Source organism: Sus scrofa, chromosome 14 (assembly GCF_054392235.1).
Source record: "Sus scrofa isolate SSC_HxYL_T2T_F1_AM1 chromosome 14, Sscrofa_HxYL_maternal_Yorkshire_Landrace_v2.0, whole genome shotgun sequence".
Lineage (NCBI taxonomy): Eukaryota > Metazoa > Chordata > Mammalia > Artiodactyla > Suidae > Sus > Sus scrofa.
Window position 1 is genome coordinate 33459306 of NC_139396.1, and position 143405 is coordinate 33602710.

Genomic DNA, 143405 nt, shown 5'->3' on the forward strand with positions numbered 1-143405 from the left:
TAACAATCCGACTAGGAACCATGAGGTTGCAGGTTTGATCCCTGGCCTTGCCCAGTGGGTTAAGGATCTGGTGTTGCCGTGAGCTGTGGTGTAGGTCGCAGACGCGGCTCGGATCCTGCGTTGCTGTGGCTCTGGTGTAGGCCCGTGGCTACAGCTCCGATTCGACCCCTAGCCTGGGAACCCCTGTATGCCACGGGTACAGCCCTAGAAAAGACAAAAAAAAAAAAAAAAAAAAAAAGACAAATTTCAGAAGGGAGTTTCTCTGGTCAAAGTAAAGCAATTCTTATGGGCAGGCAACTAACCAGACTTAAAACAAAAAGACTTTTCTCACTAATGTTTCCTAAAATAGATAAAATTGTACTTTCCTACAATGTAAACAAATGTAAGCCCTTCCTTTGCATTGTTTCATAGTTTTGAGTAGGCTGCATTTGCATATCTCCAATTTAAAAGGAAAATGAAAAGTGAAGCTCATAGAGGTTGTGGCTTTCCTTGACTTGGCAAGGGATCGGTAAGTGGCCAAATTGAAATTAGAACCTAGGTTGTCTGACTTCCAGCCTAGTGGTTTTTCCACATGATCAAGTTGTATGTATAAAGGAATAAACAAAGACTTTTGTGGGGGCAGAGGCCTGGGGGAGGTGAGTGGATGCAATACTAAACTACCATTTATTACCAGCTAACGTTTCAAAACGGGTTCATCCAGAGAGAGACCAGTTTTAACAACATGCTGTGAAAGTGTTGTATCCCTGTGAAGTTCCAGCTCATTAAAAACTTTCTATTGGCGGTTACAACATTGGATGAAAGAGAGGTGGGATGAAAGGGAGCATAGCACTCGATCCCTATTAGATTTGAATGTTTGGATCCCTGAAAATAAGTCCCTTTCTTTGATCCTCTCAACCAGCACACCTGGGGCCGCCTCTGGTCCGACCCTTCATCAGTCTGACCCCTGATCCCCCAAGTCTGAAGGGCCCCATTCATGCTGTGTTCATGGCTAGCATCTTGGCTCCATGTCCTTCATAATTCATGTTTATTTATTTATTTAGTGGCACTCTCCACATGCCGAAGTTCCTGCACCAGGGATTGAATCCACACCACAGCAGTGACAACGCCAGATACTTAACTCACCAGGAACTCCTCAACTTTATTTTTCAAAAAAAAATTGTTTTATTATACTTGATTTACAATGTTGTATTAATTTCTGCTCTATAGCAAAGTGACCTAGTCATACATATATACATTATTTTTCTTATATTATCATCCATCATGTTCTACCACAAAAGATTGGATATAGTTCCCTGTGCTATACAGCAGGACCTCATTGCTTATCCATTCTAAACGTAACAGTTTGCTTCTACTACAAATTCCCAGTCTCAACATTACTTTCAAATGAAACACTTCAACCATAAAGAAAGGTTTAGAGACTTGCGTAAGAAACACCCTTGTCTCCCCAGGGAGATTTTTTTTTTTTTTTTTTTTTTTTTTTGTCTTTTTAGGGCTGCACTCTCGGCATATGGAGGTTCCAGGCTAGGGGTCTAATCAGAGCTGTAGCCGCCAGCCTACACCACAGCCACAGCAACACTGATCCTTAACCCACTGAGCGAGGCCAGGGATTGAACCCACAACCTCATGGTTCCTAGTCAGATTCGTTTCTGCTGTGCCATGACAGGAATTCCGAGATTTTTTTTTTTTTTTTCAAATGCTTTCTTGCTTTTATTGAGATGATCATATGGATTTTCTTACTAATTCCATTGCATGGAATTACACTGATTGATTTTTTTTTTTTTATTATTTTCCCACTGTACAGCAAGGGGGTCAGGTCATCCTTAGATGTATACATTGCAGTTACAGTTTTTTCCCCCACCCCGAGATTTTTTAAAATGCTAATATTTTGCTTTCTGCATGATTAACAGTTGAAGTCCATTTGCCACAGAGCTTCCCAGATCTCATTCCCCACCCTGCCTGCCTGAAGGCCACCACTGTCATGAAGTAAGTGTGTAGCCTACTTGTCTACTTTTTATGCTGATTATATATGCATGTTTGGCTTCATAAATAATGTGGCTGTTTTAAAGAGGTATCATACTTTACATATCCTGTAGTTTTTTTCACTCCATGTTCTGTTTCTGAGATGTGATCATGTTGATACGTTCCGTGATAATTTCTACATCATTCCCACCTCCTGGTTTGAGCTAAAAAGTGTCCTATGCCTGACAGTTCTCATAGGACGATGTGTAAACTGCATAAAAATGCACTAGAGGATCTGCAGGTCCAAGGGATCTGGAATTACATAAAGCAGGTCCCCACAGATTTTCACAAAGGGTCATAGCTGCATCACTCACCCTGGGTAGAGGCAGTGATGGCTCCACAGGACACAAAGACTTGCTAAGAATCCACCTTAGGATCAACATTACCTTTTGAAAAAAATCATTACTGCTCGAGCATTTATTTACTAACGAAGTTGAAAATGTCACTTCAGATCTCTTTCCTGATGCACTTTCCTACAGCTTCTGATGTGAAACTATAACCATGGTGCCTAAGCTAGGTATTCAATGTTTACTTACCATTTAGGGAGCACCTTTTAAAAAGTGGTGTTAAGATACATGAAACATAAAACTTACCATCTTAATCAAGCATGTAGTTGAGTAATGTTAAAAGCATTCACATTGCTGTGCGAAATGATCTTTAAGTCCTGTGTGCTAACACGGAACAAAATGATGCCTTTGAAGTCTAGATTGAAAAGGGAAGGAAAGGAAAAGGATAGGTAAAATTATTTAGGCAAAGAGGACAGTTTTGGCTTTGAATGACTCTGCCATTAAAACGCTGTGTGACTTTGGCTAAGTCATTTAACTTTTCTGGGGCGTTCTTTTCCGCGTCTGAAATATGGGAGATTGAGTTTAGATGATTTCTACTAAATCTTTCAGGTCCAAAAGTGCTTAAGTAGAAAAAGCGAGGAGAAACGTTTCCTAAGGAGCAAAAGATGGGAAACAAGCACAAGCTCCACCTGCTCGCTAGGATGTTGGTAAAGAGGGCAAAAACTGTTACCGAGCACGTATCCTGCCTACTCTTTGGCTTCAGCCTGGAGATCTGCAACAGGCCAGTTGACTACCTCCACCTGCACGTAGTATCACCCTCAGCACCTGGCGATCCCGCCTCTTTCTCCAATGCCCGGGTCCCCAGAGCACACTAGTTCTCAAACAGGTTTTGGTGGTCTTGCAATAATAGCTTTCAATAATAACCCCTGGCTCAGGTGAGGAGAGTCGCCACGCTGTCTCAGCAGGAGATGGAGGAGGGAGAGCTTTGCAAATGTGGGCTGTGTTTAAGAAAAACGCTTCTGGAGCTCGGAACGGCTCCGCCGGGGGCGGGACAGCGCCAGGCAGCGCCGGCCAAGCAAGGTAGTGAGCGACGAAGCGCATCGAGCCGACTCCGCGGAGCTGGGCATCAAAATGGGAGCGCTCAGCCGAGCGTGCGCAGCGCGCCTGCGCCGTACGTGCGCGCGCGCTTGCTCCCTGGGTCGCGCGCGCCGGCGCTCGCGAAAGCTCGCGGTCGCTCCGAGGCGCGCGCCGGCGGTCCTCGCTCGCTCCGTTTACCTGAGGGACCCGCGGCCGCCTCCGGCCGGCGCTGCAGCCCCCCGGGAGCCCGGCTCCGAGGTGTGAGGTGAGCCCCTGGGGCGTGCGCTCCTCCGCCCGGCTAAGCGGGAAGAGGGCTCGGGGAGTGTGGGGACTGAGGAGGTGCCGCCGCGGCTGCCCGCTCCTCTGTCTAACCCTGTGCGGAGGAGCCACCAGCAGCCCCGGCACCTCCTCCTCAGGGATCGTTATTCTCGTCGCGGCCAAAACAAAAGCCTTGGCGCCGGGCTGTGGCGCGGTGTCTCAGGGCTTCTCAGGGTGGGCGGCGGGGCCGACGGGGCGCGGGGGGATCGAGTTTGGGGCTGGGGGCTGAGGCGGGCAGATGCACGGGGACACGGTTAACCCTCTCGGTCCCGAGCCCGTGCCGGGCAACCTGTGCGAGTGTGGCCCGCGCTCCCTCTGCGCCGCCCCCGGCCCAGCCCTTCGCGGGGGAGGGTGCCCGGCCAGTGCCTGCTCGGCGCCGCGGGGGCGTGTGGCGGTCCCAGGCCGCCCAGCTGTGGGTGGACGACGCGGCCGCCGGCGGGAGGACAATGCACCGAGGGCTGCGCCGGGGGCTGCCGGGGACCTGCGTCGGGGCTTCCACGGGCCGGGCGGCGTCTGAGCATCTGGCCAGCCTGCGGCTTCCAGCTCCTAAAAGTTGTCGCCTTCCTCCCGTCAGTTCGCAAAGTCCGCCGCTCCCTCTCGAGGCTTCCCCCGCTACCCCCTTTTACGCTCTGGTTGTTTGCCTGGGGGTTCCGCGGGGTTATTCATTCATGGCCTCTGAAAAAAAAACAAAAAACAAAAAACTGCTGTTAAAATATTTCAAGGCATTTTAGCATCTTCCTAGAGGCTTTTTGAGAGTTAGGTGCCTCCTCTGTTAAAGAATGAGAGCGAGGGCTCCCCCCACCCCCGCCTCTTTCTTTGAGAACAAAAGCGCCTGCCACTAATTTAGGCATGGGAGTCAACTTGAAGTTGCAAACTATTCACCCTAGGAAGGAGGTCCGGTTTGGGGTCCAGAATTAAAATGAAATTTTAAATTTTGGTTCCCTTTGAATTTAGGCAGATGCAGCAGCAGAGCTGACCAGCAGAAAGAAATGTCCACTATGTAAAAATAGACAAGGTCTTATTTTATAAAAGTAGTTTTGATAGACCTGTAATGTTTGTTTACGGGATTTGGTAATTAGATTTCTTTGCAAAGCCAATACCGCAAGAGCCGAGGATACAAAGACCTGACATTAGTGAGGTTTCTTCAGCCTTCTTTTAGCCTTTAGTAATGTGCCGACAGTCAAAGGAATAGATAAATCTGTTATTAAGACGCAGATACTCTTCAAGATAATGCTTTCCATCTGTACTTTTAAGCAAATCAATACCATCTTTTTCCTCCAGAAAAAAAAAAAAAAAAAGAAGCCAAAAAGCATTTCCTTGAACTACCAAACCACAACATGGAAGTAATAAGATAGGAAAGTGATGTAAAAGCTTAAGTGGGCAGCCTTGCAGGAATAGAGCTGAAGATAAAAGATAATTGAGATGCAGCCCTTCTCTTACCATGTTGTCTTTTATTTAGTGAAATCACATGTTCCTCCTCTACCCCCTCGATGCTTTGAAACTATCAGGAAATGAGCGAATAATTAGTAAAGCCCACCCTCCTACCTTCTCTGTCTTTTTTTTTTCTCCTCCACTAATATTCTCTACCTCCTCATCGCCTAAATTTATAGCAAGTGTCCCATCAATAGAAGAAAGGACTGTAGGCTCTTTCATTCCTTTTTTTCATCTTAGCTGCTATATTCCTCAGAGCTTTATTTTGCATTTTGAACATTTAGGTGGATCTTTCTTAGGAGTCCATGATTGAGATATTTGAAGTAGGGAGGGTTGAGAGGACTATGATAGTAAAGTGCACATTCTTTCTTTGTATAGTACATTCTGAAAGCTTCATCGCTGGGCAAAGAGAGGGGAGTTATTAACTCACAATAAGTCTTCTGTTTCCAACCTGAAAGGAAAAAATATTTCTACCCAAATTAAATTTCATACTAGTTAGTAAAAGTATAAGATTTTATACTCAAAACTTAATCTGAGCATATTAGTTTGTTGATGTTAGGCTTTTTTTTCCTTAGGAGACAGGTGGTAGGAAACAGTTCTTACCACCTTTTTACCTTCTTTCACAGGAGAGAGCAGTGTTGGCCTCATTTTTTCACCCCCCCCCCAAACTCTGGAATTAGGGCTGCTTAAAACTACAGCTGCCCACAAAAAAAAGCAATAATGCACATAAAAAGCATGGCTTTGAAATATGTATGAGAGAAATTGTTCAGCATAGGTTTGGGAAAACATGTGTAACAGGCTCTTGAAAGAAATGTTTTTAATAATGTCATTTCCATAAAGCTAGGAATAAATGTTTGAAGAGTAACAACTTCTCATTGGCTAGGAAGTAGTTTTAATTGACTATTGCATCAGAAATGATGGCTTTGCTTTCCCATTTGTTATGCTGAGAACTGTCAGTAGTTTTGGTGGATCCAAGGAATGCACTGAAAATAAGGTTTGAGAGAATTATAACCAGGTTAATGGTCTTTAAAAAAAATCCTAGTCACCAAATTTTATCTCACTGAAACAATTTTATAGTCAAAGCATCAAACCATACACCTATGCTAAAGAGAAAAAAAAATCAGAGGATTGATATTAGAGAATCTTATGATGAACAAATTTTAATTGAAAAGAGAAGCCAGGCTGGAATTTCAGTCTGTTTTTTTTTTTTTTTTTTTTTTTTTTTTTTTGGGTCTTTTTAGGGCCACACCCACAGCATATGGAGGTTCCCAGGCTAGGGGTTGAATCTGAGCTGTAGCTGCCAGCCTCTGCCACAGCCACAGCAACTCGGAATCCAAGCCACATCTGTGACCTATACCACAGCTCATGGCAACACCAGATCCTTAACCCACTGAGCAAGGCCAGGGATCGAACCCGAGTCCTCATGGATACTAGTCAGATTCGGTAACACTGAGCCATGATGGGAACTCCCCCTTTTTTAATTTTTTTTTTTAAAGTCTAGAATCTGTCCATCTTTTAACGTTCCAGTTTTATTTTAAAGATCAGTTAAAAGATCCGGTTTTTCTAGTGTTAAAAGTAATGTATAATTTATAAAATGGACTGAAATTTGATGCCTTTCGTTCATTTTAAATTTGAACTTAGATGTGTTTGTTTTTCCTTTTTTTTTTTTTTTTTTTTTTTTTTTGCTTTATAGGGCCACACCCAGAACATATGGAGGTTCCCATGCTAGGGGGTCTAATCGAAACTACAGCTGCCGGCCTGCATGACAGCCGAAGGCAGCCACGCCAGATCCGAGCCACGTCTGTGACCTACACCCCAGCTCACAGCAACACTGGATCCTTAACTCACTGAGTGAGGCCAAGGATCGAACCTGAAACTTCATGGTTCCTAGTTGGATTCATTTCTGCTGTGCCATGAGGAAACTCCCTGTTTTTGTTTTTTAAGCCCTGTCACTTAGCACACTGCAAGATTAGATTATATATTGCAATTAGTAGATGACAAGATAGACTTTAAAGGTCAGAGAGATGCAGTAGGAAAGAGATACTCTGAGATTAATAGGAATCTAGGCTCTATGAATTAAAAAGGAAGCTATATCAACTTTTAGCAGCCAGGAGGCAATATTTCAAGAATAAATTTAGTTTTTAATAAGATATGGAAAGCAAAAGGCCAAAAACCACATAGGTTTTGGAGAAAGGAACATACCGCTTAGAGCGGTGAGTATGCTTTGTGTTTTGCTCTCCAATAACACAATAATTTCCTTCAGAGAAGAAACTCTTGTAGAGGTTGCTGATCCTTTTTTTTTTTTTTTTTCTTTTTCTTTTTTTTAGGGCTACTCCTGTGGCATGTGGAAGTTCCCAGCCTAGGTGTTGAATCAGAGCTGCATATGCTGGCCTACATCACAGCAACTCTGGATCCTTGCAGTGTCTGAGACCTACACCACAGCTCACAGCAGTGCCGGATCCTTAACCCACTGAGCAAGGCCAGGGATCAAACCCTCATCCTAATGGATACTAATTGGGTCTGTTACCACTGAGCCATTGCTGATCTTTGTAATGTGTTCTTGGAAAACTCCTTTGAAAGAAGACAAAGATTATCTTTTCTGTTCCCACTGTAGCCAGCTGTATTTGAGGCAACTTTCAGATGAGATTTCTGAATTGGAAAGCAAAATGTTATTTACATTTATACAGTGTCAAGAAAATTAAATCTAAACAGAATGATGAAATGAATCACTTTCTGTATGGAAAGTGTGAATTAGAATATAATTGCTGGAGTTCCCGTCGTGGCGCAGTGGTTAACGAATCCGACTAGGAACCATGAGGTTGCGGGTTCGGTCCCTGCCCTTGCTCAGTGGGTTAACGATCCGGCGTTGCCGTGAACTGTGGTGTAGGTTGCAGACGCGGCTCGGATCCCGAGTTGCTGTGGCTCTGGCGTAGGCTGGCGGCCACAGCTCTGATTAGACCCCTAGCTTGGGAACCTCCATATGCCGCAGGAGCGGCCCAAGAAATAGCAAAAAGACAAAAAAAAAAAAAAATATATAATTGTAGGGCCCTCTTTTTGTCTTTTTTTTTTTTTTTTTTGCTATTTCTTGGGCCGCTCCCGCGGCATATGGAGGTTCCCAGGCTAGGGGTCAAAACGGAGCTGTAGCCACCAGCCTACGCCAGAGCCACAGCAATGCAGGATCCGAGCCGCGTCTGCAACCTACACCACAGCTCACGGCAACGCCGGATCGTTAACCCACTGAGCAAGGGCAGGGACCGAACCCGCAACCTCATGGTTCCTAGTCGGATTCGTTAACCACTGCGCCACGACGGGAACTCCTGTAGGACCCTCTTGACAAGCCCTCAGGGCCTACTTTTGTCATTGTTTCTTCTGAGATTCAGCCTGCCTTCTTCTTCCTACTTGCCACTGCCTGCTTTAACCTGTGTTCTTTGGATCTGGCTTTTCAGCCAGCCTAGGAAGACAGGTTTCCAAGGTTGTGTCTCCTTTATTGCTGATCTTCAGAACAGATGCTCAGCTTATTTTATTTAAAGGGATTTTACTTTTTTTGGGGGGGGGGGCTGTGCTTTTAGGGCAGCACCTGCAGCATATGGAAATTCCCAGACTGGGGGTTGAATCAGAGATACAGCTGCTAGCCTACACCACAGTTCATGGCAACACTGGATCCTTAACCCACTGAGCAAGACCAGAGGTCGAACCCACAGCCTCATGGATATTAGTTGGATCTGTTTCCCATTGTGCCACAATAGGAACTTCAAGGGCTTTTACTTTTTATCATCAAAAGGAAACTGTTAATTGGAGAATATCAGATTCCTGATGTTACAGATTGATAAAAATTAAAGTGTTGGTTTAAGTGTATCTAGTCCTTTTTGTTGTCTGATGGAAAGATAATCGGGTAGCTCAATCTGAAATCAGTTTTTTCCACATATCTTTTATTGCTCTGTATAGATGTGAATGTGCCTCTTTTCTCACAGCTAGGGCATGAACAACTGTTGCCATATCACTCACTTTTTACTGGACCTTGGCTCCTGAAGCAGTTGGCTCCAGTTGAGTTAAGCCAGCAGTTCCCTTTATTCAGCCGAGATTCTGCAGATTCCAATAGCAAAAAAGTTATCAGTAAGAATGCCAAAACGACTTTTAACCTTTATTTAATAAATTGCTGTATTTTGACAGTATCTCTTTGGGTTCAAAATCTTTTCTGTATTCTGCTGTCTGAAACTTCAACTTAGAGGTTTTCCATGGGTGATTCTGCCATAGGAAAAACATCTATTGCTACCCATATTCACGTGATCCTGATTAGAAGCATATATATTAAAAAGCGATTTAGAATATATATCAAGTGTTTTTTTTTTTTTTTTAGAAAATGTGTGTAACATTTGATTCAGCTGATAGGTGATCTGATTTTTTTTCTTTTTTTTCCTTTCGTCTTTTTTAGGGCCGAACCCTTGGCATGTGGAAGTTCCCAGGATAGGGGTCAAATTGGAGCTACAGCTGCCTGCCCATACCACAGCCATACCAACACAGGATCTGAGCCATGTCTGCGACCTACACCACAGCTCTCGGCAATGAGACAGCACTGATCAAGGCCAGGGATTGAACCCTTGTCCTTGTGGATACTAGTTGAATTCATTTCCACTGAGCCATGATGGGACCCACAGTGATTTTTTTCAATTTTGAAAATCAGTTTTTGAGTCATACTGAGTTGATCATCACTTTTGCTTTTCTTACTACTTAGAGTAAGGCAGTATTGTGTCCTTGGCTTATTGCTTAATTAGCAGCCAATAAATCAGTGATTCAACTAGTATTTATTCTTGTCAGCTACTCAGCACACATTTATAGATTTAGCTGAGTTAATTATTCCATACCCAAATAACAAGTAATAAATTTTTAAATAAAATCTCAACATTTATCATATTTTTAAACAATTGAAACAGTTTTATTCTGTTCTATGCATACATTTTTTCACAGAAGTGGGATATATATATATATATATATAATGTATACCCACAGACATGCACACAGGCACGCTGTTTTTGCTTTTTATGGCCGCACCTGCAGCATATGGAAGTTCCTATTGTAGGTGTTAAATTGGAGCTGTAGCTACCAGCATAGGCCACAGCAACACAGGATTTGAGCTGCATCTGTGACCTATACCTCAGTTTTCAGCAATGTCGTATCCTTAACCCACTGAGTGAGGCCAGGGATTGAACACTTATCCTCATGCATACTGTGTCGAGTTCTTAACTTGCTGAGCCGCAATGGGAACTCCTATATGGTGTTTTGTAAACCAGTTTTTAATTTTATTTCTCACTTATTTTATTACTGTCTTAGCATGTCCATATATACAGATCATGTTCATCATTTTTAGTGAGTATTTAATATCTCATTATGTAGTGGTTGTACCATAGTTTGACCAGTTCCTTATTGGTAGACTTTTAGTTTGCCTCCAGGTTTTTAATTTTATAAACAATATTACACTAACATTTTGGTTATGTACCACATGTACTTGTGACAGTAACTGAGATAATTTTTAGAATGCATGTCATTCTCCAGAGGTTCAGATTTCTTAGGCCTATGAGAATCTGTGAATCTGCTACACATTAAAATTAGGGAACCTCTGATTTGGGGGGAAATATGAAATTATCGAAGATTTTTACTTTTCCAATTTTTGTCTCACTACATTCCACTGTTTTTAAAAATTTATTTTAATACTCATAAAGTACAATCTTGATGTATTAAGAGTATTCTAGCCTAATGTAATAGATTATGCAAAAGTGTTTTGATACGTGGAAATTTGGATGTCCTAGTACATAAAGGAAAGCACTTTTGTAAGACAGTGGGAAGCTTTGCTTGTAAATGAGGCGAAAGGAGTGACTGAAAGAAAACAAAGTAAAATAGAGTAGGTGGAGGTATAAGGGGGTTTCTGATCTAGTTTTAAAAGCCCAGTGAGATATTACTCAGTTTCTTCCAACCATAAATTTGAAAGCCATACTGTTTGAAAAATAGTCTAAATACAATTTTTGAAATTCTTATTATACACATATTCAGTTGGGAGCAATGTCCCCTTTAATTTGTTTTTAGTTGCAAGCAGATGAACAGGCTGCATAAGCAGCAGACTACAAAGATGGAACTTATATGGATGTTTTAGTACAGTGACCAAATAAAGCTTTCAGCGGTTGACACATTTAATGATATGCATAATTGTTACTGTGCTGCATGGTAATTAAGCCTAAATATAAATTACTGTGTTTAATATCAGTTTTTTATAGCCAGACATCACATTTCTGGGACCACCTTGAAGGAAGAAAAAATATGACAGGCCAAGAAGCTTTTGCAAATACTTGCTATTCAGAGATTTTGGTATCAGAGTAGACATTTGAGGCAGGGATTGCTCATAGCTTTAGGGTTCCTAATTCTAGAGGCCACAGACTTTCCTTTTTCCTTCCTCTACTCAAGACCATATTACTCAGGAGAAATTGGGAAGATTGATCTATTACTTTACTTTCTCTGTATAGTTTTTTCTGCCTGGTGACTAAAGCTTTGGATATAGAGGTCCCAGTCATTGATAGCCAGTGAACAAAAGACAGTTTCTTTCCCTGTTTAACCCAGAGCAGTTCTAGGTCTCAAGGTCTAAGCTGTTGTGGGCCCTAGTATATATTTAAGTTATCCTATTAACCTGGGTCTCTGAGAATTTCTGAACCTAAAATTCTTATATTTTCCTAATCGAGGCTGTGTACTGTAAACAGAAATATCTGATGAATATGAAACTGAAATAAAAGAAAACTTAATATCATTATGGAACCAAAAAAAAAAAAGCGTAATAGTTTAAAATATGCTTTTTTCCTACCAGACCTGCCTTCCACTCCTCCCACACCCTTTCAGCCCCAAATGAGATAACATGTTTTTCACCCTGGAAAAGTAGGGTCAAGTTAAAGATTCTAAAGCTAACTATAACTGGGAATCATTCCTATTCCTGCTGTAACTTTCTAGGGATGATTTCTATTCTCTGAAGCCTGGCTATGTGTAATGAAAGATTTGTTGGTCAAATGTTTCTACATCTATGGTACTAAATTTTTGGTACTAAAAAGATAAAGTAATGCTGGGGAAGTTTCATAATACTGTTTTTAGAATATTGTTTGCCAGTTCTGTATAGGTTGATAGAAGTAGTCTTTGTATTAACTAATTCAGCAATAAAACCACCTAATGTTTGATGTTGCTTTACCTTTTATAGAGTACTTTTACATATATTATTTAATTTACTCACATATTACCTTTGTTAGGGAGGTGCTATTTTCAAGGAAAATTCTTAGTTCAGAGAAGTGATTCAGACAGCTAGTAAGAGGCTTGAATCCATAGCTTTCTATTTATATTTCACCTCTTTCACAAATACCATCTGCCAAATCAGTTAATATAAAAATGCATTGTCAATGATTAAAGCACATATCATAAAATTTAAATTCAATAGCTTAGGTAATAAGACTGGGAGATATTTAAATAAAATTTAGGACAACAGCATACAGATTTTTCAAAATGGACCAGTTGTGTCTTGTGACAAATAAATTGCTGTCATAGATGAGAATTAATCTATATGATATGTAAGCAGCTGAGGGAGGAAAATGTGCTTTTAAGTGCTGTTTATGGATTATCTTACTATATCTATAGCATAAGTGATAAAGTAGAAAAACTATATGAAATGCCCATGTATTTTATCTGTTAGATGAGTATTGTATCTCTCAACAAAGATTTTTTTTTTTTTTTTTTTGTCTTTTGTCTTTTTGTTGTTGTTGTTGTTGTTGCTATTTCTTGGGCCGCTCCCGCGGCATATGGAGGTTCCCAGGCTAGGGGTTGAATCAGAGCTGTAGCCACTGGCCTACGCCAGAGCCACAGCAACGAGGGATCCGAGCCGCGTCTGCAACCTACATCACAGCTCTCGGCAACGCCGCCGGATCGTTAACCCACTGAGCAAGGGGCAGGTACCGAACCCGCAACCTCATGGTTCCTAGTCGGATTCGTTAACCACTGTGCCACGACGGGAACTCCAACAAAGATTGTTTTTATATTTTCTTTTTTTTTTTTTAATGGTTGTCATGGTTTATTTTATTTATTTATTTATTTATTTATTTATTGTCTCTTTGCTTTTTCTAGGGCCGCACCCACGGCATATGGAGGTTCTCAGGCTAGGGGCCTAACCAGAGCTGTAGCCGCCACCGGCCTACGCCATGGCCACATCAACTCGGGATCCGAGCCATGTCTGCAACCTACACCACAGCTCACAGCAACGCCAGATCCTTAACCCACTGAGCGAGGCCAGGGATTGAACCCGTAACCTCATGGTTCCTAGTCAGATTCGTTAACCACTGAGCCACGACGGGAACTCCCTGTGTTTTCTTTTTCTGATTGTTCGTCGTTAGTGTTTAGAAACAACTGATTTTTGTATATTGACTTTATATTTTGCAACTTTACTGAGCTAATAAAAGATTTTGATGTCAAGTCCATAATATTTTGAGAGAAAACGACTAATTTCTCCCATTTTTAAACAACTTTTCAGATATTTCAATCAAAGAATGAAATAGCTCTTCTTCTAAGATGGAATCTGTTGTTTGGGAATGTGGTTGATCAACTCGATATGTTGGCCAAATGTACCATATGTAATAAAATGAAAAGAAGAGGCAAGATGATGTCATTTTCCCATGTTGTGAAACCAAAAACAAATGCCTTTTGTGAGACCAAGCTAACAAACCTCTGACAGTGCAAGGAGTATTTGACTGTTTGAAGAACTTAACAGTAAGATAGAAGAAGTACTTTCAAGCTCAGACCTGCAGGTGTATAAAGATCTGAAATACATATTGAGTAGGCCTGATCATCCGAATCTCATTTGTTTGAGGAAGCATGGCTATGAGTTGGATCATCTTCTGTCTGTGGCCCTTGACTATGTTTGTGGGACATACAGGTGGGCACAGTTTGTTTTCTTGTGAACCTATTACCTTGAGGATGTGCCAAGATTTGCCTTATAATACTACCTTCATGCCTAATCTTCTGAATCATTATGACCAACAGACAGCAGCTTTAGCAATGGAGGTAAGACTTGATCTGTCATTTGATGTGTCTTAGAAAATGATTCTTGTATTGCCCAGTTAATCTAATGAATGTGTCTGATGAACAACAGGAAAATAATGTTATTTTAAACTATGTCTTGTATGCTGGAAAGGTATACATTTAAATTTAAACTCCAATAAATTGAATATTTCATGTTTGGGGACTGTTACTTTAGTTTTCAGATATGTATTTTATAAATAAATTTGAAACACTGGAACTTAGGAGATAGTAGCCATTCAGAAGTTTAAAATTGAGTTGTGGTATGATTACATCTTTTCTGTTACTTGACTGATAATAAAACTTTAAAAAAGCAGAATGTAATAATATTCATAAATCAGTTATTAAATATTGAAGGTAACATGATTTTGAAAATGAGTTCTTTTGTACAGCCTTTAAACTGGTGGTTTACAGTATTTGAGTTTTCTTAAATACTTTAAAATGATTTCCTGATCTTATTATGCTCACATCAATTTGAGAACAGTAACTCCCAAACAATGAAAAAGATTTTGCTGTGTGAATTAACTGTTCTTGACCTCTCAGAACTTTATAAAAAATTTGTTACTTTATTTGAATTTTTCTGATGATAATTCTTTAGGCACTTTTTAATTATTTTGCTTTAGAAACTATGACAAATTAATGGATATAGTTAATAGGTTTAAAGAAGTATATATGTGTTTCAGTAGTGGTTTTATTTTTATTTTTTGTCTTTTTGTCTTTTCTAGGGTCACTCCCATGGCATATGGAGGTTCCCAGGCTAGGGGTCTAATCCGAGCTGTAGCCGCCGGCCTACACCACAGCCATAGCAGCAAGGGATCCGAGCCTTGTCTGTGACCTACACCATAGCTCACGGCAGTGCCAGATCCTTGATCCACTGACAGAGGCCGGGGATCTAACCCGAAACCTCATGGTTCCTAGTTGGATTCGTTAACCACTGAGCCATGACGGGAACTCCCTCAGTAGTGATTTTAGGATTGTGGATGAAGATAAGTTTACCAGATAAGAACTAGGAGACAGTAAACTGTGGCAGTGAGAGGCAAAGGCTTTGGAGTTACACAAACCTGGATTTGAATTCTGGCTCTACCACTTTCTAGCTGTTATTACTTTGGGTAAGTTATATTAACTTTCTTACCATAGTTTCTTTGCTTATAAAATAGAGTTAAGCTTTTATAAGGTACAAAATGAAGTGTGTATAAAGTATTTGATACAGTACTTTTGGAGTAAGTACTCTAAAAGTGATACCATTTTTGGAGTTGTTGTTGTGGCTCAGCAAATTAAGAACCCTGCTAGTATCCATGAGGATGTGGGTTTAATCCCTGGCCTTGCCCAGTGGGTTAAGGAGCTGGTATTGCTGTGAGCTGCAGTGTAGGCTGCAGGTGCAACTCAGGTCTGGTGTTGCTCTGGCTGTGGTATAGGCTGGCAGCTGCAGCTCCGATTTGACTCCTAGTCTGGGAACTTCAATATGCCACAGGTGCAGACCTAAAATGAAAAAAAATTAAAAATGAAAAATAAAATTTAAAAATGTTGCAATTCTCACTTAAAAAATAAAAAAAAGAAAAGTGGAGGGCATCTTGTACATTCCAAATATTTGAAAATATTATAAAGTTTGAATAAAACATTTCTGCTTTTCCTCTGATTATGCAAGGTCTACTGGTAAAGAGAGATTTGGTATAGACTGTCAAATTAGGATCCATGAAAATGTGTATTAGTCTAATACACTAATTTGGTTCCAGGCATGGTAGACCCTGTTGGGTAGTAAAGCTATCCGTTCTCTCACAAAAAAATGAAATAGGAATACTTTTGTTTCTGGTATCATAAGTTAGTATAACTCCTTTGAAAAGCAAATACAGTTATAAGAAATCAGTAATAAATATATATGTGCTGATTTGCGTTTAACTTTTGGCTCTGCCATGTAGTTGCTTTCAGACTTTGGACTTAAGTCACCTAACATCCCAGTGAAAATCATTTGTGAAGGCATTAATAACAAAAATACTTTGAAGGGCTATAAGGATTAAATAAGAGATTTATTATTAGAGAAATGCAAATCAAAACCACAATGAGGTATTCCCTCATACCTGTCAGAATAGCAAATATTAATAAGTCTACAAATAACAGATGCTGGAGAGGGTTTGGAGAAAAGGGACCCCTCTTACATTGTTGGTGAGAATGTAAATTGGTACAACCACTATGGAAAAACAATATGGAGGTCCCTCAGAAAACTAAATATAGAACTACCATATGATCCAGGAACCCCACTCCTGGGCATATATCTGAACAAAACTGCAATTCAAAAAGATACATGCAACCCATATGTTCATTGCAGCACTATTCACAGTAGCCAAGACATGGAAACAACCTAAATGTCCATTGACAGATGAATGGATTAAGAAGATGTGGTGCTTTTACACAATGGAATACTACTTAGCCATAAAAAAGAACAGAATAATGCCATTTGCAGCAACATGGATGCAATTAGAGATTCTCATACTAAGTGAAAGTAAGTCAGAAAGAGAAAGACAAATACCATATGATATCACTTATATTCAGAATCTAAAATATGGTACAAATGAACCTTTCTACAGAACAGAAACAGATTCACAGACATGGAGAACAGTCTTGTGGCTGCTAAGAGGGAGGGAGTGGGATGGATGGGGAGTTTAGGGTTAGTAGATGCAAACTATTACATTTAGAATGGATATATCCAGTCTCTTGGGGTAGACCATGATGGAAGATAATAAAAGAAAGGGAATGTATATGTGTATATATGACTGGGTCACTTTGCTATACAGCAGAAATTGGCACAACATTGTAAGTCAACTATACTTTAAAAATTTTTTTTTTAGGAGTTCCTGTCGTGGCGCAGTGGTTAACGAATCCGACTAGGAACCATGAGGTTGCGGGTTGGTCCCTGCCCTTGCTCAGTGGGTTAACGATCCGGCGTTGCCGTGAACTGTGGTGTAGGTTGCAGACTCGGCTCGGATCCTGCGTTGCTGTGGCTCTGGCGTAGGCCGGTGGCTACAGCTCCGATTCGACCCCTAACCTGGGAACCTCCATATGCCGAGGGGAGTGGCCCAAGAAATAGCTAAAAAAAAAAAATTTTTTTTTTAGAAGATTTAAGTAGCTACCACAATGCATGACACACAATAGGTGATCCAAAACGTTATTCTATTCCGAATTTCATTTTTAAGTGATCCTGGAGAGAAAGTACTAGAAAGATGGTGTATTGTTTCAGATGGAGTTGGATCTCTAGTTCTGGGTTCATGGGGCAGTCATAATAATGGCATGGTAAGTTGTCTCTGCCCTCTTCTCAAACATGCCCATATAATCTAGGTATTTTATTGGCAGGGAGATTGCATCTCTTTGAATTTCACATGTTCTAGGAGAACATCTAAATGAGTATTAATTTCTAAGAGAAGACTCTAGTGATAGGAAGTAATTAGTGTAATAAGTAATAGCTGTTTATTGTGTGGTTGTCGTATCAGTCAGAACAGTGATGCCACTGACGAATCACCTGACAGTTTGAGAGTGTGTCTGCAATGGCAAAAGACATGGAAACTCAGCATACTTCTAAACGGAAGTAAGGATTCTTGGATCCTTACAAGGACTTATATCTGCTGATGACACCCTTCATCTCTGATCCAGGAACCTTGTGGGGTTTTTTGTTGTTTGTTTCTTTTAATATTTTGGGGGTACAGTTGATTTACATGACCTAGGAACTTTGGGATCAGCTTGCCAGCTTTTACCAGGAGCAAATAATTGGAACAAGTAATCACAGCACATTCTTGAGTATTCGTTGTGAGATGGAATGAATTGAAAGACAGTTTCCTCCATGTAGATCTTTCAGCAGACCCAGGCTTCAGTTCCCCAGGGTTCTTTGCTGTACTGATGTTTGGTGAGTCAAAATGAGTACTTGGAATGAAGTAGTACATGGTGTTGAGCTAGGGATGCCACAGATGAGAAAAAGTGCAGAATTTGGATTATTTCAGATTTGCTTATTATTTGCAACATGTTGGACGTTCTTTCATTGTATATAGAGAGTTCCTAGTCTGTATTTTCACTGAGATGTGTCAGTTTATTAAGTTGGAGAAAAAGATCCTTGTTAGTATATTTATTTCTCTACCCTGCCTTAAAAAACCTGTGCATCCAGGAGTTCCCTGGTGGCTTAAGGATCCGGCATTGTTACTGTTGTGGCTCAGGTTTGATCACTGACCCCTGGAACTTCTGCATACCATAGGCATGGCCCCCAAACCCTACAACATGTACATATTCACCCAAACACATTATAAACTTCTTTAAGTTTTTTTGGGGGGCGGGGCCTGCAACCAAAGCATATGGAGATTCCCAGGCTAGGGATTGAATCGGAGCTGTAGCTGCCAGCCTACACTACAGCCACAGCAACGCCAGATCCAAGCCATGTCTGTGACCTACACCACAGCTCATGGCAACACTGGATCCTTAACCCACAGATTGAGGCCAGGGATCGAACCTGCATCCTAATGGATACTAGTCAGATTCGTTTCCAGTGAGCCATGACGGGAACTCCAAACTTTTTTAAGTTCTTAACTTGGTGTCTCTCTTTTCCCCCTGAATATCATAGCTTTTGATAAGGAAAAACTTCATTCCTGAGTTTCCCAAACCATTTTGAGGTGTCCAAATTGCCAAGAAAATTTTTGGGAGCTGTTCAGCATGGACAGTAAATTATCAACAAATTGTCAGTGACGCTTATGAACCTACATGTTTACCAGGCATCTATAACATTAGTGGTAATAAGAGATCTGAGCCGCTTTTTCCTCCTGTATTGAATATTTAAACCCAGTTGAATAGGAGGAGAACAGTATTGGAAGAACCACTGAAATAGGGATAGAAGACTTGTATTATGCCACTAACTAGTTTTGTGACTTCTTTGTGTTGATTTCTTCTAAGAAGTAAGTATTTTCCCTGTCCATTTTGCAAAATTATTGTTAAAGTCAAATGATATATAAGTGATGTGTATTTTAAGAACTTTGAAAAGTTAAAAGTGCTGTGCAAATGGCAGAGCATTGTTCTTTGTTACCTGTCACTCTGTTTAGTTTCAGTTAGAGTATGGAGTAAACAATCTTTTATCTCTGGGAGGTTGACCTTTTCTCTCTCTCTTTTTTAAAACTGAAACTAAACCTCTATAGGATAATCAGAGGAAAAATTCCTGGGATGGTTCATGTTTGCTCTATTTCCTGTTTTCTTTTGTAACTCTCATCAAGGATTTTCTTTTTTTTTGGTTTTTTGTTTTTGCCTAAAAAGCCCACACCCACAGCATATGGAGTTTCCCAGGCCAGGGGTCCAATTGGAGCCGTAGCCATCAGCCTACACCACAGAAATGCAGGATCCAAGACACGTCTGTGACCTACACCACAGCTCTTGGCAACGCTGATCCCCAACCCACTGAGCAAGGCCAGTGATCCAACTCACGTCCTCATGGAGGCTAGTCTGGTTGGGTAACTGCTGAGCCATGACAGGAACTCCAAGGATTTTCTTATAGCATGGGAGACTGGCAGTGGGATAGATCCTAGTGGGAATATAGAGCCTAAAAAGCCTGAATATCCTTAGTATCCTTTATGGCTCATTAAGAATAAAGAATGTTTGAACCAGTCTTCTAATTATCCAAACTTAAATTTCAGCGTTTTTTCCCCTTTTTGTTATAGAAAATTTCAGTTACAAATATAGATGGAATAATAGATACCATATACCCATCATCTATCTTTAAAAATTACTAACTCATAGTCTTCATTTATTACTACACACCTAGTTGTGTTACTTTGAAGCAAATCCCAAACATCAAAATTTCATACATAACTGTTTCTGTATTTATCTCTGAAAACACCATTACCTGTGTCACTTACTGATAAATCATCAAATATACAATTAATGTTCAAATTACTCTGCAAATTTCACAAATTGTTTGTAGTTGACCTCCTTTGGTTTTTTTTAACGGATGCACCTGCGGCATATGGAAGTTCCTGGGCTGGGGTTTGATTTGGAGCTGCAGGTGCAGCCTATGCCACAGCCACAGCAACACCAGATGCAAGCTGCATCTGCAACCTACACTGCAGCTTGTGGCAGCGCTGGATCCTTAACAGTCAACACTGAGTGAGGCCAGGGATTGAGCTCACATCCTTGTGGAGACAATGTGGAGTCCTTCACTTGCTGAGCCACAATGAGAACTCCTATAGTTGGCTTTTCAAATCAGGGTTCATGCATTGCGTTCAATTGGTATGTCTCTTAATTTGTATTTTCTCCTTTCCTTTCCTCCTCTCCCTTTTTTTCTTGTAGTGTACTTGCTCTACAGAGTTTCTCTCAGTCTTTATTTTGCTGACTGCATCCCATCCCTGAGGTGTTTTTCTCTTTTTTTTGGCCATGCCTGCATCATGCAAAAAGCTCCAGAGTCCTGAGCCACAGCAGTAACAACACTAAGTCCTTAATTGCTATACCACAAGGGAACTCCCTTGTGTTAATTTACCATGTTCTTCTGTCTCTATTTTTGTATTTTTTGGTTTTGTTTTTTTTGTTTTTTTTGAAAGAATACTTCATAGGCACATAATATCTGCTCATCACTCTGTATTTAGCAGCCATCAATTATTTCCTAGGTCAATAATTTTATTATGGGCTTGTAAAATGGTGATACTCTAATTGTGTTATTTTCATTTCTCAGTTGGAATACTTTATAAACAGAAACTTCCTCTCTTTAACTATTGAACTATTGTTACTCTTGTGTTCCGTTTATATACGAAATACAGGTGAATATATTTGATTGTTCTCCTTTATTAGTTTTTAGGATAATAAGTTGATTCTCAAGGATCTGTCAAAAATGACTTAATGAGGTCTTTTTTTCTTTATAAGTATCATTATGAACTCATGGATTTTTACCTTATTTGATATATTTTAGTCCATTGCAGTTATTGTTTTATTGGGGCTCAAACTGTTTTGTCTTTGGTGGCGGGAGCCTCTTCAAGGTAGCTCCTAAGTATTTTTGACACTATCCTAGCGGTTTCTAATAGCTTTCTTGCTTTCTGGTATGAACCAACCTCGTTTCCTGATATTCTGCCTCAGGTCTGGAATTAACTTTTTTTTTTTTAAGAGAGCACTGGTTCCTTTTAATTGGAAAAGATTTTTATGAACCATTATCTGGGTGCTACACTTACTGATACAGGTTAGTCATTTTAGACCTTTTCATAGAGCTAGGATATACATTTTTTTTTTAAAGAAAGTATATCATGAATTATACCGATACTTGCAATTAAATAATATTGCGAAGTTTTTAACATTTTTTAAGATTTAAAAAATTATTTTTTATTGAAGTTTAGTTCACTTACAGTGTTGTGTTAGTTTCAGATGTACAGCAAAATGATTCAGTTATACATATTTTTCTCAGATTCTTTTTCTTTATAGGTCATTACAGAGTATTGAGTATAGTTGTATAGTTCCTTGTGCTATACAGTAGGTCCTTGTTGGTTATCTTTTTTTTTTTTTTTTTCATTTTATGGCTATACTTGCAGCATATGGATGTTCCTGGGCCAGGAATGGAATCCCAGCTGCATCTGCTACCTACGCCACAGCTGTGGCAATGCTGGATCCTTAACCCACTGTGCTGGGGCAGGGAACTAACCAGCAACATCACAGAGACAAGCCAGGTCATTAACCTACTATGCCACAGTGGAAACTCCCATTTTTAAAAAAATTTTATGACTCTACCTGTGGCATATGGAAGTTCCTGGTTCCCAGGCCAGGGATTGAATCCGAGCCATAGCTGCGACCTGTGGTGCAGCTGCAGAAATGCCAGATCCTTTAATCCACTGCACTGGGCCAGGGATTGAACCTGCGCCTCCTCCCAAGCTTCTGCAGTCAGATTCTTAACCTACTGTATCAAGGTGGAAACTCTGGTTATCTATTTTATATACAGTAGTGTATATGTGTTAATCTCAAACTCCTAATTTATCCCTCCTCCCTCCTTTCCCCTTTGGGTAGCCATAAGTTTGCTTTTCATTTCTGTGGGTTTATTTCTGATTTGTATGTAAGTTCATTTTCATCATTTTTAAAAAAGATTCCATATATAAGTAATATATTTGTCTTTCTCTGGCTTTACTTAGTATGATAATCTCTAGGTCCATCTATGTTGCTGCAAATGGCATTATTTCATTCTTTTTTATAGCTAATATTCCATTGTGTATATATACCACATCTTCTTTACCCATTCATTTGTTGATGGACATTTAGGTTGCTCTATGTCTTGGCTATTGTAAATAGTGCTGCAGTGAACTTTAGGGCACATATATGTTTTTGAATTATGGTTTTCTCTGGATATATGCCCAGGAGTGGGATTATAGGATCATACGGTAGTTCTAGTTGTAGTTTTTGAAGGCACCTCCATACTGTTCTCCATAGTGGTTGTACCAATTTATATTCTTACTAACAGTGTAAGAGGCTTCCTTTTTCTCCGCAGCCTCTCTGGAATTTGTTGTTTGTACGCTTTTTGATGATGACTGTTCTGACCAGTGTGAGGTGATACTTAATAGTTTTTTGGTTGTTTGTTTTTTGCTTTTTAGGGCAGCATCCACAACATATAGAAGTTCCCAGGCTGGGGGTCGAATCAGAGCTACGGCTGTGAGCCACAGCCATAGCAGTGTGGGATCTGAGCCGCATCTGCAACCTATGCCACAGCTCACAGCAGTGCCCGATCATTAACCCACTGAGTGAGGCCAGGGATCAAACCCACATCCTCCTGGAAACTAGTTGGGTTTGTTACTGCTTAACCACAATGGGAACTCCAGTACCTCATAGTTTCGATTTGCATTTCTCTAAACAATTAGTGATGCTGAGCATCTTTTCATGTGCTTTTGGCCATCTGTATGTCTTTGGAAAAATGTCTGTTGGGATCTTCTGCCCATTTTTGTTTGTTTGTTTTGGCTGCAGTGTGGGACATGGAAGTTCCTGGGCCAGTTGTGGCCTTTACCACAGTTGCAGCAATGCTGGATCTTGAACCGAATGCACCACATTGGAACCCCCCCCCCTTTTTTTTTTGGTCTTTTTTGTCTTTTCCACGGCTGCACCCATGGCATATGGAGGTTCCCAGGCTAGGGGTCTAATTGGAGCTGTTGCTGCTGGCCTGTGCCAGAGCCACAGCAACACCAGATCTGACCTGTGTCTGTGACCTACACCACAGTTCACGGGAATGCTGGATCCTTAACCCGCTGAGCAAGGCTAGGGATCAAACCACAACCTCGTGGTTCCTAGTTGGTTCATTAACCACTGAGCCACCAAGGGAACTCCCCCTTCCCATTTTTAAATTTTTTTTTTTTTTTTGTCTCTTTAGGACCACACCCTTGGCATGTGGAAGTTCTCAGGCTAGGAGTTGAATCAGAGCTACAGCTCTCAGCCTATATGCCATAGCCATAGCATCTGAGCCACTTCTGTGACCTACACCACAGCTCACAGCAGAGCTGGATCCTTAACTCACTGAGTGAGGCTAGGGATTGAATCTGCATCTTCATGGATACTAGTTAGGTTTGTTACCACTGAGCCATGATGGGAACTTCTTTTTTTTTTTTTTTTTTTGATATTGAGCTATATGAGCTTTTTTATATTTTGGAGATTGATCCCTTATTGGTCACATCATTTGCAAATATTTTCTCCCAATCTGTAGGTTGTCTTTTCATTTTGTTTATGGTTTCCTTTGCTCTGCAAAAGCTTTTAAGTTTAATTAGGTCCCATTTGTTTATTTTTGGTTTTGTTTTCATTACTCTAGGAGATTCAACAAGATACTGCTGAGATTTATGTTAGAGAGTCAGTGTTTTCCTCTAGTAGTTGTTTGTTTGTTTGTTTGTTTGTTTGCTCTTTCTTTGGGCCGCTCCCGCGGCATATGGAGGTTCCCCAGCTAGGGGTCGAATCGGAGCTGTAGCCATTGGCCTACGCCAGAGCCACAGCAATGCGGGATCCCAGCCGTGTCTGCAACCTACACCACAGCTCACAGCAATGCCGGATCATTAACCCACTGAGCAAGGGCAGGGACCGAACCTGCAACCTCATGGTTCCTAGTCGGATTCGTTAACCACTGCGCCACGACGGGAACTCCTCCTCTAGTAGTTTTATAGTATCCTGTCTTGAGTTTATTTTTGTGTGTGGTCTTAGAGAATGTTCTAATTTCATTCTTTTACATGTAGGTATCCAGTTTTCCCAGCACCACTTATTGAAGAGACTGTCTTTTCTCCTTTGTGTATTCTTGCTTCCTTTGTAGTAGTTAATTGACTACTACATGGGTTTATTTCTAGGCTTTCTATCCTGTTCCACTGATCTATATTTCTGGGTTTGTGCCCTACCATACTGTTTTGATTACTGTAGCTTTGCAGTATAGTTTGAAGTCAGAGAGCCTGATTCCTCCGCTCCATTTTTCTTTCTCAAGGTTACTTTGGCTATTCAGTGTCTTTTAAAGTGTTTCCATTCATATTCAAAAATTTTGTTCCAGTTCTGTGAAAAATGCCACTGGTAATTTGATAGGGATTGCATTGAATCTATAGATTGCCTTGGGTAGAATAATCATTTTGACAATATTGAGTCTTCCAATCCAAGAACATAGTGTATCATTCTATATGATTGTGTCTCCTTCAGTTTCTTTTATCAGTTTCATACTTTTCTGAGTACAGGTCTTTTGCCTCCTTAGGTAGGTTTATTCCTAGGTATTTTGTTTTTGTCGATGTTATGGTAAGTGGGATTGTTTCCTTAATTGCTCTTTCTGATTTCTACATATACACATTGTTAGTGTGTAGTAATGCAACAGATTTCTGTGTATTAATTTGGTATCCTGTGACATTAGTGAATTCATTGATGAACTCTGGTAGTTTTCTGGCAGCGTCTTTAGGATTTTCTATGTATAATATCATGTCATCTATAAAAGTTGACAGTTTTACCTCTTCTTTTCCAGTTTGGATTCCTTTTATTTTTCTTCTCTGATTGCTTAGGACTTCCAGAACTGTGTTGAATAAAAGTCGTGAGAGTGGACCTCTTTGTCTTGTTTCTGATCTTAAAAGAAATGCTTTCGGCTTTTGACCGTTGAGTATGATGTTAACTGTGGGTTTGTTACTATGGCCTTTATTATGTTGAGGTATGTTTCCTCTATGCCCACTTTGTGGAGTTTTTTTTTTTAATTATAAACTAACATTGAATTTTATCAAAAGCTGTTTGTGCATCTCTTGAGATAATCATATGGTTTTAATTCAATTTTTTTTTTTTTTTTGGTCTTTTTTGCTATTACTTGGGCTGCTGCCGCAGCATATGGAGGTTCCCAGGCTAGGGGTCAAATCAGAGCTGTAGCCACCAGCCTATGCTAGAGCCACAGCAACGCGGCATCTGAGCCACGTCTGCAACCTACACCATAGCTCACAGCAACGCTGGATCGTTAATCCACTGAGCAAGGCCAGGGACCGAACCTGCAACCTCATGGTTCCTAGTTGGAGTCGTTAACCACTGTGCCATGACGGGAACTCCCTAATTCAATTTGTTAATGTAGGGTATCACACTGATTGATTTGTGGATATTGAAAAATCCTTGCATCCTTAAATAAATCCCACTTGATCATGGGTATCCTTTTAATGTATGGTTGGATTTGGTTTGCTAGTATTTTGTTGAGGATTTTTGTGTCTGTGTTCATCAGTTGTAGTTTTTTTTTGTGTTGGTATCTTTGTCTGGTTTTGATATCAGGGTAATGGTGGTAGTCTCATAGAATGAGTTTTGGAGTGTTTCTTCCTCTGCAATTTTTTGGAGGAGTTTTAGCAGGATAGCTGTTAACTTTTTTCTAAATGTTTGCTAGAATTCACCTGTAAAATCATCTGGTCCTGGACTTTTGTTTATTGAAAATTTTTAAATCATAGTTTCAGTTTCAGTACTTATGACTGGTCCATTCATCTTTTATCTGTTTATCAGATCAAGCCAAAAAGCTTTAAATTCAAGTTGAAAGAAATTTTAATGCTAAGGGCCACAATTACAGTGGAGATATAAGACTTGTGAATTTTCTTTGCTTTTCTTTTTACTGCCATACCTGCGGCATATGTAATTTCCCAGGTGAGGGGTCAAATTAGAGCTGCAGCTTTTGCCTATGCCACAGCTATGGCAATGCTTGATCCAAGCTGCATCTGCAATGTACCCTGCAGTTTGCATTAATGCTGGATCCTTAAACCACTGAGCAAGGCCAGGTATTCAACCCAGATCCTTATGGACACTGTGTTAGGTTCTTAGCTCGCTGAGCCACAACAGGAACTCCCTTGATTTCTAATCTTAAAAGCATTGTGGTTGGAAAAGATGTTTGATATGATTTCAATATTTCCTTCTTTTTTTTTTTTTTTTTTTTCCTTTTCTGGGGCCGCTTCCCCTGGCATATGGAGGTTCCCAGACTAGGGGTCCAATCGGAGCTGTAGCCACCAGCCTACGCCAGACCCACAGCAGCGTGGGATCCGAGCCACGTCTGTGACCTACACCACAGCTCATGGCAACACTGGATCCTTAACCCACTGAGCAAGGCCAGGGATTGAACCCGCAACCTCATGGTTCCTAGTCAGATTCATTAACCACTGTGCCACGCCATGATGGGAACTCCTCAATATCTCCTTTTTTTAAAGGAATGTACATTGAGAGTTTATACTGATACTTGTGATTAAATAATATTGCAGTGTTTAATTTTTTAAATTTTATTTATTCAAAAAATTTTAATTATAGTTAATTTACAGTGTTGTGTTAAATTTTATTTTTGTTTCTTATACTGAAATCTTATACAAACATTATATAATTTCAGGATAATAGCAATGTTATTACTAACTACATAATTACTGAAAGCAGTGTAAGCCTCCTTCGTACTTCTTTTTTTGTCCTTTGGAATGTATTTTACCAAGGGTGTACAGTCAAATTACTGTGTTTTAGAGGTGTTTAAGTACCTCTCTATGTGGTTTAACTCAATACACAGATTCATTTTGTGTTTGAAGAACAGGTTAAACTTTTTTTGTTTAAATTTGTCATATAATTTTGTTTTAAAACTTTATTATAGGACAAGGGACATTCAAAAAAGTCTAGCTTCTGGCCCCCTTCCCCTTCCCTCTGTCTTATTCTTTCCTCCCATTTGGAGGTAGTCATTTTTTAGTTTTTATCCTTCCATTAAAAATTGTAAATATAGCAATTATTTAAAATATTTATACAATATCTGCCTCTGTCTGTATTCTTTCATCTTCCTTTAATATGGTGTCATACTGTTTGTTTTTTCTGCCTTGCTTTTTTCGGTATATCCTGGATATTTATCATATAGCTTGGATATTCCACAGTAGCATTTATAGATATTCATTCCTCAAAAAAATTTTAAAATTGTGGCAAAATATACATAATATAAAATGTACCATTTCAATCATTTTTAAGTGTGCAGTTCAGTGGCTTTACATACAATCATTTTGTTATGTCATTACATCCTTCTTCAGCAATTTTTCAGCTTCCAGAACTGAAGCTGTACCCATTAAACTATAATTCCCTGTTCTCCTTTCCCCTAGTCCCTGGCAACCTCCACTTCATGTTTTTTCTTTCTCTCTGAATTTTACTGCTCTGGTATCTCGGATAAGTAGAATCATACAATATTTGTCCACTTGCGATTGGCTTACTTCACTTAGCATAATATCTTCAAGATTCATCCATGTTGTAGCATGTGTCAGAATTTACTATCCTATTTAAGGCTGAATAATATATCATATCTTGTATTTATGTACCAAACATGTAGCTTAACCATTCAGTGATTAGACATTTTGATTGATTCCACCTTTTGGCTGTTATGAATATAGCTGCTGTGAATATGGGCATACAAAAATATCTGTTCCAGTCGCTTCTTTAAATTTTTATACCCAGAAGTGAAATTTCAGGGTAATTTGATAATTCTATGTTTAATTTTTTGAGACACGGTTTGTACTGTTTTGTATAGCATCTGCTCCCTTTTACATTTCTCCCAGAGGTGCACAAGGGTTCCAATTTCTCCCACATCCTCACCAATGCTTGTTATTTTCTGGGTTCTTATTTTTGTTTTTATTTTCTTTTGTAATAGTAGCTATTCTCATGGGTATGTCCTTGTCCTCATTTTTTTTTTTTTTTTTTGTCTTTTGTCTTTTGTTGTTGCTATTTCTTGGGCCGCTCCCGCGGCATATGGAGGTTCCCAGGCTAGGGGTCTAATCGGAGCTGTAGCCACCGGCCTACGCCAGAGCCACAGCAACGCGGGATCCGAGCCGCATCTGCAACCTACACCACAGCTCACGGCAACGCCGGATCGTTAACCCCCTGAGCAAGGGCAGGGACCGAACCCGCAACCTCAAGGTTCCTAGTCGGATTCGTTAACCACTGCGCCACGACGGGAACTCCCTTGTCCTCATTTTTAAACTTCAATTCCAGTTGAAGGACATTTGCTTTTTTGGACACCCCGCTCCCACAGCATATGGAGTTCACAGGCCAGGGATCAGATCCTAGCCTCAGTTGCAGACTGTCCTGCAGCTGTGTTGGTGCAGGATCCTTAACTCACTGTGCCTGAGCTTGGGATGGAATCTGTGTACCAGCTCTCCGGAGAGGTCTTGGATCTCGTTTTGCCACAGTGGGAACTCTTAGCATTTGCTTTTAAAAGCAGAGCTTGCTTTTGGAAGCAGAGCTTGTCCTTATTGATCTTTATAGGTTCACCACCTAACAGTGCCTAACACATAATAACTGCCAAATAAATATTTGAATGAGTTAATGGACTTTATGAATTGTGAATTCCATAAGATGTAGTAGAAGTCATGGTTGTGGTTATAGTGGGTAAGCACTTAATCTCCTTATAAATAGTGGTGGGTTTATTGGGAATGGTAATGGTAATCCTGATACCAAAGATACCACTTTCCTGTGAACACTAGTGTTTTTTACTCTGCCCCCCACTTTGGGATCAAAGTGACTTGAAGCTTTCAACATTATGTGTTTAAACTTATAAGTAGGATAATTAAGTAAAAGAATAAAGCAACCCAACTTTCCTATCTCTAGACCTTTCATATTTCTTCTGCCTTAATAGTCTCACCTCCATCTTTGCCTGTGAAAATTCTAATGGTTGTAACTCAGTACATTAGTAAGGAAAAAAATGGAGTCAATAACAAAATATTGTGCAGAGTCTTACTGTTTTTATTGAAGAAAAAAATTATATTCACGTTCATATAGAGTAAGTGATCTGGGAAGATTTTTGCCAGGGCCAACAGTGATTATTCCTGAATTAGCATAATATATTTGTGTTTTCTATGCTTTTTATTTAATGTTTGTATTTTCTGATTTTTCTGTGAGAAACACATTATGCTTTAGAATAGTAAAATTAGTATAGAAAGTTTGTTTTTAAAAATCCCCCCCAAAAATCCCAATTGTCGTTTTTGGTCAAGCTCCCAGTTGTGGTGTGTAAGAGTATTTATTAAACATGTTTTGGTTGATGACCGAAATTTAAGGAAAAAACTTGGTAAATACCATAAATAGGCATTAAGTGCTAAGAGGATTCAAAAGAGAGAAGGATCATATGTGGAAGGGATCAGTTGTAGATGATATTTGAATGTACCTTGAAAGACAGATAGCTTTTGTTTTTAAGAGAATACTGCAATATATCGCTATGTATCAGTAATTAACATTTTGGTGGATAGGTTTTGTAGGAAATTAAATTTCTTTGATAATATTTATTTTTGAAGTTCATGGCTGTGTCTTTAGAATACATGTGTTATCCGTCAGATTTACTTCCCTTATTATCTTTTATTTAGGTTAATATTAATAAGATGGTTTTCCCTAAGCAAACACCCATCTAGTGAAGTGGATTTAAAAGTCTATTGTGTGACAGGGAAACCAGCCAGGAATTACGAGACTTCTAAGTTGAAGAATGTACACATAAGTAGTGGAGAATTCATTGCATTTATTTATTTCTGACTTCAGGGAAAAAAATAGTTTTAAAATTTTAATTGGTTTTCTTGTGTGACAAATCATTTTAAAGGATTGCCTTAAAAATATTTATTTTAAATTATGAAGTGTGGTAGAATTTGGTTTGTAAAGTTTTATCTTTTGAGACAGACTGTAATTCACAACCATTCATATTTGAGATATTAAACATTTACTTCCTAAAGAAAAGTTAAATTTTATGGGCTGTTCTGGGAACTCCCCTTTGTCTTAAGAATATAAAACATGGCTCCTGTGATAATTTTGTCTTGCAATCCAACTCAGTGAAATACTTTTTGAAAGTATTTAATATAAGATTGTAAAAGAAAAGCAAATCTATAGGATTAAAGGTATTTTAGAGACCTAGGATTTTATTTATATATATGTATTTACCTATATATTATTTTATATTATATATATATTGCTTATTTTATATAAATAAAAGTTTTAGACCTTTTTCATTAGGAGTTTTTTTGTTACAAAAAAGTTTTTTAAAGGTCTTATTTTTAATGACTTAAAATTATTCTAAAAATTGTTTTTGAATAATTTCTTACTCTAATTTGGATCTGAAATAGAATGAATACTATTTTAAAATTTTCAAGGCTATTCCACATTTGGTTTCACATTTAGTGAATTTAGTCATAATATTCCCAAACCCAATAGGATGCAGTTTCTATGGTTCTCAGACCCTTTTTTAGAGTGACAAAGATTGGAATTCTGATTCTCATGAGTCAAATTTTGGCCTTTGACTCTGTCCCCTTTTTACACCCCTTGCTAAGCTTGGGCTGTTGCTATGCTTGAAGGCTTGTCAGCTAGCAGGTTCCTATGGTAACAGGAATGGAAATTTCGAAGAAGAAAGAGAATGAGACACAAAGGCTTAGTTGATTTGAATTTGAACAAAGAATAGAAGATTCCATGTCATGCACCTTTGTTGAAGAAACCAAAAATTTAATTTTAGAAAGTTACTTTTCAGTTTGTAAACTTTCTGTACCTTGGTGTCTTTATTTATTGAACAAAAGTTTTACTGTTTAAGGAAGTACTCAGTAATAATCTTTAAAAAGTTTAATGGGCTAAAGTTTCTTTTTTCTGCTTTATGGAACTTTGATAGTATTCTTTATCTTATGTATTCTCAGCTTTGCACTATTCAGGCTACCTCATTTAATTTTGATTTTACTGAGGTTAAAAATTGTTAGGGTTAAAATCAAGGCAAATTGCTTATGAAAAGTATTAATTTTTTTGTTTTTACATAACAGCTTTATTGAAGTATAATTGGTGTACAGTAAATTGCACCCATTTAAAATGTTCAGTTTGATTAAGTTTAACAGATGTATATATTCTTGAAACCATCACTGATATAAAAGAGAAAACATTTCCATCACCTCAGAAGATTCCTTGTGCGCTTTGGTAGTCCAGCCCCCTGAGTTGACCCCTGCTCCAAGCCACTACTATTTTGCTTTGTGTCTATCACAAGGGATTAGTCTTTACTTTCTAGAGTTTTATAAATATGTAGTCATATAGTATCTACTTTTTTGTTTCTGATTTCTTTTACCCAGCATAATGATTTTGAAATTCTTGCATGTTTTGTTTAACAGTTGACTTTCTCACTTGGCAGTTGAAAATAGGAAATTCAGCGGGGTTCCTCATGCCCATCATATAGGCCTTCTGCAGGTTTATTAATTTGCAACTCTTTCCAAATCTCCTTTAAAGCTGTCATTTACTGGGTTCTGTATGCTATTTTATATATCTTATTTATGTGTTATTCAGACCATTTTATAGAGGAAACAACTGAAATTTAGGGAGGTTACATAGAACAAATTGGTTAAGCTCAAGGGCTCTGGATAAGAATGCCAAAGTTTAACTTTCAGACTGTGCGTTGTATCTGTGTGATCTTGGGCAAGCTACTTAACTTTCGTTTTCTTATGTGTTAGAAAATGAGATTACTAATAATAGTACCTGCCTTATGGAGCTGTTGAGAGGATTAAATAAGACATGTGAGGCACTTAGAACACTGCCTGGCCTGTAGTGTGGATAAATGCTAGCTGAAATACAGTACAAGGTACTTAATGCTAAGTATCAGAAGCATAAGCTTATAGCTTTAGACTCACTGCAAGCCACGCAAAATAGTCACTCAAGTCAATTTTGTGATTCACGATGGGGCTCACAGATGGAGGTTTTACTAACATAGTAACATAACAATATTGGATTAGTTGGTATTATAAATGTTGCTGATACCAAGCCAGATGTATATATGCATATATGTATGATGTATGTACACACATCAGCATGTGAATGTAGTACTTTTTTGTGTGTCCTTTTTTTTATGGCCACACCCACAGAATATGGAGGTTCCCAGGCTAGGGGTTGAATCTGAGCTGTAGCTGCTGGCCTACGCCACAGCCATAGCAACACCAGATCCGAGTTGTGTCTGTGACCTACACTCCAGCTCATGGCAATGCCGAATCCTTAACCCACTGAGCGAGGCCAGGGATCGAACCTGCGTCCTCATGGATACTAGTCAGATTCGTTTTCTGCTGAGCAACGATGGGAACTCCTGAATGTAATACATTTTTAAACTTTGAAATTTTTTTTTTTTTTAGGGCCACACATGCAGCATGTGGAAGTTCCCAGGCTAGGGGTCGAATCAGAGCTGCAGCTGCCAGCCTATGCCACAGCAATAGCATCACTAGATCTGTGCCATATCTATGACCTATGTTGCAGTTTGCAGCAACGCTAGATCTTAACCCACCAAGTAGGGCAAGGGATTGAACCCATGTCCTCACAAGATATTAGTCAGGTTCATTCATTACCACTGAGCCACAGCGGGAACTCCTTGAATTTTAAAATAATTTAGACTCATGGGAAGCTACAAAAATAGTGCAGAGAGATTCTGTGTACTGTGCCTAGTTTCCCCCAGCTTTGCTCTCTCATATAACTGTTAAACAGTAACCTATAAGTTAACAATGGCACAATCTATAGCCCTTAGCATATTTCAGCAGTTTTTACATGTAGTCATTTTTGTATCTGAATATGCATATGTGCATGGGTATATGTTGTCTTTGTAATTTTATCATATGTGTAAATTCATGTAGCCACCACTTAAGATACAGAACTGTTTTATTACCACCAAGGAACTCCCTTGTGCTTTTCTTCTTCCTTTCCCTTTTCCTGTTTCTAAGCAACCACTAATTTGTTCTCTTTCCCTATAATTGTGTCATTTCAAGAGTTTTATATAAATAGTATCATACAGTATGTAATCTTTTGAGATAGGCTTTTTTTTTCATTTAGAGTAATACCCTTGAGATCCATCCAAGTTGTTCCATGTATCAATAGTCATTATTTTTAATTGCTGAGTAGTAGTCCATTATAGAGATGTTCTGCAATTTGTTTTATCATCCATTGAAGGACAGTGAATTGTTTCCAGTTCTTTGCCATTACAGATAAAGCTGCTGTGAACATTGGTATACAGGTTTTTGTGCAGACATAAGTTTTTCTTTTGAGGGGATAAATGCTGAGGAGTGTGATTGCTGGATCAGATGATAAACATGTGTTTGGATTTTTAATATACTGCTCAGCTATTTTCCATAGAGGTTGTGCTACTTTCTATTCCCACGAGAAGTGTATGAGATCTACTTTCTCAACATTCTTACCACCATTTGCTATTTTCATTTTTTTTTTTTTTTTTTTTTTTTTTTTGTCTTTTGTCGTTGTTGTTGTTGTTGTTGTTGCTATTTCTTGGGCCGCTCCCGCGGCATATGGAGGTTCCCAGGCTAGGGGTTGAATCGGAGCTGTAGCCACCGGCCTACACCAGAGCCACAGCAACGCGGGATCCGAGCCGCGTCTGCAACCTACACCACAGCTCACAGCAACGCCGGATCGTTAACCCACTGAGCAAGGGCAGGGACCAAACCCGCAACCTCATGGTTCCTAGTCGGATTCGCTAACCACTGCGCCACGACGGGAACTCCTATTTTCATTATTTTTAATGTAGCTTTTCTGATATAATGTAGTGATATCTCATGTTTTAATTTGTATTTCTCTCATGGCTAATGGTATTGAACCTCTTTTCATATGTTTATTTGCCACTCATATATACTCTGATTAAATGTTCATGTCTTTTGTTCATTTGTCAGTTGAATTGTTTTTTACTTTTGAATTTTGAGAATTCTTTATGTATTTTAGATACAAGTCTTTTGTTGGACATGTGGTTTGTAAATGGTTTATCTTAGACTATATCTTGCCTTTTTTATCCTTTTATCAAAGACTTTAGGAGTAGTTCCCATTGTGGTGCAGCTGAAACAAACCCAACTAGTATCCATGAGCATGGGGTTCAGTCCCTGGCCTCACTCAGTGAGTTCAAGGATCCCTGCATTGCCGTGAGCTGTTGTGTAGGTCACAGACTTGGCTCGGATCCTGCGTCACTGTGGCTGTGTAGGCCAGCAGCTGTAGCTCTGATTCAACCCCTAGCCTGGGAACTTCCATATGCTGTGGGTGCGGCCTTAAAAAAAAAAAAAAAAAAAAAAAGGAAAGAAAAGGAAAAAAAAAGAACTTTAGGAGAACAGACATCTTAAATTTTAATGAAGTCCAGTTTAACAATTTTTTTCCTTTTATGGACCATGCTTTTGGTGTCACTTCTAAGAACTTTTCAGCATGGGTCTAGAGGATTCTCTCTCTTTTTAAGTTTTATGTCTTATATTTAAATCCATGATCAATTTTGAGTTAATTTTTATAAAGTAAGTTTTGGTTTTTGGCCTGTGAATATCCACTGGCTTCAGCACCATTTGTTAAAAGCCTTGTCTTTCTACCACTGGGTTGTTTCTGCTTGTTTGTCAAAAATCGGTTGACTGTCCTTGTGTGGATTTATATCTGCATTCTCTATTCTGTCTTGTTTAACTTGTGTTCACCACAAATAACACAGTATCTTGATTACTGTTAGCTATATAGTGAGTCTTAAAATTAGATAGCATGATTTTTCTCACTTTCTTTTTCAGAATTCTCTCAGCTATTCTATTTTTTCTCCACATAAATTTTATTTAATTTTTTTTTGCTTTTTAGGGCCATACCTGCGACATATGGAGGTTCCCAGGCTAGGGGTCGAATCGGAGCCACAGGTGCTGGCCTACACCACAACCACAGCAACGCTAGATCCAAGCCGCATCTGTGATCTGCACCACAGTCTCATCGCCAATGCCGGATCCTTAACCCACTGACCGAGGCAAGGGAAGGACCCGCAACCTCATGGTTCCTAGTCGGATTCGTTTCTGCTGTGCCACAATGGGGACTCCTTTTTCATATAAATTTTAGATTAAGCATGTCTTTATCTACTAAAAATCATACTTGATTTTGATAGAAAGTTCATTAAACCTAGAAATCATTTGGGGAGAATTGACATCTTTACGTGTTGAAACTCCAGTCCATGAACAGTGTTATTATGGATTGACTTAAGTCCCCCAGTGATATTTTGAAGCCGTAACACCCAGTACCTCAGAATGTGGCCTTATTTGAAATAGAGTCATTCCAAATGTAATTAATTGGATAAGGTTATACTGGAGTAGGGAGGGTCCCCTATTTCATTATGACTGGTGTCATAAAAGAGAATTTTGGACACAGGCACAAGTAGAGGGAAGTTAAGTGAAGAGGCACAGGGAGAATGCTATGTGAAGATTGGATTTATGTTGCCAGAAGCCAAGGAACTACCAGAAGCTAGGGAGAGATAACTGGAACAGGCTCTTCCCTAGTACCTTTGGAGGGAGCATGGCTTTGCCAACACCTTGATCTCGGACTTCACTTCCAGAAATGCGAGACCATGTGTTTCTGTTGTTGAAGCCAATTAGTTTGTGGGACTTTGTTACAGCACCCCTAGCAAACTAATACAAATATATAGCTGTCCATTTATTTATATCTTCCTTGATTTCATCAGCATTTTATAGTTTTTAGCATAAAAGCCGTATATATGTTTTGTTGAATCTATACCCAGGTGTTCTTTAAAAAAATAAATGTGATTATAAATGTATTGTTTTAATTTAGTTTCTACATGTTCATTATATAAAAAATATAATTGTATGTAGAAGTACAGTTTTTTGGTGTGTTCCTCTTATATTCTGCAACCTTGTTGAACTTACTAGTTCTAGGGCTAGCTAGCTTTTTTATTGGTGTTTTCGGTGTGATTTTTAAAAATATTTTATTATTTTTCTTTTTTCTTTTTAGGGCCACAGTCACTGCATATGGAGGTTCCCAGGATAGGGGTTGAATCAGAGCTGTAGCCGCCAGCCTATGCCATAGCCACAGTAATGCCAGATCCGAGCCGCATCTGCAACCTACACCACAGCTGCCAGCCTACACCACAGCTCATGGCAACGCCAGATCCTTAACCCACTGAGCAGAGCCGGGGATCAAACCTGTGTGCTCATGGATGCTAGTCAGATTTGTTTTCCATTAAGCCACGACGGAAACTCCTTATTTTCTTTTTTTTTACTAATTTAAAAGTGTTTTTTGAGATTCCTTAGGATGTTCTGTATGCAGCAATGTCATCTGCATAGAGGGACAGTTTTCTTTTTCCAGTCTCTACACCTTTTATTTCTTTGTCTTGTTTTATTGTGCTTGTAGGACTTCCAATACTATGTTGAATAAGAGTGGTAAGAGCAAGTATTCTTCCTATTTCTAGTCTTAGAGGTAGGAATCCAGTGTTTTACCATTAAGTATGATGTTAATTGTAGGATTTTTATATATGTACTCTATCAAGTTGAGGAAGTTACCTTCTATATATAGTTTGCTGAAATATTTTAAAATCACGAATGCTTTTTCTGCATCATTTGGTATGATCATGTTATTTTTCTTTGTTAGCCTGTTGATTTGGTGGATTCCATTGACTGACTTTTGAATATTGAACCAGGTTTGGATTTGTGGAACAAAGTCTACTAAGTTGTGGTATATGATGCTTTTAATTTTTTTTTTTTTTTTTTTGGTTTTTAGGGCTGCACGTGTGGCATATGGAAGTTCCCAGGCTAGGGGTTGAATTGGAGCTACAGCTACTGACCACAGCCACGGCAACCCAGGATTCACACCTCATCTGCGACCTATGCCACAGCTCACAGCAATACCAGTTCGTTAACCCACTGAGCAAGGCCAAGGATCAAATCTGTATCCTTATGGGTACTAGTTGGATTTATAAACGGCTGAGCTACAATAGGAATTCTCATTTGCTACTATTTTGTTAAAAGTTTTTGCGTTTATGTTTATAAAGGATATTGATCTGTAGTTTTCTTCTTTTGTACTGTCTTTGGCTTTAATATTAAGTAATCCTAGCTTCATATAATTTTTTTTTGGAATAGTTCTCTGCTGTTTTATGGAAGAGATTGTGTAGAATTGGTATTCTTTTAAAGTTTTAGTTAGATTTTACCAGTGAAACCATCTGGCCTGGATATCTCTTTTTCAAGAGGTTATTAACTTCAAATTCTATTTCTTTAATAGTAATAGGACCATTCAGATTATCAGTTTCACCTTGGATGAGTTTTGGTAGTCTGGCTTCTGAGGAATTGGTCCACTTCATTTAAATTGTCTAGTTTATGTGCATAGAGTTGATTTCAGTATTACCTTAATATCTTTTTGGTGTCAGCAGAGTCTAGTGATATTTTGTCTTTCATTTCTGATATTGCTAAATTATGTTTCTGTATGTTGCTTAAAAAAAAATCATTCTTGGAGTTTCTGTTGTGGTGCAGCAGAAACAAATCTGACTAGTAACTATGAGGTTGTGAGTTCGATCCCTGACCTTGCTCAGTGGTTTAAGGATCTGGCGTTGCCCATGAGCTGTGGTATAGGTTGCAGACTCTGCTCAGATCCTGTATCGCCATGGCTGTAGTGTAGGCCGGCACTGTAGCTCCAATTCAACCCCTAGCCTGGCAACCTCCATATGCTGCAGGTGCAGCCCTAAAAAGCAAAAAAAAAAAAAAAAAATTCGTACGAACATCTTAGGGAGTTCCCTGGTGGCCCAGCAGGTTAAGTATCTGGGGTTGTTGCTCTTGTGGCATGGGTCACTGCTGTGGCTCAGGCTTAATCCTTGGCCCAAAATCTTCTGTATGTCACAGGTATGGCCAAAAAAAAAAAAAAAAAAAAAAAATTCTTACTAGAAGCCTATTAATTTTATCGATATTGTCAAAGGACCATCAACTCTTGGTTTGAGTGATTTTTTTTCTATTGCTTTTCTGTTTTCAATTTCATTTATTTCTCCTCTTTATTATTTCCTGCTGTTTGCTTGTTTTTGGTTTATTTTGCTCTTTTTGGTTATTATAAATAATGCTTCTCTGCTTTGAACATAAAAGTACAATTTTTTTTTTTGCTTTTTATTGCCACTCCTGCAGCTTATGGAAGTTTGTAGGCTATGGGCCAAATTGGAGCTGCAGCTGCCAGCCTACACCATAGCCACAGCAATGCTAGATCTGAGCCACATCTGCAACCTATGCTGTAGCTCACGGCAATGCTAGATCCTTAACCCACTGAACAACGCCAGGCAGCGAACCCATATCCTCATCCTTTTTAATGCTATTATAAATGAAGTATTTTTAAATTCCTTTTTTCTTTTTTATTTATTTATTTATTTTTTTTATTTTTTTTTATTTTTTTTTTTTTGGTCTCTTGTCTTTTTAGCGCTGCAGCCTTGGCATATGGAAGTTCCCAGGATAGGGCTCCAATCGAAGCTCTAGCTGCCAGCCATAGCCACACCAGATCTGAGCTGCATCTGTAACCTACACCATAGCTCATGGCTACGCTGGATTCTTAACCCTCTGAGCAAGGCCAGGGATCAAACCTGTGTCCTCATGGATCTTAGTTGGGTTAACCACTGAGCCATAACAGGAACTCCCCTTTTTCTATTTTTTTAAATGTGTTTTTTTTTTCTTTTTTTTTTTGCTTTTTAGGGCAGAACTCACAGCATATGGAAGTTCGTGTCCTCATGGATCCTAGTCGGGTTCATTTCATTACCACTGAGCCACAATGGGAATTCCTTTAAGTTCATTTTTAATATATTTATTCCTGGAATATAGAAATACAATTGATTATTTTTCTGTATTGACTTTGTATCCAGTGTCTCTGAATTTATTTATCTGATGGTTTATATTTTATTTTGGATTTTCATTGTAACAATCATGTTTTATCAGTCTAATTCAATTAGGAGACAGAACCACTCAATGGTTTAAACAAGGGATATATAATATAATTAATAAACTATTAAAGGAGAATAATTATAAGATAAAGAGAGAGCTCTATAGGGTTTTCTAGGCCTGAAAGACAATCTTAGAAGAGGCCCCCACCCCAAAGTTTAGACCTTAATTGTACAGGATATAGTGGCAGGTCATTGGATAGCAGAGAACACTGCAAGGTTGCCTGGGCCAGAGCTGGTCCTCAGTTGCCAGGCACACAGGAAGCAACCCTTCAGGGCATAGGCAAGTGTCAGCCATTACTGGGCAAATAGAGGGAATTGGGGTACTGTTGCAGGCAGGAGGTCTTGAGCATGCAGTGTAGGGCTACAGGAAGGTGGTTACTAGGCTGAGCTGGGGGTTTGAGAATGCTGAAGGACCATTCCAGACACATGGGCATAGATTTCCTCGCATTTGCACTGTAAGTAAACATTCATTGGCCCCAACCAACAGAAGCCCTCTTCATCTCCAGTATTCCTCTAACACTCTATTGAGAAAGTTTAAAATCATGCTCACAGTAAAGAAATGGTGAAAGGAATCCCATCCATTATCACAGAGCACATATGAAAGGGGGAGTTTGGAACTGAGAGAGACAGATATAGTAATTGGAACACATGTCATCTCTGAATAATGACAGGGTTTTTTTTCCCTTTCCAATTCGTATATCTTATATTTCTCTCTCTAATCCTTTACTTTATTTCTTCTTTTCTTAATGCACCAGTGAGGATTTCCAGTACAGTGTTTAATAGAGTGGTGGTAAAAGATACTTTTGCCTCATCTTTGATCTCAGGATGCTTTCAGTAATTTACCACAAGGAGTTCCCTAGTGGCCTAGTGATCAAGGATTCAGCATTTTTGCTGCTATGGCTTGGGTTCAGTCTCTGGCCTGGGAACTTCTGCATGGCTTGGATGCAGTCAAAAAAATAGAGGTAAAATAAAGACTTTTTAAAAAATAATACTTTATCACAAAGTATGAGGTTTGCTCTGATTTGATTTTTAGGCTTTCTATAAGATTGGGGAAGTTCCCTTCTTAGTCTGAGAAGAGTTTTTATAATAAATGGGTACTGAATTTCATCAAATGCTTCTTGCGCCTCTATTAAATAGATTGTGTGATTCCCCCCACCTTTTCTGTGAATGCCATTAATTGCATTAATTGATTTTTCAAATGTTAACTAGTACTGTATCCTTGGAAAAAAACTTCGGTGTGGTATATTATTCTTTCTTATATTCTGGATTAATTTACTAATTTGGAATATGATTTTCTTTCCTCTATAGTCCCTGTCAAGGTTTTGTTATAAAAATTATGCTGATTTCATGAGTTGGAAAAGGTTCCTCTTTTCCTTTTTTGGTAAGAATTTGTGTATGATTGCTTTAACTTCTTCCTTAAATGTTCAGTAAAATTTTCTAGTGAAACCAACTTGACTTGGAGGGCTTTTTGGGGGGATAGTTTCTAATGATGGCTTAAATTTCTTCATAACTAGATTTCTTTTATGATTTTTGGAAAATCGTGGGTTCCCCCCCCCAAGGAATTAGTTCATTTCATCATAACATGTCAAATTTATTATTTACAGTACCCTATTTATTTTTCTAGTAATGTACTTTTCCTTTATTCCTGATACTGGTAATTTATGGGTTCTTTTCTCTTTTACTTATTATTGCATTTCCTCTACTTTCAGTTTGGCCATATTTTTTTTGGCCACACCTGTAGCATATGGAAGTTCTCAGGACCTGAGCCACTGCAGAGACAACACCGGGTCCTTAACCTGCTATGCCACAGTGGGAATTCTGGCTATTTTTCTAGCTTTTTAAGATGAAGCTTATCTTTGACTGTTTTTCAGGCTTTCTTATTTTGTGATACATGCATATCTGGTTATAAATTTCTCTGAGTATATCTTTTACTGACATTTTGTTGTCTTTACTATATAATTCTGTATATAGATTATATCTATACACATAAAAATGTAATATATACAGTTTAAGTTTCAGTTATGATTTCCTTTGTTGATTTTGGATTATTTCGATTTTTTTGTCTGATTCCAATTTCCAAGCAGCCAAACAGTTGGTATTTTCTAGGGTGGTTTTTTGTTTGTTTGTTTGTTTTTGTTTTGTGTTTTTTTTTTTTTAAATTGTCACACCCACAGCACATGAAAGTTCCTGGGCCAGGAATTGAATCCAAGCCACAGTTGAGACCTATACCACATCCGTGGCAGCGCCAGATTCTTTAACGCACTGTGCCAGCCAGGGTTTGAACCCATACTGCCACAGCTACCCCAGCACTGCAATTAGATTCTTAACCCACTGTACCACAGCCAGAACTCTATAAGGTTCTTTTTATAGTTGATATCTCCCTTGATTCCATTTTAGTCATAGAACATTCTCTGAATGATTTTAGTACTTTAAAGTTTGTTTTGGGAGTTCCCATTGTGGCTCAGCAGAAATATCCATGAGGACACAGGTTTGATCCCTGGCCTCACACAGTGTGTTAAGGATCTGGTGTTGCCATGAGCTGGGGTGTAGGTCACAGACGTGGCTTGGATCTAGTGTTGCTGTGGCATAGGAAACCTCCATATGCCAAGGGTGCGGCCCTAAAAAGACAAAAAAACAAAAAAACAAAAAACAAGTTCGGCTTATTTTAGGCTAGTTTTGTTAAAAATTCCATGAGGTTCCACTCACCGTTGGATGCTGTGATTATCAGTATGTCATTTAGGTAAAATTTGTAGTTGACTTGTTTAGATTTTCTCATACAACTTCTTATTGAGAGAAGTATATCAAATTCATTCTACTTGTGGATCTGTGTAGTTCCCCTTTCAGTTCTATTTTTGATTAAAATAATTTGAAGTTGTGTTAATTGGTGTATGTATGTCAAGATTTGCCTTTTAGTCTTTGTTAATTGATTCTCTTATTTTGTCTTTAAGAAATGACCTTCTTTATTTCTGGGAACACTCCTTGGCATAAAGTCTACTCTTTTTTTAATTAGTTCTTTCCTTGTTTATTGTTTGCTTTCCTTTTACTTTTAACTCTCTCTTAATATTGAAGGCATGACTTTTTAAACAGAATAGCTTTTTTTCCATTTTAATTTGTACTTAGTCCAACAATCTTATTATTTGATTTCAGTTTTTCCTGTTTTGCAGTCTTTTTTCTCTGTTATACAGAGTTCTTTTGTATTATTCCATTTCTCTCTTTATTACCTTTTTTGTTTTGTTTTGTTTTGTTCACACCCTTGGCATGTGGGAGTTACTGGGGCAAGGATTTAACCTGCGCTGCACTTGTGACCTGCACCACAACTACAGCAGGTAGCTGCACCACAAGGGAACTTCCTTTACTACCTTTTTAGTTGTGTGTTCTTTTATTGCTTACCCTAGAAATTATATGTACCCTTGACTTATAATATTCTAATAAAAATAACTATCTATAATTACTCTCCTACCAGTGTTCCTATCTTCCTGTATTTATCATTTTATTATTACACATTTCAGTTTATATGTATTTTATATGTATTTTGACATTATTTTTTGTTTTTTCAGAGTATTCACTTATTTTTTTTACATATTCACCACTTTTGTTGCTTTTAATTCCTTTTGAATTTTCATCTTAGATTATTTTTCTTTTTTTCCTTTATTGCAGGTTTGCTCATAACTAATTTTCTTAGTTTTTATCTGTCTCAAAATATGTTTATTTTGCGTTCACTCTTAAAGGGCATTTTTGCTGGCCATAGAATTGTGGTGAGCAATTGTTTTTTCTCGGCTCTTTAAATAAGTCATTCTTTTATTTTCTAGTATTCCAAAGTCCTTGTTCTGTTGAAGGTAAGGTGTCTTTTTTCTCACTGGCTGCTTTTAAGATAGTTGTCTTTGATTTTCAGTATTTTAAATGAAATATGCCTAGGTGTGAGAAGATTTTTTGTTTTTTTGTGTGTGCATTTTGATTTTTTTGTTGTTGTTCTTACTTTTGTTTTGCATTTATTCTTCTGGGGATTTGCAGAACTTTTTGAATATGTAGATTGTTGTCTTTAATCAGTTTTGACAAATCATAGCCATCATCTTTCTATATATTGTCTCTGTTTCCTCTTTTTTTCAGATTCCAGTTAAATATATCTTAGACTTTTTAACATGTTTTACTTGCTGTTACACTCTTTTCTGTATTTTTTGTCTATGTGCTTTTGGTTGAATGTTTTCTATTGCCTTGTTTCCCATTTTTCCAATTCTACCTTCTGATATATCTAATGAGTTCTTAATTTCATTTATGTATTTCATTTATAGAATTTCCATTTGGTTCCTCTTATGATAGATTCCAATTTTCTGGAATTCTTCATCTTTGATTTTCTTGAACATATTTCTTATATACAGTCTTATGTATTAAGTCCAACAGCTAGATTAACAAAACATTGTAATTTTTTTCTTTGTTTTTCAGTCATATGGTCCTGTCTCTTAGAATGCCTAGAATTTTTTATTGGGTAGTAGACATTACAACATGTTGGTGAGGGTCCACATGATGTTATATTACTCCAGAGAAAGTTCACCCTTTCTTAGGTTTAGTAGATAAATGGGGGCAGATTACCTTAAATTCAGTGAGGTACTGAGCTGAGTTGAGGCTGAGTTTCAGTTTTTTGTTTTTTGTTTTTTGTCTTTTTGCCATTTCTTGGGCCGTTCTCGCGGCATATGGAGGTTCCCAGGCTAGGGGTTGAATCGGAGCTGTAGCCACCAGCCTACGCCAGAGCCACAGCAACACGGGATCCGAGCCGCGTCTGCAACCTACACCACAGCTCACAGCAACGCCAGATCGTTAATCCACTAAGCAAGGGCAGGGATCAAACCCGCAACCTCATGGTTCCTAGTCGGATTCGTTAACCACTGAGCCATGACGGGAACTCCTGAGTTTCAGTTTTGATAGATCTCTGCCTTCCTCTTATTTGCATCTGCTACTGAAGTGTAGCAAGGGCTACAGCCCAGAGTATGGAATGTTCAGTTCCCCTGGCAGGACCTAAACCTCTAATTTGTGTTTTTTCAGTCTGATAAAACTACCAGAATTTTGCACCCTGCTTTTATTCCTGCTTAGTTTCTTAACCTCCTTTCCAGTGCGACTTCGGAAATTTCAGATGTCTTGAAAGGAAAATTGCCTCTGTGTCAGGCACAATCCTAGGTACTTTCCCCTTTTCACCTGTCTTGTTCGTTTCATTTTGAATTTTGTCTTGCAGGAGTGCCAAAGCTCTGCTGATTTCTTTATTCTCTAGCACCAGGCTAGGGAAAGCTTGATTCTCAGCCTCTTGCCTTACATACAGTTCAACAAATACCTCCTTGAAAAAAGTGGCTGCACTTATCAAGCCACCTCTCCATGCTTCCCCTGCTCTCTGGATTGTTGATCATCCTAGTTCTTTTCCGGCAATAGTTCTCTAATAGCTTTAAATAGATAGTTTAAAGACTTTTTTCCTTGTGTTTTGAAGTTATTCTTGATAGAAACATTGATTTAAAATAAACTACTTTTTCATACTTAGAAGTGATAATCACATATAGTTTATTGTTATATATCAATTATCACATCCCTTATACAGTTTTAACTTCTTTGACATCAGTTTCTATAAGTGACTCTTGGTTTTCTGACTGTGTTTTGTATAGAAGGCCTCTGAAAAATGTTACATATCAATGTAGAAATAAATTGTTTTTTGTTTTTTGGTTGTTTTGGCGTTTTAGGACAACACCCAAAGCATATGGAGGTTCCCAGGCTAGGACTCAAATTGGAGCTATAGCTGCTGGCCTTTGCCACAGCCCCCAGCAACGCAGGATCCAATCTTCATCTGCAACCTACACCACAGCTCATGGCAACGCCAGATCCTTAACCCACTGAGCAAGGCCAGGGATCAAACCTGCATCCTCATGGAGGCTAGTCACATTTTTTAACCACTGAGCCATGACGGGAACTCTTAAATTGATTGATTCTTAATAGAAAGACCTGGTGGTGAGAACATCCGCTATCAGTTCAAAGTCATTAATGCTTGAGACTGTTATATAACAAATGGAAAAAAATATTTGGGTAGTCAAAAGCCCACATGTACATTTCTTGGCATATTCGATCTATTCCTGTGGTTATAATGATAATGTCAGTATGGTTTTATGTTTGGGGCTACTGTTTTTTCCTTTAGTTTTCTTAATATCAGCTTAGTGTTAGTTCTGTTTATAGCATGTGATTTCAGAGTTGAAAGAACTCCATTTAAAATTTTTTTTAATGTAAAAAGAATAAAATATGAGACATTGGTGAAAGATCTCTTCTCTACCTCCCACCCTCAAAATACGTACTACTGTGTATAACTACTGCTCTTCCTCCCCATCCTTTCTTTTCACTTCTTGTCTTCTCTCTCCTATTGATAACACATTAATTGAAGAAAATGTAGAAATCAAATACATAAAAAGAAGAATATTAAAATATCTTGTGATCCCATCACCAAGCAGTAATCATGCTTCTGAATGTTTGACATATCTTTTGTGGATTTTTCTATGTAAAAATAGATCATATTGTTATCAGTGGTTCTTAGCCCTGCATTTTCATTTACTGTCACCTGGAACAATTAAAATACACGTATGGATTCTGGGATACACCTCAGACATAACCAAATCAGAATCTCCAGGGGGTAGGGCTAAGAGGGTTTTGTTGGAAAAAAAGAAAAACTCCCCTTTAGATATTAATGGCTTTCAGAAATCTTTTTAAATAGAAAGTGAAATGAATATTGCCATATTATATAACTTTAACTTTTATGCAACTCTTTAATGATTTCAGTTTCAACTTTTTCCTAGCCATTCCACCCTATGGTGAATCTGGATTGTTCTCGGGATTTCCGGCCATTTCTTTGTGCACTCTATGCTCCTATTTGTATGGAATATGGACGTGTCACACTTCCCTGCCGTAGGCTATGTCAGCGGGCTTATAGTGAGTGTTCGAAGCTCATGGAGATGTTTGGTGTTCCTTGGCCTGAAGATATGGAATGTAGTAGGTGAGAAAATCATAGATTTTTATTGATCATTACTTGTGTTGCAGTATATTTAAAATTATTTGTCTTCTAGTTCATAAGTTTTTAGGTTTTTTGAAGTGTATATATTGTAATTTTGAACAACAGTTTCATGGCTCAGAACTGTTTATTTCCTTAGGAATTTGGAAGCACTAAATGAAGAAGGTGGAAAAAAGAAAAATGTTTCTATGAGGAAATTTTTAAATAAGAAAAATGTAATTAAGATATTAGGTTGATTTCTCATCCTTAATTTTTTTCTGGTTATAAAAGTAATTCCACTTATGAAATATTAGAAAATACAGAGAATATAATCATTTGTTACCTCATTATTAAATATCTTTAATGATGATTTAATGGGACTCGAATATCTTTATGATTTAAATATATTAATCACTATGGTAGTTCTGTCAGTTCTGTTTTTCTGTCATGTATTGACATACCCAGAGCCAGAAAATGTCAGATACTTTTCTTTCCTTTTTTTTTTTAAGGGCCACACCTTTGGCATATGAAAGTTCCCAGAACAGGGGTTGAATCGAAGTTGCAGCTGCTGGCCTATACCACAGTAACACCAGATTTGAGCTGCATCTGCAGCCTCCACCACAGCTCATGGCAACGCCTGATCATTAACCCACTGAGCAAGGCCAGGGGTCAAACCTGTGTCCTAATGGATACTGGTGAGGTTCGCTGAGCCACAGCAGGAACTCCTCAGATACTTTTCAAATCACTTCCAGTATGTAGATTTGTAAGCATTTCCTAAAGCTTTGAGGATATTTACTAGAGAATCTTACAGATTTGTATGAGAGAATGTTATTATTAACAGTAATGTATACAGTAGTAACACTGTATTTCTTGTATAATAATGTTGTACCTTTTTGTATTCTTAAGTATTTCCAGGATAAAGAATGTGATGCATACTTATGTAACTTTATTATCTAACTGTCGAGTTTTAATATTTTGTGATGTTTGCTTCAGATTTTTTTTAACAAATACAATACAGATAGAGCTGAAGCTTCTTTCCTTAGTATACATCTTGATTTCATTTCCTTCTTTCCTCCCCAGAAATGAGATAATCATGTTAAATTTGCTATTAATCATTCCTATCTTTGTTTTTTATACTCTTACTGCATATATTCTCAGCTATAAATAACATTAAATTTTCTTACAAGCATCTATATTTATGTTTGTTAAGTCTAAGTCATTCCTCTTCATTGCTGTATAATGGCCAGTTGTATTACTGCCCTTTCATTATTTAGCCATATCCTAATGATGATGATGGTCATTTAAGTTATTTCCAGGTTTTTACTAGGCAGTGCTACACAGAACATTCTTTTCACCTTCATGTTTAAAATTTATCATCTGACAGTAGCCCTTGGAGATAGGTAAAAAGCAGATGTTGGAAAAACTTAAGGAATGAAACATATATTAGTTGGAAAAACTTAAGGAATGAAACATATATTAGTTACTTGTAGTTAGTTCCCTGGCATTTTGCTTTTTCATATATATATATTTTTTGCCTTTTCTAGGGCTACTTCCCGCAGCACATGGAGGGGCTCCCAGGCTAGGGGTCCAACTGGAGCTACAGATGCCAGCCTACGCCAGAGCCACAGCAACACGGGATCCAAGCTGCCTCTGCGACCTACAGTACAGCTCATGGCAACACCAGATCCTTAACCCACTGAGCAAGGCCAGGGATCAAACCTACAACCCCATGGTTCCTAGTCAGATTCATTAACCACTGCGTGGCGACAGGAACTCCTATTTCCCACTATTTAACATGTTCTTTTATCTAGCTCCATCAAACCATTCATTCATCCACTCTGCCCCCCAAACCTGATAACATTTATAATCCCTTTTTTATTTTTATTTATTTATTTGTCTTTTTGTCTTTTCTAGGGCCACTCCCTCGGCATATGGAGGTTCCCAGGCTAGGGGTCTAATTGGAGCTGTCGCCACTGGCCTATTCCAGAGCCACAGCAACTTGGGATCCGAGCCACGTCTGTGACCTACACCACAGCTCATGGCAACACCGGATCCTTAACCCACTGAGCAAGGCCAGGGACCGAACCCGCAACCTCATGGTTCCTAATCGGATTCATTAACCACTGCGCCACAATGGGAACTCCTATAATCCCTTTTTTAGAAGTCTGTAAATGTCTTGGTATTTTAACAGCAGTTATGAATTGCCTGGGCTGGAACCCTATTTTATGTTTTTTGTATCTAACTCTTTTGTTTATTTTTTTATTGTAATAGATTTTATACATGTGTAGAAATCTGATTATGATCTGTGTTTTGATAGGATTAAAACTGTTTTATGTCTCACTATTATCTGGGATTGCCTAAGTCTGAAATCTTAAATTCTGGCAAACTGACGTTTCATAATAAACCTTTCATTCTTCCACATCTCCCATATCCTTGTTCCTACTACATTTATTTTTCAACCTCATAGACACCCCCCCGCAGACATTTGGATTCCCTCCCCCCATGAGCCCCCTTCCTGATCTTATTTATTTTCTTACTTGAGTTAAGCTTTGTTGTCTATCACATAAAATAATACTTTCGCTAGCAATTTCAACTCATACCTTCCACTGTACTGGCACAGATGTCCAGGTGGATTAATTCAGCTACTTTGCTACAAATTAATTATGCTGCATATTTAATGATTTAAACAATAGCAATTCTATTTGCTCTTTGTCTTTGGTCAATTTCTGATTTGATCAACAGGAAAATTTCTATTCATTCTGCTTAGCATCTATATCAAACCCCATATTTCACCTTTATTCTGTATTTGACCCTTATCCCCTCAACCTCAGACTTTCCTCCCTTCCTGAAAATCTATTAGGCCATTTGTGTAAACTATTATGGTCTGCCACATCTCAGACTAGTCCTTCTCAGTTTCCTTTAATGCATCCCCTTCCTCTTTCTGATGTTTCCTAGAGTTCTGTTACTGTTCTCTTTGATTCTCCATGCTTTCCCTGGATAATCATCACACTGATTTTAACTCTTATTCATATGATGATGACTCCTAAATCTAAATCTTTAGCCTCAGCATCTTTCTGCTGAGTTCCAAATCTACATATCTAGCAGCCATTGGACATTCTAGTCTGCATTTGCCTCAAATACCTCAATATCAACTTGTCTAAAATTGATTTTATTCCCTGCTCATTTTTCTTTTTCTTTTTTTCTTTTTTATTTATTTATTTATTTTTTGTCTCTTTAGGGCCACACCAGTGACATTTGGAGGTTCCCAGGCTAGGGGTCTAATTGGAGCCGTAGCTGCCGGCCTGCACCACAGCCACAGCAACACCAGATCGGAGCCTCGTCTGTGACCTACCCCACAGCTTATGGCAATGCTGGATCCTTAACCCACTGAGCAAGGCCAGGGATCAACCCTGTGTCCTCATGGATGCTAGTCAGATTCGTTTCTGCTGAGCTATGTTGGGAACTCCCTCCTTGCTCATTTTTTTATTCCTTGGAAGGCATGTTCATCCTTCATTGACCTAAGCTCCCACATCCAATCAGTTATAAGTTCTGTTGCTGTTATCTAATTTCATGTCTATTTCATTCGCACTATTTTATCTGATTTTATTTATGGCTTAACTGATAGCTCTGCTCTCATTTTTGCCCAGCTCAAGATGTAGCCTCTGTTCTTATGGAGTTAAAATTCTAGTGGTAGTGATAGGAGATAAATAAATAATGTCAAATGGTAATGAATGCTAAAGAGAAAGGATAGAAGTGGGTGATAGTAATACAATATGGAAGAACAGAAGGACTCTTATTTTCTATGGAGTTACTGGGGAAAGACAAAGAGGCCATGGATCAGGGACCTGAATGAAATGAGAAAACAAGTTATACAGATAACTTGGGAAGAATAGTCCAGGTAGAAGAAGCAGAGCAACAAATGCAAGGCCCTGAAGTGGAAGCATGCTGGTATACTCACAGAACAATAAGGAGACCAGTGAGACTGGAGCTCAGTAGGGTAGAAGAGAAGGAAATAAGATCAGAAGATTACTGGGGTGGAGTCTTTATAGCTCTGTTAGGGAATTTTGATTTGACTGTGAGAAAGGAAGCCATTAGAGGATTTTGAGCACTAGAGACATGATCCTGAGCACAGGAGTGGAATTTCTTTAAAGGATCACTCTGGCTCTTGTATGGAAATGGAGAAGTCCAGGGATGAGGTATTAATGGCTCAAACTGGGTGGCCACAGTGGAGGAAATGAAAAGTGGTCAGATTCTGGATATATCACAAAATAGAATGGCAGGAATTGCTGGTATGTTGTGAGGTGAATATGAGAGAAAGGGGATTTCTAGGAGGATCCCAAGATTTTTTGGCCTGAGCACCTAGAAGAATGGAATTACCGCTTGAGGAGTTGGAGAAACTGAGGAGTAGAAATCAACAGTTTGGTCTTAAAAGGGATAAAGAGTGAGGGGTGTGTTTATGTTGAATTGGCATTTAGATGAGTAAGTATATCTATGGAGTTCCCACTGTGGTGCAGTGAGATCAGCAGTGTCTTGGGAGCACTGGGACGCAGGTTCAATCCCTGGCCCAGCACAGCGGGTTAAGGATCTGGTGTTACCACAGCTGCAACCTAGGTTGCAACTGTGGTTTGGATCTGATCTCTGGCCTGGGAACTCCATATGCCATGGGGCAGCCAAAAAAAAAGGAAAAAAAACCATAAAAATATATGGTGTTATTTTGTATGGTTTTAAGTTTTATATCAATGTTTATGCATGCATATATATACATGCATACATATATATTTCTGGAATGTGCTTACTTCTCAAACATTACCTTCTGTCACAAGTCATTCTTCATGCCCCCAGCAATACCTAACACACCCTGTTCAAACCTCAGTGTCTTGGCTTACATTTCTTGCTAGAATACTGATTGGCATACTGCTAGTACTGGCAAATACTGATCCCAAATCCTCTATTGAAGGATTTATTTTATGAAGTCTTTCCTAACCTCTTTCCCTGAAATGATTAATCCTTCTCTATATCATTTTTGTACTTTATGTAGGTTTTGATTGCTTCATATTACACTGTGTTTTGTATTTTGTGCTGTTTACAAGTTTGTGCCTCCCTATAGACATAAGAATAGAGATCCTTGGTTTTTGTTGTTGTTGTTCTTTTTCTGTTAAAGCCCTGACATACTGCAGAATTCCAGTAAATGTCAGCATGCAATAAGTTTCTGCCATTTGGCTTTATAATCCAAGTCCTATGAGTAAAATGTTTTTGCATTAGAAAAGATTAATCAGCTTCAGTGTAGGGTTAGGCATATATTTGGCAAACTTCATATTAGTGATAGTTTCTTGGAAACTATTTGATGAACATAACTACTAAATATCTAGTTTGTGGGAGTTTGAAGGCTAAGAAACTGATGCTGGCAAGAAAATTGAAGATGCAGGAAGTTCGTGAGACTAGTATTCTCACTTGTATTCCTGCAACACAATCCTGTTTTCTCCATCCTAAGGCTATGACACTTTCTCAAGTCTGGAAAATTGTTAAAATGCAGATTTCTTGAGCCCCAACATAAGCATGCTGAATTAGTATTTGAGGATGTAGGGACCAGGAGTTTGCATTTTAAATAACCTCATGCACTTCAAAGTTTGATAATAACTAGAATAGAGAATGAAGTGGATTGGAGAGAAATTAGTAACAGTGGGAAAGAACTACTTGACATTAGAGACCTTAGGACTTTTATTAACCAAAATGATAAATGGAGAGTGATTTTAGTATTGAAAGAGAAGATCTAAAACTAAGCCACTTGTAAGGATGTTTAGTGCTAATCTAACTGCCAACACTTTGGGTCATGCAGTTAGGTAAGATTTTTAACTCTTATTTTTTTTAAGTAAGTTCTTTTTGAGCCTGGGGTAAATTAAGGAACTATATTGTAGTAAAAGATTAGAAAAAAGTAACTTTTAGCTGCAATTGGAGCTTTTTATTTAGGTATATTTATTTTGTATATATTTATATTTTGAAATCTTACTCTGAACTGTCCTAAATAAATTGTATATAAATGGCTATGCTTGACTATTTTAACAAAGAATAATCTTTTTCTTTTTTGGCCACACCCACAGCATATGGAAGTTCCAGGGTCAGGGATTGAATCCAAGCCATGTCTGCAACTTATGCTACACCTGAAACAATGCCAGATCCTTAACCCACTGCACCAGTCTACGGATTGAATCCATGCCACCACAGAGACAGTGCCAGACCCTTAACCCACTGTGCCACAGCAGGAACTCCCCAAAAGTAATCTTTTTGAAGGCAAAACAAAATTATGTAGAACTTTTTCAATTTTTGTCAACTCTGGAAAAGCTAGTTATTTACCTACGAACAGAACATAGCTGTTTTAATTATTTCTTCTACTTATCGTATTATGCTTCAAGGACGTAAGAATAAGATCATAGGTGCTAAATTTACAAAGCCAAATCATTAGGTTCTCAATCAGTAAAAATGTAAAAATGGTTCTCATCTTGTGTTTTTAGGTTCCCAGATTGTGATGAACCGTATCCTCGACTTGTGGATCTGAATTTAGCTGGAGATCCTACTGAAGGAGCCCCAGTGGCTGTGCAGAGGGACTATGGTTTTTGGTGTCCCCGAGAGTTAAAAATTGATCCTGATCTTGGCTATTCTTTTTTGCACGTCCGTGATTGTTCACCTCCTTGTCCAAATATGTACTTTAGGAGAGAAGAACTTTCATTTGCTCGATATTTCATAGGATTGATTTCAATCATTTGCCTCTCTGCCACATTGTTTACTTTTTTAACTTTTTTGATTGATGTCACAAGATTCCGTTATCCTGAAAGACCTATTATATTTTATGCAGTCTGCTACATGATGGTGTCGTTAATTTTCTTCATTGGGTTTTTGCTTGAGGACCGAGTAGCCTGCAATGCATCAAGCCCTGCACAGTATAAGGCTTCCACAGTGACACAAGGATCTCATAATAAAGCCTGTACCATGCTTTTTATGGTACTCTATTTTTTTACTATGGCTGGAAGCGTTTGGTGGGTAATTCTTACCATCACATGGTTCTTGGCGGCTGTGCCAAAGTGGGGTAGTGAAGCTATTGAGAAGAAAGCATTGCTGTTTCACGCCAGCGCATGGGGCATCCCCGGAACTCTAACTATCATCCTTTTAGCGATGAATAAAATTGAAGGTGACAATATCAGTGGCGTGTGTTTTGTTGGCCTCTACGATGTTGATGCATTGAGGTATTTCGTTCTTGCACCCCTCTGCCTATATGTGGTAGTTGGGGTTTCACTCCTCTTAGCTGGCATCATATCCCTTAACAGAGTTCGAATTGAGATTCCATTAGAAAAGGAGAACCAAGATAAATTGGTGAAGTTTATGATCCGGATTGGTGTTTTCAGCATTCTTTATCTCGTACCACTCTTGGTTGTTATTGGATGCTACTTTTATGAGCAAGCTTACCGTGGCATCTGGGAAACAACATGGATACAAGAACGTTGCCGAGAATATCACATTCCATGTCCATATCAGGTAAGGGAAACTTTGTTCTAAATTTCAGAATGTGTAACAGTGAAAATAGCTGATTTTAGCTGTGTGTATGTGTGTTTTTTTTTTTTTTTCTAATTTAAACTCTTCATGAACTTGCAACCTTGTACATTAAAATTTTAAAGTGAAGATAATGAACAAATTTATTGTACTAAGAATGTCATACATATGTTTCTATAAACATCTTCCTTATAAAAGATGACTTTTACAAGTAGAAGCTATAAGCTTTTAAGCACTTTACTTCTGTCACCACAAATAGTTGCTTGTTGATTCTTAAGAAGTCTGTGGATTTGAGGGAAGATGTTGATTAAAAGGCAGAGTCTTTCTGTGGAAGTTTTACTGATATTCAGAATAGAAATTGTTTGAGTTCTTAAACATCTGTCTTATTTGAGGGTTAGAAGTATTAAGTGATTTGCTCATGCTCAGCTAGGATTTAGACCTAGGAGGGAGTGAACAAAGAAAGTTTAGAAGAATTGATGCCAAGTATTTATTGCTCGTCTTAAAACCTTCTCTAGAACTTATGGCCGTAGCTATTCCCCCTCTTTTAAGATAGATTTTCTTGGAAGAATTGTCTCCCCTTGGTATTTCTTTTTCATCATGCTCCAACTTTCCTGTTCTTGAACTGTACCAGCCACCCTTTGATCTCCCACAACCCTTATGTTTCTCTAATACCTTTAAAAGACCATTATTAAAGTACTTATTCATTATATATAACTTTTGTTTACTTGTCTTTCTTTTACTAGACAGCGAACTCTTTGAAAGCAACAACTTCTTTTTCATATTTGTTTGAAATCATATTCTGTAGGTTAGTAGATGCTGATATTGAGAATATGGGTATATAGATTGAGAAGAAAAGACATTTTTAAGAAATGGAACAGTGGTATTGGAGTAAAGGAGTTTGCGACTGGCACATAGTGAATGCTCATAAATACCTGATGACCAAGAATGCCAATTCCCCCTTTTTTATTTTGTAGTGTAAATAGTCGTATACAAAATTGTATTTTTATTGTATAAATATTAGCAACTGGCTTTTAAAAAATGAACCAACTCATAATTGAGAGACCAGAAAAATGAATAATAGAAATCGTATATTTCTTGACAAAATTACCTGTTAAAAACTCCTAATATGAGTCTTCAGACCTGAAGCTAAGTAATCAAATTTTGCCTCTAACAAGAGAGAAAGAGATGGTTGGATTACGTTGTATCCTTCCCCATATAAGGTATCTAAGATTCCAGATATGTATTATCCTAGGGCTACTGAAGAAATAATGTTTGATGGTGAAATCTGAAAAATGCTGAAACTGAAACATGTAAGTTAATAAGTTAGAGTAGTTGGGGTGCTGCTATTTAGAAGACATTTCCTAGATTCTTTTAGCATCTTTAGAATGAGTATGAGCTACACAAAAAAGGATCTGTGTGTATGCATCCATTATAGTCATAGATTAAAAGTATTTATTTCCAACATTTAGAGATAAGTTGGATTTCCAACATCTTAAAAAGAATGGAGAACGGTATAGTAACAGTAACATAGATACTAAGCTGTAAAGTCTGGGTCAGGAATCCTGCCTTCATATCTAGCTTTCATTATTTACTAGTTTTATAACCTTAGACTAACTCCACCTCTTTCTACTTTGGTACCTCATCTGTAAAATGAGTAATACATTTCCATAGTAATAAAAGAGTAATCTTATTAGGTAATATTAGATAGAAGTAGTAATAGAATCTGCCTCCTAGTGTTGTTTTTAGGATTCTACATGCAAATACTTAAGAGCGCCCACTACATACTTAGTAATCAGATGTTATCTCTGTTACTCATTTTCTTCATTTATTGTGCTGCTGTTATTTTATTTACATACGTACATATATAATTTTTTAAACCATCTAGTACCAAGCTTTAGCAAATGCCGTATTTGTTTTAAGTTTTTATATGTATACCACTAACTTGTTCATTTTACTACAGTAGTATTTAAGTATGCTGCAATTTATTCACTCATTTTGTTGATGAACATATAGTTTTAAATTTATTTGCTATTATAAACCATTTTGCAATGACCATTCTTGTTTGTTATTTTTTTGTTTGTTTTGTTTTGGTTTTTTTTTTTGCTTTTTAAGGCTACATGTGTGCCATATAGAAGTTCCCAGGCTAGGGGTTGAATCAGAGCTGTAGTTGCTGGCCTGCGCCACAGCAACATATCATCTGCACCATATCTGCAACCTACACCACAGCTTACAGCACCAAATCCTTAATCCACTGAATGAGGCCAGGGATCAAACCCACATCCTCATGGATCCTAGTCAGGTTCGTGACCACTGAGCCACGACGGGAACTCCCACAATGACCATTCTTGTAATACCTATCTTCCTTGTAGAGGGATATATACTCAAAGGTGTAATTGTTGCATTGTAACATAGAGGCATCTTCAACTGAAGTGGTTATTTTAATTTATACTGTATAAAGTGTGAATCCCCCTTATCACCCTATCTTCATGTTCTCAGGTGTTTAGGTTTTTGCTGTCCTTTGAAACAATATCTTAAGTCTATCATAATTTTTTTTTTAAGGGCCACATCGCGGCATATGACAGTTCCTAGGCTACAGGTTGAATCAGAGCTGCAACTCTCAGCCTATGCCACAGCCACAGCAACATCAGATCCGAGCTGCATCTGTGACCTATGCTGCAGTTTGCTCAGCTTAACCCACTGATCAAGGCCAGGGATAGAGCTCACATCCTCATGGATACTAGTCAGGTTCTTAACCCACTGAGCCACAACAGGAACTCCAAATCTATCATAATTTTTATTTCACTCATTCCTCATAAGGTTTTTATGCTTTTATGTTTATTGGCTATTTGGAGTTTCTCTTCTGTCCATTACTCTGTTATTTGTCTTTTGTTGTTGTTTTAAATCTTTATCAGTTGTTTGCACTGCATTTAACTTATCCTGCTCTGTAGCTTGTCTTTTCACTTTATGTTTATTTTAAGAAATCCTTCTCTGGGGAGTTCCCTGGTGGCTCAGCAGGTTTAGGATCTGGCTCTGTTATTGCTGTTGCAGTGGGTTTGATCCCTGGCCCAGGAGCTTCCACATGCTGCTGGCATGATCAAATTAAAAAAAAAAAAAAAAAAAAAAAAAACAACCAGAAAAGAAATCCTTCCTTGCTTCTAAGTAAAGAAATGGTCTGCCAGGAATTCCTTTTGTGGCTCAGTGGTAATGAACCTGATTAGTATCCATGAGGACACAGGTTCGATTCCTGGCCTCTAGCATTGGCCTGTTGCTGTGAGCTCTGGTGTAAGTAGCAGTCAAGGCTCATATCCTGCATTGCTGTGGCTGTGGTATAGGCTGGCAGCTATAGCTCCAATTCAACCCCTGGCATATTTTTTCTAGCAGTTTTTAAAATTTGATTTTTTGATTAATATCATTAATCCCTTGAAATTTATTTTTAGTCTATGTTATGAGAAACATTATTTTTTTCAAATGAATTAGCAGTATGCTTTTTATATATATGTCAAATAGCCCATCTGAATTGTAACTTTTATAACATACAAGTTCTGTTTTTAGGCTTTCTCTCTCTGTTTTTTTTTTTTTTTTTTTCCTTAGGCCATGCCTATGGCATGCAGAAGTTCTGGGGCCAAGATTCAAATGCTAGATCCTTAACCTACTGTGCCACCAGGAAACTCCTAGGCTTGTTCTCTTGTTCCATTGGTTGGTCTGTATAATCTTTTATCAGTTCCACGTTTGCTCTTATTCTTCTTCAGAATTGTGGAAGTTTCTGTGTGGCTCAGCGGGTTAATGATCTGATATTGCTGCAGTTGTGGTGCAGATCACAGTTGTGGGGCAAGTTCAGTCCCTAGCCTGGAAATTGCCACATGCCATTGAGTGCAGCCAAATACTTTTAACTAGTCTTGGCACTTTTATATATGAATTTTATAATAATTTATCCGTGAATAACACTGTTGGCTTTTTATTGATATTGTTTTAGGTTTTAAATGAATCTGGGGGAAATTGCCATATTTGTAATACTGAGTTTTAGTATCTTTTTGTTTCTTTATGCATCTATTCACTCTTAGGTACCTTACAGTTTTGGTTGCAATTGTGAATGAGGTCTTTTCTTTATTCTTTATTTCATTTTACAGTTGGTTACTGCTGGTATTTAGGAATGCCACTCATTTTTGTATATTGACCTTATATTGAATATCTTTTATTCCAATTGTGTATAGATTCTGTTAGGTACTCTTTGTAGAAATCCTGTTGTCTGCAGGTAAGGATAAATGTGTACCTTGCTAGCTTTCCAGTGTTTATGTTTTATTTAAGATTTTTACACCTAGGGAGTTTCTGTTATGGCCCAGCAGGTTAAGAACCCAACATTGTGTCCTCGAGGATGTGAGTTTGACTCTTGGCCTCAATCAGTGGGTTAAGGATATGGTGTTGCTGCAAGCTGTGGTGTAGGTTGCAGCTGCAGCTCGGATCCAGTGTTGCTTGTGGTGTTGGCCTACAGCTACAACTCTAATTTGACCCCTAGCCTGGGAACTTCCATATGCCACAGGTGCAGCCATAAAAAGAAGAAAAAAATTTTTGCATCTCTATTCATGAGTGAGATAGGTTGTGATATTTTTCTTTTTTTGCCCTGTCCAGTTCACTGTCAAGGTTATAATAGCTTCATAAAGTGAAATTTTTCCTTCTATTCTTTGAAACAGTTTTACAATAAGTAGGGGGCCATCTGCTCTTTGAAAGGGCTGATGTAAAAACCCTCTGTTATGATATCTTTGAAGTAAGGAGAGAGAAGTTTAATCTTTCCAAACTGAAATTCTGCACCCACTAATCAGTGACTCCCCATTCTGCCCTGCCTTCCAGCCTTTGGCAACCATTATTTTATTTTGTGTCTCTCTGAATTTGACTACTCTGGGTAACTCACATAAGTGGAATTCAAATGCTAGAATTTTAATATCACTTTTCATTCAGAATTTTACTTTAGAGGAATCTTATACAGACTTGTGGGCATTAGAGATATTAAATTCCTATTTGAAGTAATATCCATACATAATTGAACAAGATTTGCTATAATTGAGCAAGCTTAAAAGAATACTTGGCAGGCTCTGATGATAATTCCTAATGAGAAGTTTTTAAAATGTATTAAGCAATGATGTTACCCTTGTAGTAGCCTCCTCAGGTGACTTACAGAACATAATATTTGAATATTCACTTGAAAATCAGTGAGGTTGCTTTAGTCAGTTCTCATATTACCGAAGCTTTCAAATATTTTAAAAATCAGTTTGTGAGGTAGTTGATCACATTGTTCCAAAATACCAGTTGGGTTTAATGTAAATTGCATGTATTTAAGACCATAATTTGAAGGAAAAAATGGGCTTGTGTAAAGTGTTTAAAAATATTTAAGGGAGTTCCCATTGTGGCTCAGCAGAAACAGATTCGACTAGGAACCATGAAGTTGTGGGTTCGATCCCTGGCCTTGCTCAGTGGGTTAAGGATCCAGCGTTGCCGTGAGCTGTGGTGTAGGTGGCAGACATGGTTCGGATTCCACGTTGCTGTGGCTGTGGTATAGGTAGGGGGCTACAGCTCTGATTCGACCTCTAGCCTGGAAACCTCCATATGCCAAAGGTGCAGTCCTAAAAAGATAACAAAAAAAAAAAAAAAAAAAAAAGAGTATCCTTGATGAAAATAGAAATTCACTGCTTGGATTTTAAAATACTTTATACCAACTGTTTTTCATAAGAATACTTTTTTTAAAGTGTGTATTTAAATAATACTTGAGAGAGTAATATTTAATGCCTGAATCAAGAAATAATAGTGAAATATAGCCTGTTTTCAGAGTAATGTATATTACAGTTTAAAATTAGTAAAGTTTATTCCTAGAATATTTCCATCTTATGTATTATTTAAATAACATATTTGTAATTTTCCAGTACTTAGGTTTGCTTCCCCCCTCCCCCAAAAGTGATTCCTTCTGTTTAGGGTCTGCTAAGAGGCTCACAGCATTTTATGAGTCACAAGTTCTGAAGTTTGTTGATATTTCTAGAAAACCATTCTCATGTAACATATTGGTTAAAAACATAGGGAGTTCCCATTGTGGCACAGGGAAATGAATCCCACTAGTATCCATGATAACGCAGGTTTGATCCCTGGCCTCTATCAGTGGGTGAGGGATCCATTGTTGCTGTGAGCTGTGGTATAGGTCTCAGACACAGCTCGGATCCCATGTTGTTGAGACTGTGGCGTAGGCCAGCAGCTATAACTTCTATTCAGATCCTAGCCTGGAATCTTCCATGTGCTGCAGGTGCGGCCTTAAAAAAAAAAAAAGGTTTTAAAGTCAGGCTGAGTTTATGTCCTATCTCCAACATCCTGAGCCTCAGTTTCCTCCCTTTTATAAAATGTAGGAGATAACATGTTAAATACTGTAATATCTACCTCATAGGTGGCTGTGAAGACTGAGAAACTTAAACCTCTGACTAGAGTGCCTTGCACAAAGAAAAATCTCAGTATGCTGTTGTTACAAATATATAATTCCTGAGGTTTAAAAAAGGATTGTTCTTACATTATGTACTAGAATCATCATTTTTTTCTTCTTAACATCAATTTTCAAAAGAACATGTTTCCTTTCCTAAAAGTGTCCCTTCATTTTTTTTAATCTCTTCCATTTAATCCAATGCTGTGTTTCCTGAGGAATTTTGATACTAGAATCTTTTTTCGATAATAGAAATATGTTACTATAATAGAAGCAGCTTACCTCAATTACCAAATTCACATTAGAGCCATTGTAGATTTTTTTTTTCCCGCTTTTGTTTTTAGAGCCACATTTGCATTACATGGAAGTTTCCAGGCCAGGGGTCGAATCGCAGCTACAGCTGCTGGCCTGTGACATAGCCACAGCAATGTGGAATCTGAGCCTTATCTGTGACCTGCACTCTAGCTCATTGCATCACTGAATCCTTAACCCATTGAGTAAGGCCAGGGGTCAAACTTACATCCTCATGGATACTAAGTGGGGTTCATTACTGCTGAGCCACGAGGAGAACTCCCAATTCGTAGAATTCTTTTAAATTATTTTTGTAGAAAACAAGCAAGAGAACTTTTTTAATGTTCTTTCAGCCACACAAGGCAACCCATCTGTTGTTTATCTAGTCTTGATTCAGAAACAGAAAAATAATGTCAAATCTACCTTATGATTTTAACTTCATTTTCTGATTAGAGTGTTTGCCTTTACCAGATAATTCCAAAAGGAATCACCGTTGTTTATGAAAGGATCATAAGGGAATGAGTATATTTTGTACTTTGAACATTAGTGACAGTGAATAATTCTGTATGAGTATAGTATGTACTAATAATCTTTTTTCTGCTACTAATCTTTAAAGTTATAAATATCCTGCCTGTGACTTCTAGCACCAAATTATTTTTTCCTCAAAGTTATTTAGTATCTATAATAAAGGGAAAGAATGAGAATTCCTTGAGAAAATATTCTAAGTGTCTTACAAGATTTTAAAATATTACAGAAATGTAGAATAGTAAAGAAATTTATTTTAAAAAACTTCATATGTAACTTCATATATAAGTTGTAAAATGCTGTCAAATGACATTTTTGGATAAATATTTTAAAACATGCAGGTTGCTATTATTTTGGCTTCTCTTAAGCAGAATAAATCAGCTAAGTCTTGAATTTGATTTTAGTCTTGCCTATAGATAAATCTGGTGTACAAATGGGTTACACACCTTTAGGAAGAAGATCAGTGTACTTGCCATAGTCTATAGCAGAGCACAGCAAGGTCAAATAGTAAATATTTTAGGCTTTACCAACCATATATTTTTTTGTTTTTGTTTTTATTAAAGTATAGTTGATTTTCAATGTTGTGCCAAAGCCATATGGTTTTTTGTTGCAACTACTCAGCTCTACTGGTGTAATGCAAAAGCAGCCATAGACAAATGTAAACACATGGAAACATTCCAATAAAGATTTGTTTAGAGTAATATAATTGGGGCAGATTTGGTCTGTAGGTTTTAGCTTGCCAACCCCTGAACTATAGCAGGCATTATTCTCCGTCAGCTTTGATAATTCTTTTGTAATAGTGGTTGGTGATCTATATCTATGGCACTTTCATCTCCCATGGAAGTTGTTACTGTTTCATTCTCATTACTACTTTTGAGGATCACCATTTTTATCTATTGTATAATTGTATTGAAAATATTTAGTATAATCTAGTATTATTTCATGATAATAAATTCCAGTACATCACTATTTATAAAGACATGCCGATAAATGTTATTTCCAGTTGTCTTTGAAGTCATCACACCAATTTAAGGAAATAATTTAAGTAGTTTATGGGAATTGTAAAATAGAAGAACATAGGTAACAAGCATAGACGCTTCTAGCTGTATGTACCTAATATCAGGTCCTATATTCAGCAAAATTTTCCACATTATCTCCTTTAATCCTCATAGTAGCCCAATCATTATCTCTTTTAATCCTCAGAGTATCCCAGTAAGTTAGATTGTATTCAGTTTTACAAATGAAGATATGAGTCTCAAAATTATGCATGACTTATCCAAATTCTTACATGAGGTAAGTGATAGAACTGGGGTGTAAATTGTAATTTCGATTCCAAAGCCTACAGTCTCATCATTACTTTACACTTCTTTTTGTTGTTGTTGTTGTTGTTGTTGTTGTTGTTGCTATTTCTTGGGCCGCTCCCGCGGCATATGGAGGTTCCCAGGCTAGGGGTCGAATCGGAGCTGTAGCCACCGGCATACGCCAGAGCCACAGCAACGCAGGATCCGAGCCGCCTCTGCAACCTACACCACAGCTCACGGCAACGCCGGATCGTTAACCCACTGAGCAAGGACAGGGACCGAACCCGCAACCTCATGGTTCCTAGTCGGATTCGTTAACCACTGCGCCACGACGGGAACTCCCCACTTTACACTTCTTATGCAAAAAAAAATTGGTCTGAGTATTTGATAGATACGTTCTAGTCCTGGCTATATCTCTGACTAGTTTTGTCTTCAGACTAGTTACTCACTTTATGATCCCCTGGGAGTTCCCGCTGTGGTGCAGCAGGTTGAGTATCTGGTGTTGTCTCTGAGGCTGCATGGGTTGGATGCCCAGCTTGGTGCAGTGGGTTAAAGATCTAGCTTTGCTGCAGCTGTGGCATAGGTTACAGCTACAGCTTGGATTCAATTCCTGGCCTGGGAACTTCCATATGCTATGGGTGTGGCCGAAAAAGAAAAAAAATTATAATTTTTTCATCTCTAAAATTAGAGGACTGGATTGAATAAATTTTAAGGTTCTTATCAAGTCTACTATCAAATGAATCTAGGAACTTTTCTTCCATACCTGATTTTTCCTCCTCTTTAATAAGATGTATTCATTGGAGTTCATGCTGTGGCACAGTGGGTACAGGATCTGACTTCAGTGGTTCCAGTTGCTGTGGAGGCGTGTGTTAAATTCCTGGCCCGGCATAGTGGGTTAAAGGCTCAGGTGTTGCCACAGCTGCAGTGTAGGTCACAGCTATGACTTAGATTCAGCCCCTGGCCGGGGAACTTCCATATGGTGTGCATGCAGCCATTTAAAAAAATAAATGAAAGAGATGTTATCTGTTACTTATAATTCATTAATTCAACAACCATTTGTTTTATATCTCCCATTCTGGTTTATTGGTAGTTGCTAAGAAAACGAGTAAAATACAGTTCATACCCCGAAGGAGTTCATAGACTAGTAGGAGAAAATAAATTTGGAAATCAGATAATTCTGTGACTAAAGTACAATTATTTTAGAGTTCTTACTCTTATTTGTTCCTTTAAAAAATATGGAGCAACTTAGTAAAAACACCTTAAAGAATGTGATATGATTAAACTATGGCTAAAATACAAAGTCCTTCAGTAAGGATACTAAGATTAATTGAGAAGAGTGCATTTCTTTTCTACCGCTTCTAATGAAAATGCTTCTTAGCCAGGTTAAAATGTGTCTCTTTATATAAGTTGAATAGGCAAAACTTCCCTTGAGGTCTTAAAGTTTAAAAGTGAACAGATAAACACTTTAAAAAATTCTTGATGTGTTGTCACCTTTACTATCAAATAAAATCCAGCATTTTAATCCCAAAGGGTAACTGTGGAAAAAATAAAAATAAGTAGTATTTAAAAATTATCATGAGGGGGGTTCCCTTCGTGGCTCAGCAGTTAATGAACCTGACTAGGATCCATGAGGATGCAGGCTCAATCCCTGGCCTCCCTCAGGGGGTTAAGGATCCGGTGTTGCCATGAGCTGTGGTGTAGGTCGCAGACATGGCTCAAATCTGGAGTGGCTGTGGCTGTGTTGTAGGCTGGCAGCTGTAGCTCCTATTTGACCTCTAGCCTGGGAACTTTCATATGCTATAGGTGTGGCCCTAAAAAGCAAAAAAAAAAAAAAAAAAAAAAATTATCATGAGATGCAGCATTGTGCATGCAAAGATAAGTTCCCATATGAATACTTAGTATATTTTGCATATCTGATGGAAAGAGTGATTACTACAATTTCAAAGCATAAATCCTTGAGTAGCTGCTTAGAGTGCTATTTGAAGATGTGTGTGTCCATCCACCTGCCTAGAGAAGTTCCTCTGGCCCTTTTAACAAGAAGCCCCAGTGGTCCACTTTATAAATTTTTATTCAGGGAGTTCCCCTCGTGGCTCAGCGGTTAATGAACCAACTAGGATCCATGAGGATTTGGGTTCCATCCCTGGCCTCACTCAGTGGGTTAAGGAACCGGCATTGCCGTGAGCTGTGGTGTAGGTGACAGACTTGGCTTAGATATGGCATGGCTGTGACTGTGTAGGCCAGCAACTATAGCTTTGATTCAGCCTCTAGTCTGGGAACTTCCATATGCCATGGGTGTGGCCCTAAAAAGCAAAAATAAATAAATTTTTGTCTGAGTCCTGCTTCTAATGTTGTATCATCTGAGGCTTAATACTCTCACCAAAAATAGAGAAAGTTCTGAAAATCCCTAAAGCTGCGCCTTCTTAAGTCACCTTTCTCCATTGTCCCCTTCCTTCCAAGCCCCTCTCTAATTCTAGGAACTATTCCAATGGAAGGGACACAACAACTGGTGGGGAAAAAAAAGAGCATCATTAGAGTTTTCACCCAGTCCTTTACCATTCTTCGCCAAATGTCCCATCTGTTAACAGTGGCTTATCTGTTCCCTCTGAGGAATCTATTTTGTTCTTGACGCATATCAGAACACCTTTCTGTCAGAAGCAGAATCAAGAGGTCAGACCTGAACTCCCTCAGAGGTTAGACTGCCACAAACAGGTACCAAGTATGCTCAAAATAAATGACTTTTCAGAGTAGCTGGCTTGCTAGATTAGAGGTTACTTCCCAGATCCTCTATAAAATAAACTGATGACCAATGCATGTTGGCTGCTTGGGCTAGAAGGCTGTTTTCTGGAATATCTGCATACTTCTCTTCAACCAGTAGAGGTATACATTAATGGTGTTTATTAAACTGACTATGTTTATTCTAAAACCAGCTTATATCAATAGTGTGTTACTTCATTAGAGAATTGAGTTAAATATTAGGAAAAACAATGAAGTATGGGTTGGAAAAGAAAACACTGTTTTCACAAAAACTAAGTTGATTGCTTTGGAAAGACTTTTAAAAGACAAGTTTTTGGGGGTTTTTTTGTTTTTTGTTTTTTGTTTTTTTAAGAAAAACTATTGTTGAAGTTAGAATGGGCAAGATGAACTGTCAGAAATTGGGTTGAGGTGATTGTAAAAATCCAGGGTTTTGCACTTAGATCCCTGTTTAAGTATTTGAGTTCTCTGTTCACTTGAAATAGAAATGGAAGTCAGGATGATGAATAAACTTGTAGCATGTAAGAAAAAAACTGGAATACTAATTAACACACCAGCAGTCAAAGAAAAGGCTTTGACCTTACATTGATTAGCAGTTTTAAGTTAAATGTATTGGGATTTGCACGGGAGGATTTTCTGCTTTATCTGAGCTTTTTATCTCCCCTCCCCCCAGTACTAACCACTTGCCTGATCATGTTAAATAGGAAATCTTCCATTTTATTTCCTTCACCGAATCATAACTATTTTGTCACTGACTTTGAAGAAAGAGCTAAGACGTGTGTCTCAAAGAAGAACATTAGGAAAATGATAAAATGCAAGTTTCTTCAGATAATATGACTTCTGACCATATATCTGAATAGGAGCATCAACAATTGAAGTCTGACCCAGTAAAATCTGGAAAGAACACACTGAGACATCGTAGATCTTACATGATTTAGGGGAGATCTCCAAATAGTCCCGCACTTCAAAAATTGTTATGCCTTGGAACCAGCACAATAAGGAACTCAGGATTGTCAAGCAGGGGCTGTTGGGTGGATGAGCTGGGAAGAGTCAGCTAAATGTGGTTGCTCTTGGTGAAAGTTGGGAGTTGGGCCAGCTGGGAAGTGAGAAAGGGAGCCAGGAACTCCTTTGGTACCCTAGATAATCAGGGTCAGAGGCTGAAGTGTTTGCAGGTTAGTTGTGGCAGTTTGGTTAGTTGTTAATTCCTTACAGTCAGCAGGAACAACTTCTTTCTGCAGAATTTCCACATGATTGATTGACCAAATAGCTCAAAATATAAAGCCACCAAACTGATGAAAAAACAAGTCATTATGGCTGAGAGTCAATGACTGTAACATCAAACTTAGAGCTGCAAAATATTGAAATTGTCAAATACTGAATAATAGAATAGGTATGTAATGTTTATAGAAATAACATAGTCACAAAAATTACCAATCTATAAGAAATTACTTGGAATAAATAATTTTTAAAAAATTAAACATCTAGAAATAGAATTTTTGAAATAGAAGCTCAATGAACTTATGAACTGTTTAGACTGCTGTTTGAAGAGAAATTTAATTAGTTAGTAAAAGGTGAAAATAAGGTTATCCAGAATGCAGCAAAAGAGACAAAATATGAAAGCGATACTAGGATAAATGGAGGACAGAGAGAGAAGGCCTAATGGGAATATAATTAAGAGTCCTAGGAGTTCCAGGAGGAAGGAATTGAGAGAATGTAAGAGAAATAATATTTAAAGAGATAATGGCTGCAGATTTTCCCTAACTGCTAAAGATGTGAATTTGCAGATCAAGGAGGTACTATATACCATTAGCAGAAGAAATAAAAAGAAATCCACACTTTGGTGAAAGTGCAGAACACCAAAGACAATCTTGAAAACAGTCTCAAAGGACAGATCATCTAAAATAAGACCAATAGAATGACAGCAGAGTCCTTAACAATAATAAGGCCAGAAGACAGTATATTATCTTTTAAATGTTGAGAAAAAACCCTTTTCAACCAGAGTGTTGTCTGAGGTCATGCTGTATCTGGGGTGGCCTGCAACCAGTGGTAGTTAGGTGGGCTAAGAAAACCTGGCCGTTGTCCCAGTGTGGGACCCTCTGAAGGTCCTTGTTTGCTTCAGAACTCGCTCCCAGTTTGGTAGAGGCTTTTCTGAGAATGCATGGCAGGTAATCTTCCTCTGCCAATCCTGTTTCCACACTCTTTGCTTCACAGATACTGTTCCCTAATAAACATCTTGCACCCAAACTTCATCTCTGCATCTTTTGAAGAACTCAGATTTGTTCTCAAGAACAAAGATGAAATAAAGCCATTTCCATATAAACAAAAACTGTACCACCAAAAGACTTGTACTAAGAGAACTTCTAAAGTGTATAATTTTAGAAAGATAATAGGAGGTACATGGAGGAATGATGAGGAAATAAAGCTGTAAACATGTATATAAAGATTTTTTTTTTTTTTTTTTTTGCCATTTCTTGGGCTGCTCCTTTGGCATTTGGAGGTTCCCAGGCTAGGGGTTAAATCAGAGCTGTAGCCACCTGCTTACTCCAGAGTCACAGCAACATGGGATCCGAGCCGGATCTGCAACCTACACCACAGCTCACGGCAACCAGGGCAAGGCCAGGGATCGAACCCGCAACCTCATGGGTTACTAGTCAGATTCGTTAACCACTGAGCCATGACGGGAACTCCAAAGATAAATATTTCTGTAAATTACCAGTGACAATGTATAATTTGGAGATTTAAGAAATACACCCCAAATCCTGTAGAAATAAAAAAAAATGGGGGGAAAATTGATATATAGACTAGAATTAGGTTAATGCTAGAATCAGCTGCATCAGATAGCAATTAATGGTGATGTACCTCTCAACCCACCCCCCCTTTTTGCTCTCCTCCTCACTGACCTCTTGCTTGTTCTTTAGGGTTTTTAAAAATTGTTTTTTAATTTTTGGAGTAGGTGAGGAATAATTGATTTGTAATGTTTATAATGTTAAAAATATTAAAAAATATATATTGTGTAAAACATTATTCCTACTCTTGTTCCTCATATTTTCAATTTTCACCCCCTCTCCATCTCTACTAGTAACCACCATATATAGTTTCTTATATTTCCAGAGTTTGTTTTTCTGTAAGATTGTTTTGAGAAGTAAATCACAATACACTTAATAAAATAGCCCAGTACACACTAGGTCATTAAATTTTTAATTCCCTTCTCTCCATAACCATTTTGTAAACTTAAGACCCAGAAAGGATGATTATCCATGTATTTTGCTGTTAAAAAAAATTTTTTTTTTTGGTCCTTTTGTCTTTTTAGGGCCATACCTGTGACATATGGAGGTTCCCAGAGTAGGGGTCTACTCAGAGCTGTAGCCACCAGCCTACACCACAGCCACAGAAACGCCAGATCCAAGTCAAATCTGCGACCTACAGCATAGCTCATGGCAACGCCAGATCCTTAACCCACTGAGCAAGGCCAGGGATCAAACCCGCAACCTCATGGTTCCTAGTCAGATTCATTAACCACTGAGCCATGACAGGAATTCCTATTTTGCTGTTTAATGTCATAGTTTTTGCTTTATATCTGTAAACATAAATTAGAACCATAAAACCGTGTTTTGTGCATATCTTTTTTTTTTTTTTTTTTTTTTTTAAAAACAACTACACCTGCAGCACATGGAAATTCCCAGGGCTAGAGGTTGGATTGGAGCTGCAGCTGCTGACCTACTCCACAGCCACAGCAAGCTGAATCTGGCCACATCTGTGAGCTACGCCCCAGCTTGCGGTAATGCAGTTCCTTAACCCATTGAGCAAGGCCAGGGATTGAACCCACATCCTATGAACACTATGTTGGGTTCTTAACCCACTGAGCCACAACAGGAACTCTGATGTCATATTTTTCATGAAAAGTTCAGAGATCTTCCTAGTCTTGGCCTAAAACTAATTGGAAAGGCGAGATACTTTTTAAAGTGAATATGACTAATAGAGCTTTGTGTGTTTTCTGGAAAGTGATTCTGGTGTTTCAAAATATGATATTCATAAAATTAGAAAGTTTATACCTTTTTTCCCCAAGATGAAAATTGTCTTATTATTTTAAGTATTATAAAAGTGAGAATAGTTTTTTCCTTTTTTTTTAAAGATTGAGATATAATTGAAATATTAGTTTCAGGTGTACAACATAAGGATTCAATGTTCGTATATATTGCAAAGTGATCACCACCATAAGTCTAGTTAATGTCCATCACCATACATAGTTATAAAACATTTTTTTCTTGTCATGAGAAGTTTTTTGTTTGTTTGTTTTTGGCTTCATCTGCGGCATATGGAAATTACCAGGCCAGAGATCTAATCCAAGCCACATCACCAGACCCTTTAACCCACTGCTCCTGGCTGGAGATCAAACCTGTGCCTCTGCAGTCACCCGAGCTGCTGCAGTTGGATTCTTAACCCACTGCTCCATATTGGGAACTACTGATGAGAACTTTTAAAATTTCTCTTAGGAATTTTCAAAAATGCAATACACTGTTATTAACTATAGATACCAGCCATGCTGTACATTACATTCTCATGACTTATTTATTTTTGGTTGTGCTTGGGGCATGTAGAAGTTCCCTGGCCAGAGATGGAACCTGGAACACAGCCGCATCCTGAGCCACTGCAGTGACAATGTCAGATCCGTAACCCATCATGGCACAAGAGAACTCCCATGACTGATTTATTTTATAACTAGAAATGTGTACCTTTTAACTCCCTTCACCCATTTTGCCCATCCTCTACCCTTTGCCTCTGGCAGCCACCTAACTATTCTTTTTATAAGATTGGTGGGTTTGGAGGGGGAGGCTGTGTTTTTTTCAACCCACATATGAATAAGATCATACGGTGTTTGTCTTTTTCTGACTTGTTTCACTTAGCATAATACCCTCAAGGTCCATCCGTGTTGTACAGATGGCAAAATTTCATTCTTTTTATGACTTAATAATATTTCATTGTATATGTATACCACATTTTCTTTATCCATTCGTCTGTTACTGGACATTTAGGTTGTTTCCATGTCTTGGCTGCTGTGACTAATGTTGCAGCGAACATGAGATGCATGTATCTTCTCAAGTTAATGTTTCTCTTTTCTTCAAAAAAAAAAAAAATACCCAGAAGTGTTTGCTGCATCATATAGTAGTTCTACTTTTAATTTTTTGAGGAAATTTCATATTTTTTTCCACAGTGGCTCCACCAAACTTCATTCCCACCAGCAGTGCACAGGTGTTCCCTTTTCTCCATGTCCTTGCCAGCATTTTTTACTGCTTGTCTTTTTAGTTGACTGTGCCCAAAGCATGAAAAAGTTCCAGGACCAGGGATCACCAGAGCCGTTTTAGTGACAACACTGAGTTATTAAGCAGTAGGCCACCAGGGAAGTCCATGATTGTTTCTGGATAAAAGGCATTCTGACAGATGTGAGGTGATACCTCATTGTGGTTTTGATCATTTCTCTGATGATTAGAGATGTTGAGCATCTTTTCAGGTGTAGTTATATGTATGTCTTCTTTGGAAAAATGTTTTGGATTGTCTCCCCCTTTTTTTTTTTCCACTGTGCTGAAGGCAATGTGGAGGTTCCAGGTCTAGGGATAGAAGCCATGCCACAGCAATGACAACACTGGATCCTGAGCCCACTTAGCTACTAGGGAACTCCATTTCTGCCCATTTTTACTTACATTGGCTTATTCAGACTTTTTTTCTTTTGAATTGTAAGGGTTCTTTAAATATTTTGGATGTTAACCCATTATCAGATACATGATTTGCAAATATTTTCTACCATTCAGTATGTTGCTTTTTTAGTTTGTTGAGGGTTTTCTTTTCTACACAGAAGTCTTTTTAATCTGAGATAGTCCCACTTGTTTATCTTTGATCTTGTTACCTTTGCTTTTGGTGTCAGATCTAAAAAAATTCATTACTAAGTCAAGGAGCTTGCCACCTGAGTTTTTTTCTGGGAGTTTCATGGCTTCAGGTCTTATGTTCAAGTCTTTTATCTACTTTGAGTTAATTTTTGTATATGGGTGTAAGATAGCCCAACTTCATTCCTTTGCATGTGGTTGTCCAGTTTTCGCAATACATTTATTGAGGATACTGTCATTTCCCCATTGTATATTCTTGGCTTCTTTATTATAAATTACTTGACCATATATCCATGGGTTTATTTCTTTTTTTTTTTTTTTTTTTTTTTAAATTTTATTTTTTTATTTTCCCACTGTACAGCAAGGGGGTCAGGTTATCCTTACATGTATACATTACAATTACAGTTTTTCCCCCACCATTTCTTCTGTTGCAACATGAGTATCTAGACATAGTTCTCAATGCTATTCAGCGGGATCTCCTTGTAAATCTATTCTAGGTTGTGACTGATAAGCCCAAGCTCCATGGGTTTATTTCTGGACACTGCTCTGTTCCATTGATCTGTGTGTCTGTTTTTGTGCCAGTGCCATATTGTGTGATACTATAGCTTTATCATATAGTTTGAAATCAGGGAGCATGAATGATGCCTCCAGCTTTTTTTGTTTGTTTTGGTCTTTTAGGGCCGCACCTGTGGCGTATGAAAGTTCCCAAGTTAGGGGTCGAATCAGAGCCTATGCCACAGCCACAGCAATGCAGGATCTGAGCCACATCTGCAGCCTTTACCACAGCTAACAGCAACAGTGGATCTTTTAATCCACTCAGCAAGGCCAGTGATCAAATCCATGTCCTCATGGATACTAGTCGGGTTCATTACCACTGAGCCACAATGGGAACTCCCAGCTTTGTTCTTCTTTCTCAAGATTGTTTTTGCTCTTTGAGGTCTTTTGTTGTTCCATACAAATTTTAGGAGTTGTTCTATTTCTCTGAAAAATGCCATTTGAATTTTAATAGGATTTCCTTGAATCTGTAGATTGCACTGGGTAGTTATAGACAGTTTAACAATATTAATTTTTCTAATCCATGAGAATGGGATATCTTTCCATTTGTGTTCAACTATTTATTAAAGTGTTATTTTCTTTTTGCAAATTATGATATTGCAGGATGATTGTGGAGTCTCAGAGAACTCATTTCTGAACATGGTCTATTCCCTAGTTTTTCATGGCTGAGGAAGTTGATCTCTTGTAATGCTTAGAAGTCTAAGCCATGTTTTCTGTTTCATTATCCTATATTTATAACAAACTAATTTTTTTATTATTCTTTAGTTCATGTTTAGAAGAGAGAATGGAACTTTTCAAGATGATTTACCTTTAATTTGTTTTGAGAAAAAATAAAATTTTTTAATGCTTTTTTTAGGGCCATACCCACGGCACATGAAGTTTCCCAGGTTACAGTCGAATTGGAGCTACTGCCACCAGCCTGTGCCACAGCAACACAGAATCTGTATCTGCTACCTACGCCAAAGCTCATGGCAATGACAGATCCTTAACCCACTGAGCAAGGCCAGGGATTGAACCTGCGACGTCATGGTTACTAGTCCAATTCATTTCCGCTGCGCCACAACGGGAACTCCAGTATTTTTTAATTATTATCTTTTAATCCAAAAAAAGAAAGGTTATGATTTTCACATGATTGATGAGCATAATTATACTGTGAAAGATTAGTAAAAGTTCTTTATGTGCATCAAGATTGAGCATAAGGGTGGGGGAAAAAACTGTAATTGCAATGTATACATGTAAGGATAACCTGACCCCCTTGCTGTACAGTGGGAAAATTAAAAAAAAAAAAGAAAAAGATTGAGCATAAATTGTAGTTTTTAATTTTTGCTTCCCAGTTATTTTTGTATCCATTATTGTAAAGCATATGTGTGCAGAATATTGTTCCATTGTCTAGTTATTTCTAGTTAATAAGTCTAAAGTGACATTAGAGTGATCATTTTTTCCCTCAGTATAATTAGGATGAAAGTTCAAGGTGTAATCCTTTCTTAATCAAATGTAACTTCCAAAGAAGTGAATTTTTCTATTTCATAATGTCCTAAGGCAAAAGAATAGAATTTAAATAATTATTATTTCTTTTCATTTTAAGTTCTTGAGTGGATTTTGGCTTTAAACCTTTTCTTACCTAATTTGTGAGCTTTCCATGAGGTTAATTAAGTAATAGGTACAGTATATCCAGATGTCATGATAAATCTTTGAGATAATAATACTCTGTGGTTACTTCTCTGAGTACGTATGTTCTGTACCAATCAATTCCCTCCTCATCAGACAAGCTCTCCTTTATTTCCTGTCAGTTGACTGAAGCCATTTTCTCATCTTTTTGCCTAGCTAATCTCTCACTTGGGAAGTTTTATCCCTTAAGTAGTGGGATAAAAGTTTGTTCTTTAATCTTTAAATTTTATTTTTTATATGTCTAAAAGTTGACATCACCCATAGTTTTACAGCAGTCATTGGTAAAGTTAATTAGGATCTAAATTGTTTATCTTTACTCATTGCCATTAGTCATTTTTGAATTTAGAAGAAAGCATCAAGAAGGAAGTCTATGGAAAAGAAAATGGGATAATAGTGTAATATTTAAAATGTGGCATTTGTATTTTATCATTTCTTCTAATGATTGAAGAAAAGCTTGGGAATTGAGATCCCAGCTTACTAATTTTTCACAGGGTTACAAATAAATTGGTGTGCCAAGCATGGGAGAAGATAACTTAGAGAGTAAAAGGAAAATAAATAGATATAGATCTAGTTAAAGGGGTGAATTACTAGCTAGTTCTCTATTTGCCCTACCTAGTGCTGCTTTAATTTCAAAACTATTGACTCTCTGAGAAGAGCAAAGTATATTTTAATTATAGGAGCCTTGACTTCCTTTTTGTCCTTTTTAAAAAAAGATATTATAAATATTTCTGACATATATATTTATATATGTACGTATGTCGTATACATGTACATGTATATTATAAAGAATAATACATTGAACAACAATAGATCTATCACTTATTTAAAATAAAATGCTAATAAAATACCAGATCTCCCTCCCTGATCGAATTTCCCTTCTAAACTATCATTATCATGAATTTGGTGTTATTGTTTATTCACTTGTATATATTTACCTAAGCAGTATAGAGTATTAGTTGAAGTATTTTAAAGCTTCATAGTGTCAAAACCATATGTATTTTTTGCAGCTTGCTTTTGTCATTCATTTTTTCAATCAGATTTGTCTGTGTACAGTATATGTTTGCTTTCTTTGCTGTTCAACATTCTGTTGTATCAATATGTAACATTCGTTTATTTTACTCTTAATGGATATTTAGGCTGTATCTGGTTTTACTCTATTATAAATAATGCTACTATGAATATTCTTGCACATCCATGTGAGTTTCTCTAGAACATAGAGCTAAAAATGAAACTGTTGAAACTTGTGAATCTTCAGCATCGCTAGATGTTGCCCAGTTGTTTTCAAAAGTGGTTGTATCGGAGTTCCCGTCATGGCACAGTGGTTAATGAATCTGACTAGGAACCATGAGGTTTCAGGTTCGATCCTGGGCTTGCTCAGTGGGTTAAGGATCCGGCGTTGCCATGAGCTGTGGTGTAGGTTGCAGACGAGGCTCGGGTCCTGTGTTACTGTGGCTCTGGTGTAGGCCGGTGGCTACAGCTCCGATTCAACCCCTAGCCTGGGAACCTCCATATGCTGTGTGAGCAGCCCAAGAAATGGCAAAAAGACAAAAAAAAAGAAAAGAAAAGAAAAAAAAAGTGGTTGTATCAATTTAGAAGCTCATATGAGAGTACAGAGAGTTCTTTTGTTCTACATCCTCACCATCACATGATATCATCAGACTTTAAAATTTTTGCCAATCTTATGGACAGTCCTCTTTGCCATTTTAATTGTATTTCCCTTATTACTAGTGAGATTGAATTTCTTTCCTTATGTAATTTACAATAAGTAAAATACTTAGTAACTATTTAGATTTCCTCTTCTGTGAATGGCTTATATATACACACATATATTCTGGAGTATAATTCTTAGTTTTGTGCATTACAGATATAATCTAACTTTGCTTTTCACTTTTTTTTTTTTTTTTTTTTTTTTTTGTCTTTTTAGGGTTGTACCGAGGCATATGGAGGTTCTGAGGCTAGGAGTCAAATCGGAGCTGTAGCTGGTCTACACCACAGCCACAGAAATGCCAGATCTGAGCTGTGTCTGCGACGTGCACCACAACTCATGGCAATGCCAGATCCTTAACCCACTGAGTGAGGTGAGGGATCGAACCTGCGTCTTCATGGATGCTAGTCAGATTCTTTTCCACTGAGCCATGACAGTAACTCTGGCTTTCACTTAAAAAAAAAAAAAAAAGATTTATGGCCACAGTGGCAGCATATGGAAGTTCCTTGGCTAGGGATTGAATCCAAGCTGCAGCTACAGCAACACTGGATCCTTTTTTGTTGTTGTTGTTATTTCTTGGGCCGCTCCCACGGCATATGGAGGTTCCCAGGCTAGGGGTCGAATTGGAGCTGTAGCCACCAGCCTACGCCAGAGCCACAGCAACGCGGGATCCAAGCCGCATCTGCAACCTACACCACAGCTCACGGCAACACCGGATCGTTAATCCACTGAGCAAGGGCAAGGACCGAACCCGCAACCTCATGGTTCCTAGTCGGATTCGTTAACCACTGCGCCATGACGGGAACTCCAGCACTGGATCCTTTAACCCACTGTGCCAGGCCAGGGATCAAAGCTGCACCTTCACAGTGATCAGAGCCACTGCAGTCAGGTTCTTAACCCACTGTGCCACAGCAGGAACGCCTCTCTTTTTCTTTCTTTCTTTTTTTTTAATTGTGTCTTATTTGAGAAATCTACCCAAAGCTTGTAAATAATATTCTCATGTGTTTTCAGTTTTAAACTTTTACTTTTCAAATTTGGATTTTTAGTCCAATAAAATTTATTTATTAGATCTGGAGTGAGGAAGAGATATCATTTTTTAAATATGTTGATATCTGTTTAGCACCATTCTAGTCTATCCTTTTTCCACTGATCTGTAATGCTGCCCCTGTCATGTAGTATCATGTTTCCATCTATGAAACTTATTTTCCTATTTCATTCCATGGTCTGTTTTCTATCCTTATCTTAGCTTCTATCATTGTCTTAATTACTGTAGCATTGTGGTAGATCTTATGTCTGATAGAGTAAGTAGTTAAGTTTTCAAAGCAGAATAAAAGTAAAAGCAGATAACGTTACATAGTGTAATAAATGCACAAAATTTGGAATTAGAAGGCCTCCATTCTAGCACTGTTGTTGCTTATCAACATGACAAACTCTGTATGAGCCCATGAGTTCATTTTTGTGTGGGCTTTAGATGACCAGTCTCCATATAAGTCAACATTTTGTAATGATTTTTTTTTAATAGAAGCAAATCTAATGCAATATGTGTTTCTATTAGTAAAGGATAGATTCCACTTGATAGGGAAAGTAGCCAAGGACTCTGCCACCCTGATTTAAAGCCAAAGTCTCATAAACAGGAACTGAATTTAGGCCACTACAATAACCATAAATATGCCCTTAGTGGTTTTCTTCTGCAAGGTTTTTTTCCCCTTTAACATGAATAATTTTTTCCATTTAATTAAAAAGAATTTAAGCTCCAGGGTCTTGGTGGATTATGGACCTAAGTTGGAAAAGCAAAATATAGAAAAATACTTTCATATTGTGATTGAATAAAGTCATATTTGCAAAAGTCTTTTTTTAATTTTTCTTTTTTTTTAGGGCCACACCTGCAGCATATGGCAGTTCCCAGGCATAGGAGTCAAATCAGAGCTGTAGCTGCTGGCCTGCACCACAGCCACAGCAACTTGGGATCCTTAACCCACAGAACGAGGCCAGGGCTCAAACCTGCATCCTCATGGATACTAGTCAGATTTGTTAGTGCAAAGCTGCAATGGGAACTCCTGCAAAATTCTGTTGATTGAAATTAGAGTGGTGGTAGTGGAGATCAGTTGTTGAGAAGATAGTGAATGTAGGTGGTTCACAGTCAGCTGTTGTAGGAAAGGAACAGTAATCTAGATATAGTGCTTACAGTGAATGCTGATTGTCTTCCTTCTTTGCTTGGGATTCTCATTCAGCTCCTAGAAAATATGCCAAAGTAATGTATCAGATGAGTTTTTTCAGTTGTTAAGGTGATATATTTTAACATCAATAGAAATATAGTTTTTCAAAGGACTATTATAAAAGAATACTTTGAAGTTTCTTAATAGTCCATTTTAATTATACAAGGGACTAATACATTTAGTGAGTTTTTCTTCCTCAAAAATAGCCTCTAGGCCTTCAGTTCATTACAGAGAATATTTTAAAATAAAAACTGAACATTGAATTTTCCTTTAAATTTTTTTCTTCAGTGAGTTTTGCCTTTCTAGATGGTACATATCCTGTTTTACATACTATTTGTATTTTTGTATGCTCCCTGTGTGATATATAACCAGATAATAATGTGTTCTCTTTCCTCTTTTCCCTCATTTATAAGACAAAACTCTTTTCTTTATAGCAGTAACTTGGCCATTCTTCCCCAGTATCTTGGCCTTCTGGCTCCAATACCCTGCCAGTAGCACGTTTACAAAACATTGCTTGAGTTGCTTTCTCACTGTATCCTTACTATGGCAGGTATTGGGTGCTTTTCCCTAGAATTTTGGCTTTAATCAGAACCTTAAAATACAAAATATTCTGTGTTATAACCCTCTGTCCTTCAGTTTTCCTCTGTACTATGTTGCCTAACTGAAGGTTTTATTGTTAGCACTCCTCCCTTTAATTCAAGCATTTCTGTTGTGTGGCCAGTATTTCTAATTTATGTAAGATGGTGCAATGCAGTTTAAAAACACTGGAAAAGTTACAAGGTGTGGTTTCTTCCTAGGTTCTCTTTTTCTCCCTTCTTCCTTTTCTGGGTACTTATCTATCTATCCCCATATTTTAGGTTATATAGTTCAACATCATTTCTGAGCTCCAGACATGTATCTATTTACATGACATTCCCATTTGGAAGTCTGTAAGGGATTTCCAACTTAACACGTCTAAAACAGAATTCTTAATTTTTCTCCTTAAACTTACTTCCTACATCCCATCCCTGGTAAATGGTATTATCCATTCAGTAAATGGCATTATCATTCACAAGTTGCTCAGACTGAAATTTGGAGCCATCTTTGCCCTCTTTCTCACATACCTCATCACACTCAATCCATCAATTTGTTATCACCTCCACTTCCACCTTAGTCCAAGCTATCTGATACTTCCACAACGACCTTCCAATTCATCTTCTTCTATTCTTAGTTCCTTTGTGATTTATTTCTAACACAGTAGCCAGGGAGCCAGGGAGTTCTTTTTAAAAACATAAATGAGATCTTGTTGCACCTTCAAACAAAACCCTCCAGTGGCTTTGTGTTACTCTTAGAGTAAAACTCTTATTTCTTTTCTTTTTTTCTTTTTCTTTTTTTGCTGTGCTCACGGCATGTAGAACTTTCTGGGCCAGGGATCAAATGTGCGCCACAGCAGCGTCCCAAGCTGCTGCAGTGACAACACATCAGATCTTTAGCCCACTACACCACAAGAAAGCTCCTTAAAACTCATAATTCTTTTTTTTTTTTTTTTTTTTTTTTTTTTTGTCTTTTTGGAGCACATGGAGGTTCCCAGGCTAGGGGTCTAATCGGAGCTGTAACCCCCAGCCTACACCACAGCCACCACAACATAGAATCCCAAGCCGCATCTGCAACCTACACTACCGCTCACAGCAATGCCGGATCCTTAACCCATTGAGTGAGGCCAGGGATCCAACCCGAATCCTCATGGATGCTAGTTGGGTTCGCTAACCACTGAGCCACTACGGGAACTCCAAAACTCATAATTCTTAATGTCGCCTACAGGGCTATATATAATTTGGTCCTGCCTAATTCTTTCTTTACCATTCTCTTCCTTGCATCCTCAGCTCTAGCCATGCTGGTTTCCTCATTATTGTTCTTCAGAAACAACAGATTTGTTCTTCAGGACTGTTGTTATTGTTGTTCTTTCTTGAAATACTCTTACTGCACAGTATATACTTCAAAGCCCTGCTTAAATGTTAACTCCTTGAAAAGCCTTTTCTGACCTCTTTGATATATGCCCCATCCATCATACCATATGCCAAACACTATTCCCTACCCTGCTTTAGTTCTGAATTCATTACTGCCTGGAATTAAAAGTTTTTTTTTTGTTTTTTTTGTTTTTTTTTTTTTTGCTTTTGTCCTTTTATGGCCTCACCCGTGGCGTATGGAGGTTCCCAGGCCAGGGGTCCAGTCAGAGCTACAGCTGCCAGCCTAGGGCAGAGCCACAGCAACGCCAGATCCAAGCTGCATCTACGGCCTACACCACAGCTCATAGCAACGCCAGATCCTTAACCCACTTAGCGAGGCCAGGGATCAAACCCGCAACCTCATGGTTCCTAGTAGGATTTGTTTCCACTGCGCCACAACAGGAACTCCCAAAAATTTTCTTTATTTGCTTGTTTATTGACATCCTGTCCCACCCCTCCCTACAATGTAAGCTCTATAGGGCAGGACATTTTGTGATTCATAAATTTGTATTTCTTATATCAGGATCTTGTAGGCTCTCAGTGGCTAAATTAATTAGATATATGATCTTCAGCATCAGTTTAAATCCCTAGATTTTGATTCCACATATATGAAACAAAGAGATTTGACTGAATCTATAACATCGTTTAAAAAAGATATTTTAGGAGTTCCCGTCATGGCGCAGTGGTTAACGACTACGACTAGGAACCATGAGGTTGCGGGGTCGGTCCCTGCGCTTGCTCAGTGGGTTAACGATCCGGCGTTGCCGTGAGCTGTGGTGTAGGTTGCAGACGCGGCTCGGATCCCGCATTGCTGTGGCTCTGGCGTAGGCCGGCGGCTACAGCTCCGATTCGACCCCTAGCCTGGGAACCTCCATATGCCACGGGAGCAGCCCAAGAAATAGCAACAACAACAAAAAAAAAGACCAAAAAAAAAAAAAAAGATATTTTAAATTCTGGTGATCAGTCATCTGGAATTGAAGGCAACCTCAAAGTCTTCAAGTTCAAGCCCCTTATTTTGTTTTTTTGTTTTTTGTTTTTTTGTTGTTTTTTTTTTTTTTGTCTTTTTGCTATTTCTTGGGCCGCTCCTGCGGCATATGGAGGTTCCCAGGCTAGGGGTTGAATCAGAGCTGTAGCCGCCGGCCTACGCCAGAGCCACAGCAACGCGGGATCTGAGCCGCGTCTGCAACCTACACCACAGCTCACGGCAACGCCGGATCGTTAACCCACTGAACAAGGACAGGGACTGAACCCGCAACCTCATGGTTCCTAGTCGGATAAGGGGCTTTACTCAGATCACATTGCTTTAGCCAGTGCTCTTTTCACATCATACAATACCTCTAATTCACAGCTCAACTCCAATTAAATCTCCCTCTGTACATTCTTCTTTGATTATAATTTTATCATCTTTAATTTTTAGATTCTTGACCTTCCTCTTCATTATATTGTTATTATATTTATAATTGATTTATATATTAGTTTCATAAAAGGTATAATTTTGAATTGTCTTCTATAAAGGTTGTATGAATTTGTATTACCTTCATCAACATATAGGAGTACACTTGACCCCCAAACAACATAGGAGTTAGGGACACTGACCACCATCCACCCCACCTATATAGCTGAAAATCCCCATATAACTTTTTAGTACTGTAGTGTATATTTATTGGAAAATAATCTGTATGTAAGTGGGCCTGTGCAGTACAGAGCCATGTTTTTCACAAGTCAGCTGTATTTCACCACATGTTTGCTAATGTACTATGAGATTTCTGGACTTTACCTATATGATAGGCTAAAAAATAGAATCATCATGTAATTAAAAAAATTTTTTAGACTGTTACTGAGGCTGAGCTAGTATATTTGTATTTTGTTTTCTATAAATTATCCATATCTTTTCCCTATTTTTCTATAGGTGGCAGACTCTTATTTGTAGTCTGCCTTCCATATCCATGGGTTCTGCATCCATGGATTCAACCAACTGTGCATCAGAAATATTTGGGGTGTTCCTGTTGTTGCTCAGCAGGTTAGGAACCCAACAGAGTGTCCATGAGGATGTGAGTTCGATCCCTGGCCTCACTCAGTGGTTAAGAATCCAGCATTGCCACAAGCTGCAGCTTAGGTCACAGATGCAGCTTGGATCCAGTGTTGCTGTGGTGTTGGGCGACAGCTGCAGCTCTGATTGAACCCCTAGTCCCAGGAACTTCCATATGCCACATGTGTGACCATGAAAAGAAAAAAAAAATTTGGGAAAAATAATTCAGGGAAGTTCCAAAAAAGCAAAACTTGAATTTGACATGCACTAGCAACTATTTACATCATATTTACAATTATTTACATAGCATTTACATTGTATTAGGTATTACAAGTATTCTAGAAGTGATTTAAAGTACGCAGGAGAATGTATGTAGGTTATATGCAAATACTGTGCCATTTTTTACAAGGAATTTCAGCATCCACAGATTTTGGTATTCATGGGAGGTCCTGAAACCAGTCCCCCAAAGGTACTGAGGGAGAACTGTATTTGTAGGAGTTAACTTATTTATTAACAAAATTAGTCCCTTTTTTCTGCCATAATTTATCAATACGTCTTTTGCAAGAATTTTATGCCAGCTTTTTTATTGTCTTTTGACTGTTGTTATGGCCATGCAGAAATGTTGGGGCTTTATGTAGTCAGATTTATCTATGTTTACTTTTGTGGCTTCTAGATTTTGTGTCATAGCTAGAAAATCATACTTCATCTCAAGTGTATAAAGCTTTCATCTTGAACTTTATAGTTTCTTGGTGTTAATTTTTTTTAACATTTGAATTTTTGATCTATTATGAATTCATCTTGGTATGAGTTATGGCTTCAGTGCTGTTTTTTTCTAGATGCTTATCTAGAATCCATTTATTGAATGATTCATTTTTTTCTGAATGGTTTGAAATATCACACATAAATACTAGAACTGTTTGTGCCCCAGTATTACACAATTTTATTATAGTTTAATGATCTACCTCTCTTCTCTTTCAGCATTTTCCCGTTAAGTCTTGCTTTTCTTTATGAACTTGAGAATCATCCTGTTTAATTGAGATAACTATTTTTATTGGAGTTGTGTTAAAATTAATGACGAAATCGAGGAGAATTTGCATTTTTATGGTAGTGATTCTTTGTAGCCGAGAACATGTTTTAAAGGTTCTTCACATACATCACTCATTTTTCTTAATAAATTTATTCCTAGTTGTTTTATCTGTTTTGTTACTATGGTTGTATTCATTCGCTGTGGCTGCCATAACACAGCACCACAGACAGGGTGGCTTAAACAACAAAAATTTTTCTCACAGTTTTGGAGCCTAGAAATCTAAGATGAGGTGCCCTCAAGGTCCATTTCCTCTGACACCTTTCTTTCTTCTTGGCTTGTGGATGGCTGCTCTCTTAGTGTTTCTTCACGTGGTCATTTCTGGTGATCTTTTCTCTCACATGAACTTTTCTTATGTGGTACATCTCTGGTATCTGTGTGTTCACATTTCCTCTTGTAAGGACACCAGTCAGATTGGTTTAGGGCTACTCCCATATTACCTCATTTAACCTTAATTACTTTTTTAAAGACTATCTCCAAATAAATCACATTCTGAGATACTGAGAGTTAGGGATTCAACATATGAATGTTAGGAGGATCCATAGCAATGCCAAATGAAGATTTTTCTTTTACCTACTGACTGTTGTTTGTATATATGTATAAATGAAAGTGATTCTGTATTTTACTTTGTACCTAGTGACCTTGCTTATGATTTATGATAGTTTTTACTTTATTCTCTTAGTTTTTCTAGGTATAAAATTATGATTACTTTGGAGTTCCCGTCGTGACTCAGTGGTTAATGAATCCAACTAGGAACCATGAGGTTCAGGTTCGATCCCTGACCTCACTCAGTAGGTTCAGGATCTGGTGTTGCTGTAAACCGTGGTATAGGTCGCAGACTCGGCTTGGATCCCATGTTGCTGTGGCTGTGGTGTAGGCTGGAGGCTACAGCTCTGATTAGACCCCTAGCCTGGGAACTTCCATATGCCACGGGTACAGCCCTAAAAAGACAAAAAAAAAAAATTTTTTTTTGATTACTTCTAGATAATTTTATCTTCTTCATAGATTTTATACCCTTAATTTATTTCTTTTGTGTAATTGCAGTCTGTTAGAACTGTTCAAACAAGGTTAAAGAGTGATGGTAGTAAATACCCTTCTTGTACCCCTGACTTTAATGCAAATATTTAGTGGCCTCTGGTGCTCCCATCAAGCATGAGAGAATTGTCTTGTCACTTTAAGGGTTAATTAGCATCTATTTATATTATTAAAAACCAAGAAATGGATGTTTAATTTTATTAAGTGCTTTTTGGCATACATGAAAATCATATACCAATAATGTGTTGAATTTATAAGTCACTTTCCTATTATTGAACCATCATTGCATTTCTCTATTTGGTCATGACATATTCTTTGAATTTATTGTTGGATTCTGTTTCCATAAAAATTTATAAATGGAGTCAGTTAGGTATAGTGTTCTGCTTGCCTCTGGAATCATTTCTGTTTATATCTTTCTATCATTGTTTTCATTAAATTCAAGTTTATTTAAATGGAATTGAGCAAAGTAATCTCAAGATTATTTTAGTTTTGTTTTCTTTGTAACTGTTTATCATTTCTCTGTATCTATGTGTGTATGCATGTGTGTGTGCATATTTGCTATTTTTGTCCCTTTGTTCTTTTGATCAGGCTAGAGAATGGTTATTATTTTTTTTAAATGATGGACTTTCAGGTTTATTTACTCTGTTTTGTCTTAAAATTACTTAATTTCTTTTATCTTCATTAATTCCTTCAAATTCTTTAATTTTTTTCTTCATAGTTAATACACTTAATACTCATAGTTAAACATTAGTCTATTAATTTGACTTATGGTTTCTTGTTCTGCAGAAGCTTAAGTTTTTAATAATCAGCTGTCAGTCATTTCCTTTTTTATTGATATGTATGTCTTATTACCATTTTATTAATGACTTTGGATTTGTTTTTTTTGCTCTTTTTTCTTTCCTTCTCTTGTTCTTTTCTGCCTATAGAAGTTCCTTTAGTATTTGTTATAAGGCTGGTTTAGTGTTGCTGAATTCTCTCAGCTTTTGCTTATCTGTGAAGCTTTTGATTTTTCCTTCAAATCTGAAGGAGAGCCTTGCCAGGTAAAGTCATCTTGGTTGGAGGTTTTTTCCTTTCATCACGTTAAGTATATCATGCCACTCCCTTCTGGCCTGCAGAGTTTGTGCTGAAAAATCTGCCGATAACCTTTTTGGGGTTCCCTTGTATGTTATTTGCTTCTTTTCCCTAGCTGCTTTCAAGATTTTCTCTTTGTCTTTAATTTTGGTCAGTTTGATTAATATGTGTCTTGGTGTATTCCTCCTTGGGTTTATTTTATATGGTACTCTTGTGCTTCCTGGATTTGAGTGAGTGGTTCTTTCCCCATGTTAGGGAAGTTTTCGGCTATTATCTCTTGGAATTTTTTTCTGTACCCTTCTCTCTCTCTTCTCCTTCTGGCACCCCTATAATACGGATGTTGGTGCGTTTAACGTTGTCCCAGAGTTCTCTGAGACTCTCTTCATTTGTTTTCAAACTTTTTTCTCTTTTCTGTTCTGCATCCGTAATTTCCACTAATCTGTCCTCCACCTCGTTTATTTGTTCTTCTGCCTCCTGTATTCTGCTGTTAGCTGCTTCAAGTGAATTTTTTATTTCAGTTATTGTGTTTTGCATCTCTTCTTGTTTAAGTTTGATATCTTGTATCTCTTTGTTCAGTGTTTCCTGTAAGTTATCCATCTTTGCCTCCAGTTTATTTCCAATGTCTTGCATCATCTTCAGCATCAACAGTCTAAAGTCTTTTTCCTGGAGGCTGAGAATCTCATCACTTAGTTAGTTTTCTGGGGTTTTTTCCTTTCTCCCTCATCTGAGTTATAGTTCTCTGTCTTTTCATTTTTGTAGGTTTTTGGTGTGGTGACCTTTTTACAGATAATAGAGTTGTAGCCTCTCTTACTTCTGATGTCTGCCCCCCTGTGGCTGAAGTCGGTATGGGGGCTTGCTGTAGGCTTCCTGATGGGAGGGGCTGATGCCTGCCCACTGGTAGGTGGAGCCGATTCTAATCCCTCTAGTGGGTGGGGCTTAGTCTCTGGATGGGATTAGAGGCAGCTGTGTGCCTGAGGGGTCTTCAGGAAGCCTGTTTACTGAGTAGCGGGGCTGTGATCCCACCTGGATTGTTGTTTGCCTTGGGGCTTCTCAGCAGCTGACTGACGGTGGGGCCAGATTTTCCTAAAATGGCCACCTCCAGAGAAAGGGATGGCTGCTGATATTCCCAAGAGCTTTGCTTTCAATGTCCTTCCCTCACAAGGCACGTTCACCCCTGTTTTCCCAGGATGTCCTCCAAGAACTGTGGTCAGGTTTGACCCAGATTCCCATGGAGACTTTGCTTTGCCCTGGAACCCAGTGCATGTGAAAGTCTGTGTGTGCCTCTTAAGAATGGGGTCTCCGTTTGCCCCAGTCCTGTGGAGCTCCTGCGCACAAGCCCCACTGGCCTTCAATGCCAGATGCTCTTTCTCCCCATGGCATTTTCCTTTTTTGGCTTTGTTTCATATATCTCTTTTAAAAAAAGCCTTATGCACCCCGCCATTGTAAAAATGTTCTTCATTCTCTTTATACTTTTCTCGTTTATTTTTACCTGTCTAGATTTTGTTTTTCTTTAATATTGTGTTAGGTGGCATATAAATTGTTATTTTTCTAGGTGGACTGCCAAAACCATCCCAACATCATTTATTAAACAATCTATCTTCTCCTATATATTTGAAGTGCTTTTATCATATACTTTCATTGTTCTGTGGAAAAATCCTGCTGATGTTTTTGGATTACATCAACTTTATAGGATTAATTTGGGGGATACTTGAATTGATATCTTTAAGACACTGAATCTCTCTATGTAGAAATATGGAGTATTTCTCCACTTCATTTTTTTTTTCAGTGTCCTTTGATAGAATTTATCATTTTCTTTTTACATATACACAATGGAATACTATTTAGCCATAAAAAAGAATGAAATAATGCTATCTGCAGCAACATGGATGCAACTAGAAATTTTCATACTAAGTGAAGTAAGTCAGAAAGAAAAACAAATAGCATATGATATCACCTATATCTCTAAAGTATGGAACAAATCAGAGTTCCCATCATGGCTCAGCTGTTAATGAACCCAATAGCATCCATGAAGATGTGGGTTTGATCCCTGGCCTTGCCCAGTGGGTTAGGGATCCGGCATTGCCAAGAGCTGTGGTGTAGGCCACAGATGCAGCTTGGATCTGGCATTGCTGTGGTTGAGGTATATTCTGGCAGCTATAGCTCTGATTGGACCCATAGCCTGGGAACTCCATATGCCGCCAGTGCAGCCCTAAAGACAAAAAAATAAAGTATGGCACAAATCAATCTATCTACAGAACAGAAACTTAGACATAGATAACAGACTTGTGGTTGCCGAGGGGGAGAGAGAGGGAGTGGGATGGACTGGGAGTTTGGGGTTAGGAGATACAAACTATTGCATTTGGAGTAGATAAGCAATGAGGTCCTACTCTAGCACAGAGAACTATATCCAATCACTTGGTTTTTTTTTTTTTTTTTTTTTTTGTCTTTTGTTGTTGTTGTTGTTGTTGCTGTTGCTATTTCTTGGGCTGCTCCCGCGGCATATGGAGGTTCCCAGGCTAGGGGTTGAATCGGAGCTGTAGCCACCGGCCTACGCCAGAGCCACAGCAACGCGGGATCCGAGCCGCGGCTGCAACCTACACCACAGCTCACGGCAACGCCGGATCGTTAACCCACTGAGCAAGGGCAGGGACCGAACCCGCAACCTCATGGTTCCTAGTCGGATTCGTTAACCACTGCGCCACGACGGGAACTCCTATCCAATCACTTGTGATGGAACATGATGGAAGATAATATGAGAAAAAGAATGTAAATATTTGTATAATTAGGTCACTTTGCTGTACAGCAGAAATTGACAGAACATTGTAAATCAATTATAATAAAAATTTTTTTAAATAAAACAAAAAACATGGGCAACTAGACTCCAGGTCTGAAGTGGCTGGAAGGTGATGGGGGCATTCAGTTTCTATGGGCTATTGGGAAGTAAAACTGTCACATGGAAGTCAGGGCACCAGAACTAGCCCCACTGGTTAAAAGTTGGAATTGGAAATGGGGCTCCCCTACTCCTGCAAGGAAGTTTGTATAAAACTGCAAGCAACTATTCCCTGAAGCTGTAGTTAATATAAAAATACTTGGAATGAGATCCTGCTGTGTAGTACTGGGGAACTATGTCTAGTCACTTATGATGGAGCATGATAATGTGCGAAAATAGTATGTGTACATATATGTGTAACTGGGTCATCATGCTGTACAGTAAGAAAAAAAATTGTATCGGGGAAATAACTTTAAAAAAATTAAAAAATAAAAATACTTGGAGTTCCCATTGTGGCTCAGCAGGTTAAGAACCTGACTAGTATCCATGAGGATGCAGGTTCAATCTCTGGCTTCACTCAGCGGATTAAGGATCTGGCGTTGCCACAAGCTGTGGTATAGGTTGCAAATGTGGCTCGAATCTAATGTTGCTGTTGCTGTGGTGTAGGCTGGCAGCTGCAGTTCCAATTCTACCCCTAGGTTCGGGAACTTCCATATGCCACAGGAGGGGCCCTTAAGAAAAAAAACAAAAAACAAAAAACTCTACTTATCTAGAGATGTGGGAGAGTCAAACTAAAATGACTCGGTACCTGAATATACAGTAACTGATAATGTCTGGAGCATGCAGTCACCGATACTAGATCTGGTGTTTAACCAGGGCCCTATGGTCACTGGTGAAAACAAACTAAGAGGCATGAAACAGGGTGAGATAAATGGAGGAAAAGAGGGAAAGAGAAGAGAGGAGAACTTTCTGACTTAAGATCCGTAAACTAAAATTCCAAAGCACAATTTTTAAAATGTAAACCTAGAAAGGCATCCAACAAAATCAATAATCAGAAGATGAATTCACTCCCAGATGAAATAAAAGTAATAAGTAAATTTTTAAGACTTATTTTAAAAATATGTATGTTTTGTACTCTTATAAACAATAAAATAGATAAACTGATAAATTAGCATAAATGAAATAAAAATATACAGGTATAAAAACCTTCTTAGAAATGAAGTTATGGGAATTAAGTTAGACTGAATGAACTCTAAAGTAGATATGTTGGGGGAATTAGTGTAGTGGAAAATTTTTCTGAAGAGATCACCCAGAATGCAAAATATAGAGAGACTTAAGACACTTAAAAGCATGTAATTATGCTGTTAAGAGATGTTTAAAAAAGTAGGTTGAGGGACTTAAATGTGTATCTAATGGGAGTTCTAGTACAAGGGTCATAAAAATGACTAAGAGTCAATAACCAAAGAGCTAATATCTGTGAATTTTTTCAGAATTGAAAACTTGTGTCCTCAGATTAAATCTATAGTAAGCGGGATAAATGAAAATCAATCATAGTGAGAAACATGCAGTGCAACTGTAAAACAAAAGGATAGAGGGAAACTTAAAAGCTACCAGAGAGAAGAAATAAATCTCCAAAAGATTATCAATTAGACTTCTCAACAGCAATAATGGAAGCTAGAAGACAATGAACTAATGTCTTTAAAATACCGAGAGGGAGTTCCTGTAGGGGTTCAGTGAAAATGAATCTGAATAGTATCCATGAGGATGCAGGTTTGATCCGTGGCCTCGCTCAGCAGGCTAAGGATCCAGTGCTGCCATGAGCTGTGGTGTAGGTCGCAGACGCAGCAACTCCAATCCCACGTTGCTGTGGCTGTAGCATAGGCTGGTGGTTACAGCTCCTATTTGACCTGGGAATCTCCATATGCTACAGGTGCAGCCCTAAAAAGCAAAAAAAAAAAATTTTTTTAATTTTTAAAAAATTAAAATAGCAGAAGATGACTTTATTCATCTAAACCACCATTCAGGATTGAGGATAAGATAAAAGACATTTCCAGGCAAAGACTAAAATAATTTATCTCTGGCATACCCTACCTATAAGAATTTCTTCCTTTTCTTTTTGGAGGTTGGGGGCTGGACCTGCAAGCATGCAGAAGTTCCCAGGCCAAGGATTGAGCCCATGCCACAGTAACCAGAGCCGCAGTAGTAAATCCCACAAATCATAATTTTTTTTAATTTTATTGGAGTATAGTTGACTTAACTAGTGTGTTAGTTTCAGGTGTACAGCAAAGCAAATCAGTTATGCCTGGGAACTTCCATATGCCACAGGTGCAGCCATAAAAAGAAATTTCATATACCATCGGTGCAGCCATTGAAGATGCAGCTCAGATCCTGTGTTGCTGGGAATCTCCCCATATGCCATGGGTGTGGCCCTAAAAAGACAAAAAAAAAAAAAAAAAAAAAAACCTAACTTTTGGCCTGTCTTGGCTTCCTACATGCCTTCCTCACTAAGGTTTAATCATTTCTAGCTTCTAATTTAAAGTGAAAGATGTGCAACTCTTCTTTTCACTTGAACACTTTAGGCCTACTGTAAGGTTACTTGGCCTGATTTCAACATTGTTATGTTTCAAATTTTTTTAGAAAATCATCTGACTAGAAACTAAAAAAAATACACTTAAAAATAACTCATAATTTAAAGAGGAAACTTGAAAACAGCCAGAAGAGTAAACATGCAAGTTAGGTAGAAGGAAGAGCACATAAGAACAGAAATTAATAAAGTAGGGGAAAGAGTTGAACATTTTGTGATTTTTGTATGGTGATGACCAATGATAGGATGAGCAGAATTGGCCAAGAAGGATACATGTATTATTTGAGCCCCTATTCCTATTCATGGTTTCTTTTCTATATTAGTAATCTTTTTCTTTAGGAGATATACAATATAAACTAATTAAAAAAACTATAGGACTCACAATATAGAAAATAAATTTATTGCCAAATTTTCAGGAGTATATCTTTTCCATATAGCAAGAAAATTATAGAACTGTATTAAGTGAAATCGTCAGTCATAAAATTAATTTACTGTTTATTTTACTTAGAAGATTTTATAATGGCCTTTAATAGAAATTTCTATTTATATATTTAAGATATTTTTCTTTCCCTTCTTGTAGGTTACTCAGATGAGTCGTCCAGACCTGATTCTTTTTCTGATGAAATACCTGATGGCTCTCATAGTTGGTATTCCGTCCATTTTTTGGGTTGGAAGCAAAAAGACATGCTTTGAATGGGCCAGTTTCTTTCATGGTCGTAGGAAAAAAGAGTAAGTTGAAGTAAATTATGATGTTCAAAAACTTCCCATTTACATGATTTTTTGTGTTGCCTGTGTTAAAATAATTTGAGTTTGGAGGAAGAATTCCAACAGGATTGCAGCTGCCACCAGTTATGATTAAATCTTAAAGCTAAAAACTTATTCAGAAAAGATAACCAAGTAGAACCAGGCTTAAGGTCTGTTCCTTACTAATTCAGAATATTTGAAGGAAGGCCAATCTTTATGCTAAAAAAATCCAAATTACAAGTTCCCACTGTGGCACAGCAGGTTAAGGATCTACCATTGCCACACAGCTGTGGCATAGGTCACAGCTAAGGCTCAGATTCAGTCCCTGGCCCAGGAACTTCCATATGCTGTAGGTGCAGCCAACAAAGAAAAATCCAAATTATACTCTTCTTAAAGTTAAAAACAAATTAATACTTTTATATATATTCTTATTTGATCTTTATATTTTTGTGAGGTCTGGTTTTGTATTATCATCATCTCTTTGTTATAGATGATAAAACTGAGGCACAGAGATTAAGTGCCTTGGCTGAAATCACACAGGTATTAGTATGGACTTCCATTTCCAATTGCCCATCATTCTTCCAATTTACACCATAAATTATTTAAAGAGATAGCATGTTGTTCCATTCTCATGTAGTACTGTTAAAGCCAAAATAATGAAATGGTATTAGTAGATAAAATGAAATATATTAAAGAAATTATTTCAATTCATGTTCGGCCATACTGTATAGCATCATGGTAAAATATAAGATTTGCCAAAGCAGTCTTCTGAGGGCACAGTTAGGAAATGTTTAAATTTTTTTTTTTTTTTTTTTTGGCCATGCCTGTGGCATGCAAAAATCTCAGGCCAGGGATCAAACCCATGCCCCAGCAGTGACAATGCTGGATCCTTAACTGCTAGACCATCAGGGAACTCCCAGGAATCTTTAATTTTTTGACCCCATAGTTAATAAAACAAAACAAGACTCTGAAGTATTCACACAGGAACAAATGATTTCAAACTTTTTACTAAGTATATATTTTATATGTATATTGTATTTGATATCACAAATTTTAAGTCAGTATAGTATATATTCTTACAATTTTACTTAACCTAAGTTCCATGGAAGATGGATTTTGGGAGATAGTCTGTAAAACTCTTTCAAGCTTCTATTTACAATGTTAATATGTCTTGTATGGGATAATGTACTTTTTTTTCATACAACTTAAGGTACCACGCTAACAGAATCTATATTTTCTAAAATACCACTAATTAGTAGTTTCTGTTATACAAATTAGATTGAGATTTTTTTTAAATCTGTATCAAAGACTACTACTGGTGATATCAGATAATGCATTTCCCTTGTAAATACTGTTTCATAGGGCAGAAAAAGAAAGAGGCGAAGATTAATTCAGCAATAACAAAAATGTATTTCCTAGGAATTCATCCTTTGAGAAAGTCTAGTGAATGCATACTATGTGCCATGAACTATTTTGGAATACCAAGGATTCAGTAGCAAGTAAAATAGCCTAAGTCTTTGTGTTTGTGAAATACCTTTCCTTGGGGGATTTAATGTGTATTCTTTGAAAATTTTAAATATATTTTATTTTGTTTTTTTGTCTTTTTAGGGCTGCACCTGTGGCATATAGAAGTTCCCAGGTTAGAGGTTGAATTGGAGCTGCAGCTGCCAGCCTACACCACAGCCATAGCAATGCTGGATCCTTAATCCTCTGAGCAAGGCCAGGATCACACCTGTATCCTCATGGATACTGGTTGGGTTCGTTACCGCTAAGCCATGATGGAAACTCCTGAAAGTTTTAAATATGTGTATGTGTGTATATATATATATATTTTTTTTTTTTCCTCTCTATCTCTCTCTCTCTCTCTTTAAGGCCACACCCATGGCATATGGAGGTTCCCAGGCTAGGGGTCCAATGGGAGCTATAGCCACCAGCCTACGCCAGAGCCACAGCAACTGGGAATCTGAGCCGAGTTTGCAACCTATACCACAGCTCACCTCGACACCAGATCCTTAACCCACTGAGCAAGACCAGGGATCGAACCCGCGTCCTCATGGATGTTAGTTGAGTTTGTTAACTGCTGAGCCATGACAGGAACTCCTTAAATATATTTGAATCACCGCTACAATATAGTTCTAAGGAGAGGGTTTGAATTAAATATTCCTGGTCACCTGTGGACCATACACAAACAGCTCTGTAATAGTGTTGTATTAGTAATTCTGGATAGCACTAAATCCAAGCTACCCTTAGGAGGAATCACCCTAGTTATTTAGGGGATCCTGGTTGGGCCAGAATACTTTTGAAACTGGTTAGAATTCCCAAGGACCCCTCTATTTGTTTTTCTGTAACCATGGATCCCCCCCCCCAACCTACCCACCCCCTCCAACAAAGTCATTGCGAGCCTCCAAGCAGGAACAGGGCTCTGGACTAGAGTGCAACTCCTTATTCTAGAATGCAAGAGTATGAGGACCCTACAGCTATTTCTAGCATTTGTCTGGTTTAGCCTTTGAGAAATGACTATAGAGTAACCTTGAGAATGGTTAGTTGAGCACTAACCTTAAGATGGTTAGTCGAAGCAGTGTTCTAAACATTTTATGTATTGTTAAACTTTTAATTCTGTAAACAGACTTGTGAGGGAAATCATCATTTTACAGATAAGAAACAGGCATAGAACCAAGGTTTAATAGCTAGTGAATGGTAGAATTGAGATTCAGGCCCAAGCAGTCTGACTCTTGGCCTCTAGTCTTTGCCCTTAGCCCCTCCGTTATGCTGGCCTAAAGGAGACTGGCTTCTAAAGTTGTGCTAATTCAGTTAGTGTTCTTCCGCTGAGTGAAGCCACATTTAAGACTTTGCTTATGCTTATAAATCTGACACTGTTGGAAATTTTTTTGAAATCTTATTTTGGAACTATTTGGGTCATATTATTTAATTTTCCTGGACCTGTTTTCTTATTTGTAAAATGAGAGGACAAACCTTCACCATTTGAAGGTGGATTAAATTAGAATGACTGGAAATCAAATTTTGTTTCTGGATTTTGTTTATTTTTTTCTGCCACTCCATAGCATGTGGAGTTCCCAGCCCAGGGATCAGATCACAACCTACGTTTAGAAAATAAATTTAGGAGTTCCCGTCGTGGCGCAGTGGTTAACGAATCCGACTAGGAACCATGAGGTTGTGGGTTTGGTCCCTGCCCTTGTTCAGTGGGTTGAGGAGCCGGCGTTGCCGTGAGCTGCGGTGTAGGTCGCAGACGCGGCTCGGATCCCGCGTTGCTGTGGCTCTAGCGTAGGCCAGTGGCTGCAGCTCTGATTCAACCCCTAACCTGGGAACCTCCATATGCCACGGGAACGGCCCAAGAAATAGCAACAACAACAACAAAAGACAAAAAAAAAAAAAAAAAAAATTTAGCAGTCCAGAGTGACTTGGGGAGTTCCCGTGGTGGCTCAGTGGTTAATGAATCTGACTAGGAACCATAAGGTTGCAGGTTCAATCCCTGGCCTTACTCAGTGGGTTAAGGATCCAGCATTGCCGTGAGCTATGGTGTAGGTTGCAGACGTGGCTGGGGTATCCCCTGTTGCTGTGACTCCGGCCTAGGCCAGCAGCTACAGCTCCGATTAGACCCCTAGCCTGGGAACGTCCTCGGGAGTGGCCCTAGAAAAGGCACAAAGACAAAAAAAAAAAAAAAAAGAGTGACTTGGGATGTACGTATGTATGTATAAATAGGGCCATTGATGACAGAACAAATGTTGTTTTAACTACTTTGATTTGTTCTTCTATCTAGTTTTTGACATTTTGGTTTTAGAATATACGTAAACATTGTTTCATCGTTACTTTATGATTGGCTTCTAAACCATTTAAACTTAAGTTTGGAGTTCCCATTGTGGCGCAGCAGAAACGAATCCAACTAGTAACCATGGTGTTGTGGGTTCAATCCCTGGCCTTTCTCAGTGGGTTAAGGATTCGGCATTGCCTGAGCTGTGGTGTAGGTCGAAGATGTGGCTCAGATCCTGCCTTGCTGTGGCTGTGGCGTAGGTCGTCAGTTATAGCTGCAATTCAATCCCTAGCCTGGGAACCTCCATATGCTGTGGGTGCAGCCCTAAAAAGCAATAAATAAATAAAGTTTGATCCTCAACTGTTGTTTTCCTTGTTGACTTTTGGAAATTTCTTTGATCACTTAGAACCTTAGTTTCTTTGTCTATAAAATGGGGATCACAGTATTCTTAATGAATATCTAACCCATCTTAGAAATACCTTTTTAGGGAGTTCCCCATCATGGCACAGCAGAAACAAATCCAACTAGGAACTGTGAAGTTGCAGGTTTGATATCTGGCCTCGCTCAGTGGGTTAAGGATCCGGCGTTGCCGTGAGCTGTAGTGTAGGTTGCGGACGCTGCTCAGATCTGGTGTTGCTGTGGCTGTGGCATAGGCCGGCAGCTGTAGCTCCAATTGGACCCCTAGCCTGGGAACCTCCATGTACTGCAGGTGTGGCCCTGAAAAGACAAAAAAAATAAAATGTGTGTGTGTGTGTGTATGTATGTGTGTGTGTGTATGTATATATATATATCTTTTTAGGACATTAATCTCCATAATAAAAACATTAAGGATTAAAGAATACATGGGAGTTCCTATTGTGGCTCAGCAGTTAAGGAACCCGACTAGCATCCATGAGGATACAGGTTTGATCCCCGGCCTCGCTCGGTGGGTTAAGGATCCGATGTTGCCTTTAGCTGCAATATAGGTCACAGATACAGCTTGGATCCCACATTGCTGTGGCTGTGGAGCAGGCTGGCAGCAGCAGCTCCGATTCGACCCCTAGCCTGGGAACTTTCATATGCCATGGCTGCGGTCATAAAAAGACCAAAAAAAAAAGAAGATATGTAAAATACTTGGCACAATGCAAGTACTCATCAAGTACTACTTTTCTTTCAGCCCTTCTACTCCAGCACTAGAAACAACAGCAGCAATAATAACTATGATCTTTTTCTAATTTGAAAGCTTAGAATATATGCACTTTCTCAGTTTATGAGTCAATCTTTACATGTTGGGGTTTTTTTTTAATGAAATTATCTAATTTTAAGTTTATGTATGATTCTCATGATCATTTACATAAACTGAGACACTGATCTTTGCAACTATTTGGCTCTTAATTACTGCTTTGTTGAACATCATAAACCTCTATCAGCTTTTAACTCTTTTGTAGCAGTTAAAACTCTTCTGTTTTTGAGATAATTCATCCTCTTAATTTTTTTCTTAAGCCTTTAGTATGTCTGAGACTTAGTCATATATTTGCTTAAATTAATTTTTCATGTTTTATTCTGCTTATGATCATTCATGTTTATTCCCATAATAGACAGCTGCTTCTATCATAAAATCAACTTGTAATCTTTTTTTTTTTTTTTTTTTTTTTTTTTTTTTGTCTTTTTGCCTCTTCTAGGGCCACTCCCACGGCATATGGAGGTTCCCAGGCTAGGGGTCGAATCGGAGCTCTAGCCGCCAGCCTAGGCCAGAGCCACAGCAACTTGGGATCTGAGCTGCATCTGCAACCTACACCACAGCTCATGGCAACGCCGGATCCTTAACCCACTGAGCAAGGCCAGTGTTCGAACCGGCAACCTCATGGTTCCTAGTCACATTCCTTAATCGCTGTGCCACAACTGGAACTCCTCAACTTGTAATCTTAAAACAGTTGCTCTTACAAGTTAAAAAAGGTGTCTATGAGAGTTCCTGTTGTGACTCAGCAGTAGAGAACCTGACTAGTATCCATGAGGATGTGGGTTCGAACCCTGGCCTTGCTCCTTGGGTTAAGGATCCAGCATTGTGAGCTGTGGTGTAGGTTGCAGATGTGGCTTGGATCCCACGTTGCTGTGGGTCTGGTGTAGGCCAGCTGCTACAGCTCTGATTTGACCCATAGCCTGGGAACTTCCATATGCTATGGGTGTGGCTCTAAAAAGACCACCACCCCCCAAAAAACCCATAAACTATACAAGAAAATAGTTTTTCTGCTTTATAGTAATATCTTTGTAATATTTCAGTGTCCTAGAAAATCATAAATTTCTTTAGCTGAAGGGACTTTTAAAAATGATGAAATTGCATACTTTAATTTTGTAGATGAAGAAAATTAAGGAAAAGGAATACTGACTTGTCTAAGATCACATATTTATTGATGGAGTTGGAACTAAAATCCTGATTTCCTTATTCTAATACAAACCTCCTTCCATCATACCACTTTAGGGGACATTTTTTTTCTTATGTTCTTTCTTCTGTCAACAATGTTACCTTATATGTGTCCTAAAAACATTATTTGATGAGCAATTAATTTCAAGAATAACATCAGTTTGTCAAAAAAGTATTGGTTTTGCTCTGTAAGGATGTAGTCTGTATCTTAAACTTGGTATTTTGTTGTCTAGGATAGTGAATGAGAGCCGACAGGTACTACAAGAACCTGATTTTGCTCAGTCCCTCCTGAGGGATCCAAATACTCCTATTATAAGAAAATCAAGAGGAACTTCCACTCAAGGAACATCCACACATGCTTCTTCAACACAGCTGGCCATGGTGGATGATCAGAGAAGCAAAGCAGGGAGTGTCCACAGCAAAGTGAGCAGCTACCATGGCAGCCTCCACAGATCCCGTGATGGCAGGTAAATTTTATTGGTATTTTAGTTTATTTCATATGCTGAATTCGAGTCACACAGCATCAGAAGGAAGAGCAGCCAGTTCTGAAAAAGAAGTTGATCATTATTAACCTTTTTGAACTTTACTAGGTGCAGTTGTCACAGATTATCGTCAAATTTAATGTCATTCCGAGGAGTTCAGAGTTTAGACTTGCTACAGTAGGCAGTATTGAGTCATTGAAGGATATTATTGATTAGGGAGAAGGCAGGGTAAAAGTGGTTATTTTAGTTAAGATTAATTTAGCAAACAATTATAGAATACTAAGGCATTGTGCTAGGGTCTGGGAATACAAAGATGATCTAGGCATGATCTTTGTTCTTAATAAGCTTAAAAAAGATAGTATAGGGAGTTCCCATTGTGGCTTAGTAGGTTACGAACCCACCTAGAACCCTTGAGGATGCAGATTCGATCCCTGGCCTTCCTCAGTGGGTTGAGGAATCCAATGTTGCTGTTGCTGTGGTTGTGACAACTGTAGTTCCAGTTCAGCCCCTAGTCTGGGAACCTCTGTATATTGCAGATGTGGCCCTGAAAAGCAAAGGAAGGAAGGGAGAATAAATGAGATGATATATCTAGTTGCTTGGCACAGTGCCCATCTCAGTAAGTGCCTGATACCGACTTTTATTATTTCATAAGTTAATAATTAAGTAAAATGTACATATAATGGTATAGCCCAGAGGTAGACAAGTTTTTTTCTATGGAGAGCCACATAATAAATTACTTTAAGCTTTGTGGGTCATATGGTCCTTGTAGCAACTATTTGTTTCTGCTGTTATAGCATTAAATAGCCATAGACAATATGTAGTCAGAATGGGAATGGCTGTGTTCCAGTAAAACTATTCACAAAAATAGGAAGGGGGCAGATTTGACCAGCAGGCCATAGTTGGCCAACCCTTCTGCTTAGTAGCATGGAGGAGTGCATGATTATTTCTGGTGGGGAGGGGTTGGGAGAGTTTCACAGAGAATATTTGAAAGAAGGCTAGATGTGCTGTCTTGTTAAATTTGATTGTGGAGACACTAGAATTAGAAACTTCTTAGGAGTTTGGAATAATTCAGTTGAGAGATGATGAAGGCTTATGGGAGAAGTGGCAGTGGCAACAGAGGAAGAAATGATATGAAAGATATTTAAAATGAAGAAATGAGGAGTTCCCACTGTGGTGCAGTGGGTTAGGAATCCAGCTGTAGCAGCTCTGGTCACCTCAGAGGTATAGGTTTGTTTCCTGGCCTGGTGCAGTGGATTAAAGGATCTGGTGTTGCCACGGCTGCATGTTGGGTCTCAGCTGTGGCTCTGATTTAATTCCTGGCGCAGGAACTTCCATATGTCATGGGTGCAGCCATAAAATTAAATAAATAAATAATTAAAAAATAAATAGAGGATTTCCCACCTGTGGCTCAGTGGTAATGAACCCAACTAGTATCCATGAGGACAAGGGTTCTATCCCTGGCCCTGCTCAGTGGGTTAAGGATCTGGCGTTGCTGTGAGCTGTAGTGTAGGTTGCAGACACGGCTCAGATCCAGTATTGCTGTGGCCATGATAATGGCTGGTAGCTACAGCTCCAATTTGACCCCTAGCCTAGAAACTTCCATTTGCTGGGGATGTGGCCCTAAAAAGAAAAATAAATAAATGAATGAAATGAAATTATAGGAATTGGTGATGGATTAAAAGCAATTGGGGAGTAAGAGTGTGCCAAAGATTTTTCTAAAAAAAAGATTTCTAGTTTGGGAAACTGAAAGAATAAAAATTCCAGTGCCTAAAATGGAACATATTCTATGTTCACTTTAAAACATGTCTGTTTCTACAGCTGGACTGTATCCTTCCAGTCTCATTCCAGCCTTTCTCTCAACCTTCTGTGTCTTCCCTACACTTACTCTCTTTTTAGATCTTTTGGTTTGTTCTCTCAGGCTACTTTCTTTTGCCTTCTAATTTGGTCAGCTATTCTGTGTTTTAAAAAGGGGCAGCCTTTCTTAACTGTGATGTGTTTTCTATCTTTTATCCATTTCTATTTCTTTTCCTTGCCAGATTTTTGAAATGAATATTTTGAACATTCTCTTTTTACCAATTCCATCCTTCATTTTTTATATTTGTAGTCTTTTTCACCTTCGTACACACCTAAACTATACCTTCTAACATCACCAATGATCTATTTTTAACCACATTCAAAGATCCTTTCTCTTTCCTGCCTTTTCCTCACATTTAGCAGTCCTATATGGAAAACATTCTTGGAGTTCCCATCGTGGCTCAGCAGAAATGAATCTGACTAGTATCCATGAAGACCCAGTTTCAATCCCTGGCCTCGCTCAGTGGGTTAAGGATCTGGCGTTGCCATGAGCTGTGGTGTAGGTCGCAGACACAGCTCAGATCTGGCATTGCTGAGGCTGTGGTGTAGGCCAGCAGCTACATCTCTGATTCGACCCCTATCCTGGTAACCTCCATATGCTGTGGGTGCAGCCCTAAAAAGACAAGAAAAAAAAAAAAGGAAAAAAGAAAAACATTCTTCCAAGTGCTAGAGATACAGGATGGAAGAGAGAAGAGTAAACAGTCAGTTATAATATACTTTAATGGGTATGATAAAATCATATACAAGGTGCTTTAGGATCCCAGAGAATAAAACCATTTAAATCATCATCCAAAGTCTTAAGAAAGCTTCACTGACAAGTTAGCACTTCTACTTTGAATAGGATTCAGAGGAGGCAGTTGGAAATTAAAGACAAGAAAACAGCATATTTGCAGAGGGAAGGAGGACAAACAGTTAGGTACCAGGCAACTGTGGGAGATGAAATGTACTGAGGTTTGGATTTTGTTTCCCTTACAGCAATGAGAAACTATTAAAAGACTTTGAGCATTGGGGTGATAAAATCAGATTTTTATTTTAGAAAGATACTTTTGGCAGCAGTACAGGAGAAGAGATTGTAAGTAAGCCCAGTTAGGAGTTTTTACAGAAATTTAGAGGTATTAACTTAGGACACTCATAAAGAGGAAAGAAGTCAGAGCATCTTTGAGAATATGTTTGTCAACAGCACCTTCCATGAACTGACTCTCAGCATTATTTGTTATTTGACTTATTATCCTCTTTCTTTTCAATAAGGAACAAACAATTACAGTATAACTCCTATGCATGTAGCATTCAGTATATAAAAAGATATATAGAAGAAAGCTAAAGTATAATTTCTCTGTTCTAGGAGAATAAAACCTTATGGGAAAGATAGGACATATACATAGGAACCAATTAAAAAATGGTGCAAGCAAGCATATAATTAAAACAGTGAGTATTAGAGATGAGCAATATTATAGAACTTCAGGAAAGGGAAAGGTCAGATTGGCCCGTGAAAATATCTGCGAGAAGATAAATAGGGTGAATGAATGGTAATAAAAGATAAGTTCATATTGAGTAGAGAATTTCTGAAGGCAATTAAATATCGGGGGATTTCAGCCTCTGTAATATGAATGGCACTGGAGTTTAGATAAGAAAATTTATAATTGTTAATATAAGGTAGTTGGTAATTAAAACTGTGAGATGGAATCCCTTAGCTCTTAATAAAAACAGACGAAGAACAAGACCTCAGTAAATACAGTAATGATAATAATACAGTAAGAATAGCCTCTCATGTGATTCAGAGAAAAGCTCTAATAGACTTATGAAGGAGTCTAAAAAGTATAGTGTCATAGATCTAGGGGATAGATTATGACCTCCTGTAAAGGCCTTTCCTGTCTCTCTTCTTAATTAAAATCATACTCATCCTTTAAAGTCTGCTTAATTCCCATACCCAGGACAGTTGATTAATTGCCTCCCCCCCACCCCACCCCCACTCCAGCCACACCCCTTTAGCCATGTAGAAGTTCCTGGGCCAGGGATTGAACCCATGTCACAGCAGTGACAACACCAGATTCTTAACCTGCTGAGTCACCACAGAACTCCGATTAATTGCTTTTTAATCATTCTTTTGGTGTGACCTATTTTCAATACAGTTGTCTTTCCTCAGCTAAGTCTGAAGTTTCTGGAGAATATGAACTTGATGACAGGTGTCTCTGTCTTCCCCCACAGAATCTCGCCTGGTGCTAGGCATAGGTATATACTGGAGTCAAATATATCTGTCAGATAACTTTAGAAATAATGTGGGCATGCCGTCTCCTGGAGATTTCTTTCTGCATCATTCAGAGGCTTTTTGTTTGGCTTTTTTATTTTTATTTTGGCCACATGTGATGGACTCAAAAGTTCTGGGCCAGGGATCAAATCTGCACCACAGCAGTGACCCAAGCCACAGCAGTGACAGTGCTGGATCCTTAACCCACTGAGCCACCAGGGCAGTCCAGTCAGTTTTTAAGTTTACATGTTGATGCTCTATTTTGGTCATGGTTGTCTTTCTTTTTTTTTTTTTTTTTTTGTCTTTTTGCCTTTTCTAGGGCCGCTCCCGTGGCATATGGAGGTTCCCAGGCTAGAGGTCGAATCGGAGCTGTAGCTACCGGCCTACACCACAGCCACAGCAACTCAGGATCCGAGCTGCGTCTGCAACCTACACCACAGCTCACGGCAACACCGGATCCTTAACCCACTGATCAAGGCCAGGGATCGAACCCGAAACCTCATGGTTCCTAGTCGGATTCGTTAACCACTGAGCCACGACGGGAACTCCTGGTCATGGTTTTTTTTATCATTTCATGGTATCTTGGCTATGAGATCACATGTATGCACACACACCTGCTTCTCAGTACTCACTGTAATCCAGACTCCTTCATGGATAATTAGTGATCCCAGTGTTACATAAAATAAAATAGACTTAGGTAAATATACCTACAAATATATGTCAACTTCAGAAAATAAGTAATTGGTAGTTAGATGAGGGGATGTAGAAGAGGAAGTGGATGAGAAGGTAGGTGGTAATTTGAGAACAAGCGGTTAGGTTGATACATAGGTGACATGACAAGGGAAAAAGCTAAGGAATGAATGAGATACTAGTGAAATCACAGTGAATTCAGTTATTTATATTAATGGTAGCAAATAATATAAAGAATCATAGAGTAAATCATCTTTAAGTTTCTTTCATTTTGACTTTGGAATGCATCACATTATCTTTTTAACAAATTAACCATCCTGTTTTGTCTAAGCTTATATTAAAATTAATGCACATTTTATGTGGTATTTTAGAGTAGATGGTCACAGTGGTTTAAATTACTGTCAAAAGAGAAATAAACTTGGTTATTCCCATATTTACAAGTGAAATTAGACACTGTATTTTTCTATGTAATTGAAAAATATAATTGAAAAATATAATTGATTCCCAATTATCCATGAGCAGTTGTTCATGGTATAGAATCTTGTGGCTAGCCATATATTTCACTTAAATAATTAGACATAAGAACTCAATATAGTAATTTTTTCTATGTAAAATGTATTCTTTGAGTCTTATTTGTTAAACTCAAAGATTTAGGTTTCATTTTAGAAAATTCTCAATTCACATTTTTAAATAGTTTGATATTCCTAGAACACTGCATCAGATTTTGCTTCTTTTTTTCCATTTGCCATATTTGAAGTAAGTAACTTATGAAGTCAATGAAAGGTAAAAGATCTCCAAATTAGCTGGCAGATCATATTTAGAAAAATCTTACACTTGGTTTAGGGCAATAATCACTATGCAAAGTAATTATTAACTAGATTAACAAGCTCATTCTGAAATATTTTCATTTGCAAAAAATGTAATTATTTTACCAAAACATGCAAATAAAAATTCAAACTATTTATGTTCTGAACATGAGATGTCTTTTTTTTTTTTTTTGCCTCACCCACAGCATGTAGAAGTTCCCAGGCCAGGGACTGAACCTACACTACAGCTGCAATCCACGCCACAGCAGTGACAATGCTGGATCCTTAACCTGCTGTACACCAGGGAACTCCACAAATGTCTTTTGATGAATAAGAATTAAACGCTCTTTTATCCATTAACATAAGAAATTCTTGGAGTTCCCGTCGTGGCGCAGTGGTTAACGAATCCGACTAGGAACCATGAGGTTGCGGGTTCGGTCCCTGCCCTTGCTCAGTGGGTTAACGATCCGGCGTTGCCGTGAGCTGTGGTGTAGGTTGCAGAGGCGGCTCGGATCCTGCGTTGCTGTGGCTCTGGCGTAGGCCAGTGGCTACAGCTCCGATTCGACCCCTAGCCTGGGAACCTCCATATGCCGCAGGAGCGGCCCAAGAAATAGCAACAACAACAACAACAAAAGACAAAAAAAAGACAAAAAAAAAAAAAAAAAAAAAAGAAAGAAATTCTAGAAACTTTTTTTTTTTTTTTTTTTTTTTTTGGTCTTTTCTAGGGCTGCACCCACAGCATATGGAGGTTCCCAGGCTAGGGGTCTAATTGGAGCTGTAGCCACTGGCCTACACCAGAGCCACAGCAACACAGCAACGCAGGATCCAAGCCACATCTGCAACCTACACCACAGCTCACAGCAACACCGGATCCTTAACCACGGAGTAAGGTCAGGGATCGAACCTGCAACCTCATGGTTCCTAGTCAGATTCTTTAACCACTGCACCACGACGGGAACTCCTAAAAACATTTTAACATAGCTTTTCATTCTTAAATTTCCTTCTTTGCTTTATTCAAACTGCAAAAAAAAAGATATGCTTTTTAAAATAATTTTAGCAGGATTTAAGTTTTAAACTCTGTGAGCTAATGAAAACATTTGACAGGCACTGCTGTAAAACTAGGTCACTTCAGGAGCATATGAATCAGTCTTTAAAATCTTTAAATTTCACAAATGATTCATATTGAGTCATGAGCTTTGTAATTATTATGAAGGAAATGATAAATGCTTTTTGACAGCCAGTAGCTATTCAGGTGGCTTGTGATTAGTTCTTTTGATGACTTTTAAAAAGGAATGGTCTGCTACCTCCTTATTTTTAGAATTATTACTTAAAATGTAATATATTAATTAAAATTATAAATTATATTCAGTTTTCTTTTATCTTTGTTACCCTAAATATACTTTCTACAAAAAGATGTATAGTATGTATGAGTGTGAGTTTTCTCACCTCTGATGGGGGCTCAGTGAGTAGGGATCACAACAAAAGAAAATTTAACAGCTCCCACTGCTGCTTTCCAAAATAAGTACCACAATGGAGGGGAAGAGAGCCTGCAGTAAGCAACTTCATCTAGTTGACACATTCAAAAGCTTAGTCTTATGCTAGGGATACAGAGAGAATTTGCTTTGTGGGGGAATATGGGTTACAAAGTGTTAGAAGCTTGTTGCTTGTATATTTAAGTTAATGTAGCTTCTATGAAATAACATTCTTACAGCCTCAAGCCCTAATGAAAAGTAATTAAGACCTTTTACAGGTAGTTAATTCAGTTGTTAACTAGGCTATTTGGAAAGAAGCTGTCTGCACTTAGCATCATCATTGCCTGCCAATTCACTCACTTTTTTTTTTAAAGCTTACACTAATTTCTCCTTTAATTTCATATGCTTCTTTTCCAATCCTAGTCTTTCAGTAAAATTGGAGTTTGCTGTAGTACTGATTATAACCAATCTTGTAGACTCCCTGGGACAATGCCATATTTCTTCCATTACCCTTCCCCTTAAGAACCCAGAACATATTTGAATGAGAAAAGTATCCTTACTTAGCATAGTTCCAGATAACTCAGATCTACTTAGCTTCAGGTTCTGTCCTTGAACAAGGCATACCTTAATTCTGAGCCTAATTAGTAGATTTTCTCCCCCTATTGATTAGCCATTTGAATAATTCTACAGTGTAAATCATCAAAAGTTACTTTTTCACTTATTAGTGTAACCAAAACTGGCCTCTGTACCCTGGCACCAATTAAGTCTCAGAGTTTTAGTGAAGCAGGAGGAACAGCTTTGTTGCTTTGCCAGATAAAGGAGGCCAGAGCAGACTAATGCCCTCAAAACTGTGTCCTCCCTTGAGAGAGGACAGCAAGGGGTTTTATAGGTTTAGCTCAGGGTGGGGGTGGAGGGGACAAAACAAAACAAAAAAGTGGCTGTTGATAAGGATTAGGGTTTCTGCATTCTTCTCCCTCCATAAATCATTTCAAAGTCATCAAGGCCAGAGTCAGTTGGTCCAGTGACGGGGTCTGCACCCTGACCTCTGCAGTGATTATCACTCACAAAAGGAAGATGGTGTTAAGGAAAACACTAGGCATGCAATATAACTCTCATTAGAAAATAATCATTAGTAAAATAAAGAAATTAAACAAGGAAGAAATCATTTATGAAAAGCTGGTTAAGGTAAGTTAGTGGGCCAAGGCAGGCATAACATCATGGAGACTGTTTTAACTGGTTTTTAACTGTATCAGTACTTGCTAATCATTATCTCTCCTGAGACTGAGGGGAGGCCTGGGAGGCTAAAGGAAAAAGCTTTTACTTCAAAACCCGAGGACACAGCAGCTTGTACCCAGTTTCATTCGTTTCCTAATCCTTTCACTTAATGACGTATGTCCATGAAAATTTTTAGTGTTATTTTCTAGTATGTTCCGTTACCTCCTTCAAAATAAACTCTCTTGTATTAGGTATACTCCCTGCAGTTACAGAGGGATGGAGGAGAGACCACCTCATGGCAGCATGTCACGACTGACAGATCACTCCAGGCACAGTAGTTCTCATCGGCTCAATGAGCAGTCACGACACAGCAGCATCAGAGATCTCAGTAATAATCCTATGACTCACATCACACACGGCACCAGCATGAATCGGGTTATCGAAGAAGATGGAACCAGTGCTTAAACTGTCCTAAGGTGGAAAACCTGTGCCATCTAAAAAGCAGTTTTTTATCCTTTGCCTTTGCATGACTGATTGCTGTAACTCTCTGTTATGATGCTTTCAGTCAGGTGCAGTTTGTGTCCATTGGAAAAGTAAATTTTGCTTTTTGTATTGCATCAAACTTGGAACATCAAGGTATCCAAAATGCTGAGAATTATATCATCACGTAAATCTTATTTCTAGGTTATGAAGAAATAGTTGTCTGGTAAGCAATTTTATAAACCCACTTATTTTATATTTAGAAAAATCCTAAATGTGTGGTGACTGCTTTGTAGTGAACTTCCGTATAATATCAGATGGTTGTGAGATAGCATTCTGATAGTTCTGTTAATAAAACAAAATTTCAGAATTAAAGACATTTTCTATGCAAGGTTTATTTCTCAGATGAATAGTAGGACTTTGTAGTTTTCTTTCCACTAAGTGAAAAAGAACTGTTTATAAACTATAGGAGAATCTGATAAATCAGCAAGGGTATTTTAGCTAATAGAGTATAAAATCATAGAAGGATCTGATTAGTCTAGATGGCTCTTTTGAAATTCTATCAAAATAATCTTTCTGCAGAGAAATACAGGAATAGGATTAGCAATGGAGTAAAAGCAGAGATGGGCATTTTTTCCCCAGTAATTGTGCTGTTTTTATTACTTTTGTAAATATTACTTTTACTGGCCATGTTTTTATAACTTATCCATATGCATGATGGAAAATGTTTAATTTGTAGCCACATTTTCCATGTAGTATTGATTCAGGAGAACTTCATGTTCAAATCCGTTTTGTGGACGCATGTAAGATAAGCATAACACATTCTAAGGTTTTTTGTGGTAACCATAATTACAAAATAGCAAAATGTCTCCTCTGTATTCATTGTTGTATTTTTCTACAGTGAGATTTGATCTTGCCAAAGCCACCGGACCTTGGTATCCAGGCCTCTCCTATCAGTGAGTTGATTGTCCGCACTAGCATTGCCCAATAGCCAATAGGCTGCAGCTTTTGCCCCGCACCCCTCTTTTCAGATTCTGGATCATTCTTGTTTACAGCTGAAATATATATAATCTAAGTCCAAAGTGGTGATTAATTTGGGGTATTTGACAAATCATTGTAGCAAAATCAAGCATGATTAGTCTTGCTGTGAAGTATCTTTTAATCTTAAAAATATCAACTCAAAAATGTTTGACATTTTGTCTTGTGATGTTGAAGTAATTTGCAGTAAAAACTGTGAACTTTATTAGGCATGAAATTAATCAGAAGGGAACAAAAAATTCTGGAAAATGCTGGATGTGTTATATAGAAAAGCATATTAAAATAAGCAGTCCTCAACCCTGACCTTAGATAAGAATCACTTGGGGAATATCTGATGCCTGACACTTTCCTCTCATTCAGATGAGAATTGGTAGTTTTGTTTTTAAATCTTTCCGGGTGATTCTGATCTGCAGCCAGGTTATAGGTTGTTTTAAACTAACTTGCCCCGATGATGATTTGATGATATTATTTTATATCACATGAAAGTCTAGCTGGACTTAATGTTATGCTTTTATATCATTACCTGATATATAGTTGGAATTCGGGATCCCATTCCAAAAGATTCTTACTCAGTAAGTCAAAAGTGATGGTAGGACTTTAAAATCTGTAGTTATACCACAGGTGATTCTTAATCAAGTATCAAGAATCACACTTTAAAAAATATTCTAAACTCGAGAGAGGCCTGGCTTTGCCATATGCTAGTTTTTTACCTTTAACAAGTCAACTTCTCTGAGCCTCAGTTCCTTTGTTTGTAAATGAAGATAGAAAATAAATACCTACCTCACAGCGTTGTTAAATAGTGATATGAAAAATCGTATGAAAGCTCTTTGAAAACTGTAAAGTGATACGAAATACAAGGGATTAAGATTACTGAGGATTTAAGAGATTTGTTTGAGGGCTACCATTGTAAATTCCCCAACATGTGTTTAATTTGTGTGTACTCTTTTCTCTCCTTCTTTAAAACAAAAATTGCCAAGAAATTAGGTGTTGAAAAAGAAGCTTTCATCAGGCACAGAAGTCAGTTTTCTGATAATAATAATTTGTTTGTATATCATGTTTTTTTCTTTCAAAGTACATCTTTCTTAATATTTATTATTCTTCATGAGATTTATTTGAGCATTTGGCTCAAATGTTTTACTTTTTCCTCCATCTTCATTCTTAACCATTGGAACTGGAGTTAGTACCCAAGACAGCCATGTCTGAATTCCCTCATATCTGACAGTTAGTAAACCTTTTCTATGAAGGCCAAACTCATTTATAAATCAGTAAGTAATTCATGAGGCCTTTGTCTGAAAATTTCTCCTTAGAACAGCATGGAGAGACCAAAACAAACATTCAGACACAGAAATAAGAAGTTAATGTAGAAGGTACCAATTTGAGCTCAAAGATGTTGTCATTCAGCACCATCTGCATCATATTATCAATTGCCAAAATGTTAATTGGTTTTCTTGTACAAGTGGGCCAAGTATAAACAGTTAAGTGAACATTGTTACGAAAATTTTAACTCCGCAATTCCTGATTTTTATATATACCTTTGTATCTTCTCTATTAAACTAACTGTTGGTTATTTGTAAATGCTATATTGGCCTTTCAGTTACTTTCAGTATCTTAATTTTGCTCCACAAAATTTACAAAACATTGTTTTAAGTAACAATATTTAGTTTGGACCGTGTGATTTACCAAACTAGTGCTCCAAATTTAATTTTTTTTTCTTTAGAGAGACAGTTGAAGAACTATAGCAGAACAACAATTTCAAATCTCAACTAGTTTTAATCAATTTGAGCAAGTCTAGACAGCTTTCTTACCATATGTTTAATTTGTGTTGTGATTGGCATATGATAATGTTTAGTATTTTGTTTGTTCAGTTGACAACTGAGAAAATAATAGTTCTCTCTAAAACCCTGGTTAACATATAACCAAAAGGTGTTTGAGAAGTACTCTGATTTCAGCAATATTGTATTGAATTTTTTCATTGATTAAAGCAAAAGATTCAAAACAGTATTAAGCTTGAAGCAATTTCAAAGAACAATTGATTAATAACTCGGCTAGCAGATGGGATAGTACATAGTAGGTTTTCAGTAAATATCTAAATTAATGAGTAATTCATGTAACTCACTTTTACTCTAGTAATGAGTCTTCAAAGAAACTTGAAGAGTCTAAATTTAAACTAAATGAAATGAAGTCTCTATCAGAATAACATGTGGCAAGTGATAATACATGAATTGCACCAAATAAAGCTTATTTCTCTTAGAGTAACAGTCCATATTACTATTTTAATTAAAGAAATATATATACAAACTTGTACCAACACGTTATTGATTTTGAAAGGTAAACAGCAGTTCTTGGAAGTAAGTAAGCAGGTTCTTGTTGGTTTTATGTGAAGTTAGATCTTTGTGACGTGTTGGATGAATGAATATTCAAGCAAACATTTATTAATTTTCTAAAGCTGTTTCTTAGAGCAGACTTATAAAAAAATCCTAAGAATCTCTTCAAATTAGAAAATTTTACTGTATCTTAACCTACCTCGTTAGCTTCTTTGTGATGGTAGCTGGAAATAACTGAAATTGTAACTATCTTGGTTTAGGCTGTATCCCCATTAAATGAAAGGAACTACTTAAATTTTTTTTAAAATATATAGTAGTGGATCATTGGCTGGAGCTTAGAAAACATTAATATACCAAAATTTCACTATGATGATATTTATATTGCTTTTGACATGCCAAAGGTATATTTACATATTATCATACTTGGTTGACTAACAGTCTAGAGTAATGAAATTCCACTAGGCTTGGAATTCAAAAGACCCATAATTTGATGTGAACTTAACAGCTCATTTAATTTCTCTTAGTCTCAATTTCTTTGATGTAAAATGAGGATAAGGTAATTTTGGGTTTGGAAACCTACCTCACTGGATATTGTGAGTCTCAAATGAGATAACAAGAATTATAGTGCTCTTTAACCTATAAATTGCCCTACTGTTAGTATTTGTTTCTGTTAGAACTTTGGGGTTACAGAAAAGGAGTTCCCGTCGTGGCGCAGTGGTTAACGAATCCGATTAGGAACCATGAGGTTGCAGGTTCGGTCCCTGCTCTTGCTCAGTGGGTTAAAGATCCGGCGTTGCCGTGAGCTGTGGTGTAGGTTGCAGACTCAGCTCCGATCCGATCCTGCGTTGCTGTGTTGCAGTGGCTGTGGCGTAGGCCGGCGGCTACAGCTCCGATTCGACCCCTAGCCTGGGAACCTCCATATGCCACGGGATTGGCCCAAAGAAATAGCAAAAAGACAAAAAAAAAAAAAAAAGAACTTTGGGGTTACAGAAAACAAAAATAATGGTCTTTGGTGGTATTTAACAATAACAGCAGAATAGGCAATTAAACCAGTATTCATTTGGCACAATCTTTAAATCAATAATCCAATTATCCCTTTAAAAATGAGGTTCTTCTTCAAGATTTGCTATGCTCTTTGATTGTATTGGCTCTTTAGTATACATTATACTAGAGTATGCTCTCAAATTTTATATGGTTGAATTGGTAGGTCACTTTCGAAAGAAATTTGGGGCCCTCCATTGTATTTTTCCTTTGATATGGAATGATATAAATATATTAGCTTGGCTTCACTGAAATGTGTAAGAAATATATGCAGAGGAGTGTAGGCTCTATTTTTTTTCCTTTGAGGACTTTCATGTACCTAATTCTTAACAATTAAGAACGAGTTTTTTAAAAGTCATTGTTATAACTTGTGTTGGTTTTTTATCATGGCAAAACTTTGAATTTTAAATCATAAAATTATCTTGTTTATATATTTGTATATATAGTTTTTAAACCTGAATAAAATAAGGATTTCTCCATTCTTTTCCACACATCAACACAGAAAGGAGCATTTTTATAGAACCTAGATTTACAGAGGACAGAGGAACTCATGATTCTTTCAAACTTCTTTTCTGCCCTTTTACAACTGAAGAAAAAGTGTTTACTTAATTCATATATGTTTCTTAGTAGCTATATAATACATTCTTGTATCACTTCTATTTTGTATGATAAAATTATTTTGACATCTCTTCATATTTTAATTCTCTTCCCTTTTTTGTTCTAATTATATGAGGTTTTTTTTTCTTTTCTTTTTTTCTAATTATATGAGTTTTGAGAAGGAATAGGAAGACTAAGCAATCTTTACATTCCATCTGACTGTAATTAGTCTCCTGGATTTTTTTCTAATTTAAATTCTATCCTTCTTTAATAGCCAAATTGATACAGGATTACAGTTTTTCTCTCAGGATCCAAAGCCTTCTGGGAAAGAAAATGTTAAGGTCTACACAGAACCAGCCATCTTTGTAGACATTCCTATTTGTTTTATAAAGATTTAATTTAATAAGTCGATAAGGGAGTTCCCGTAGGGCTCAGCAGAAACGAATCCAGCTAGTATCCATGAGGGTGCAGGTCGCAGACGAGACTTGGATCCCCCTGTTGCTGTGGCTGTCACGTAGGCCAGCAGCTGCAGCTCCAATTCGACCCCTGTCCTGGGAACCTCCATATGCCTAGGGTGAGGCCCTAAAGAGCAAACAAAAAAAAAAGTTAATCAGCGTATTTCTTACTCTGTGATCTGTAGGAAGTAAAAATGTTATTGCCATAAAGGTAAAAGAAAGTAAAATTCCACTTATGTTTTAGTCAAATCCTATACCAGTACATTACTTTCTATGAGAGAGGAATTCAATCTATTTAAATGCATTGAAAGATAGTTTCCTTCAGAGTGGTTTTTTTTTTTTAAATCACTTTTCTCAGGAAGTATATTATGTCCTTCCTTAAACATTTTCATTGATATGAAAGCATTGTTCATAATTTTTTTCTCATGTTATTGGCCACTGTCACCATTTTTCCCAGTTTTTTATCTTGCAGTAATTCAGATTTTGAAGATCCAGTGTTCCATTATTTTGGTAATTACTATTCACTAGTAACATTAGTGTTTATAAGGCAGTGATATCTTTCAAGCTTGTTATTTTATCCTATTTCCTGAAGTAGGGTAAACTACATTGTTATTATTATCATTTTATTTTTTTTGTCTTTTGTCTTTTTGGGGCCATACCCTTGGCAAATGGAGGTTCCCAGTCTAGGGGTCGAATTGGAGCTATAGTTGCCAGCCTGTGCCACAGCCACAGCAACACCAGATCCAACCCACATCTGCCACCTACACCACAGCTCACGGCAACACTGGATCCTTAACCTACTGAGCGAGGCCAGGGATCCAGGGATCGAACTGGTGTCCTCGTGGATCCTAATCAGGTTCATTAACCACTGAGCCACAACAGGAACTCCTATTATTATTATTATAGCTCTGGGGGTTTTGTTATATAAGTTGGCTTGTCGTTGACAAGCTTTTTGACATAAAAGAAAAAACTTCAGAGCTTCATAATTTCTTTTTTTCCAAAGTGGCAGTTTTTTTAATGCTTAGTGAAACTGCATTATGTTAATTTTTTTTTTTTTTCTTTTTTTAGGGCCACACCCTCAGCATATGGAAGTTCCCAGGCTAAGGGTCAAATTGGAGCTATAGCCGAAGGCCTCTGCCACAGCCACAGCAATACCAGATCCAAGCTGTGTCTGTGACCTACACCACAGCTCATGGCAACAGCAACGCCGGATCCTTAACCCATTGAGCAAGACCAGGAATCAAACTCGAATCCTCATGGATACTAGTCAGATTCATTTCTGCTGCACCACGTCCTGCATTATGTTCATTTTTAAATACCACAGAACTTTGTGTCAGAAGACCTGATTTCTAGTCTTGCCTCAGTTTTCAATGAGCTGTGTAACTTGGAATTTTACCTCATGGACTTCAGTCTTCTCATCTGTAAATAGAAGAAATAAGGGGATTAGATTAGGTCATGTCTCAAATTCTACCTGTCTCTGATTTGGTTATCCCTTGACTATTTTATAATTATTATTCCAGGCTTTTATTCTTGTTATTCTTCCCATGAACTATATTTACTAGGTTAGCCTGTACTGTTAATGCAACTTAGACTAAAATTGGTAGGATTCAGATATATTGCTAGTTTTGTTTTCCATTCATGATTTTAAGTAATTTTAAAGGAGGAAAATTATGTTACAGATAATAAAAGCTTACAGGTAATTGACATGACCTTTCTCCCTCACAAAAGAAAAATGTCCTAAAGAACCAATGTAAGCACCTTAAAATTGATAGAAAAAATGACATGTACCATTTGTGATCTTTGTTCTCTTAAATATGAATGTAGCTTTTTAGGCTGAACTTAAAATGTTTTCAAAGTAAAATTAGTAAAAAAAAAAAAAAAAAAAAAGGGGGGGGCAGTGATAGCAGTAGCCCATATAACTAATTAAAAAACTATTTAAACTTAATACATTGACATTAAAATAATTATAAACATAAAAAGAATTTAAGAAGGGTTGATTGAAATTTTTCTGTTCAACATTAAGCTGTATTCTTAGGTTAATCAAATAAATACAGTTGCCATATAGCCAAGGGCAAGTGAATGTCCTGCTTTAAAATATTGTTAGAGGTAAATGTGGTTCATTATTTTTAATTTTTTTCTGGCTCTGCAGAAGATGTTTCTCTAAAGCTTCCTTCTATAATAAAATGTAGAGATTCCATTAGTTACATCTCTCAGCAGAGTTATTTTGTAGATTTTATTACGTTCTCTGAAAACCAAGCCAAGGAGGTTCCTGTACTTTTGGAAATCATTGTCTTTGTTCTAGTTTGTCTGCACTAGCTCCTATCAATCTCTTAAACACTTTTGTTCTGTACAGATTTACAGTCTAGGTATTGGGTTTGGTGTCTGTTTAGTAGAGAACAATAATGGAAAGTTGATATTGGAAGGTGTACTGGTTTCTGTGTAATTTCTTTGGTTATACTTGATTCCTTGTCTTTGGTCAGTTCACTGGATCAGGAAACTCCTGGACTTCCAGAAATTCAGTTAGATGCCCAGCTTCTCTCATTCAGACATGCCTATATTACAGTGTTATCTTGACTTAAAAAACAACAACTGGGAGTTCCCATTGTGGCTCAACAGGTTATGAACCCAACATAGTTTGATCCCTGGCCTCGCTCAGTGGGTTAAGGATCCAGCATTGCTACCAGCCTCTGCGTAAGTCGCAGATGTGGCTCGGATCTGACATTGCCATGGCTGTAGTATAGGCCTCAGCTACAGCTCCAACTTGACCCCTAGCCCAGGAACTTCCATATGATGCAGGTGAGGACCTAAAAAGAAAAGAAAAAAACAGCAGCAACAACAAATTTACTTTCAGTTCTTTGGCTCTGAATTTTTTGTTTGTTTGTTTTTACAGTTCTTAAATTTGAGTCTGAGGTCCAAACATTTCATTGAGTATTTTATGGGTTTGGGTGATAATGGAATATTCTGTAAGATAAAACAGATAATCCTAGTGTGATTTAATTTATATTTATCCATCTGCCATTTTTCTGTTTCTCTAACACTTATCTTCTCCCCAGTTTTGAAAAGGAAGTCTTTCCTCTCTCCCTTACTTAGCCCTGCCTCAGATAATTTTTCTTTGAACTACTCTTGTCAGCAGAAAAATTTAATATGAAATAATTCTATATTTCTAAGACAAGATCAACACAATAGTTCTTTACGTTGAACTGAGTGAGGTGAATATGTACTTGAAAATATTGTATTTTTTTAATGTGTGAACTTATTTTTTTAAATCATGAGAAGGACTCTCTGATTTGAAAATAAAAGTCTGGAAGTTCCCTTGTCATCAGGTGCTATTTCTGCCTTATCTGTGAATTATGATCAGAAACCTGAATTCTTTATCATTTATCTTTTTAAAAAATTTAGCTTCTCTAGGATTATCTGATTTCACAGGTTTTTAACACCAACTTCAAACACCTTTTCTGCTTTTACTTTCAATTGCAGAATTTAAATTTGAGAGTTTTTTTCCAATGGAGTATTGCATATGTGAGAAGGAGTGACTGCAGTATAGACATTTACTTTAGCATGACAAATATAGGAAAACCACAGTCCCTTTCTCCCAGTCCCAAAAAGAAAAGTTCATTTGACACTCAAAAACTATTAAATTGTCTTATTTTTTAGTTGAAAGAGCTATGGAAGCTGTTTCTTCTAATTTAAACTTTTTAAATTAAGAAAATACCAACTTTGCTGTATTTTAATATGATAGTGAATTGGCGGAATTATTTATATAACTGTGTATGTCTACAATTTATTATAGCTAATAGTTATTTCACTCTGTAATATGCAATACCTGAAGCTCACATTTCTTTGATACAAGCTTTTTTTTTTTTTGAGCCCTTTTGTTTTTTGGTCTTATTTTCTTAATGCTGTACAGTGTAGTATATGTTAGGTTATCATGATCATCCCAGCAGAAAACCCTTCCATAGATGAACTGTTCTTTCTGAGAATCAAGCCAAGGAGATTCATATTATATGGTCTTAGTTGGGTAATAATATTCTAGGCTATGTGAAGTTGCTGGTTTTGTTGATCTAATGTTAACAATTTCATTATATATATTCAAGAAACAACCAAACAAAAGATCTTTTAGAACAGATGTGTTGACTTCCCATTTCAGCTCTTTTAATCAACTTGCCAGAGGCTTTATGAAGGAGACTCAAACTGCAGATAACCACAGGACTATCAAGAAAATTCTGTTTTGTTTTGCTGTTAAATTGCCCGGTTTTCAAAGATGTTTAACCAAAATAACTTCAGTAATTGAAGCAAATATCTTTGGGGAATACGTAAGTTACATAAGCCTTTCATTACGTCTGTGTATATAGTTTTTAAGCCTTCATTACCTGAGATATTGTCATACATCAAAGGATTAGTCTGTAGATATCATTTAGAGGCAAAATAACTACCCACCCCTGTATCTAATATGGACTCAAATTTTGCCAGCTATAGAATTTTATCTTCTTGGTAGGCGTTCTAAAATAATGAATACTCGTTTCTTATGTAGTAAACAAATTTGCCTTAAAATACCATTTAAAGGAGTTCCCATTGTGGCTCCACAGGTTAAGAATCTGACTAGCATCCATGAGGACGGCAGTCCAATCCCTGACCTCTATCTGTAGGTTAAGGATCTGGCGTTGCTGTAAGCTGCAGAGTAGTTCTCAGATGCAACTTGGGGATCCAATGTTGCTGTGGTATAGGCCCCAGCTGCAGCTCTGATTCAGCCCCTAGCCTTGGAGCTTCCACATGCCACAGGTGCTGCCGTAAAATAATAATAATAGAATACCATTTAAAGATTTTTTTCTGTGTCAGGTTATAAGAATTAAAGTATGTGAGTATAAAAAGCATATAAAAATATGCAGTGCCTACACAGGAAATCCCCAATTTTAAATAGCTATGTTCTAAGATTGCAAATTGGATTGTTCCAAAATCAGACTACATCTCCTCATATAAATAATATTTTTGTGAATAATAGAGGTAACAGTTTAGCTAGTGCTCTCCTGGTTTGGAATAAATTGTTAGTGACTATAGATAGCCCTTTTACCTCTCTTAAAAACAAACACATTGCTGTTAGCACAGGTTACTATCAATTAGTAGAACATTAAGTTTAAAAGTGGAAATAATTTAATTAGTCTTAGCAAAACTATTTTGAGACAAGAGCTATCACTTAAGTTACCTAACTTGGGAATCTGCTTCTCTTGCTAAAACCATATGATGTCTGAAGGTGCTGTATATTTTCAGTGACCTTGAGGAAAGGAGCTGGTCATTTCTTTTTATGGGTCATATGCCGTCAGGGCTTTGCTGATGCCATGCTTTTCAGTTCAAGAGCTGTGTCCGGAACATCCTAGATATCCATCACCCATACTGTTCTTCTAAGACCATCTGTGTTGCAGGCTCAGTCTCTCTCCCTTAGGCAGGCCTCTCCTCCAGCTTTGCTCCTTGGTACTAAATTTACAGGTGAGCACTATTCATTCTTGTTAAAAAAAAAAAAAAAATTCCTCGTTTTACTGTTATCAACAATGACCATAACTTTCTCCTTTTTTTCAAGAGATATAAAGGTAGAGATGGTATTCCTTTTTCATTAAAAAAAAAAAACTATAATTTTTAAACAACTGGCACTTAGCAATTTAGTTTTCAGACCCTTTTCTGAATTAAATTGATGAGGTGATTCTAAAATTGATTCTAAAGTTTTAATCTTGCTTTATCATATAAACATCTAGTTAGAAACTGTTTATGCTAATAAAGACTTGTATTTTGTGGCATTCGTTCTTCATGTTCCTTTTTTATGTATTTAAAATTGTTCATTCATTTCCAAATGAGTGGAAAAGTGACTGTTGTTGAGATATGTATAGGGCAAGTGCACTTGATTAGAGCATGAACTGTACTTTCACATTAGCTGGATGTGCTTTGCACTCTGCTCTTGTAGATTTATTTTGTTTACAGTAGACTGATGTCAGTTTTTGTAAATGTTTTTACTTAGCACTTTAACTGTGAGTGTACAAACTGATTTTAAATGTAGTGGTTGTATATTTTGGTTATAAATTGGAAATTTGTAATAAAATTAAATAATTTGTTCTCTATTTTGTCATTAGTACCTGATTTAGTTTATACTTTTCTACATCATATTCTAGACTCTTTATTTTAATATATTTCACTGCTGTGTTTAAGTTAGGTTTCATATTCTTCTAATTATTAATTTTTTCATTTCTGACAATGTACGATTCATACTAATCTAGAATATAGCACTATATAAACACCATTTTGTATCATATCTCTTTCACACTTATTTTTTCAATATAGGTAAATTCCGTATCTGTTCATTATTATATCCTCTATACATAAGTACTTGTAGGGACATAGAGGGGCTCAATAAATATCTGTTGGAAAAAAATGAATACATTAAAGTATATCAATTTCTCAATAGGAAATCCTACCCACTTAAGCAAATCAGTTGATTTTTTTTTTTTTCCATGCACAAGAAGGCAGATCAGGATGTAAACTACTATTAGAACTTTTTGCCTGGATCATTCAGTCTGTAGTCAGAGGGGACCTTAGAAATCATAAGGTCCAACTTCCAATCCAGTGCAAAAATCCTTCAAAATCATCTTTTATAAGCATCTGCCTGAATGATTTCAGTAACAGGAAGCTTACTACTCTGCACAGCCTTCCATTCCATTTTGAGGCAGCTCTAATTATCACAAAAGGCTTTCCATATATTGAATGGAAAATACATGTCTTTGTTACCTTCACACATATAGATAAACAATAATTCGTTCACAGGACTACTTTCTAGTCATTTGAAAAAAGGTATGCTCTTTCCTTCAAATCTTTTCTATAAGCAAACATGTCCTACTCTCCAGTTCTCCAATTCCTGATCTGTTCTATGACTTCTATCAGATCTGAGTCATTCCCCCTTCAAAAGATTCCAGTGGTGAATATCCCTCTTAAAACGTTTCACAGAACTGAGCACACATCTTCAGGTCCTATAAAATGAGGGGGGAATCCAGTGTATGCTGTACTGTGCACACCATACTTCTGTTGAGTTTGTCACAGAATGGGGCACTTTTTTTTTTTTTTACAACTATCTCCCTCTAGTCATTGAAAGGAGATGAAGTTATATGTATACATGTTCATCAGTTGTTCAAACTAATATTTACCAGTTACTGCCCTGAAGCACCAATTGATTACTCTGTACCAGGCAATGAACTAAATAAAGTTCATAATATCCTGACAATTCTAATGTGAACCAAATATTTAAGATGAAAAAAATCCTAAATGATTGTCTCATGGTTGCTAAAATTAGGTGTTGACATTCAAAGAGAAGGGTTTTTGTTTGGTTTTTTGTTTTTTGTTTTTGTTTTTGTTTTTGTTTTTTGGTCTTTTTAGGGCCAGACCTGCGATATATAGCGGTTCCCAGACTAAGGGTCAAATCGGAGCTGCAGCTACCAGCCTATGCCACAGTCACAGCAACTTGGGATCTGAGCTGGGTCTGCAACCTACACCACCGCTTCCAGCAATGCCGGATCCTTAACCCACTGAGCGAGGCCAGGGATCAGACCTGCATCCTCGTGGTCAGACTGGTTTCCCCTGAGCTGCAATGGGAACTCCCGGATTTTTTTTTTTTTCTTTTTAGTGTTTCAGGTTTATCATTAGGTAACTTTGTAGACAAATGTTGGTCCTTAGTGGATGGAGCACTGATCACAGTGTGTATGCTGGAGCACATAGATATAACATACATACACAGCTTCTTCATTTGTAAAATGAAAGTTTTTAGCTATAGGATCCTTTCATCAAAGAAAATGTGTATGTAGTCTGAGTACATAAAACAGATAAAAGCAGACTGTTTTGAGTAAAGAGAAAGTACCCGAAATTCCATTTAACTTGGCCTCACCCAAAGAACCTACTAAAAACCGCTAATCGTTCTATAACTTGATTATGTTGGTCCCACAAATCTATACATGGTAAAATTGCACAGAATTGTATATACAAATGAGTGCATGTAAAACTGGTGACATTTGAGTAAAATATGTGGATCCTCTATGCCAATTTCTTGGTTTTGATATTGTACTACAGTTACAAAAATATCATTGGAAGGAACCGGGTATGGGATTAAACATTAAAACTGTAAATCTATTATCTCAAAAATTTTAAAGAGAATTTAAAATTAGATAGTTTCTAGATCCCTTCTAAAATTCTATTTTAATGCCCCCATTTGTTTTCTAGCTGTCTTTTTCCTTCTGTGATTTTTAAAGAATCTATTAACATTCTTTTTGAAGAGACTCTTGGTCCCAGAATCCTTCCATTCTTATTTGGTTGTCTTAATTTAATATTCTCACATGGAAACAAGACCCTGCTAATGTGCTTCATACGTTTTGCCTGTTCCCAAAGCCCTCATCCTTCTAAATGTCCCAGGAGAAACAATCAGAAATTAATTTGCTCAGCATCCCATGCTCTTGAGTTACGGCCACAAAAGATGTCCATTCCCTAATTCTCAGAACCTGTGGGTATGTTATCCTACAAGGCAAATGGACTTTGCTGATGGACTGTAGACCTTGAGAAGGGGAGGTTATCCTGGGTTGTTTATGAGGGCCCAGTCTAATCACATGAGTCCTTAAAAGCAGAGAATTTTTTCCAGCTGAGGTTAGAGAGAGGATGTGACACTGAATGAAGAATAAAAGATGCAACGTGAGAAGGATGTAACCTGCTGTTACAGGCTTTAAAGATGGAGGAAGGAGGCCAGAAGCTAAGGAAGGTGGGTGGCCTCTCAAAACTGGGAATAGCTGACAATCAACAAGAAAACATAAATCTCCAGCCTACAACTGCAGAGGACTGAAGCTGGCCAACAACCGGAATAAGCAAGGAAGTTAACACTCCCCTCAAGTCTCCAGAAAGGAATTGCTGACATCTTCCTTTCAGCCCCAGGAGACCCACATCAGCCTTCTGGCCTACAAAAGATAATAAATTTGTGTTGCTTATGCCCCTAAATTTAGGGTAATTTGTTAGCAATAGAAAATGAATATACTTAGCCTCACACTTCCCCATCTGTGAAGTATAGGCAGTGAACAGGTGAGTAATGGAAAATAGCCCAAGGAGTCCAATAAGAATCAGAAACATTTAAGAGAGCTGGCATTTGCCACAAAACAGATGGTTGAGGTGAGGGGACAGATTAGAGGTACTGATGTTAACAAGAGCCATTGGTCCCTGGTACCCTTCTTCCAATTTTATTATTCATTTTATTCACCATTATTTTCCAGTTTTCTTTTTATTCCCATTTCTCCTTTCATCCTCTCTTCCATTCTACTTTCCTCTTTTAGACACTGCTCTTCATTTCTCTCTGCTAATCACGTGTATGTTTTTATCAACCCCACACTCCCACCAGCATACCCATCCATTAGTCAGAAGAAGATAAGAAGTGGAATATGAAAGAAGCCTTGGGAGAATGTTGAGATTTTCAATTGTGCCAAGAATTCCAAAGGTAAGGAACCTAGCTTTACCACCTGGTCTCTTAGTACTCCAGAGCAACACACACATTCACAATCGAGGGTTGATTTATTTATTTTTTAAAATCAAAATGAAACTAAGCATGTATTCAAAAATGTTTTGAAAATAACAGCTTTTTGCTATGGTACTGCTTAGTCACTATCTTTATTCTGCTACTGAAAAATTATGTTGAGCCCTTTTCACTGTCTCTTAGGTCAAAACCAGGATTAGGCCTTAAAGGGCTAATGGAAAGTCTCCATCAACTTCAAATAATATTAACTTATTACTGTAAAATAAATACTGTGTAGTAAATACAATAGAAGGATTCACACACTTCATATGAAGCCAAACAACAAAGTGTGTACATTTTTATTTTAAGCATGTTTTGGCACCAGGTTTACCAGAAAAGTGTTGGCTGAATATGAGAAATAAACCCATGCACTAGAATCTGTATGTAAGCTTCTGGTTTCCTGAATGTCCTGGGCCTGCAAAGGCAGAAGAAGGGACGTTGTTCTTTGGCAACAAATTGGGCTTTGGTTAAGCCAGTTTAAGGAATTGTTGCTAATGATTCCCAGGGTAATAACCTGTGCCTCAGCCATCAGTTGAGTAGATTCCAAATGAACCCATAAAGACAAGGAGAGAAGTCCCTTGCATTCCCAGAGTGGTGATATGCATTTCTGAAAATTCCAAAGATTATATGGGCCATGGGGCTGCCAGCAGCTGACTTATTTCTAGGGACATTGCTACAACACTAGAATTGATAAGAATTGATTAGATCCAGAGGAGAGCAAACTAAATCCTTTAGCCTGAAACTCCTTTTTTTGTTCTCTTTTGTCCTATGCGTTATTAGAAGTTCTTTTGCATAGAAATGGCATATTTAACTACAAGCTTGTTTTTTTTAATTATTTTTTTAGTGGTTATTACCCCAATACAATTTTTTTTTTCTACTCTACAGCATGGTGACCCAGTTACACATACATGTACACATTCTATTTTCACACATTATCATGCTCCATCGTAAGTGACTAGACATAGTTCCCAGTGCTACACAGCAGGATCTCATTGCTAATCCATTCCAAAGGCAATAGTTTGTATCTATTAACCCCAAGCTCCCCAACCACCCCACTCCCTCCCACAAGCTTGTTTTAGTTGTCACAGTCTTAGGCATTTTTCCAGAGCTGAGGGTTATATTTATATTGGTTTTTTTGTCTGTTGATAAAAGCAATTTCAGAAAATTATTTTCCAAGTCTCTGTAACAATTCTTTAGCATGAATTCATTCATTCATATATTCAGTAAAGATTAATTTGTTTATGTACTCCTTGCCAGGTAGTGACTCAGACCCTAAGAATTCAAAGAAAATGTCATGATTTATACTCTTGTACCGTCTAGTGAGGAGATGAGCTTTTAAACACATGAGTACTGTAATACTGGTGGGTTCAAAGTGTTATTCGAGCACAAATATGGAAGAGGTTACTTCTGCCATGAAAATTGGGCATTCACTTGCAGGATACAAAGTTAATACATAGAACTCTATTTCATTTCTATATACTAACTTGAAAGATCAGAGAGCGAAATTTGGGAAACAATCCATTTGCCATTGCATCAAAAAGAATAAAATACCTAGGAATAAACCTACTTAAAGAGACAAAAACCTGTACTCTGAAACTATAAGACACTGATGAAAACAATCAAAGATGACACAAACAGAACTAAAGATATACCATGCTCTTGGACTGGAAGAATCAATACTATCAAAATGACTATACTATCCAAGGCAACCTACAGATTCAACACAATCCCTATCAAATTACAAATGGCATTTTTCACAGAAATAGAACAAAAAAAATTTAATTTGTATGGAAATTAAAAAATCCAGAATAGCCAAAGCAGTCCTGAGAAAGAAAAATGGAGCTGGAGGAATCAGACTCTCTGATTTCAGACTATACTACAAAGCTAAAGTAACCAGTACAGTATGGTACCAGCACAAAAACAAACATAGATCAGTGGAAATAGAAAGCCCAGAAATAAGCCCATGAACCTATGGTCAACTAATCTATGACAAGGAAAGCAAGAATATATGATGGAGAAAAAGTCTCTTCAATAGGTGGTGCTGGGAAAACTGGACAGCTACTGTAAAAAGAATGAAATTAGAACACTAACACCATACATAAAAATAAACTCAAAATGGTTTGAAGAGCTAAATATAAGACTAGGTACTACAAAACTCTTAGAGGAAAACACAGGCAGAACACTATGACATAAACCACAGCAAAATATTTTTAGATACTCTTCCTAGAGCAATGAAAATAGAAAAAAAATAAACAAATATGGAGTTCCTGCTGTGGTGCAGTGGATTAGGAATCCAACCACAGTGGCTTGGGTCACTGCAGAGGCCTGGGTTCAATCCCCAGCCCATCACAGTAGGTTAAATGTAGCTGGCATTGCTGCATCTGCAGCCTAGGTCACAACTGTGGCTCAGATTCAATCCCTGGCCCAAGAACTTTCATATATCACGAGTACAGCCATAAAAAAAATCAATAAATAAACAAATGAGACCTAGTGAAACAAATTTTTTGCACAGCAAAATTAACCACAAACAAAATGGAAAGACAACCCACAGACTGGGAAGGAAAATATTTGTAAATAAAGTAACTGACAAGGGATTACAATACAAACAATTCATGCAGTTTAATATCAAAAAGAAAAATCTGATCAAAAAATGGGGCAGGGGAGTTCCCGTCGTGGCTCAGTGGTTAACAAATCCGACTAGGAACCATGAGGTTGCGGGTTCGGTCCCTGCCCTTGCTCAGTGGGTTAACGATCCGGCGTTGCTGTGAGCTGTGGTGTAGGTTGCAGATGCGGCTCGGATCCCGCGTTGCTGTGGCTCTGGCGTAGGCCGGTGGCTACAGCTCCGATTCAACCCCTAGCCTGGGAGCCTCCATATGCCGCGGGAGCGGCCCAAAGAAATAGCAAAAAAAAAAAAAAAAAAAAAAAAAAAAATGGGGCAAAAATATAAAGACACTTCTCCAAAGAAGACATACAGATGGCCAAAAAACACATGAAAATATGCTCAACAGCACTAATTATTAGAGAAATGCAAATCAAAATGACAAATAGATACTACCTTACACTATCCAGAATGGCCATCATCAAAAAGTCTATAAACAATAAATGCTGGAGAGGGTGTGAAGAAAAGGGAACCCTCTTACACTGTTGGTGCGAATGTAAATTGGTACAACCACTATGGAGAACAGTATGGAGGTTTCTCAAAAATTAAAAAGAGAACTACCTTATGATCCAGCAATCCCACTCCTGGGCATATATCCAAAGAAAATCATAATTTGAAAAAAAATACATGTACCCCAATATTCATTGCAGCACTATTTACAAAGGAAGCAACCTAAATGTCTATCATCAGAGGAGAGAAAAAATAAAATACGGTACAATGGAATATTAGCTTTAAAAAAAGAATGAAATAATGTCCTTTGCAGCAATATGGATGAACCTAGAGATTATCATGCTAAGTGAAGTTAATCAGACAGTGATAGACAAACATCATATATCACTTATATGTTGAATCTAAAAAAGAAAGGATACGAATGGATTTATTTGTAGAACAGACAGACTCACAGACTTTGAAAACAAACTTATGGTTACCAAAGGGGACAGGTGGGTAGGGGAGGAATGGACTCGGGGTTTGGGAGTGACATATGCACACTGAGGTATATGCAATGACTGGCCAAATGGTGACTTGCTGAATAGCACAGGGACCTCGACCCAATATTCTGTAATAACCTATAGTGGAAAAGAATCTAAAAAAGGAGAATGTGTGTATAACTGAATCAACTTGTTGTACAGCAGAAATTACTACAATATTGTAAATAAACTATACTTCAGTAAAGCTTTAAAAAATGGGAATTCCTGTCGTGGCTCAGTGGTTAACGAATCCGACTAAGAACCATGAGGTTGCAGGTTCGATCCCTGGCCTTGCTCAGTGGGTTAAGGATCCGGCATTGCAGTGAGCTGTGGTGTGTAGGTCGCAGAAGTAGCTCGGATCATGCATTGCTGTGGCTGTGGTGTAGGCCAGTGGCTACAGCTCTGATTAGACTCCTAGCCTGGGAACCTCCATATGCCATGGGTGTGACACAAGAAAATACAAAAAAACAAAAAAATTTTAAAAAAAGAAATTAAAGCTTTAAAAAATGAAAAAAAAAAAAACCCTGGTTATTCAGAGAACTTTATAGACTATGAAAGACTCAATTGATAAGTATTTATTAATCACCTATTAATTGCTGAGGTTATGGTAGGGAACAAAACAGGCAATTTTCTTGTTGCAGTTCTATAATCAGAATTTTGAGTCTATGGGGGGAGGCAAACAATAAGTAAAGACATTAACATATTAATTTCAGATAGTAGTTAAGTGTTATGAGATAAGACTAAAACTATCCTGTAGGGAGAGATGTAAAGGTTTTGGTAAAGGATATGAATTTTGTTCATATTCAAAGTGCAAAATGGTGCTATTGAAGTATTTAAATTAAGGGATTAACATGACCTAGTTTTCATTTTTTTTTTTTTTTGTCTTTTTACTATTTCTTTGGGTCGCTCCCGTGGCATATGGAGGTTCCCAGGCTAGGGGTCAAATCGGAGCTGTAGCCGCTGGCCTAAGCCAGAGCCACAGCAACGCGGGATCCGAGCCGCGTCTACAACCTACACCACAGCTCACGGCAACGCCGGATCGTTAACCCACTGAGCAAGGGCAGGGACCGAACCCGCAACCTCATGGTTCCTAGTCGGATTCGCTAACCACTGCGCCACGACGGGAACTCCAGTTTTCATTTTTAAAAAATTATTCTGGTAGCGCTATGAAAATGGATTATAGAAGTTCTTGCTGTGGCACAGCAAGTTAAGGATCTAGTATTGTCTCTGTAGGGCCATGGGTTCGATCCCTTGCCGAGTGCACTGAATTAAGGATCTGGTGTTGCCACAGCTGTGGCATAGGTTGCAGCTGCAGCTCGGATTCCATTTCTAGCCCAGGAACTTCCACGTGCCTCGGGTGCAGCCGGAAAAAAAAAAAAAAAATGAACACAGGGAATCAAAAGCAATTGCATTAATACAGGTTAGAGATAGTAACGACTAGGACTCAGATGGTAGTTGTAGAGATAAACAAAAAAGGGAAGATTCAGGATTTTTGTTTGGGGGTTTGTTTTTTTTGTTTTTTTTTGTTTTGTTTTTGCTTTTTAGGGTCACACCTGTGGGATATGCATGTTCCCAGGCTAGGAGTTGAATTGGAGCTATAGCTGCTGACCTATACCACAGCCACAGCAATGGCAGATACTTAACCCACTGAGGAGTAAGGTCAGGGATTGCACCTGCATCCTCCTGTATACTAGTCGGGTTTGTTACCACGGAGCCACAGTGGGAACTCCCAGGATGTCTTTTGAAGGTGGTGTCAGTAAGACTGATACACTGGATATGATAGATGAGGGAAAGGGAGCGACTGAAAGATGACTCCTAGTTCTTGGCTGGAGGAATGGGGTAAATTAAGGGCCACTGTTTGAAGTGGAGAAAACTGGAGGAAGAAAGATGCTGGATGGGAAAATTAAGTGTTGTGGACAGGTTGGGTTTAAAGTGACTATTATCCAAGTGAAGAAGCCAAGTAAGCTAGAGCTCAGGTTGAGATTTAGGTCTAAGATAGAAATTTGAGAATCATCAAGATAGTAGGTAGGATTTAAAGCCGTAAGATTATCTTAGATCATCTTGGAGGAGACTGAACAGAGAGAAGAAGTTGTGTAGAAGACAAAAAGTCAGGAAAGAAGACTGAAAAGGAGAGGCCAGTGAGATAAGAATATCCAGCGAGGAGTTCCCGTCGTGGCTCAGCAGAAGCAAATCTGACTAGCATCCATGAGGACACAGGTTCGATCCCTTACCTCTCATAGTGGGTTAAGGATCCAGCGTAGCCGTGAGCGGTGGTGTAGGTCACAGATGCGGCTTGGACCTGGCACTGCTGTGGCTGTGGCATAGGCTGGTGGCTACAGCTCTGATTCTACCCCTAGCCTGGGACCCTCCATATACCACAGGTGTGGCCCTAAAAAAAAAAAAAAGACAGACACAAGAATATCCAACAAATGTGTTAGAGAAGCCAGTAGAGAAGTGTTTTATAAAGGAGGGAGTTGTTAAACCGGTTAAATTATGCTTAAAGATCCAATAAGTGGAAGACAGAGGAAACCCTTTGCTTTGACAAGGTGGAGGTTATTGAAAAGAACAACTTAAATGGAGTAAGAAGAGAACCAGCCTGGAGTGGATTGGAGAGTTCTATGCAGAACTTGCACTTCCAGCAGTTGGAAGATTAGATACTTTCAATGACCCTTCCAGTGGAAGCAGTCAAAATCCTGGATTATATATAAAAATCATCTTTGTAATGGTATTGCCGAATTGGCAAGATCTTACAAACAAAGGTCAAAAACAAAGTGAAAGCAAGAAACATTGCCAATAAAGCAGCATCAACACCAGCGTCTCCTCTAGGAATTTTTTTGCAGAACTCTGGACACAGCGCTCTATCTGGGAGGCAGGAGATTAAGCCTAATGTCAACATCGGTTGGAGGATGTAATCAATCTCTGCACAAAGCTGAGACTTCAATAGGTTATACCTGCCATGTAAAGGAGGAGGAAGAAAAGAAAGTCACATAGAACACGTCATCAAACAAATCTGAATCTAAATTTAGCACTGGTTGGCAAGAGTATGTGGAGTTCTCCCTAAGGATGTGTGATGGCCCTCATGCACATTTTTGATCCAAATATACATCTGTGTGTGATCTGACCATTAAGCCGAGAATATAACTCAAAGGATCCTGGATTGCTTGTGACTTCAAGCAATTGTCAGAAATAAATGCACATCTTCTTTGGAGGAAAATAATTCAAATTCAGGTGCCAAGGAATTTCCACAGAGAATTTTTCAAGAGAAAGGAGCAGTTCATAAACACAGCCAGCAAAACACAAAGACATCACAAGTGAGAGCCAATTCTCCAAAGACTTAAGATATTAGAGTCAATACAAAAGATAAAATAACAATTTAACATGTTTAAGGAATTAAAGAAGGAATTAGGTGTATAACACGATACCATGAAATATGACTAGGCAGCTTTGAAAAAAGAGACCTAGTTGACTTTCTCCACATGAATGATTTAATAACTGAAATTAGAAACAACAGATTAAACAGAACTGAACTATGTGTAGTGATTTTCAAATGTCCAGAATTCTTTGATATTCTTCCCTTAAGTATAGGTCAAGCTTTGTGATTTGCTTCTAACAAATAGAATAAGGCAGAAGTGAGAGTGTGTGATTGGGGGTGGGGGGTGGGTTATAAAAGACACTGTGCCTTTCTGGTGCTTCTTTTTCTCTCAGATCCCAGACCGAGGAAGCCAGCTGCTTCCTCCTGAGTGAGGCATCTTGGAAACAGATCTGCAGCCCTGGTCATGCCCTCATTTGACTACACCTCTGTGGGCAGCTGGAGGCCACTTTATGAGAAATACTGAGCCCAAACCACCCAACTAAGTCACTCCTAGATTCCTGACCCTCAGAACCTGTGTAAGTAGTAAATGTTTATTGCTTTAAGCTGCTAAGTTTTGGGGTCATCTGTTATGCAGCAATAAATGACTAATACAAGGTTAATTTGAAGGTATGCAGTACAAAGAGAGAAAGAGATAGAAAACAAGAAATGAGTAAATCAGCATTCCAGGAGGAATAGCGGGAACAAAGAAATCTTTGAAGTGTTCATTACTAGGAAATTTCTAGAATTGTTGAGAAACAATAATCATTAGGGCCACAAAACCAAATGAATGATTTAGTAACTGAAGAATTTTTTTTTTTAAACAGTACTTACACATCTTATAGGAAAACTGATGAACACCAGAGGGGAAAATATCTTAAAGTGGCCAGAGAGGAGACAGATCAATTTGAAAGGAATGGCGACTACACCGAAAGCCGATTTCTTTATAGCAATAATGGAAGTCGGAAGACAAGAATATATCTTAATTTACTGAGAGCAAATAACTGTAAGTCAAGAATTATTTATTTATGTGTGTATGTATGTATGTATGTATGTATTTTGGCTTTTTAGGCCCTTCACCCTCAGCATATGGAAGTTCCCAGGCTAGGGGTCGAATCAGAGCTGAAGCCTCCAGCCTACACCACAGCCATGGCAGTGCAAGATTTGAGCTGTGTCTTCAACTTACACTACAGCTCACGGCAACGCTGGATCCTTAACCCACTAAGTAAGGCCAGGGATTGAACCTGGATACTAGTTGGTTTCATTACCCGCTGAGCCATGATGGGAATTTCCAAGAATTATAAACCAGGAGTTCCCTTGTGTTGCATCAGGTTAAGGATCTGGCGTTTTCACTACAGTTACTCATATTGCTGCTGTGGCACAGTTTAGATCCCTGACCCGGGAATTTCCACATGCTGCAAGTGCAGCCAAAAAAAAAAAAAAAAAAAAAAAGAATTATAAACCACCAAAAATATCTCTCAAGAATGAGGTTAAAGTAGGAACTTCTGGGTTGCAGAACACACAGAGATTTGGGGAGAGTGGCATGTTTAGAAGGGCATGAAAGCTCCACACTGTCTCCCCACGCTTCTCCCTGGGAACCTCTTCCATCTGGCTGATCCTTTTGTAATAAACCAGTAATCTAGAGGCTGCATATGAAGATGGTGGCATCAAATAATGGAAGGAGACCTTGCTGGGAGGAGACCTGCACAGAGAGTTGTCTAACCTGCATCAGACTGCAACATGAACAATAAAGAAAACTGTATCGGAGTTCCCGTCGTGGCGCAGTGGTTAACGAATCCAACTAGGAACCATGAGGTTGCGGGTTCGGTCCCTGCCCTTGCTCAGTGGGTTAACGATCCGGCTTTGCCGTGAGCTGTGGTGTAGGTTGCAGACTCGGCTCGGATCCCGCGTTGCTGTGGCTGTGGCGTAGGCCGGTGGCTACAGCTCCGATTCAACCCCTAGCCTGGAAGCCTCCATATGCCGCGGGAGCGGCCCAAGAAATAGCAACAACAACAACAAAAGACAAAAAAAAGACAAAAAAAAAAGAAAAGAAAACTGTATCGTGTGAAGCCACTGGGGGGAAAAAGAATGAGGTGAAATAAATGTGTGGTAACCAAGGTAGCTGTGACCACTCACCCCAGATCTCTCCACATACACCTCTTCTTGTGATTCAAGACATAGGATGATACAAATCACACACCTTCAATATAGCAAGAAGGCAGACACACTGAAAACTTCAAATTGTCTAAAGTAGGGAAATGCACCCTAGTTTACAGCAGAGATTTATGTTGTGCTCCCACTGCAAAACTTCGAGGGAGCCAGAGGCCAGAAAAACTGTTTAGAAGAGAGAAAAGGGCTCTGGCCTTGCTCAGTGGGTTAACGATCCGGCTTTGCCGTGAGCTGTGGTGTAGGTCCCAGACGCGGCTCGGATCCCGAGTTGCTGTGGCTCTGGCGGAGGCCTGTGGGTACAGCTCTGATTCGACCCCTAGCCTGGGAACCTCCATATGCCACGGGAGCAGCCCAAGAAATAGCAAAAAGACAAAAAAAAAAAAAAAAAAAGAAGAAGAGAGAAAAGGGGATCGAGCTACAATCAAATGCCACTCCGAAGTGGAAACATACTGGAAAAGGATCCTGTCAGATGAGAGGTTAAAGGGGCTTGAAATGCCTGCCAGATTTGAGGAGGCAGCCTTTTTCTGGGGCTGAAGAGAATAGAAAAGTGAGGACAGAGGGACAAGTGCCTTGGAAACTGGGTAGTAGAGGAGAATAGTCAAGGCGAGAATTCTGGCAATCTGAAATGAAAGAAAGCCAAAAAACCAAAAAAATCAGAGGAAACACAACACCTCCCTTTATCACTTTCCCAACTCCACCCACAAAAGAAATGCAATCAGGAGTTCCTGTTGTGTCTCAGCAGGTTACGAATCTGTCTAGTGTCCATGAGGAAACGGGTTCAAGCCATGGCCTCACTCAGTGGGTTAAGGATCCAGCGTTGCCATGAGCTGAGGTGCAGGCCACACTCAAATTTAGATCCTGCATTGCTGTGGCTGCGGTATAGGTCTCAGCTACTGCTCCAATTCAACCCCTAGCCTGGGAACTTCCATACACTGCAGGTCCAGCCCCAAAAAAGAGGGGACAAAAAGAGATCATATAGTATTTGTCTTTCTGTAACTTGTTTAAATTAGCATAATACCTCTAGGTCCATGCACGTTGTTGCAAACAGCAAGGTTTTCTTATGGCTGAGTAATACGCCTTTGCATATGTATTCCACATCTTCTTTATCCATTCCTCTATCAGTGGACTTTTAGGTTGCTTCTATATCTTGGTTATTATAAATAATGATACAATCAACATGGAGGTGCATATATCTTTTCGAGTTAGTGTTTTTGTTTCCTTTGGATAAATACCTAGAAGTGGAATTGCTGGATCATATGAAGGTTTTTTTTTTTTTTGCTTTTTTTCTAAGGGCTGCATTCATGGCATATGAAAGTTCCCAGGCTAGGGGTCTAATCTGAGCTACATCTGCCGGTCTACACCACAGCCATAGCAACACTAGATCTGAGCTGTGTCTTTGACCTACACCTTAGCTCACAGCAATGCCAGATCCTTAACCCACTGAGTGAAGCCAGGGATCAAACCCACATCCCCACGGATACTAGTTGGATTTGTTTCAGCTGAGCCACGATGGGAACTCCCTGAAGTTCTATTTTTAATTTTTGAGGTACCTCCACACAGTTTTCCATAGTGGCTGCACCATTTTATATTCCTACTAACAGTGCACTAGGGTTCCCTTTTCTCTACATCCTCACCAACACTTGCTATTTGTTGTCTTTTGGTAATAGCCATTCTAATAGGTATGTTTTGATTTGCATTTCCCTGATGATTGCTGATGGAGAGCATCTTTTAATGTATCTGTTGGCTATATGTATGTGTTTTTTGCAAAAAAAAAAAATCTGTTCAGATCATCTGCTTATCTTTTAATCAAATTATTGGGGTTTTTTTTTTGCTATTAAGTTTTATGAGTTCTTTATATATTCTGCCTTTTAGCAGATATATGATTTGCAAATATTTTTTCCCATTCAGTAGATTGCCTTTTTTATTTTGTCAATGATTTCCTTTGCTGGGCAGAAACTTTTTAGTTTGATATAGTCCCATTTGTTTTTTTTTTGCTTTTGTTGCTTTTTTTCAGATTAAAAAAAAAAAATCATCTCCAAGACCCGTATCAAGAAACTTACCACCTGTGTTTTCTTCTATAAGTTTTATTGGTTTCAGGTCTTATATTCCAATCTACAATGCATTTTGAATTAATTTGTGTGTATAGTATAAGATAGTGGTCCTGTTTCATTCTTTTGCATGTAGCTGTGCAGTTTCCCCAACATCATTTATGAAAGAAACTGTCCTTTCTCCATTGTATATTCTTGGCTCCTTTGTTGTAAATTAATTGGCCACATATGTGTAGGTTTATTTCTGGGCTTTTATTCTATTTCGTTGATCAATGTGACTAGTTTATGCCATGCCATTTTAATCACTATAGCTTTGTAATATAGTTTGAAATCTATTCTTATTTATAAAAACCAAAAAATGGAAATAACCCAAATGTCCATCAAGTGGTGAGTTAGTAGACAAAATGTTGCACATCCATGCAATGAGGTTCTATTCAGCAATAAAGGGTAACTACAGATATATATTACAATGTAGATGAACCTTAAAGAGAGTATGTTAAATGAAAGAAGCCAAATGCAAAGGACTACGTTTTGTGTGTTTCCATGGCCAGAAATAACAAATCTATAGTGACAGAAAGTAGATTAGTGGTAGCCCAGTATTGAAGATGAAAATGGGGAGTTGCTACAAATGGGCATGAGAGAATTTTTGGCAATGATGGGACAGCTCTTAAATTGTACTGTGGTGATATCTGCACAACTCTATAACTTTAAACCTTTGAATTGCGTACTGAACAGGTGACTTTTTGAGATAAATTTTACCTCAAGAAAGCCAAGGGAAAAAAAAAAGATTGATTTTAATTGTGGAATCAATGCCTATAAGTCATCACTAAGAATTTGAGTTACTATTCATTAGAAACAAATGGACGGGAGTTCCCATCTTGGCACAGCAGAAACAAATCCGACTAGGAACCATGAGGTCGTGGGTTCAATCCCTGGCCTCCAGCATTGCTGTGAGCTGTGGTGTAGGTTGCAGACGCGGCTTGGGTCCTATGTTGCTATGGCTCTGGCGTAGGATGGCGGCTACAGCTCTGATTAGAGCCCTAGCCTGGGAACCTCCATATGCCGTGGGAGTGGCCCCAGAAAAAGGCAAAAAGACAAAAAAAAAAAAAAAAAAAGACACACACACACACACAAACAAGTGGATGGAAAACCTGGGAATGTAATACAGCATGGTGACTGTAATTAATAATACTGTATTGTATATTTGAAAGTTACTAAGAGAGTCTATCTGTCTATCTGTCTATCTATCTATCTATCTATCTATCTATCTATATAACATTTCCTCCAATTCTAATCTAACACCAAACGCCATACAGTTCATTCAAGGCTTCACACTTCCCATAGTGCTGTTCCTTTTTTTCTGACAGTGATAAACGTAGCTCCTATTATCCTCAATCTATTTATTCATTTACCCACTCCTTCGTATGTAATTAATCTCTCTGGGTCACCTCCTTGCTTCTGACTATTGCTTTGGCCACAGCAGTGGAGGCCTTGCCAGCTTTAGCTCCTTCCTTGGCTCCAGCTGACTAATTTTTTTTTTTTTTTTTTTTTTTTTTGCTGGGGTTCATAGCATGCAGGAGTTCAGGGGCCAGAGATTGAACCCATGCCACAGCAGCGACCCAAGTCACAAGAGTGACAACACCAGATCTTTAACCCACTGAGCCATCAGCTGACTTACATTTTAACTGGATTACTCTAGATGCTGTTATGAGAATAGACTATGGAAGAGACAGGGCATAAGCAAGGAAACCAATTACTACATTGCAAAAATCCAGGCAAGAGGTGATGATGTTGGGGATGGTGAGAAGTGGCCTAACTCTGGGTACGTTTTTTCCCTTTTTTTTTTGTTTTTGTTTTTTCTTTTTAGGGCCACACCCGAGGCATATGGATGTTCCCAGGCTAGGGGTCCAATCAGAGCTGTAGCTGTCCACTTATGCCACAGCCACAGCAATGCTGGATCTGAGCCACGTCTGTGACCTACACCACAGCTCACAGCACTGCCAGGTCCTTAACCCACTGATGAGGCCAGGGATTGAATCTACATCCTCATGGATCCTAGTCAAGTTCATTAACCACTGAGCCGCAAAGAGAACTCCAAACTCTGGGTACATTTTGAAGGTAGCAACTGAAAGAATTTGCTGACGAATTGGATGTAGAGTGTGAAAAATAAGGATTCCAGGATGATCAAAGCTTTGGACCTGAAAAACTGGAAGAATGGAATTACCCTTAGCTGAGATGGGTAAAAGCTCATTTTAGGGAGGCTCTCGGGAGGTCAGTTTGGGGATGTGCTGTGTATCAGATGCCTATCAGATATTTAAATGCAGATCTTAAGTAGGCAGTTGGTTATGAGTCTGAAGTTCAGGGGAGAGGTCTGAGTCAGAGATATCAACTGGGACGTATTAGCTTACAGATGATGTTTAAATCCATGAGGCTGGATGAGACCACCTGAAGAATGAATATAGATAAGGAAGAGGTCTAAGGACCCGGACGTTCCACATTTAGAAGTTGGGAAGATGAGGGGAAACCAGCAAAAGGGATGGAACATGGCCATAAAGGTAAGCAATGTGAAGACAGTTTTTCAAGGGGGATCACATGATCTACTCTCCCTGCTGTCAACTTCTGCTAAGCCCAAGAGGAGCACTGAGAACGGCCATTGATTCAGCACCTGAAGTCAGTTTCAAACAACGCTTTGGGGGTGAGGGGGGAGGCAGAAAATCTGCTTAGGGTGGGACTAAAATAAGCTGGAAACAGGAAGTCCGGGGTATGTGCAGGAGAGTAGGTGTATCTGAGTACTGGAGATGGTTACTAGCGATGAGATGACTGAGCTATTAACAGGCAGAGTCTAACAATTAGATAAACAAGAGATGCAGTTAAAATGTCCTTTTTCTACTTAGAAGTTGGCTTGTTTTCTTTTGTTTAGTAGCTTATCACATGGATTTATTTATAGATTAACATCTTTATTTCTGAATGAGTGAATGAGTGAGATAAAGAGAGAAAATGTTGTAAGGCAGAAGGAAATTTAATGGTGTAGCCTGGGGATGTAAGCTTTGAATGAGGGTAGACCAAAGATGGTAGGCACCAAAACCAGTTTCATCTATTTCACACTTTTTTTTTTTTGGTCATTTTTAGGGCTGTACCCGAGGCATATGGAAGTTTTTTTTTGGTCATTTTTAGGGCTGTACCCGAGGCATAGGGGTCAGATCAGGGATGCAGCTGCTGGCCTACACCACAGCCACAGCAATGCAGGATCCAAGACACATCCACAACCTATGCCACAGCTTGTGGCAATGCTGGATCCTTACCCCATTGAGCGAGGCCAAGGATCAAACCCACATCCTCATGGATACTAGTCATGTTCTTAATCCACTGAGCCACAATGGGAACTCCTACTTCACACTTTTAGACCAGACCCACTTTCACAAATTTAAAACAGACTCTTAGCAAGGATCTCTGCCTCCTCTGGAATTATCCTTTTTTTCAGTGATATTAATAATATTCAGTGATATCAATTCAGTGATATTAATCACTTAGTTCTCAGTCTCTAAAGACTGTCTTCTTCCTCTTCCATCTCCGGCTTCCCTCACTTTCCATAGCAACCTCTAAAGTAAGAGAAATTATTGGTACAGAAACAATATAAACGTATCCATAGAAGGGGAAGTTGATTCTCTTAAAGACTCTCAGGATTGGAAACGTCCTTAGAAATAATCTAACCCGGAGTTCCCGTCGTGACTCAGTGGTTAACGAATCCGACTAGGAACCATGAGGTTGCGGGTTCAATCCTTGGCCTCGCTCAATGGGTTAAGGATCCAGCGTTGCTGTGAGCTGTGGTGTAGTTTGCAGACGTGGCTCGGATTCCGCGTTGCTGTGGCTCTGGCACAGGCCGTGGCTACAGCTCCAATTATACCCCTAGCCTGGGAACCTCCATATGCTGTGAGAGCGGCTCAAGAAATGGCAAAAAGACAAAAAAAAAAAAAAAAAAGAGAGAAAAAAAAAGAAAAAAGAAATCATCTAACCCAAGGACAGGCAACTTTTTTTCTGCAATAGCACAGACAGTAAATATTTTAGTCTCTCTAACTGTGAAGGCCTCTGTTCACCTATTCACCTCTACCCTTGTAACATGAAAGCAGCCAGAGACAACACATAAACAAATGTTTTGCAATAAAACTTTATTTACATGAACAAGCAGTGGGCCAGATTTTGTCCAAGGGCCAGAGTTTGCTGACCTCTGATCTAATCCAACAGATAATAAAACTAAGATTGGATTAGTTTGGAGGAAAGCCAGAACTAGGAACCCACTTCCCTAAGTCTCAGAGAAGAGTTGTCATTCTACCTAAACAGAGATGCTCAAATTTTCTTTTGCATAAAAATTACTGGGAGTAGGGGACGGGGAGGGAGAAATTAAGAAAAAACAGATTCTCAGGCCTACTCCCCAAAGATTTCGACTCAGTAGGTCTGAGGTAGGGCCCAGCCATCTGAATTTAGATGCACACATGCTTTGAGGACCATGCTTTGAAAAACACTCCCCCACATCATGGATTCCTCTGTATCACAGAAGGATAAATAAGCAGGGGATGATGAATTGTTTTGAATACTTGATATTTTTCCCTTCCCCTTTGTCCCGGAATCCCTGGCTCTGCAGCAGCTTGCCCTGTGCTGTGGGGTGGGCACGTGGGAAGTATGCAGACACCTCTCTGCCAGCCAGCCTAGTGGGCACAATGCCACACTGGGGAGCAACAGGGCAGCTCTGAGTCATCTTTCCTAATGAGCATCACTTGTTGACTGACCGGAGGGGAAGAGCTCATTATTCACGTTTGGCCCAGAGCCTTCTCTGGTTGGATTGCAAGTGAATGGAGGCCTTCCTGGTTTTCCACCGCGTTCACCTTCAGGGAAAAAAGTGGAAAGATCATCAAAGCAACAATTTAGTTCACCCTTCTCATTGAAAAGGGTCAGATTAGCTGGAAGGAAGCTTGTGAGGCTGCTTGGCACAGAATTTTCACACTTGATCTATTCCTTTCTTTCTCCATCCATTACTCCTGCCCTGCCCACCTTGATCCTTGAATAGGGACATTGTTTGCTCCAAGTCATCCAAAACAGAGCCTCTGTTCTTTTGAACAACTCCTGTCCCCCGGCCTCCAGATGCTTTGGAAACATAATCCCTAAGAAAACAACATGAGGTTAAGAATATCATGTCTGTTTCCCTACTCCTGTAAAAGGGCTAGCCAATCCAGAAACTTTCTTTCTTACGTTATCCCTGCTTCAAGCCCCCACAGCACAGACAGTAAATATTTTGGTCTCTCTAATTGTGAAGGCCTCTGTCCACCTATTCATCTCTACCCTTGGCGTCCTTTATCTCTTGGTAAGAACACTAGAATAAAAACCCCAAAGCCAAGCACATCTATTTGGCGTTAAAAATGAAGTTGGAAGATAAGGTGGGGTTTGTGGAGCTCACCTCCCAAGTGCTTTTCTGGACCAGCCCCAACTGATACTCCCAGGAGAAGGAAGAAGCCCAGGGCAAAGGTCAGCTTTGGACACTTCAGGTTGATGGTTTTCACATAGCTAGACACCTTCTTAATCATGGGATCCCTCTATACAGAGGTGCAAACGGGGGTTCCCTTCATTCCTGCCCCCGGTGCTATAGCCACAGGTGCTGGAAGGGAGGGAGGCCTTAGCTCATCTTCCTGCAGCCTTTGTTCCTGCTGCCCCATCCCTGGCAGCCGGCACTCCCACTGACCCCTGGACAGCTTCTGAGCTGACCTTGTATTGATTCAAAAATGTCCATTTTCACCTATGTGGTCCCTTTATTGTATCCTGACAGGTGAATGATTTGCTGAGGAAACACTGCCCAGGAGGGTGGCTCCCTTTTGATGCTGGTCTCTAGCAAAGCGTTTTCCCTATTTGACCTTTAGCATTTGGCAACATACTGCCTTGACATTCAGAGCAATGGCCCAGCCTGAGGCAGCTGCGGGGCTGGGAGGGCTCCTGTTTCTTTGTCTGAGGACCAGCTTTATGGGTAGATAGGTTTTCCCAGCATTCATACATTTTCTCCTCCATTCTCTGCCCCAAACACTGTCCCTTTTCTTCCACCCTAAGTCACATCCACCCTCCTTAGGTTTCTCTGAACCTTCCTGTCTTCCCTGCCTCACTCCCAGCCTCTCCATCCCGCACACGCTCTTCACCCCCTCATGCTGCATCCAATCTTGGTCCCGACCACCTGCTCCTCTCCCCAGGCTGTAGCTCACATTCCTACCTTCTCACTCCCCCCTGCCCCAGCCCACCTTCTCTCTGCCTGGCTGGCTCTAGGTCTCTCTTTTCAGGTTCCAGCTGAGGTATGAGATGGCTCTTGAGAGCTTGGGATTTGGGGTCTTTGGTCCAAAAATCCTGGCATAACCCTGACCTTAAGATCCAAGTCAGATTGGTTTGAATGGCTATTGCAACCCCTCTGTGCGGGGGAGTCCATGTCCCCATTTCTCTGGTTTTCTGACTCAGAGCCCTGTTTCCACCATGAGTTCAGCTTATGTGTCTCATTCTCATCCTGTAAGCACTTCTGTGTTCTGCACTGTATCCACCCAGAAATGATATTCAGCCTTATCTCCAATTCCACCTAAAACTGACTTAAGGAGGCATTTGTGTGAGGAAGAGACTTAACTGAATGTTCAGGAGTAGGGGGTGGTCACGACACTCCAAGGCCAGCAGCTTCAAATGGCCTCAGGAATTTCTGATTTTGTAAATGTCCAGAGGAATGGATAAAGAAGATGTGGTAGATTTATACAATGGAATACTACTCAGTCATAAAAAAGAACGAGATAATGTAATTTGCAGCAAAATGGATGGACCTAGAGATTCTCATACTAAGTGAAGTAAGTCAGAAAGACAAATACGGTATGATATTGTTCATATGTGTAATCTTAAAAAAGTGATACAAATAAACTTATTTACAAAACAGAAATAGACTCACAGACATAGAAAACAAATATAGTTACCAAAGGGGAAGGAGGGGGAGGGATATATTAGGAATTTTGGAATTAATATATACACACTACTGGGAGTTCCCTTTGTGGCTCACTGGTTAATGAATCCGACTAGGAACCATGAGGTTGTGGGTTCGATCCCTGGCCTTGTTCAGTGGGTTGGGGATCCGGTGTTGCCATGAGCTGTGGTATAGGTCACAGAAGCAGCTTGGATCTGGCGTTGCTATGGCTCTGGCATAGGCCAGCAGCAACAGCTCCGATTAGACCCCTAGCCTGGAAACCTCCATATGCTGCAGGTACAGCCCTGAAAAAGACAAAAAAAAAAAAAAAAAAGAGAGAGAGAGAAAATATATATACACTACTATATGCAAAATAGATAACCAACAAGGACCTACTCATAGCACAGGGAACTATACTCAGTATTTTGTAATAACCTATAATGGAAGGGAATGTAAAGAAAAAGAAATATATGTTTTATATAATATATATAATATACTAAATATATATAATATACAATATATATATAACTGAATCACCTGAAACTAACACAACATTGTAAGTCAACTGCATTTAAATAAAATTTTTTTTTCTCTTTTTGTCTCTTTAGGGCTGCACCCTTGGCATATGGAGGTTCCCAGGCCAGGGGTCCAATCAGAGCAGTAGTTGCCAGGCTATGCCACAGGCCCAGGAATGCCAGATCCAAGCCGTGTCTGCAGCCTACACCACAGCTCATGGCAACACTGGATCCTTAACCTGAATCATTTGAGTGGGGCCAGGGATCAAACCTGTGTCCTCATGGATGCTAGTCAGATTTGTTTCCACTGAGCCACAATGGGGACACCCAATAATTCTTTTTAAGTGCTTAGCATAATAGTCTAGCGTATAGTGAGCATGATTGTGAAAATGTGGCACGCTTAGGTTGCACTTGTGCTTTGTTCCTAGGTAACTTGCGAAACTGACATCCATCTGGGGATGGGAATGTTTCTGAAGATGAACAGCCATGATGGCATTTTAGGCCACATCAAGATGCTACTTCATCAAAGCAGCTTCACCAAACTGTCACAAACCTAAGCAAAGAGGTAGTTATTGAGAGCCCAGGAGCTGAGAACCAAGTCAGTCCTGCCCACACGAACTGGTTTATTTTGATTTCCTTCCAGTGGTCTGAGGAAATAAACTTACCAACTCATCTTTTTTTTTTTTTTTTTTTCCTTTTTGTCCACCCCCACTGGCATGCAGAAGTTCCAGGGCCAGGCCTCAAACCTGTGCTCCAGCAGCCACCCTGGCCACAGCAGTGATGCCAGGTCCCTAACCCACTGCACCACCAGGGAACTCCCCAACTCATCTTTTTTTTTTTTTTTTTTTTTTTTTTTGTCTTTTTGCCATTTCTTGGGCTGCTCTCCCAGCATGTGGAGGTTCCCAGGCTAGGGGTCGAATCAGAGCTGTAGCTGCCGGCCTACACCGCAGCCACAGCAACGCGGGATCCGAGCCGCATCTGCAACCTACACCACAGCTCACTGCAATGCTGGATCCTTAACCCACTGAGCAAGGCCAGGGATCAAACCCGAAACCTCATGGTTCTTAGTTGGATTCGTTAACCACCGCGCCATGACAGGAACTCCCCAACTCATCTTTTTTAATGGTGGTGGCATGAGCGTGGAGTGGGATGGAAATGGAAAAGAACCAACCTTCCCTGAGCTGATCTACCGCCTGCCAGGCACTGCATCTCATTTAACCCTCCAAACAGACGTGGGTGGTAGGTATTATCATTCCTAATTGTTAAGATTTGGGAACTGAGAATCAGGTTAAATGGTATGATTTTTTCCATGTTCCTATGGTGAATTTTCTAAACGGTCCCACACTAACTCCCTGCAGAGCTGAGTCAAAGGTGGGGCGGATAGTAGTTGCACAAACATCAACCTCTGAAGAGTGCCCATACCTTGCTGGAAACGTAGTGAAGTGGAGAATGTTTTATTTCCAGCACTTTCTCTTGGGGAGAGTCGTGTAAAAAGCTGTAGACAATAGTAGATGGGCTGCTGGCAGTGGGGTAGAGTTATAAACTTTGGCTTCTCGTCGGCCTTCTGGAGTGTAGGGGAGGGTCTTGTTAATTCAGTGTTCGGGTGTCCAGAAGTGGATTGCACGGTTAGCGGAGTGCTTCGGGACAGCAGAGGAAAGGCGAGTCGATGCCACCAGAGGGCGTCCTTCCCTTCCTCTCCCTGCACCCCGACTCCACCTTGACCAGGCAGCTCTCGCCCCGCTTTCCAATACTGAATAGGCTGTTAAAGACCTCGGGTTGGAAGGCTAGTGGGTAGTCCAGCCCTGATTCCATTTTGTCTCTCCTGCCCGGTCTCCGTCCACATGCCTTTCAGGTCTCCAGCCTTTTCCTTTCTCCCTGCCCCTCTCCCTCCATGCACACCCCCACCCATCCACTCTTCTCTCTGAGCATCATAAGCTCTCAATGAAGGAAATCTCTCGTCCCTGTTTTTCCACCACTAGGCACTTTGTCAGTAATTGTGCACATAAATTGAGGTCATTTAGAAATTTTATGTGACTTTCACCTTAAGTACATCTTTTCAGTCCTTAATAATAACGTTGCTGGAAATTGTTTTCCTCGGGGAGGGGGAAGGGAGAAAGGAAAGCAAGCCCACCACGGTATGACTCCAACAGGTTTGTTTTATAACTTTTAGATTAACAGCTAATTGAAAAATCAAATCTCCATGTGCTCATGTCCACGTGCGTCTAAATGAACGGAAAAGCTGTTTTGCAAAACAAAACCTAGCCGTTTCCAAATTCCTTTTTAAAATGAAATCATTCGGAATGCTGTAGAAAATCGTTAGCTGTTTCTCCCACTTGCTAGAGGAAAGACATGAGTGGGCAGATGGGGGAGAGAGGGAATTACACGGGGGGGGGGGACAGGAAAAGAAGTAGGAAGATGAAGAAACAGTGGGAGGCGGGCACGGAGAATGATGCTAGGAGAAAAGGATGAAATAGGTGAGGAAGAGGGAAAGGAAAGAGGAGAGGATTGATGGGTCCTTCACCACGTGACCAAAGTGAATCACATCGGTAGAAGTTAAAGCCTGGGTGTTAGCGCTTTGAGTTTTCCTTGACCATGAGGTAGAGCGGGAGGGTGAAATCGGGGAAAGGAGTTACAGAGAAACTGCTAGTTCCACCATCTTTCTCAGGCATCTGTGTCTCTTCTCCATCCGCAGCCGAGGAAGCTGCTGAAGGAAGGTCCGGATCCCCTCCCCTCACAAGGTGAGCGTGTTCCCATCTGCCTGGCTGTCTGCTTGCTTTGCACGTCTCCCCCACGTCATATGCTAACAGCACCCCCGTATGCCGTATGCCTGGCACAGACACACAAGGAGGCAAGCTAAATTAGGATGCGGGGGAGAGGGACAGAGCACCGCTTGTTTTCTGTTCTGGAATGTGTGGTAATTCACCGGTTACCGAATTACTTTTTAACTTTAATATATTTTCGTACTTTTAGATTGAGGTTTAGGTATAACTTATGAAGAGTAAATTGCATCAGTCAGAACTTTTTACATGTATTTTAGGGCCGTGTAACCACAAACCAAGTTGAGATGTAGGATGTTTCCGCCCCCTCCCAATCAGTATCTCCCCAAAGGTAAGAACTTCCAGATTCTATCACTGTATATTAGCCTTGCTTGTTTGATGTGTACACACAGAGAGATAGATGATAGACAGATAAATAGATAGGTAGATATTTGTGTGTTTGGCTTCTTTCTCTCAGATTCAATCCCTGGCCCAGGAACTTACATATGTTACAGGTGTGGCCATTAAAAAAAAAAAAAAAAAAAAACTAGAAATAACCAAATGCTCATCAACAGCAAAATGGATAGATTGTGATATATTCACACAGTGGAATGGTCATGTATATCAAATTTAACATCACCAACAGGCACAGACCATGTCTTAGTTACTTTAAGATGTACCATTAGGAGTTCCCGTTGTGGTGCAGCAGGTTAAAAACCCCACTAGTATCCTTGAAGGTGTGGGTTCGATCCCTGGCATCACTCATTGGGTTAAGGATCGGGGCCGTGGTGTAGGTTGCAGACATAGCTCAGATGTGGCATTGTTGTGGCCATGGCGTAGGCTGGCTGCTGCAGCTCCAGTTCAACCCCTAGCCTGGGAGCTTCCATATACCATAGGTGTGGCCCTAAAAAAGAAAAGAAAAGAAAAGAAAATGTATGTTTATGAAAACAGTTTACTTTTTATATGCTGATTTTTATATTTTTTTCATTATAGCTGG

The 143405-nt window shown here is 38.5% G+C and overlaps 1 protein-coding gene and 1 long non-coding RNA gene across 9 annotated transcripts in view; both read left to right on the forward strand.

Annotated features, from left to right (window-relative positions):
• The first annotated feature begins 3525 nt into the window (after positions 1-3525).
• On the forward strand, positions 3526-117507 carry FZD3 (frizzled class receptor 3). 7 transcript variants are annotated; one of them, XR_014828438.1, is made up of 10 exons: positions 3526-3648; positions 13678-14207; positions 40651-40723; positions 46158-46354; positions 52858-53875; positions 90371-90519; positions 96938-97171; positions 105720-106174; positions 106850-106904; positions 115551-117507. XR_014828438.1 is itself a non-coding variant. In XM_084997782.1 (8 exons), exons 4-8 carry the CDS (start codon positions 46170-46172, stop codon positions 105931-105933), a joined length of 1800 nt encoding a protein of 599 aa, XP_084853908.1. In that variant the 5' UTR covers positions 3526-3648; positions 13678-14207; positions 40651-40723; positions 46158-46169; the 3' UTR covers positions 105934-110310. The 7 variants fall into 7 exon arrangements, 3 of the variants coding, with proteins under 3 accessions (XP_084853908.1, XP_001928822.1, XP_020927967.1); XR_014828437.1 differs by lacking the exon at positions 40651-40723; XR_014828436.1 differs by lacking the exons at positions 40651-40723; positions 115551-117507 and having other exon boundaries at positions 106850-108564.
• Positions 117508-142106: 24599 nt separating this feature from the next.
• The window catches only part of LOC146396475 (uncharacterized), a 7213-nt gene continuing 5914 nt past the window's right edge, over positions 142107-143405 (forward strand). Inside the window, exons 1-3 of one of the 2 annotated variants that reach the window (XR_014828447.1) lie at positions 142107-142390; positions 142690-142760; positions 143402-143405. The exon at positions 143402-143405 is cut by the window's right edge and continues 58 nt beyond it. This is a non-coding gene — a long non-coding RNA (uncharacterized LOC146396475). The remainder of the gene's footprint in view (positions 142391-142689; positions 142761-143401) is intronic. The other variant, XR_014828446.1, reaches the window with a different exon arrangement.

Bases quoted from the DNA above. Each gene is read 5' to 3' on its own strand.
- FZD3 (XM_001928787.7), top strand. From the start codon at position 14,019: ATGGCTATGAGTTGGATCATCTTCTGTCTGTGGCCCTTGACTATGTTT. The intron at 53,876-90,370 runs GTAAGGGAAACT...CCCTTCTTGTAG, and splicing joins ACATTCCATGTCCATATCAG to GTTACTCAGATGAGTCGTCC. The intron at 90,520-96,937 runs GTAAGTTGAAGT...TTTGTTGTCTAG, and splicing joins CATGGTCGTAGGAAAAAAGA to GATAGTGAATGAGAGCCGAC.